The following is a 144,179-nucleotide window of genomic DNA, read 5'->3' as shown; positions in this document are numbered from 1 at the left end:
CACCAATAAGGTCCATCTTTTATCTGGTGACCTGTGAATTATCTAAATTTCCCAATTATCCAAATATCCAGCATGTCTTGGTTGGACAGGGACAGGATATCAGAAATAAACACTGGTATTAGGAAAGAACGAATGAGATATCCACAGGAATCGTGGGTCCCCAGAAGTTCCGAAATTCCATTAGGCAGACATTTAAAGGCCCACTATATTTCGGATGAGGAATAGTCACTGATACGGCCATTTTTCTGCCTCCTTGGAGTAGTTTTCTCGTTCATTTTTTTGATAGCATAGCCCCTGGATCTTCTCTCTGAGATATGCTTTTTAAAAGATTCGTATTGCCTTATCTGCCATGATGCAAAACCCCAAAAAACCCACTGCTGTTGAGTCGATTCTGACTCATAGTCACCCTATAGGACAGAGTAGAACTGCCGCATAAAGTTTCCAAGGAGCGCCTGGTGGACTCAAACTGCCAACCTTTTGGTTAACAGCCATAGCACTTAACCACTACGCCGCCAGGGTTTCCTATCTGCCATGATAATTGTGGAATATACTCTTATGGTTGCTAAAGAGTTTTTTCAACTAACTTTCTGCCCATGGTGTTTGGAGTCTGTGATAAAGAGACTATCATTTGACAAGTATTTACTGCCTTCTGCTGATCACATGAGGAGCACACTTCTTCACTCCATCACGCGTTAACCTAGTGATTTGATAAACTTTGCTCAATAGCATGTGGCTGAAAGTGTCTGTATACCACTTCCAAGCCTAGAGTTTCAGCGATATTATATTTTCATATTTCTCTATTGTTTCTTCCATCATCATGAGAAGAAAATGTCTCCAGTAGGTTGTCTCTTTCAAAAACTTATTTAACTTTTCTAAGCCTAATTTCCTCATCTAAAAATCAGTTATCAGGAGAGAGATCACTAGCTATTTCAAAAGAGAGAACAGAATTCAGATAAGTACTTCAATAGGAGATGAAGGAATCATGGAACCAAACAAGGGAAGCTGAATCAACCTAGAGACTCCCATCAGTATGTTGCTCCCAACACCCTGGAAACCGTCAAACGGCAGGACAAGATGGCTTCCAGGAACCCATGGGTGGGGCCCTCATGCAGAACCCAGAACCAAGGTGAGGACCAGCAGACAATATTTGAAACCATGAAGAGAGTGGCTATCTTATTGAAAGTGAAATCATGGCGAGCCACGGTTACTTCCAGGAACTATAGCTGAAGTGGGGAAAGAAAGAAGAAGAAATTTGCTGACTTCTGTCCTATAGCCTTTCTAATCTTCTGACAGTCTTACATTGTGATTTCCTACAAGAAATATGCTGGCAAAGGATCTTGGGGAATGTAGTTCTCCTTGGTATAGAGTCAAATAAAGTCAGTGAAAATATCTGAAAACCAAGGAGCATTACAAAACATGCTGGCTAATATGAAAAAATAAAAACCAATCATGTTGAGTCAATTACAACTCATAGCAACCCTATAGGGCAAAGTAGAACTGCCTTGTAGGCATTTCAAGGAGCAGCTGGTGGATTTCAACTGCCAACCTTTTGATAAGTGTCAGCTTTTAACCACTGCACCACCAGGACTCCAAACTAATAATCCAAAAAATAGAGCCTGTCTTATATGGTGTGTGTGAGCATCTTCATATCTAGAGGTTTTTTTTCTTAAAATCTGCTTTGTTTAATATTTTATAGCTAAACCACCTTTCCTTTTAATTAATATTTGTCTTATGTATCTTTTTGACCTTTTAAATTTCATATATTCTTTGTCTTTATATTTAAATATGCCTTCTTAAAATTTCACTCAAGTAAAATTTTGCTGAAGATAATTAAAAAATGGCTGCAGCAGTACATCAACAGGAAACTGCCAGAAATTCAAACTGATTCAGAAAAGGATGTGGAAACTAATGGGCCACAACTACCACAGCCTCCACCAGACTGAGTCCAGCACAACTAGATGGTGCCCAGCTACCACCACCGACTGCTCTGACAAGGATCACAATAGAGGGTCCAGGACAGAACTGGAGAAAAATGCAGAACAAAACTATAACTTACAAAAAAAGACCATACTTACCGGTCTGACAGAGACTGGAGAAATCTCTAGAGTATGGCCCCTAAGCGTCCTTTTAAATCAGTACCAAAGTCACTCCTGAGGTTCACACTTCAGCCAAAGTTTAGACAGACCCGTAAAACAAATCAAGACTAAATGGGCACACCAACGCAGGGGCAAGGATGAGAAGGCTGGAGGGAACAGGAAAGCTGATAATGGGGAACCCAAGGTTGACAAGGGTGGAATGCTGACATGGTGTAAGTTTGGCAACCAATGTCACAAAACAATATGTGTATTTATTGCTTAATGAGATACTAATTTGCTCTGTAAATCTTCATCTAAAGCACAATTAAAAAAAGAGAGAGAGAAATCAAAATATCCACCTAATAGCATTTGGGAATTACTATTATTTCCATCATTGTTATCACACAATAACAAAGACCTGTGCATGGTTAATTATAATTACAACGTTTATTGTGCACTGTCAGGAACAGTACCAAGTACTTTTCATACATTGTTCATTCCATGCCCGTATTAACCCCATCAAATAGGTGCTATTATCACATCCAGAGTCCTGTGGATAGTAATGGGTAGGAATGTAAACCTAGGTTGAAATTCTTAACCACTGTTACATTAACTTCAGTTCTACTTCTGGCCATGGTGGTTCTGTTTTTGTATATTAATTGATTAAATGTATTGAGGAAGACTGAAACTATAAACCCAGGGAGATAAATTTGAATATGTAAGTATATAGCCATGGAAGGATTTCAAAGATAATGGAATCAGGGTATTATAAAGAAGAAAGATCTGGATCATTAGGATGGCAGACCAAAGAGTAAGAAACACCAACTCTTCAGATGAACTATGTGAGCACTACCCAACTGGCACAATGGTAAGTTCCATCACTTGTCTTGTCAAAGAAGATATGACATACTGAAGCCATATACAGCTGTATTTCTGTATGACTTGATTCTGATCCATTGGGCAGACAACCATGTATAATGACTCTGATCTACAAGAAACATGTGCTCTGTGTACTAGGCTTTGGGTACACAGATATATGTTCCCTTTCTTTTCTTTTTTTTTTTTTAATAAGTTGTGGTAAAATAAATATTAAAATTAAAAAATCCTGATTTAAAAGAAAAAAAATAAAGAAAATGACACGGAAGGAGGGATATAATTGCTGATGTCCAGTGGATCTTGGCTAAAAGCTGAGAATACCAGAAAGATGTTTATTGTTGTTGTTATTAGGTGCAGTGGAGTCGCTTCCGACTCATAGCGATCCTATGTACCACAGAAAGAAGCACTGTCCAGTCCCGTGCCATACTTACAATCGTTGTTATGCTTGAGCCCATTGTTGCAGACACTGTGTCAATCCATCTCATTGAGGGTCTTCCTCTTTTAAGCTGACCCTGTACTTTACCAGGCATGATGTCCTTCTCCAGGGACTGATCTCTTCTGACAACACGGCCAAAGTATGTAAGATGCAGTATCACCATCCTGGCTTCTAAGGAGCCTTCTGGCTGTACTACTTCCAAGACAGATTTGTTTGTTCTTTTGGTATATTAAATATTCTTTGCCAACACCACAATTCGAAAGCATCTATTCTTCTTCAGTCTTCCTTATTCATTGTCCATCTTTCACATGCATATGAGGCAATTGAAAATACCACTAATGCTTGGAACCTGAAATATATGAAGTATGAATCTAGGAAAATTGGAAATTTTCAAAAAAGAAATGGAACACATAAGCATCGATATCCTAGGCATTAGTGAGCTGAAATGGACTGGTATTGGCCATTTTGAATTGGACAACACATAGCCTACTACGCCAGAAATGACAGCTTGAAGAGGAATGGTGTTACATTTATCGTCAAAAAGAACAATTCGAGGTCTATCCTGAAGTACAGTGCTGTCAGTGATAGGATAATATCCATAGGCCTATAAGGAAGACCAGTTAATATGACTATTGTTCAAATTTACACAGCAACCACTAAGAAAAAAGTTGAAGAAACTGAAGATTTTTTTCAGCTTCTGTAGTCTGAAATTGATTGAACGTGCAATCAGGATGCATTGGTAATTACTGGTGATTAGAATGTGAAAGTTGGAAACAAAGAAGAACAACTGGTAGTCGGAAAATATGGCCTTGGTGATAGAAACGATGCCGGAGATTGAATGATACAGTTTTGCGAGACCAATGACTTCTTCATTGCAAATACCTTTTTTTTACCAACATAAACGGCAACTATGCACATGGCCCTCGCCAGATGGAATACACAGAAGTCAAAACGACTACATCTGTGGAAAGAGACAAAGGAAAAGCTCAATATCATCAGTCAGAACAAGGCCAGGGGCTGACTGTGGAACAGAAAGATCTTTCTGTGTTAATTATTGACTATTCAAAGGCATTTCACTGAGTAGATCATAACAAATTTTGGATAACATTGCAAAGAGTGGGAATTCCAGGACACTTAATTTTGCTCTTGCGGATTCTCTACATAGACCAAGAGGCAGTAACTGGAACACAGCAATGGGACACTGCTTAGTTTGAAATCAGAAAAGATGTGCATCAGGATTGTATCCTTTCACCATACTTATTCAATTTGTATGCTGAGCAAATGATCTGAGATGGACTATATGAAGAAGGCAGCATCAGGATTAGAGAAAAACTCATTAACAACCTGCAATATGCAGAACACACAGCCTTGCCTGTTGAAAGTAAAGAGGACTTGAAGCACTTGCTGATGAAGATCAAAGACGTCAGCCTTCAGTATGAATTACACCTCAAAATAAAGAAAACAAAAATCCTCAAAACTGGACCAGTAACCAACATCGTGATAAATGGAGAAAATACTGACATTGTCAAGGATTTAATTTTACTTTGATCTACAATTAACTCCAATGGAAGCAGAGGTCAAAAAATCAAAGGATGTATTGCATTTGGCAAATTGGCTGCAAAAGCCCTCTTTAAAGTGTTAAAAAGCAAAAATGTCGCTTTGAGGACTAAGGTGCACCTGACCCAAGCCATTGTATTTTCAGTTGCCACTTCTGCATGTGAAAGATGGACAACGAGTAAGGAAGACCAAAGAAGAATCGATGCCTTAGAATCACGGTGTTGGTGGAAAATGTTGAATAGAAAATGGACTGTCAAAAGAATGGTCAAATTTGTCTTGGAAGAAGTACAGCAAGAATGCTCCTTAGAAGCGAGGATGGCGAGATTTCGTCCCATGTAATTTGGACATATTATAAGGAGGAACCAGTCCCTGGAGAAGGACATCATGCTTGGTGAAGTAGAGGGTCAGCAAAAATGAGGGATTAACACAGTGGCCGCAATAACAGGCTCAAACATAGAAATGATAGTTAGGTTGGGGCAAAATGGGGCAGTGTTTCATTATGATGCACATAGGGTCGCTCTGAGTAGGAACCCACATAAAGGAACCTAACAACAACAATTAAAATATGAAAAGGTTTTCTCCAGTCTAGATTCTTTGCTCGGAATATTTAGTCTATTTACATTTGCTGAAAAACTTATGTTTTTCAGCTTATTAGTTTTTTTATTTTAAATTAAAAAAAACTTTATATTATTCAATGTAGTGATTTTAGTTACTTATCTTCTCTGTGTCCCCCCTTCATCTCATTCCTGTCTTCTTTGGATTGATTATTTTTTTGCATTTCACGATTTCTTTGTGTCATTTAAGACAATATGCACTTTACTTCTTTAGGTTTAGTGATAATCTAGGAGAATGTACCATACACTTAATTAATCAAAAACTAATTTTATTACAACTTCATCTACTCAAACAATAAAAGGTATTATATATTTTAACTCATATCTTCACAGGTATTGCTGTCTAACAAAACACCACAAAACTTGGCAGTTTAAAACAATAAGTTATTATCTCCCCAGGATTCTGGGTTGAGTGGGTTGGTTCTCTGCTAGAATGTCCATTTTGAAGTTGCAATCAGATACTGGCTGGAGTCATCTGAAAACCTATTGGGCTGGATGTCCAAGAATACTTCTTCACTCCCATGTCTAGTGCCGCAATGCTGCTCCGTGGGACCTCTCTCTCCAGCAGACAATTATGGGCTTTTTATGTGACCTACAAGTTCTTGGCTGAGTTCTCAGCCACTCTAGTTGGTGCCATTCACTGAGAAAGAATTTTCTGCAGATTTCCTGGACCTACTTGAGGAGCTGGGAGGTTAATTTCTAGCTAACTCAGACAGAATTGTGTTGTCCCTTACATTCCCTGGTTTATTCAGAGTTCTTCTGAATCCTCACCTTTAGGGGCCTTGTAGTTTATCTCCTGTTGTCCATGAAACACAGAGCCATGAAAGTTGATACAGCATTGTTTTTTTATTTCCTTTGACTAATATTCTGGTAAAGAAGCTACTTCCTTCTGCCTTATTTTTCTAATTACTGTTTTTATTTGTGTATGTGTGTGTCTGTGGTATATATATGCAGTTCTTTAATGCATGAAAGAAAAACTTAGATCCACATGCCTATAATCTGTTTCCAAGTCTGTCTATCTATCTATTCAACTAGCTCTGTGTGTTGGTTATGATACCTCATCTGCCATGTTTCCAGGCACTGAAGTCTCTGTCATGTTATTTTCACATTACTAACTTAAATTAATCTTGATAATACATATATTTTTAATTTTAGGAATGCTGTTTTTATAGACAGAATAGCTGTATATCAGAGAAGCTAACTTACCCAAGGTACATGTTCTTAGTTGACTGATTCCAGACGGCAACCCCTGGCCCTCTCACAGAAAAATCTAAGTGGTTTTCCTCAACCACATTGTTTTTGATTTTTCACTTGTAGAACATCTTAAAACTTTAATCAAAGCGGAAGTGGTAAGACTTCTCTGTAATATAAAATAATTCTAAACAGATAAAAATATTATTTTCAGAACAATGGTTTCAGATTATATGAAGTAGGGAAAGAGAATTATAACCCCTTTTATTCAAATGTAGTTCATATCTTTATTATGGGTTTTAGGTAACACATATATTCACCTGAGCACTATTCCAGTGTGTGTATATGTGTGTATGTGTGTGTGTGTGTGTGTGTGTATCCACAAAGCACAGCAGTTTAAAACAACAATTATTTATTTTGCAAATGAATTTGCAATTTCAGCAGGTTTCACCAGGGACAGCTCATCTCTACTCCACGCTTCATCAGTGGAAGTGGCTCAACTGGGAGCTGAAAGATACACTTGCATGATGTGCCACCAAGGACTGAAAAAAATGGCTTTGAATTTGGCTGGGCTCTCAGCTGGGGATGTGCACTAGAAGTCTTGGTTTCTCTCTTTGTCACAGCATGGGGATTATATAATTGCACCAACACAATTACTCTTAAGACATTTCTTAAAATAGGGAATGGGGTAGCATACAGTCACTTGCAATTCTAAAATTCTGGTAGAAATTGTTGCCAGCTCCTTAACTAAGATTCAGTGTGATTCTCTGGGAATTATTCTACATGATTTTTGCCTCTGCTTTCTGAGTCACCCTTGCTCTACCATGAGAAAACTGAGTAGTCACCTCAATCAGCTTACTCCTTAGACCAAACTAGTGATATTTCTGTCAGAAAAACATGCTTGCAAACATTGTGAGTTTTCCATGAATCTTACTGGAATTTACTCCATTAGACAAAACCCACAACTACCAACCTTGGGCTTCCTGTGACTCTGCTGCACTACAGTGCCCTGAAACATTTTAGTAGTCCTATTTATTTTTAACTAAAGAGAATCTACAAGACTCTCAAGATTTATAGAAGGTCTTTTTTCTGTTTGGATGTTTATTTAAGGTACAGTGTCTTAAATCGTCCTGAAGCCTTAATAAATGATTTTAGAGTCACAACTTGGGTTGGATCTTTGGCCTGAGGCCCTTTCTTAATTTGAGACTTCTTTGCTGAAAGAAAGTTTTATTTTTGAATCCACTGTGTACTGACTCCTTTGTACACAATATATTTTTTTCTTCAGCTCATCTCTCTACTCTTACGTTTTAACATAGGTCATGAAAAGCCAATTAGCATTTTTATATTCTGTCTGGAAGTTTCTTTAACAAATCTTCCCACAGCAACATTTTGCAAATATTTCTTGATGTCTTCTTACGTATTTTATGTTTGATGGTCACATTGGGTCCTTATTTCACTTGAATTTATTTTATCTTCATTATGTGATTTAGGATCTACATTTAGTTTTCAAAAGGTATTATCCCCATCAAAATTAATGATTTCCATTATTTATCAAAAAATACAAATTATGCATGTATCATATGCTATTTAGAAACTCAGTCACTCATACTTATTGCCAGAGCCCTAATTTCAGAGCAAAAACACCACTGCAAGTTATGACAGGAGGACAAATATAATTTTTAATTAGTTTACCATATATAAAAACAATCATATAGGAACAATGGAGCCAGAATGGCAAAGTAAGGGCAAAATAACTTGATAACACAAAAGAAGAATTTAAATGGGATGAACAAAATAGCAAAACAATATTTTGGAAATGTAACCTGTATCCAGTTTGGTTGCTGCCCTTTTGGCAAATTATGCGCAGCATTGATATCACATAAAATGTTTTTCCAGCCACCTCCTCAAGGCACCCTTGACTTCTTTTTTTTTTTTTTTATATAAGGGGGTTCAAGACAGGTGTGAAGATGGTATAAAACACTGAGACCACCTTATCATGGTCCTCTGAATCGTTAGATTTGGGCCTCATGTAGATGAACACGATGGTGCCATAGAAGAGTCCCACAACCACCAGGTGAGAGGAGCAGGTCCTATAAGCTTTTTTCCAGGCTCCAGCTGACCACATGCGGAGCACTGCAGCCAGGATAAGGCTGTATGAGGCCAAAATGAGAGACAAAGGGATCAAGAGCATCAGAATGCAGCAGACATACATGAAAAACTCAAAAATCGTGGTGTCAGCACAGGCAAGGCGTACCAGTGATGGTGCTTCACAGAAAAAGTGATTGATTTCCCGTGAGTGACAGTAAGGGAAGCTCAAAGTGGCACCAGCCTGCATCAGCCCATCGATCCCTCCCAGGAGCCAGGAACCTGATGTCACGAGTAAACAGAGCTTCTGACTCATGAGAATGGGGTAGCACAGTGGGTGACATATGGCCACATAGCGGTCATAGGACATGGCCGTTAAGAGGAAGCATTCACTCCCTCCCAGAGTGAGAAGCAGGAAGATCTGGACTCCACAGCCAGTGGGAGAGATAGACCTAGTGTCCATCAGGTAGTTGGCTGCCATTTTGGGAACGATGGTGGAGACCAGCATCATGTCCATGAAAGAAAGCTGGCTAAGCAGGAAGTACATGGGCATGTGGAGTTGAGGGTCCACATGAATGAGAATGATCATAAGGGTGTTGCCCATCAGTGAGGTGATGAAGATCATAAGCACCATGGCAAACAGGAATAGGTGGATCTGTGTGTGGTTAAAGGCCCTAGAAGAATGAAGTTTATTCCTGTGGTGCCGTTTGCATTGACCATGGCTCTACTGGTGCCTGAAAGATGTAAAATGATGCAGAAATAAGATTTGTTTAAAAGGAAAAAAAAAAAAAATTTTTTTTTTTTTTTTAAAGGAAGCTTGTACATATCTTTATGAAAACTTGATCAAATGACTTGGGAAATCTCAGACTTGGAGGGCTAATTACTACTTTAATCTTTCACTTACAAACAAGATTTTTGCCATAGCATAGTACTATCCATCTCTGCTGTTACTATACATTATTTTTTATTCACACTAAATTAGATAACATACATGTACAGTAGTACAACTTACACCTCTATTGTTTTTTAATAATTTGTCAGTATGCCACACATAATTTACTCATGGTGTTAAGAAATATTACTTACGCAATCCGAGTTCTTTACACTTTGGGTATTTCTATATTGAAGGAAACTCAGATTTATGCACTTTAGTAGGTATTGAGGTGATATGCCTATAGTTATTACTTTTGCATGTGTTTTAGATATTTGCTTAATGGATTCTCACATGATTTTCTTCAATATCAAGACAAATTAAAATTTCAAAAGTTTCAAACAAAATTACAACCGATAAAACTAAGTTTGATGGGGAAAAAACAAAAGCAAAAATTCTCTATTCCACACTTACATGCAGCCTGTGCTCTAAACACACTAGGCTTTCAGCCACCACAGATACTACTGTACCCATCACCATATCATTTATATTATCATGACTTGCTTTCCTGATCATGGTGCCTACATCTCATTAAGTTTAGAACCCCCTCAACATTTAAACTTTTGTGTATTATGTTCTCAAACAATGCTGCTGATTTTAATTTAATATATAATATATCTATTCTAAGGGAGCCCTGATGGCACAGTGGTTAAGCTTTCGGCAGCTAACCAAAAGGTTGGCAGTTCAAACTCACCACCACTCCTTGGAAACTCAATGGGGCAGGTCTACTCTGTCCTATAGGGTCAGAATTGACTTGACAGCACAGGTGTTTTGGTTTTATCCATTCAAAAAATGTTAATAATTTCATAAATGAGCATATTCGTATTGCATGTAATTTTCACATAAATTTGGACATCAATAATCTTATACTTTTAAAAGTAGAAGACAAAAACTAATCCATTGATTATGACTTATCCAAATGATATTCTCATGTAATGAACCTGAGGTCCAACATCTCCCACAGGTAAAATATACAGGTACTCATTCACTTTCAGAATAGCTCCTCTTTTCACTAGAACCTGTAACTTCCGTCTCTTTTACGTCTAAGTATTTTTGGTGGTAGGAAAGGATGCACATGTAAATGGATTCACCTATTATACTTAGGTAGGTGGTGTCTTTTGCTCACAAATTCAAATTGTCAAAGAGAGCTGTGAATTCAGGATTACCAACAGTATTATGTTTGGACTTCATTCATAATCTGTGGTGTAGTAAATCCTTTTTTAGTTTTTCTGTAATTTATTTGGAAAACATTGCAAATTTTGTGAATGGTCTATGATCTTCACACCTTTAATACATATTAAATTTTTTTGATTCTTAGTATATACCAACATTGACTTTCATATCAATAAAATATGTAGATGTTCCATTTTTCAAAATTGATATAAATATGCTATAATAGTGAGTATATCATTCTTTTATGCTTTGTTCCCTCAAACATATATATTTTGAGTGAAATATATATATATTCCATTTAATATATTGTTAACTACTGCCAAATTTTATTACATCATATATATGCAATTTATATATATAAATATAGATGTATATATATATAATGTTTATTTAAGAATACTTAGCTTCTTTCCAATCTGTTGTTAATATAACCCATATCCTTGTGCATGTGGCAATATTTTCTCAAGTAAATATTTCACTAGAATATTTTGGGTTTAAGATAATTGCATCTCCACCTTTTGCACTCCAGTCAACTGTCAATTTATGTGATAATTCCTCCACATATTTTACTGTTAGATGTGATAATTAACAGCAATCATGTAAGTGTGAAAATAAATTTAAATTGCATGTCACTTAAGTTACATGGCAGAAACTCTTTTAATCTATTCATCGACCTCTTGGATTTCTTCTGCAAACTGTGAATATCTCTAATTCATGGTTTCTAGATTGTTTGGCTTTTTCTTAATAATTTAAAGAATTTCCCATGTATTTTGTAATTTATATATTTAATTTATATATCTTTATAACTTTTTATTTATATGCATTGTGAATATCTTCTCCAGTTGATTTTATATATTTGACATTTTTGTTATTTTGGACTGAAGTTTTGCATTTTAAATTACATATATTTGGGATACTTATATGATATTAATAATTTAATATTAATGTTCTGCATTTCATTAATAGGCTACCATTTTAAACAATTTCAATGTTATTTGGATCAAACAACTTGTTATTGGTATATAAGTTGTTTGAATCTATGATCATTGTTGATTTAATATTACGTTGTACTGTCTTTGCATGCATGAATGTTAAACATATTAAACTCACAAAATGTATTGCTATAGTTCATCTTTTAATTTGTAGTCTCTGATTTTTTTTTTTAAACAAAAGAGGGATAATCAGTGTTCTTAAAGGCCACTAAAACATAGGTGTAAAGTAGTCTGTGTCTGTAGATTTTTTTTTTTTTAAATAATGTATTCACTTTCCTATTAGTTTCAGGTAAGCTGTGTTTTCCTATTACTTTTTAAATTCATATGACTTTCTATTTTTAAGGAAACATTTTCCTTTTCTAATCTATTTTCTTTGTTAGCGTTTCTCACTGCATTGGGTGGATGGACAGGTCTGTGTCTCTGGCTGCCGCTGAACTGGAGGTCCTGACATGCAAAGTTCATTCACTTAAGCCTGCCCTGGGTCAGGGCACACTGGGTATAGACATACGAGTTACGAGTTGCTTAAATAACATGAAGACTAGGAGTCAGAACTCTAAAGACCTGTCCATATTTTGTTCACAAATACGTGTTATATTTGGGGAAGGTCACTTACTTTCCTATGAGCCACTCTCCCTGTTTCTAGACTGGGAAAATTCGCAGACTTTGGTAGACAGCTGTACTGGAGCACTGTTTTCAATTGTTTCCATCTGGCTCATTCTCTGCTTTGGCGATTTGATAACCACCTGCTAAGGCCCTGAGCTTAAGGGCAGCTTTCCAATGTTTCTCAGATGCCAAGATTCAATGAATATGATTTTGAAAGTCTTCTGTAGATTTAAATTTAAGATGAAATTATTTTAAATTAACTGTATTTGAAAATATTATCATATCAGGCATTCTATTCGCTGGACAAACAGTTCATATAATGTGAAATATATGTATATTTCACATTTAATCAGTATAAATTACGAAGTTCAGAAAAGTTACATGACTAATCTAATAATAAACATTTAAACTGGTAGCTGTATTCATCTGAAGGTTGTCTGAACATAGAAGTACATATTTAATGGCCAGGTTTCTGGAGTTTGAATACCTATGCCACTGTATAGTAGTTGGATAAATTTGAGCAATATGCTTAAACCTCAGTTTCATTATGTGCAAAATGAGATGACATAATAGTATCTACTACAGGATTATTTGATAACTACAAAATAAAATGTATATAAGTACATTGGAGAATGCATGCACAAGAAGATAGCTCTAAAAAGTTATTGGTTATTATCATTATTATATTGTTATTGGCCATACATAGATGTTTCCTACCAAAATATTTTGAAAGTAAAATTAGTATTTTCCCATAACTCACATATAATGTAATGTTACTTATTTCATACCAAAGAACAAAAATATCATTACATATCAGTCTTCATTTTTCAGCATAAGTGACATGTTTTCTGTGTTCCTTGAGATTTTTCTGTCTGCCCTCTGTCTGTCTACCTTCTATGAATTTATTTTGAACATAGAGGAAACACTCATGACCATGGTAAATTTAATTATTCCAAGGCTATTAGGTTACTTGATTATTAATTTTACAATGTGTTCTCATGCCTTTAATATTCAATGTATTATAAGAATTGTAATAGATACCATGAAACTTGCCACAAATTCAATAATGTCTCAAAATTCAATCAAAATTTTTTAAAATAGCAGGTAAAAAGAGAAAATATTATCCGTATTTCACATCAAAAAGGCAGTTGTTCCCAAGTGAACTCAATTCTGTGTAATTCCACACTACCAAAGTACAAGAGGGTATGTAGGTCAGATAAACTTCTAGTTGTCTATAATATTTCTGTACAATTTAAAAGAGGATAAAAACGTATTCCCATTTATTTTCTAGCTGTATAAAGTGGGTAATTGCAGAGAGCTCAGAGTACTTTTAGATTCATTGTCACATTTTTCTGTCTACCTCAATGTGGAGTTCCCAGAATTAGCAAAGCTTCCCCTTTCTCAAAGGTACACTCTATGTTACATACCCACCTGTCCAATATTCTGGCCTGGCACTAGTATGTTCATTTCTTCAATTCAATCCAAAACAATTCCAAGCCAAAATGACTCTTACTTCACATCTGCATGATATAGATGGAGTAACTCAGACATAACAAGGATTTTTATAACTGTAGCAAACAATGTCCCCAGTCCTATGTTAACCCTGGATGTGCATTTCCTCATGGAATGTCACAACAATTAAATGAGGTAAACTGTCACTGTTTCAGATTTGCAGATGAAGGACTGGAGGGTTAGATTAATTTATTTTTCCCTGGTCTCAAAAGTAGGAAGCATGGGTCCAAAATCCTGGTCATGAAAGTAAACTCCCCACAGTTATTTTGGGCTTGCCAGCCAGTTTTTTGTTCCAATTATTATCTTAATAATGACAAAACTTTTTGAATAAAACAGACAACATAAATAAAGAAAAAAAAACCTTTTTGAATAAAACAAACAGCATAAATGAAGAATGGACCCTCAAACACATCGTTGTTGTTAGGTGCCATTAAGTCACCTAACACACGGCTACCCCCGGCAAAATGCTGCCCAGTCCTGCGCCATTCCCATAATCGGTTGTTGATTGGACTATTGCCATCCATCGGGTTCACTTTGGCTGACTTTTCAGAAGTAGATCGCTAGCCTTTTCTTCCTAGTGCATTTCAGTCTGGAAAATCTGCTGGAGCTCACTGGAGCAACTGTGAGTTCTGTGAAGTTAGGCAGCTCTCTTATAAGCTGTGTGTCTCAGGTTAGTGTATTTAAAATGGGTAACTGTCTTACTTTGTAAAAATGAAAAAAGATAGTGCATGTAGAATGTTTAATTAAATTATTTATATTTAGTATGTTATCAAACATAAATTTTATCTCTACACAAACTTTTTCCCAAAGAGAAATTCATGAATAGAGAATTTAATAGAATCAGATACATGCATCCATTTACCTTAGAGTCAGAGTGTTAACTAAGACTCAACTTTCCTAAAAGCTTAGTACAGATTGTCCCCGACTTAAGACATATTTGAGTTACAACGAACTGCCCTATGACTGTCCTTTTTTTTATCTTTGTACGTCTTATTATTAGTAATATGTACTACATATAACGTTGTAGCACGTAATTTGTTGATGTTATCATTCTCTTGCCAATCCCAAAGACAAATAAAGATTGGATTTATAAAGATACTGTTAATAGGAGACAAAAATAATGAATATTTTTTAAAAAATTAGATATTCTACTTATATCAGAGCTGACTTATGACAGAGTCTTCAGAATGGAACCCTGTCTTACACTGGGAAATACCTGTAATATTATTTTCATAATTACAATTTGGTAAAGATACATTAGTGCAATATAATCATGAAAGGATGTTTTTTCTCACTGGAAATTAATACATAGTTTAAACTAAATTTTTATAATTTTTATGCATTCAAACATTATACACTCAATGTTTCTTTATGATATGCATTACTGGTAGGAATGCAATGAAAATTAATCTCAGGGTAAAAGTGAAAAATCCTTTATTAGTCAATTTGGCAATTCGGAGTGAGAGCCAGAGAGCTAGTCTTGTCCCTTGAAGCATTGCCATACCTTGTGGATATCATTCTAAAATATGACTAAAAAAGAAGGGCTGGGAGGAGACCCTGTAAACACAAAGGGCTTATTATGCAAGGTTTTCCACAATGTGCATCCTGAACTATTATAGAACTAATAAATTTCCCATGGAACACAATATAACAGCTGGAACACTCTTAGATATCATGCTAATCGTATAAACAATATTTTTCAAATTGTAAAAAATGTATATGGAAAAATATAAAAGGAATAGTTATGATGTTATCAAGTGCAATCCAGGTGCTTTAATTTCTGTGCTTTCCAAATAGTATGATTGTGATATAGTTTTTAAAATTACAGAAATTAAGTGGGCCACAATGAAAGCATTAGCGCATACCATCCCCTGTTGTAAACACCCAGTCTAGGAGTCGTAGCACTAACCTGCATCAGAGGAGCCACCGTGCAGGAGGTGTGGAATACTCTAAGCCTCTGGTTCCCCGATCACCGTTCGGATCCCCACCAATGCCTCTGTTGCCGGTATAAAATACAAGGCACCTGGCTAAAGCCTTAGGGATTCCTGAGCTTCAGGCTGCAGAAATGCTCGTGGGACAGCATTCGGAAGAATACAGATGACCACATGCTCTCCTCATTTATCACCTCCATACAGGATTATTTTAAAATTTCAGGATATTTGATCTCTGAAGATAATGGCCTGTTTTATCAACATGCTAAAGTCAGGATGTGATTATTTTGAATATGATGCTTGCCTTATAATATTATTAGTATTAAATGAGATACGATGCATAAAGCACTTAACTCATACCTAGAAAATATACTTAGTCCACAATCCTGTTAACCTAAACTTTCACAATAACTAATGTGTCAAGAAAGAGCTGGTAATGATGTGGGGAATAGAGTGGACTTCTAGACATGTCTTACCCAACAAAAGGCCAGGACCGAATTGAACTTTTCCAGTCTTGAAACTTTCTAGTTATATATTTTAGGCCTGTTATATAACCTCTCTGAGCCTGAGTTTAATCATCTGTAAAAGGGGCATAATAATGCCTCTTCCATAGGATTATTTTTAGGGGCTACTGTGTAGAATAAGGAGCCCTGGTAGTGCAGTCGTTAAGAGCTCAGCTGCTGACCAAAACGCCAGCAGTTCAAATTCACCAGAAGCTCCTTGGAAACTCCATGGGGCAGTTCTACTCTGTCCTATTGGGTCGCTATGAGTTGGAACAGACTTGATGACAATGGGTTTGGTTTTGGTTTCAGGTATGGAATAAATATAAAGCACCAGATCTATCAAATAAGTATAATTTCATTACCTCCTTTCTTCTCTGCTTTAGCTGAATATGTTGACTTATGAACTGACGTACAGTAATGAGAGTTTTTTTTTAATGTCTTTATCTTGCAACAGAAAACAGTAAAAATCAGTTGCCATTGAGTTATGTCTGACTCATGGCAACCCTGTCTGTGTCAGAGTAGAACTGGGCTCTGTAGAGTTTTTAATGGGTGATTTTTCAGAAGTAGATCACCAGGTCTTTCTTCCGAGGTGCCTTTGGGTGGACTTGAACCTCCGTCTTTTCAGTTAGCATCTGAACATGTTAACTGTACCACCCAGGGGCTCTGCTCCAGGAGATTATACAGTATAACTGTTTGCACCACTCAGGAGCTCCAATATGGGAGGTTATACGATGCTGTGCTACATAATCAAAATATAATAAGCATTAACTAATTGATTTGTTACAGCTCTGCTTATGAACTGGTTAAGGGTTAAGAAAATGGGCTGAATTATTGCCGTGCAATGAATCACTTTTATATGGCTTTTCTAGCCCTGGTCTTGTAATTTCACAAAATGATTGTCTGGGCCAAAATTTTGCAAGGTATTAGTAGATTGACTACAAAACTAGTGGATTGAAAATTCACTTAATGAGATTGTGCCCTTTGTGGTCCAACTAGGAGATTGGTTGTAGTTCCTATTCTGTTAGGCTTATATAAGGGCCAAATCCACAGAGGTTCTGGGGCCCCTCACTACCATCAAAAAGAGCGTAGAGTGGAGTGCATCCTTTGGACCCAGGGTCCCTGCATTGAGAACTCCCTATATTAAGAAGAGAGAGTTATAACAGTGAAGACAGGGATGGTGGGCTTGCTGGTCCATAGAGAGAGAACTGAGTGTCTTTGTGCAGGGTTGTGCCTCCTACTAAAGTACTGCAACAGTTGTGCCTGCGGGACAGAGACCTGAGTGTGGCTGGTGTAATTTGCTTCCTTCCCCCTTTGGGCATCATGGTGGGAACAATACATTCCCTCATGCAGGGTAGGCCTTGGTATCACGGCAGCAAGACAGAGAACCACTCTGGCCTGGGTAGCATGGTAGGAGGCAGCAGCATAGGTCAAAAAGGGCCCAGTGGCAGAGGCTCAGGAGATCCTGTGCAGGGGTCTTTCCATTAGTGAAGCAAGGCCCAGTGAGGCCCAGGGGCAGAGCAGAAGCCTCGGAAGCCATGCAGGTGTCCCGGGTAACATGGTGGTAGCCAGAGGCAGTGGTGACATGAAGACAACATTTGACCAGAAACACAATGTGCCAGTACAGTGATATTAGAAAGAATATGAGTAGTTTGGAGAAGAATAAGCAGATCTGCTTTGAGAATTTGTTTTACTGTTTATCGTTTGCTTTCTAGAAATAATAATAGTGGCTTTCACTTTGCCAATATTGTGTAAATGTCTTGATCACAGATGGCTGTAGCACTCATGGAATGGTTGATGCCAGTGGTTGTACATGCCTCATTCCTAGTTGTCTGGTAGTTTGAGGCACATCCTGTTTGCATGTGCAATGTGGTTAGATAGACAAACCACACAATTATATAATTATACTAGGATTGTCAAACCAATCTATGAAGGGATATTTGAATTTTATTTTCAAACAGGCATATACCTATGGATATAGTCAATAATATGAGAAAAAAGAAAGTAAAAGTAGAAATATAAGTCAAATTCTGGTAACCCTGAATAAATTAATTAAAAGAGAAAATAATAATATTAAAATCAATAACAAAAATCAGGACAGTTAATATTTATTGAGTTATTAATTTCTGACAAAACAATAATAGTAGGAGACTTCAACACACCACTTTTGGTGAAGGACAGGACATCCAGAAAGAAGCTCAATAAAGATACGGAAGACCTAAATGCCACAATCAACCAACTTGACCTCATAGACATATACAGAACACTCCGCCCGACAGCAGCCAAGTATACTTTCTTTTCTAGTGCACATGGACATTCTCTAGAAGACCACATATTATGGCATAAAGTAAGCCTTAGCAGAATCCAAAACATTCAAATATTACAAAGCATCTTCTCTGACCATAAGGGCATGAAGGTGGAAATCAATAACAGGAAAAGCAGGGAAAAGAAATCAGACACTTGGAAACTGAACAAAACAAAAGACTGGATTATAGAAGGCATTAAGGATGGAAGAAAGAAATTCCAATGAGAATGAAAACACTTCCTGTAAAAACGCTGGGATACAGTGAAAGAAATGCTCAGAAGTCAATTTATATCAATAAATGCACACATCCAAAATGAAGAAGGGGCCAAAATCAAAGAATTATCCCCACAACTTGAACAAATAGAAAGAGAGCAACAAAAGAAACTCACAGGCACCAGAAAAAAAAAAAAAAACAAATACTAAAAATTAGAGCTGAACTAAAAGAAATAGAAAACAATGAAAAGAATTAACAAGACCAAAAGCTGGTTTTTTTTGAAAAAACTAACAAAATTGATAAACCACTAGCCAAACTGACAAAAGAAAAACAGGAGAGGAACCAAATAACCTGAATAAGAAATGAGATGGGCGATATTACAACATACCCAACTAAAATTAAAAGAATCATATCAGATTTCTGTGAAAAATTGTACTCTGACAAATTTGAAAACCTAGAAGAAACGGGTGAATTCCTAGAAACACACTGCCTACCTAAACTAACACAAAAAGAGGTAGAACAGCTAAATAGACCCATAACAAAAGAAGAGATGGAAAAGGCAATCAAACCCCCCCACCCCAAAAAAGCCCTGGTCCGGACAGCTTCACTGCAGAGTTCTACCAAACTTTCAGAGAAGAGTTAACACCACTACTACTAAAGGTACTTCAGAGCATAGAAAGGACAGAATACTACCAAACTCATTCTATGAAGCCACCATATCCCTCATACCAAAACCACATAAAGACACCACAAGAAAAGAAAATTATAGGCCTATATCCCTCAGGAACTTAGATACAAAAATCCTCAACAAAATTCGCACCAATAGAATTCAACAACATATCAAAAAAATAATTCACCATGACCAAGTGGGATTCATACCAGGTATGCAGGGATAGTTCAACATTAGAAAAACAATTAATGTAATCCATGACATAAATAAAACAAAAGACAAGAATCCTATGATTTTATCAATTGATGCAGAAAAGGCATTTGACAAAGTCCAACACCTATTCATGATAAAAACTTGAGCAAAACAGGAATAGAAGGAAAATTTCTCAACATAATAAAGGGCATTTATATAAAGCCAACAGCAAACATCACCCTAAATCGAGAGAGCCTGAAAGCATTCCCACTGAGACTGGGAACCAGACAAGGATGCCCTTTATCACCGCTCTTACTCAACATTGTGTTGGAGGTCCTAGCCAGAGAAATTAGGCTAGATAAAGAAATAAAGGGCATCTAGATTGGCAAGGAAGTATTAAAAGTATCTCCATTTGCAGGTGACATGATCTTATACACAGAAAACCCTAAGGAATCCTTCAGAAAACTACTGAAACTAATAGAAGAGTTCAGCAGAGTATCAGGATACGAGATAAGCATACAAAAATCAGTTGGATTCCTCTACACGAACAAAAAGAACATTGAAGAGGAAATCACCAAATCAATGCCATTTACAGTAGCCCCCAAGGAGATAAAATAATTAGGAATAAATCTTACCAGAGATGTAAAAGACTTATACAAAGAAAACTGCAAAACACTTCTGCAAGAAACCAAAAGAGACTTACATAAGTGGAAAAACATACCTTGCTCATCGATAGGAAGACTTAACATTATAAAAATGTCTATTCTGCCAAAAGGGATCTATACATTTAATGCAATTCCGATCCAAATCCCAATGGCATTCTTTGATGAGATGGAGAAACAAATCACCAACTTCATATGGAAGGGAAAGAAGCCCCGGATAAATAAGGTATTACTGAAAAAGAAGAACAAAGTGGGAGGCCTTACTTTCCCTGATTTCAGAACCTATTATACCACCACAGTAGTCAAAACAGCCTGGTACTGGTACAACAACAGATACATGGACCAGTGGAACAGAATTGAGAATCCAGATATAAATCCATCCACATATGAGCAGTTGATTTTTGACAAAGGCCCCAAAACAGTTAAATGGGGGAAAAGACAGTCTTTTTAACAAATGGTGCTGGCATAACTGGATATCCATCTGCAAAAAATGAAACAAGACCCATACCTCACTCCATGCAAAAAAACTGAGCTCAAAATGTATCAAACACCTAAATATAAAATCTAAAAAGGTGAAGATCATGGAAGAAAAAATAGGGACACTGTTCGGAGCCCTAATACATGCCATAAATAGTATAGAAAACATTATTAAAAATGCAAAACAAAAACTAGATAACTGGGAGCTCCTAAAAATCAAACACCTATGCTCATCCAAAGACTTCACCAAAAGAGTGAAAAGACTTACAGACTGGGAAAAAGTTTTCAACTATGACATTTCCGATCAGCGCGCGATCTCTAAAATCTACATGATACTGCAAAAACTCAACTGCAAAAAGACAAATAACCCAATTAAAAAATGGGCAAAAGATATGAATAGACACTTCACTAAAGAAGACATTCAGGTAACAGATACATGAAGAAATGTTCACGATTATTAGCCATTAAAGAAATGAAGATCAAAACTACAATGAGATTTCATCTCATTCCAACAAGGCTGGCATTAATCCAAAAAACACAAAATAGTAAATGTTGGAGAGGTTGTGGAGAGATTGCAACACTTATACACTGCTGGTGGGAATGTAAAATGGTACAAGCACTTTGGCAATCAATTTGGGTCTTCCTTAAAAATCTAGAAATAGAACTACCATAGGATCCAGCAATCCCACTCCTTGGAATATATCCTAGAGAAATAAGAGCCTTTACACAAACAGATATATGCACACCCATGTTTATGCAGCACTGTTTACAATAGCAAAAAGCTGGAAGCAACCAAGATGCCCATCAACAGATGAACGGATAAATAAATTATGGTATATTCGCACAATGGAATACTATGCATCGTTAAAGAACAGCGAGGAATCTGTGAAACATTTCATAACATGGAGGAACATGGAAGACATGCTGAGTGAAATTAGTCAGTTGCAAAAGGACAAATATTGTATAAGACCACTATTATAAGAACTTGAGAAATAGTTAACTGAGAAGAAAACATTCTTTTGTCATTATGGGAGGGAGGGAGGGAAGGAGGGAGAGGGGTTTAGATAGTAGATAAGAACTATTTTAGGTGAAGGGAAAGACAGCACACAATACAGGGGAGGTCAGCACAATTGGACTAAACCAAAAGCAAAGAAGTTTCCTGAATAAACTGAATGCTTCAAAGGCCAGCGTAGCAGGGGCAGGGGTCTGGGGACCATGGTTTCAGGGGACATCTAAGTCAGTTGGCACAATAAAATCTATTAAGAAAACATTCTGCATCCCACATCGAAGAGTGGCATCTGGGGTCTTAAACGCTAGCAAGCAGCCATGTATGATGCATCAATTGGTCTCAGCCCACCTGGATCAAAGGAGAATGAAGAAGACCAAGGACACAAGGTGATTACGAGCCCAAGAGACAGAGAGGGCTACATGAACCAGTGACTACATCATCCTGATACCAGAAGAACTAGATGGTGCTCGGCTACAACCCATGACTGCCCTGACAGGGAACACAACAGAGAACCCCTGAGGGAGCAGGAGAGCAGTGGGATGCAGACCCCAAATTCTCATAGAAAGACCAGACTTCATGGTCTGACTGAGTGAGCTATATCATTCCTAACAGTCTATTTGTATGATTTCATCGAAGCAGATTCATGAAGATAATGTTATTTTTAGCTCCCACTGACTTTTGATGAAAGTGGATCTTAGTAAAGTTAAGTTACTGCCCAAGGTTAAAAATTAGACTAGGAAAAAGGTCTGGTGGTCTCCTTCCAATAATTAGCCAATGTAAAACTTATGGATCACAACAGAACATTGTCTGACTCACTTCCTTTGGACAAACCATTAGGAGGGATCAATCTAATGCAGGACCTCACGCTTGGGGAAATACCGGGCCAGAGAGGGTAAGGGAGACCTTTGTTGAGGCAGAATGGCGCAATAGCCACTATAGTCATTGCAAATTTGTACTGTTTAATGAATTATTTTAATACATTTTTTACTGCAGTAGAGATATTTTTAATTTTATTGAAGTTTGTAAATAGATACAGTTAAACAAAAAGTCATAGTACAGTGAGATGAATTAACTCAAAGGGAAGAGACCTGAGTACAAATATCCTAGAAGAAGAAACAGAATATTTTTTGGCATCTGGGAGCTGATCTGGCACTATCAATTAGGTTTTTATGTTGCCAGGAGCTGGCCTTGATGTCTGCGTGTTGAACAGACATGGTTTTACAAAATATCAATACGGAAGACAGGAAAAAGATTCTCCAGAGGTGTCCTTGTCTCAATCCCTGGAATCTGTGAATATGTTAAGTTACATGGCAAAGGAGAATTAAGATTGTACATGGAATTAAAATTGTTAATCAGCTGACCTTAAGAAAGAGTATCCTAAATTATCCAGGTGGGTTCATTGTAATCCCAAGGGCCTTAAAAGTGGGAGAGGGAAGAGGAAGAGATAATCAGAGATAGCAGTGTGAGAAGGACTCAGCTCAAAATTGCTGGCTTTGAAAAAAGAGGAAGTGGATTGTCATGGATTGAATTGTGTTCCCCAAAAATGTCTGTCAGCTTAGCTGGGCCATGAGTCCCAGTATTGTGTGATTGTCCATCATTTTATGTGATTTCCCTGTGTTGTAAATCCTATCACTATGATGAAATGAGATGGATTAGTGGCAGATATACTGATGAGATATACAAGTTTGGATAGTGTCTTAAGCCAATCTCTTTGAGATATGAAAGAGAGAAATGAGCAGAGAGATAGGGGGGCCTTATACCACCAAGAAAGCAGTGCTGGGAGCAGAGGGTGTCCTTTGGACCTGAGGTTCCTGTGCTGAGATGCTCCCAGACCAAGGGAAGACTGATGCATCACAAGGACCTTCCTTCAGAACTAACAGAGAGCAAAAACCTTCCCCTGGAGCCGGCACCCTTAATTTGGACTTCTAGCCTACTGGACTGTGAGAGAATAAGCTTCTCTTTGTTGAAGCCATCCACTTGTGGTATTTCTATTATAGCAGACTAGAAGACCAAGACGTGGATCATGAGTGAAGGAATGTGGTTAGCCTCTAAAAGGTGGAAAGGCATGGAAACAGCTTTCTTACAGAGCCTCCAGAGGAAAGAGAAACTTATGAACACCTAGATTTTAGCCCAGTGAGAACAATCTCAGAATTCTTACTTTCAGAACTCTAAGATAATAAATTTTGTTAAATGAGTGGTAATTTGATACAGCAGAAATAGGAAACTAAGAGGTGTGGCCAAAATGTTGGGATAGTCAGACTCTTCCTGTTGTCCCTCTTACAACAAAGACCTGAAAAAACAAGTGAATTGATTATATATGACAATCTAGAAGCCCTGATCATAAAAGACAAAGCTGAAGAGTTGGATTGAGTGGCAGGGAGAAGGAGGGATAATTCAAAAACAGCCAAGAGTTGCCAGTTGTTAGGTTGCCAGTGCCCTGCTGACTAGGTCATTCTGTGCCTGCAGGCTGAGGTGAGCAGTAGTGTTTGGGATGCACCTCACCATGTTGGGTGAAGCTGGGCAGCAGCGAGTCTGCACACACCTTTGGAGCTAGGTGGAAGCGGCGCTGGACCTGCAAAAGTTAAGTGCAAACATCTAACCTAGCACTGGGAGGCAAAATAAACTCTACTCCCAGAGTTTCACAGTGGAGAACTGGTTACTTCCCCTCACCCACCCCCACCCTGCTCTGCTCTGAAACCTGTCTGGCAGTATTCAACAACTGTTACTCCCCCTAAGCCAGGAACTCGGGGTGAGTCAGGAGGCCCTGCCCCTTCACTGAGCCACTGGCATAAGGGGTCCGCAGACTTGCAGAATCCTTTAATCCTGCCTAGACCTGTGTGCAGTGGGTCAGTGGGTTTAGACCTGTGTGGGCTGATTCAACACCACATGCCATCATTATCGTAACAGCAGGGCATACACCTGAAGCTCATTTTCAACTTCATCAGCCAAGGGGGAGCTGCAGACTTATGACATTTGACATGGCCCTGCCTCTTAAGCACAGAACCTCAGCCACCTACCCCAGAGGCCTGAGGGCTGGTGGTAACATTCACTTCATCTAAACAAAAAAAAAAAAACCAAACCCAGTGCCGTCGAGTTGATTCTGACTCATAGTGACCCTATAGGACAGATTAGAACTGCCCCATAAAGTTTTCAAGGAGTGCCTGATGGATTCGAAATGCTGACCCTTTGGTTAGCAGCTGTAGCACTTAACCATTACACCACCAGGGTTTCCTCACTCCGTCTAGCCACTCGTGTAATAGGGGTCTGAGAATAAGCGGTGTCTCCCATTCCCTACGGTCAACAGGACTGTGTGCCCAAGGACCAGCTGAAATACCCCTCACTACATGCTCTAGGGAAAAAGGAACACACCCTCACCAAGGCATCCAGGGGCAGCCATCAGCCCCCTGCCTTGTTCCACACATACCCCCTACAGCAGCCGGATACCTGTTCCTGCTTCAAACACCAATATGCAGCCCTGACAGTCTGGGAGTGTAGGTGAGAGTCTGCACCACACATTTGGTGACTGAAAACGTGGACACCTGTGCCACACCAGAACATATGGAGAGAAAGTTAAAGGCAATAGTAAGAAATAAAATGTTGGTTTAAATTTAGAAAAATAAAGGTAAATTTTAAGGTAACCACAAAGGAAGCTAACAAACCTACCCATCAAAATAAGAAAAACATGAGGACTTAGCAAAAACAAAATAAACAATAATGAAAAAACATGAAAAGAGAATACATAAGAAAAACCACTCAACAGCACAGAAAATTAAGTGGAACAAAGAAACTGCCAGCACCACCAAAAAGACAAAAACAAAAACAAGCAACAACAACAACAAAATGACAGCACTAAACTCGTACCAATCAATAATTACACTGAACGTAAATGGACTAAATGCGCTAATAAAGAGATGAACAGTGGCAAAATTGATTAAAAAAACGCAATCTGTCTATATGCTGCCTATAACAGACACGACTTAGACTCAAAGACACAAACAAACTAAAACAATGGAAAAAAAAATCAAGTAAACAACCACAAAAAAAAGAGCAGGAGAGACAATATTAATCTCTGACAAAACAGATTTAAAGCAAAATTCACCACAAAGGATAAGAAAGGACACAGTTTAACGTTTAAAGGGTCAATACACCAGGAGGACATAACTACAATAAATACATAAGCACCTAATGAGAGGGCTCCAAGCCACACAAAACGAACCCTAATAGTATTGGAAAGAGAAATAGATAATCCATCATAATAGCAGACTTGAACACAACACTTTCAATGAAGAACAGAACATGTAGAAAGAAAATAAAGGTACAGAAGATCATAGACATATACAGAAATCTATCCAGCAGCAGCCAAGTATACATTCTTTTCCAACTCACATGGAACATTCTTCAGAATAAACTGCATATGGGGCTGCAAAGCAAACCTTAACAGAATTCAAAACACTGAAATTTTACACAGCATCTTTTCTGATTATAATGACATAAAATTAGAAATCAATAGCAGAAACAGCAAGGAAAAAAAATTAAATACATGGAAACCGAACAACACCTTGCTTAAAAACTCCTGGATTATAGAAGAAATCAAGGACGGAAAAAATAAATTCATAGAATTAAATGAGAATGAAAACATGTCTTACCAGAACCTTTGGAAAACAGCAAAAGCAGTGCTTAGAGGTCAATTTATAAGAATAAATGCATACATTCAAAAAGAAGAAAGTGCCAAAATCAAAACATTAACCCTACAACTTGAACAAATAGAAACAAAAGTAGCCCTCAGGCACCAGAAGAAAGGAAATAATAAAGGTTAGAGGAGAAATGAATGAGATAGAGAATAGGAAAACAATTGAAAGAATAGACAATACTAAAAGATGGTTCTTTGAAAAGATCAACAGAATCAATAAACCATTGGTCAAATTGACAAAAGAAAAAACAGGAGAGGAAGCAAATAACCTAAATAAGAAATGGAATGGGTGATATCACAACAGACACAATGGAAATAAAAAGGATCATAACAGAATACTATGAAAAAATGTACTCTAACAAATTTGAAAATCTAGAAGAAATGGACAAATTTCTAGGAACACACTACTTACCTAAACTAACACAAATTGAGGTAGAAGAATTAAATAAACCCACAACAAAAGAAGAGATTGAAGAGATCATTAAAAAAATAAAAACCAACAACAACAAAAAAGCCCTGGCCCAGACGGCTTCACTGGAGAATTCTATCAAACTTTCAGGGAAGAGTTAACACCATTACTACTAAAGGCATTTCAGGCATACAAAAGGATGGAATACTCACAAACTCATTCTGTGAAGCCAGCGTAACTATGATACAAAAGTCAGGTAAAGATCCACAAAAAAAGAAAATTACAGACCAATGTCCCTCATGAATATAGACCCAAAAATCCTCAACAAAATTCTAGCCAATAGAATTCAACAATATATCAAAAAATTAATTCACCATGACCAAGTGAGATTCATACCAGGTATGCAGGGATGGTTCAACATTAGAAAAACAATCAATGTAATCCATCACATAAATAAAACAAAAGACAAGAACCACATGATCTTATCAGTTGATGCAGAAAAGGTATTTTAAAAAGTCCAAAACCCATTCTTGATAAAAACTCTCAGCAAAATAGGAATAGAAGGAAAATTCCTGAACATAATAAAGGCCATTTATACAAAGCCAACAACCAACCTCATACTAAGTGGAGAGTCTTAAAGCATTCCCCTTGAGAACGGGAACCAGACATGGATACCCTTTATCACCACTCATATTCAACATTGTACTGGAGGCCCTAGCCAGATCAATAAGGCCAGAAAAAGAAATAAAGTGCATCCAAATTGGTAAGGAAGAAGTAAAAAGTATCCCTATTTGCAGATGATATGGTCTTATACATGGAAAACCCCCAAAAATCCACAAGAAAACTACTACAACTAATAGAAGATTTTGCAAAATATCAGGATATAAGATAAACATACATAAGTCAGTCAGATTCCTCTGCACCAAAAGAGAGAACTTCCAAGAGGAAATCGCCAAATCAATATCATTATAATAGCCCCCAAGAAGATAAAGTATTTAGGAATAAATTTAAACAGAGATGTAAAAAACCTACACAAAGAAAACTACAAGACACTATTACAAGAAATCAAAAGAGACTGACATAAGTGGAAAAACATACCATGCTGATAGACAGGAAGACTCAACATTATGAAAATGTCAATTCTTCCCAAAGTGATCTACAGATACAATGCAATCTCAATCCAAATTCTAATGACAACTTTTAGCATGCTGGAGAAACAAATCACAAACTTCATAAGGAAAAGGAAGAAGCCCCAAATAAGTAAAGAATTAATGAAGAAGAAGAACAAAGTGGGAGGCCTCACACTACCTGATGTTAGAACCTATTATACCACCATGATAGTCAAAACAGCCTGGTACTGGTACAACAGACACATAGATCAATATAACAAAATTGAGAACCCAGACGTAAATCCATTCACCTATGAGCAGCTGATAGTTGACAAAGGCCCAAAGTCCATTAAATGGGGGAAAAGACAGTCTTTTTAACAAGTGGTGCTGGCATAACTGGATATCTGTCTGCAAAAAAATGAAACAGGACCCATACCTCACATCATGCCCAGAAACTAACTCAAAATGATCAAAGACCTAAATATAAAACCTAAAATGATAAAGATCACGGAAGAAAAAATAGGGACAATGCTAGGAGGCCTGATACACGACATAAACAGAATACAAACCATAACTAACAATGCAGAAACATCAGAAGAGAAACTAGATAACTGGGGTCTGCTAAAAATCAGTTATGCTCATCAAAAGAGTAAAAACAGAACCTACAGATTGGGAAGAAATTTTTAACTATGACGTATCTGGTAAGAGTCTAATCATTAAAATCTACAAAGTACAGCAACACCTCAACTACAAAAAGACAAATAAAAAAAAATTAAAAATGGGCGAAGTATATGAACAGACACTGCACCAAAAAAGATATTCAGGTGGCTAATGTACACACAAGGAAATGCTCATGATCATTAGCCACCAGAGAAATGGAAATTAAAACTACGAAGAGATGCCTTATCACCCCAATAACACTGGCACTAATCCAAAAAAAGGAAACCCTGGTGGTGTAGTGGTTAAATGCTGTTAACCAAAAGGTCGGCAGTTGGAATCCACCAGGCGCTCCTTGGAAACTCCACAAGGCAGTTCTACTCTGTCCTATAGGGTCTCTATGAGTCAGAAATGACTTGATGGCGATGGGTTTGGTTAATCCATAAAACACCAAATAAAAATGTTGGAGAGGTTGTGGAGAGATTGGACTCTCATGCACTGCTGGTGAGAATGTAAAATGATACAATCACTTTGGAAAACAATCTGGTGCTTCCTTAAAAAGCTAGAAGTAGAAATACCATAAGATCCAGCAATCCCACTCATAGGAATATACCCAAGAGAAGTAAGAGCAGTCACAGGAATAGACATATGCATACCATGTTCATGGGAGCACCATTCACAATAGCAAAAAGATGTAAACAACCTAAATGCTCACCAACAGATGAATGGGAAACAAATTATGGTACAGACACACAGTGCGGCCTACTGACGGAGCCCGGTTCTACTCCGACACCCAACGGGTCACTGTGAGTTGCGTTTGATTCTACTGCAACTGGTGGTGTTTTTGTTTTATATGAAGATATAGCTGTAGCTATGTTGTTGTTGATGTCTTGCGCTGAATGTTGTTGTTGAGAGCAGTTGCTATTTAGTTGGCTTCTACTCAAAGTAACCTAATATATAAGAGAAAGAAATTTTCCCTGGTCCCGTGCCATCCTAATGATTGTTGGTATGTTTGAGTCCATTGTTGTTGTTATTGGGTCAATCCATCTTTTTGAGGGTTTCCTTTATTTTTGTGATCTTCTACTTCACCTAACAGGACTTCTTTTCCTAGTGATCGGTCTTTCCAGATAATGTGTCCAAAGTAAGTAAGATGAAGTCTTGCCATCCTCATTCCTAAGGAACTTTTCACTGTTTTATTGTAAGACTGATTTTTTTGTTCTTTTGTTAATCCATGGTACATTCAATATTCTTCACCAACACCACACTTTCACGCATCAGTACTTCTTCTGCCTTCTTTTTTCATTGTCCAGTTTTCACATTCACAGAGGTGAACAAAAAGACCACAGTGTTGAATAGAAGTAGGGAAATGAGATATCCTTGCCGTGTTCCTGATTTTATGGCAAAATCTTTCAGTCTTTCACCATTGAGTGTAATGTTAATTGTTGGCTTTTCACAACTGTCCTTTATCATTTTAAGGAAGTGTACTGAAAAAAAAAATTTTTTTTTTTTTCTGTGAGGTGAAGGAATCAGAGCTATATGACAGTATTGCACAACAAGCTATTTAATGGGGCCAACACATTGAAAGTCACATGCAAGGGGGTGGTCCCTGTAGCAGAAGGTCTTCCAGAGGCTAGAGTCACAGGTAGCATCAGAAGGAGAAGAGAGCAAGAAAGCTCCCAGGGGTGAGAAGCGATATCCTCCTGCAGCCAGATGATAAGTCTCTGGGTCAGAGAGCCCTAAAAGCAGCAGAATCTTAGGGTCTTTATAACTACACGAATTTATCTTTTTTTTTTTTTTTTTTTAGGACTAGCAGAAGTTGAGTCCAGTTTTGCAGGGTATGTAAAACAGGCAGGTCCTAAGTGGCTAAAAATCTGCTTATTTGGGCTATTTTTAAATCAGTTGGACATGTACAAGTTTGAGTTTCATGCCAGTTTTTTTTTTTTTTCCATATAATACGCGTCAGCTTACTTGAAGAAGTAAATAACTTGGGGCTAATACACAGAGGCCATTTTTGACTCTCACACAATAGGAAGTTCGTTTTTATTCCTGATTTTTGAGTGTTTTTTTGTTAAACGCTTTTTTCTGCATCAGTTGATAGATCATCCCCCTCTCCCTACATTCTATTAATGTGTTGCATTACACTGATTGACTTTTATATATGCTGCACTTGTGGGACAAAGCACACAGGGTTATGGCATATGGTCCTTTTAATATGCTCCTGGATTGGAGTTTTACTATTTTGTTGAGGATTTCCATAGATATTTCTATGCAATATTTTTTTCTGATGGCTTTGTCTGGCTAAATATCAGGATGCTGATAGCATCATGGATTGAGTTACAAATTATTCCTTCCTTTTAGTTTTTGGAAAAGTTTGAGAAACATTGATGTTAATTTCTATTTGATGCCTTCTTTATAATTTCTTTGTCATTATTGATATTCTCTATTCGTTGAGACATTCTCCTGTTTTCCTTTAGGTCTTTGACCACGTTTAACACAGTAGATTTAAACGATTTGCCTAGCAATTCTATGTCATTGGTTCTTCAGGGACTGCTTTCACCGATTTTTTTTTTTTTTCCTGTGAATTGGTTGTACTTCCTGTTTCTTGGCATGCCTAGTATTTTTACCAAACACTGGGCTTTGTGAATTTTATGTGTTAACTCTGAAAAGCAGATTCTCCAGCCTACCTAGTGCTTGCTGTTATTGTTGAGGACTGCGGTCATCTGTTTAGTGACATTTCCAAACTATTTATTTGTTTGTATGTATTTATTATTTTTCATAGACTGTTTTCTTTGCCATGTGTGGTCACTGAAGTCTATCTTCAGTTATTTTAGTGGTCAACCAGTGACCTGATAGAGACCTTTTTTGGAGTCAAAAAGAGAAGAAAAAGAAAACTAAAAACCCTTTCCTGGTCATTGAAGATTGACTCTGAATTAGGTACTCTTTCAATGCTTAGCCAGGCCACCTACAATTGGGCCTTAGTCTACACCTCCGTTTGTGCAGAGCCCAAAGATCTGCCAGAAGCTCAAACCTAGGGTCCTCTCAGGTCTTGTTTGAGCATGCATTCAACCTGGGTATGTACATTGGATCTCTGATCCTTCAGTACATTCAGTATCTCTACAATTTATTCTCCCATGCATCTGCCTCGTCAGCCTCTTCTTTTCCAGGCTATCAGGTTTGTCTGCTTCTTTCCCTGTTCTCCATTCCTTACCTAAGCTGGTTATGGCATTATATGTCTTTAAGGCTTTTGACAGACAGATACCACCTGGTAGCCACTCATGTCTGAGAGGAGTAAAGCCAAGGCCTATCTCAGAGCAAGTATCTCTGGAACTACCAGATTGGTCAAAAAAAACAACAACAACATTTTTAGAAAAAAGATCTGTCTTGTCCACACCCTGGCACCAGCAAGCCACACCAGGAATGTGGGCTGCTGTCTTCATGGCAGCTGCCAAGTGGAGAATGGGGGATAGTAGGTGAATAAACAAAAATGCCACAATTTTTCATCAAAATTCAACAGCATCTTTTCTCATGAAGCACTTAATGTTTATTCTGTCAGGTTTTTTTCCCACTTATTCATTGCTTCAGGGAAACCCTGGTGGCCTAGTGGTTAAGTGCTACGGCTGCTAACCAAAGGGTCGGCAGTTTGAAGCCTCCAGGCGCTCCTTGGAAACTCTATGGGGCAGTTCTACTCTGTTCTATAAGGTCGCTATGAGTGGGAGTCGACTCGATGGCATTGGGTTTGGTTTTTGGTTTTTTTCATTGCTTCAGTGGAGGGAATGAATCCTATACCTTCTTAACACACCGTTTTCTGTAACATCCCCTCTCCTGATGTTTTTAAGTGGCCTTTCTCTTATTTCAGAAACCCTGGTGGCGTAGTGGTTAAGTGCTATTGCTGCTAACCAAGAGGTCAGCAGTTCGAATCCACCAGACGCTCCTCGGAAACTCTATAGTGCAGCTCTACGCTGTCCTATAGGGTCGCTATGAGTCGCAATTGACTTGACGGGAGTGGGTTTGGTTTTCTGGTTTTCTCCTATTTCAGTATTTGCTTGGTGGCTGTAAATGTTTTAAAACTTTCTAAATTTCTAAAAAAGTTGATTCTAACACTTTTTGCTTTGTCGTTGTTTCTGTGCAGGAACAGGCCCTCCACAGAAGCTATCTGAGGCTATCAACTTGGTCATTTTCACTGACATTATCCACATCTCATTTTTTAAAAATATACACGGATATACAATTGATCCAACAACTTTCACTGAAATGTGTATCCTTTTATCACTCCCCATACAAGCACCTGACATATGTGACTCATCATTGTACACGTATGTGTGCATCTGAATTATGTATTCCCTTCCATTGGTCTATAATTATATCAATACAAATTTTTGATATCACATAGAATGATGCATCTCATTTTATTATTTTTAAAATTCCCTTTGAGCTATTACTGTTTTTTGCATCATTTTATATAAATTCTATAGCCAACTTGTAAATTAAACACACACACATGCACACACTGATGGGATTCTAATGGGGATTATATTGAATTTATGTAATAATTGAAATGATTTATATTTTCATGGTTCAGTATAATTCATGGATAATGCACTTAAATATAATTGTTTCATTACAAGTAAGTATGGGTAGCAGCTAGGGGGAGGCATGAGGAATCTTCTCAAGTGCTAATAATATGTTACTACTTTCATATAGGTTTGTTCAATTTGCGATAATCTATCTGATTAGTTGTGAATTACTGTATATGGATTTCTTTATTCTGTATAACTTACACAAATCATCCTTCAAATTGCTATTTACTTAAAAAAAGTTTGTTAGCTATAGCTATTGAAGTTTAGGCATCGTGTTTAGTCAGGTTTAGGCTCTATTGGAACTCAAAAGCATGAAAATGGTCAAAAATACTACAAAAATTAATTACAATAATAAAAGATCAAGGATGTATAAAACTCTAAGGCCAAGATCAAGAAGCTGGGGTGGAGATTACCTGAAACTTGAAGCTAGCAACTGGACATGCAACCATATACTTCACTGACTGATGTGGTCTGCAGATGTGAACTTTCACGCAATCTGTGTGAAAAATATTTAAATATGTTAAAATTCATTAAATTTGAATGTACATTTATTAAAATATGGATTTATTATTTTCATTTTTGATAGTAAGTATAAATTAGAATTTCAAACTTTATGTAAAACACAAATGGTTTACACACTTAAGTAATTTCACCAGCAATTCCATTCGTAGATATATACAAAATACAAACTCTTGTTTATGGGAAACAGGAGACAAATGCAACAATGTTTATAAGTGCATTGTATATAATAGTAGACAACTAGAAATAAAACAAGCATCTATCAGCAACAACACCAACAACAAAAACTGGATAAATGTGTAGTATAGTCTTAAAATAGAATGCCATTCAGTAATAAAATAGAATGGGCTGTCATTTCATTCAACCTGGAGCGTTAGTAATGTCAACTGAAAAAACAATTTTCAAAAAGATTATCTACAACTTAAGACCCCTTTATTAAGTTCTACAGCATCTAAAAATATTTTCTAATACCCTATGAATTCTATATTATAATTATAGCAAGAGAATTAAAAAACCAAAAATTCAGAATGATGGTGGAGGTATAGGAGGATATGAGGAGTCCCTGGATGGTGCGAACAGTTAACATAGTCACTGCTAAATGAAACCTTGGTGGTTCGAGTCTACCCAGAGGTATAGGAGGATATGAAGAGTCCCTGGATGGTGCGAACAGCTAACATAGTCACTGCTAACTGAAACCCTGGTGGTTCGAGTCTACCCAGAGGTATAGGAGGATATGAAGAGTCCCTGGATGGTGCGAACAGTTAACATAGTCACTGCTAACTGAAAGCTTGGTGGTTCGAGTCTACCCAGAGGCACCTCAGGAGAACGGATTGGTGATCCACATTAGAAAAATAAGCCGTTGAAAACCCTACCAAGAACAGTTCTACTCTGACACACATGGGGTCGCCAAGAGCTGGAGGAGCACTAAAGATAAATTTACTATTTTAGTTGTTGGGTTGGGTGGTGAACTTACAGGTATACATTATATTATAAACAAACTGACCGAAGTAAGGCATTCATAGACCAATAAACACATTTTGTCTTGAACCAGAAATGAGTGTTTCTAAAGGCCATTACATATAATTATTATTAAAATTATTGACAATGGATCCAAAAAAATCTTGTCAGTGAATCTCTAAAATATTTCACAGAAATATACACTTTCTTCCAATACCATTGTTCATGCACTGATGGCACACTGGTTGTATTTTGCTCTCATGGTTTATATCCCACTTTATATTTAGCAGCAAGTAGTTTAGCAACCCACTGCATTATTTATTATCAACACTCAGACTCTAAGTTTTCATATATTACTGATTGGAAAATAAATGATTAAATCCACTTTGGATAACGCTAAAAAAAAAAATTTTTTTTTTTTTTATTAGAGCTAAACATGTGCCTAATTTATGACTAAGCAATTTCAATTTAGGTATATGTACAAGAGAATTGAGTTCACGTGTTCTCAAAAAACACTTGTGCAGGAAGCTTTATGGTAGTTTTATTCATTATAGTCAAACATTTCTGACATCAGAATGGAAATAATTATTCTAAGCCATATGATGGAATTCAGCTTTGTAATAAAAATGATGGAGACACTCAAAAATATGGTTGAACCTTTTAAACATGTTTAGGAAAAGAAGCCAGACATCAAAGAGAACTTATTTTCTGATTTAAAAGTTTCGACTCAATGGTGATGAGAAATAAGAGCTTCTATTTAATGGTGATAGAAGCCAGAATAATGATTGTAATTGTGGGCCTAAGGCATTAACACGAAAGTAGCATAAGAGATGACGAATGATGAAATGCTCCACCTGCGGTTTCCCTCAAGCTGTAATGATGACAGTTCCACACTTCCAGTTGTTAATTTCAAGTTTTAGCCCAATTCTGAAAGCTTCTTATTTCATAGTATTTCACATCCCATGTGTCCACAAAACTCAAATGTCTGCTTTCTCCTAGTCTCCTGAATCTGCCCAGTCTTTGCCTCTCCACTAATATCACCTTGGTCCAAGGTAATATCTTGTCACAGCTGGACTACTGCAATGGCTTTCTCCTGCCCACATCAATTCTCTACCACAACTCTGCAAAGGTAGCCCATTGTTTTAGGTTCAAAGCCACAATCCTCACGTTGATCTAATTTACACTGTAAGACCCGGCCCCAAAACATATACCTATTTCCTGTGTCTCACCAATTTACTCCTTGATCTTTTGTGACTACGCTGGGCATGTCCCCACCTCAGGGAGTTCTCACTTATTCTTTGCTCTTCCCAGAACATTTATCCACAAATATCCACTTGTCTCTCTTCCTCGACTCCTTTTAGTTTTTGACAAAAGTCATATTCTTGATTCTCCCTTCTCTGACTATTTGACTTAATATTGCAAATATCCTCTGTTTTCCTGATTCCAATTTTCCACTTAGTTCTTCTTCATGGTGATTAATACTTTTTGGTATACTCTGAAATTTACCCAAACCCAGTGCTGTCGAGTTGAATCCGACTCATATAAGGTCGCTTTACCCGTTAATTTTATATACTGTCTTTCTCCCCACGATAAAATGTAAACTTCATGAGAGCAGAGACTTATGTCAGTTTTTTCTTGTTTAATCCCATTTCACCAGTGCCTATAACAGTGTCACATACAGAGTTAAAGCATTAAAGCCCTTGTTCAATGAATGAATAAATAAATAAATAAGTGGATGTATGCATTTTGCTCTATATTATAGTTCGGTCATCATATGTATTTTCCTGATATTATGTATTATATGGTAAATTATATTTCATGTGCATTTTATTTCAGAATATTAAAAAGGTACTAAAAATTTGTTATGACATGGGAGCATTGTGTAGACAGGGATTAAATCTATTGCTTTAGAAGATAAAGTTAAAAATGGCAACCATTCTCTTGCTTTTACACGGCAAATCCACCCAGTTCCAATAACAAAGCTTTAGTTATTTCTGAGAAGCGTAGAAACCAAAGCATTGTTACATTTATTTATTTTGTAAACATTTCTTTGAGCTTACTTCTCTCTAGACAGTAGGCTAATCAAATCATGTTGTTCAGTTTCAAACTATAAAGGGTTCCTAAAGTCATATTTTCTGTACAAATGTCTATTTTCCCAGCACTCTTCTCATGGCCCCCATGACCTCCTTATTCCTCAGACTGCAGATAAATGGGTTCAGAAGAGGTGTAATGATACTGTAAAATACTGCCACCACTTTATCTTCCTCAGGGTAATGCAAGGAATGTGGCCTTGTATAGGTGGAGAGAGTAGCCCCATAGAATAGGCTTGCCACAATCAGATGAGAGGAACACGTGGAGATGGCTTTTATCTGCCCTTTACCTGAGCTCATCTGGTACACCACAATAAGCACTCAGGCATAGGAAGCCAGAATGGCCATGAATGGTAGTAGCAGAACGATAAGGACACTAAAGAGGACAGTATACTCATACTGGGAGGTGTCCTGACACACCAAAGGCATTAGAGATGGAACTTCACAGAAAAAGTGGTTAATGATCCGAGATGTACAGAATGGAAGTTGAAATACATGCAATGTATGTATTAAAGCATTGATAGAACTACTGGCCCATGCACATGTGACCATGGACAAACAGATCGTCTTGCTCATGAGCACAGGATAACGTAAAGGGTGACAGATCGCTACGTATCTATCATAAGACATGAAACCAAGAAGAAGAGCTTCAGTTCCACCAAGGGTCAAAACCACAAAGGTTAGAATCTTACAGTCTAAAGAAGTAATAGTCTTATCATTTGACAGAAAGTTTGCTGCCATCTTGGGTACCGTGGTGGAGATGTACATCGTGTCAATGAAGGAGAGCTTACTGAGGAGGAAGTACATGGGAGTGTGGAGCGGAGTACCCAGTCGGATGAGGTGGATCAGTATGATATTCCCCATCAAAGTCACTGAGAAAAGGCCCGCAATGGTAACAAAGAGGACGGTGTTCATTTGGCCATATTGGAAAAAGCCAAGAAGTATAAATTCTGTTCCAAAAGTTTGATTTTCTGTCTTCATGGCTTAAATAAAAATAAAGCAGACAATATCTGAAAATTCAATGTAAACAACATTGAATGTCCTTCAGAAGAAAACAAAATGATTATTAAATGCAGTAGAATTTCCTTGAATTACTTTAGGTGACTATTTCTCCCCGTTTCTATACACTGAATCTGTGTCTGTTGAGCAATGGCCAATCTGAAAAAAAAAAAAAAATTATCATTTTTTTTTTTTATTTCTTACAGAATAAAAATATTATCTGGAAATAAACATTTAGATGATTTGCCAACATGAGTCTTTTCTCTCCTTTTAAATATCTTCAAGATGAGAGATTGGAGATGTGCTTACTTGGTATGAGAAAAAAAATCTTTCACTCCATTCATTTAAATAATTAAACATGACAGTGATGTTCAAATATGGTATAATATTCTTACAAAAAGAATTTTTTTCTCCATTTCTCAATTTTGAAATTATATTGGCTATAGGTTGTAATAAATGTTATGTTACCATTTGTATGTCAGGAATACTACAACTCTTATAAATGAATTGGTGGTTATTTCTATAATATCTGTAATTGCATGTGGAAATTTGTTGCCCAGGCAAAAAACAAATATGCAAGACCTTTAAGCAGGGCTGGAGAAAGAAACATTAAAATGTTACATTAGCAATTATTAATCTAAGTTTAACTCAAGGAACATGTCAAGAATGGCATTTTGAATTTGACTTGGTCCTTTTATATTAATAGGGGAAATTTACATTTAAACTGCACTTGGACGAAATGTCAGTTAGTAAAATGTTATTACTTGCTCCTCAGTTGAGATATGGAGTCAAAAGGTATTGATGCCCCATTAAAATTTGAAAGTTTTAGATAATTGTTATTACAAATATTGCTCAACAAAGTTGAGAAATTAAAATTATTTTCAGTAAAAACTAGTCAGCTTTAATATAAAGTGTGACAAATAAGAAAACTAATTGACAATACCAACTGTTGATTACACATACATGCAAATATAAATACAATTCTAGCATATAGAATTCAATGATCTGTCATAAAGTTATATTTATTGTTGACCTGACTATACTTGGTCCAAGGTGCAGTCACTTATGCTAAGCCCCACATCAGCAAACCAAACCTAAGTCTAGTTCCTACAAATGCCTAACCTTCCCAGAAGCCAAAATGTGAGTTAACCAATTAAGACTTGCCTGCTGAGCTTAACCTAGTTCAAAACGTTCCATTAATCCCATCCCCATCACCAGAACTGTTAAAAACAAAATTTTTACAAAATTAAATTTGTATAAGAACTCATAACCTGTAGTTGCTATTCATGAATTAGAAAGCTCTTGTCTGAAACTTCCCATTCATAAATTGCAAGTTAAACTTATGGGTTCATATACAAATCTAATCTTGTAGAAATTTTGTTTTTAACATTATCTATAGTCAGCCAAGTTGGTATAAACTGAGGCACATTTGACTATAAATAATCATATCACTAAGTTATATAGGAAAGATACTACACACATTTCATATATTCTAAAAAGCTTTGATCCTATTGAACCGTCATTCTTCATTATAGGCCTTTCTCAAAGAACAGTGCTTTTCTCTAAAACAGCAAACACACTGATATAAAATAATGATGGATGTTTGTATAATTCAGAAAAAAACAAAGACTTATTCTAACAACGTTATGATTTTTTTGAATGTTCTAACCCATGAAATAGAATATGACAAAAATAACAACACAAAAAAGAAAAAAATTTTTTCTATTTAAAAGCTTTACTGTTTTTGAAAACCTAATAAATGAAAAACACTTTACTTGCTAAAAGTGTTCGATAAATTGTATAAATTATAATTTATAGTTAACAACATTCTAATACATTATATTTTTAATATTCTTAAAATTTTTCACCTTAGTAATAACAATACTCAATGACAATAAAATATTATTTAAATATGGTTATCGAAAAAACTGGTTTATGTTTTAAAAATATCAAATGCAAACACACGTAACTGAAAGGACAAAATAAATGTCATTGCAAGCTAGTTCACTGTAAACCAATTGATGTAAATACAATCTAAATTTCAAGATAGGTTATATATTTCAGACCATGAAGCAATTTTTTAATAAAAATCTGAAAGAAAATGATCAAGTTAAAAATAAAAATGAAAAAAAATGTCGATAAGAGAATGAAGGGAGGAAATACAACATGTAAAATTTTATGGATATAAACGTGATAAAATAGCATGATAACTGGGCGTGATAGAAAAACAGGAAAGTAAGAATACAATAGCTGTAGAAGTTATAAGGAGTCTTGATCCTGGTGTAGTGATTTTAGCACTGAGCTGCTAACTGAAAGGCAGGCGGTAGTTGGAACCCACCAGCTGCTGAACAGGAGGAGAAAGATGTGGCAGTCTGCTCTTGTAAAGATTTACAGCCTTGGAAACCCTGTGGGGCAGTTCTACTCTGTTCTATAAGGTCACTATGAGTTGCAATTGACTCCGTGGCAGTGGGTTTATAGAAGTTATGTAATTATTATATGACTATATATCATCAATAAATTATATACTCTGCGACTATATATCGTCAATAAATTATATACTCTGCCCATTGCCTTGGAGTCAATTCCAATTCATAGTGACCCCCGGGCAGAACAGAACTGCCCCATAGGATTTCTAAAGCTACAATCAGTACAGAAGGAGCCTTGTTTGTGCTGTGGTTATGTGTTTGGCTGATAACAGAAGAGTTGGTGGTGTGATCCTACTAGGTGCTTTGAGGGAGAAAAATGTGGCAGTCTGCTCCTGTAAAGATTTACTGCCTTCGAAACCTACTTTGTCCTATAGGGTCACTATGAGTTGGAATCTACTGGATGGCAGTGGGTTAATCTTTATGGAAACAGACTGCCACATCTTTCTCCCTTGAAGTTCCTGGTAGGTTCCAACCCCTGACCTTTGGGTTAAAACCCAGTGCTTAACAACTGTACAACCAGGGCTCCTTCAATAAAATATGTAGGGAAGTCTGTTCTTTTTGTGAATTTGATCGTCTGTTCTTCATTTTCTCCCACTCTGTCCAGGACTTTCTGTTGTAATCCCAGTCAGAGCAGAACCCTGGAGACTATGGCCCCTGGAGATCCTTCTAACTCAGAACTGAAGCCACCCCTGAAGTTTACCTTTCAGCCAAAGGTAAGAGAGGCCTGTAAAACGAACAGTATATGACATCAAATGGGCTACACCTGCCAAAAAACAGAGAAGAGAAGGCAGGAAGGGACAGGAAAATTGGACAAATGGAATGTGGGAATGTGGGGTGGACAGGGGGAGAGTGCTGACACAATAGGGATTGCAGCCAATGCCATGAAAAAAATTGTGTATAAATTCTTGAATGACAAAGTAATATAAACATATATATGGAAGGAAAAATTTATTAAAAAAAAAGAAAATGGGAACACTGGCAACAATTTCCAATCTATTGGAATGCTCATTTCACCAGGTGGGGGCCGTTATTTTGATTTTGTAGTTTTTACCCCAAAAAATTTCATGTAAAGAATTATAAATCTAAACAAGAACCCAAATTAAATCCTTAGAACAAATAAAAAATTTTAATATCACAAATAAAATCCAATTTACCAAAAATTAATAATAAAAATGAAAAGAGCTGACTAAGCAGAAGAAAATACACAAATAAGTGATACATCGAAAATGAAATAGAGGCTTAAAATAAAGAAATAATCCAAAAATATTAAAACCTAGTTAAACAAAACAACTTTATTAAATTATTAGGCCAAAAATGTTGTGAGCAACGTTATCAGATATGCAGTAGCATAGTTTTGGTAAAACATGGTAGATCTTTTCAAAACTTGCTAATCATTTCTCATGACCTTTGATCATATTCATACCTGTCGGCGGTCGTTGAGTTAGGGCTGCTTACCAAAAGGTTTGCAGCTCGATTCCACCAGCGGCTCCTTGGACACCATACTGGGCAGTTCTACTCTGTCCTACAGGGTGGCTTTGAGTCAGAATAGACTTGATGGAAACCGCTTTTTTTTTTTAACTAAGAGTTTCATATTAGGAATTTTTCTCGTGTAATTTATAGAAATACACTAAACATACAGGAGAGATTTGAAATGAAGGGCACATGATGAAAATGGAGAAAGGAACTAAAAACATCAACTTGTTGAGATAATGTGCATGTATTCAAAATCGGTTCTGAAAACTAGACAGTTACACATTATATACACACATATATACATATGCATATAAGCATATATATTTCACTAAAAATAAAACAATCTACAAAATATTTTAATACCACTGCATAAGTTTCTCAACAGGTGTTTGTATTGCTTGAAATACTTTACATAGTTTACAACCTTTCACCTTTCTAGTAATATTCCTGAACATGACTATGTCCTAAGCATAATACAAAGTGGTAAGGCAAAAATAAGAAAGAAATGTTTTTTCTACCCCAGTCAAGACTATGAGTGATAGCTGCACGGCCTTGTTGCCCAGTAGGGGTTGCATTGGACCTTCAAACCCTAACCCTTATCTCACCTTCCCAAGAAATGTCTCTCACCTTGCTCCTTTGTGGTTGCCGCCCCAAGAAAATTTCAATTCAATGTATGGTCAAATCAATCTCACATAACTTACCTTGATACTCATTTTTGCAGAAATTGTTCAAATGTAATCTGAATAATTTGGGCAGCCCAGAAATCATGCAAATCAAGGAAATGAGTGTGCAAAAAAAAAAAAAAATACAATCCACTCTACATAATTTATCAAATAAAACACATTCCTTTAAATAGTGTCCCTGAGATTAGTTGTATATTGATCTTTTTGATATGAATTGTAGTAAAGTCTCCAAGGTATTGTAATATTTTAGGTTAAATTCAGAGTAATTAGTGGCCTAAAACAGCTATTTGAGATTTGAATGGTTTTTTTTTGTTGTTGTTGTTATGAAGGAGACTGCTCACATCCAGCGGGTCATGTTTCTAAAACTGAAGAATAAGCTACTGCATTGAAAAGCACATTCTTCTTCATTAGATGTGTAGACATCCACATTCTTTTCTAGATATAAAGTAATTAATTTTAAAACTTATTTCAGTTGAGATATATAGTGTCTCATATGTTTCATTTTCCCAGGAAATTTTATTTGAAATAAAACATTAGGTCAGAAGCTGGGGAAGGGGTCTGCAAAATTAAATAGATTTCCCTGTCACCCCACTTGGGGACAGTGTTACATACTCACAGCAAGTCCGTCTTTCACAAAGTTTTAAGTTAAATTATATTGTTTGTTGGTTATATATATCAAAGAGTCACAGAGACAAACTGCATATATCATGAATAATCAAGCTACTTTATTTGGCACCTCTACGGGGTGGCAGAGAAATAGATTTGAAAAGGAACCCAAAACTGTAGAAACCTCTAATCTGAAACACATTTCAGGAACTGTTACCACACTACGAGTGTGCAAGATGGCCTTTGTTTTTTTTTTTGCTTCAGACAATAAGCCTTCAATCACTTACCATGAAAAATTTTAATAAAAAAAGAAATGTTCAAACTCATTTTCTCATCCTTATATGAGGCTTTCAACCTCTTGATAGACATGGGCTGACTGCCTAATCATGGTGGAATTCATATTTTGTTTCTCAGAGGCCTTCTGGGGGAACTAGGTCTCTAGCCCACAATTAAGCACATTGTAGAAATTGTAGGTGATATTTTATGAGGCCTGGTATCTATACTCCTGGGAGAAAAAAAAAAAAGAACAAAGGGTCAAGGCTCAAAATATATTTATTCAAGTGAAAAACAAATCAAATAACTGATCTCAACTGAATGTTAAAAAAAGAAAAGCCAGTTAACTCTATTTTACCTTTAAAATATGCGTGTAGATTTAGACTCCACATAATTAGTAATCAACTAATATTTACTTTGATTTTTTCCTGTACAAAATATGCATGCAATACTGAGAATTATATAATGTAGGAGATATTATGTTAAATACTGCAATAATTTTATTCTCAAAATAAACAAGTTGGCTTGACCATAGAAGTAAGAGACTCAGCTTTCTGGAAGTCCACAGATCCAATATAAATGTTTCAGCCCCTAAAGTTTAAATGTCTCCAAGTTCATAGACAGGAATTTAGATTTTGGCATGATGCCCACTTAAATTTGTTCTATTTGAATGAGATACATTTAATCTGGAAAAATTAAAGTGAAGTGGAATTTTAACCAGCCAATTCTCTTACCTAATTCCATGGGATGACATAAGACAGCTGCTGTGCTCAAGTAGGAAAAAGAAATGCGCAATAACTTAAGAAGAAAGGTGATGTAGGTCAGAGTTTAGAGAGAAAATACATAGGTTAACTCTATCACACACAGACAGAGATTAAGTCACATCAGTAAGCTCTTATCTTCATTTTTCCTCAATTATGTTATTTTATAATTTATAAATTATAATTTATAATAATTATAACATAATTATTCCTTAATTTGAAATATTTTATCTTATTCTCTAAAACACCTTACAAAGAAACTCCAGTCGTCAAACAATCGTTGAGTCAGTCATAGGATAAAACATAAGCATTCTGGAAACCAATCTCAGAGTTTAACTGAAGAATTGAGTCCTATGAATGGTCAACACTTGCCTCACTTTTGTTTACTGCTGGAAATATACCTACAATATCAAGGTGACATTTATAAATTTTGAATAATGTGAAACTTGTACAGTTTTTGGCACTTGATTTTAGAACCAGAAAACAAAAATGCAAATATAAAATCAATATGATCTTGGAAGGGTCCTGGACAGGTAAGAAGTATTTGCTCTCTTGATTCAGGTATTAATTATTAATTTTCAAGTGTTACTGGTAATAGCATCTACCACTAATATTGTTTATTAAAAAGTAAATTAGTTAACACATGCAAACAATTTACAACATTGTCCAGAATGCTGCAAACACTCAACAAACAGCTTTAATGATGATTATTATTGATGCTGCTGTTTTTACTGCTTTTTTGATTATTATTTTACATAAACTAAGATTCAGGGATGGAAGCATTGCCTGCACTGCTTTTCTCAAACACAGGCACAAATCCTTTTAACAGATTTCTACACCCCTGTGTTACATGGTTCTACTAAAAACTCAACAAACAAAAATAGAACAAACTCTCTGCACTGAGAATTACTTAAATAAACTCTATATAGTTGCTCTCTCTGCTCAGGTTCAAAGACTCTCTCAACAGCATGATCACTGTTGAGGGCTGACCTCCTTCCAGCCAGGGGTAGCCTTCCTACCTAATAGCCAACACAGGGCAAATGAATGTTTTTGCCACCACTTGAGAAGCACTGAGTCTATACACATGGGTGCTTGGGCCCAAATAATGAACCAAGAGAGAATCATTAAGTCTCTTTTCCTCTAAATTTAAGCTCTTTAAATTCATACAAATAAGGAAAAAAAAAGAAAGAAAAGATCATCCAATTTTTTTGGATCAAGCTTAATGAGAAGTAATTTAAAGCAGATTTAAAGCAAACGTGTCATGAAGAAAACTAATCAAGTGAATCAATTTTTCCCATAGGCATAATTAAGAAGTCATTGACATCTTTTTTCCCTTAAAATCCAGGTCAATTTGTAGTTTGGTGTTGAAGAAATATGAAGCTCAAAAGGGTAATAAGTAAACAGAGAGAGAGAGATAAATAAATGAATGAACACATGCATGGATGGATGGGTGGATGGGTGGATGGGTGGGTGGGTGGGATGGATGGATGGATGGATGGATGGATGGATGGATGGATGGATGGATGGATGGATGGATGGATGGATGGATGGATGGATGGACAGGCATACAGAAAGACTGACATATGAATGAATGAATAGATGAATAAGTAGATAGCTATATCAACAAATCACTAAATAGATGGATAAATAAACAGATAAATAATAACAATTTGGCTTTCCAGAACTGTATTTTTGTGTGTTGATCTGATATCCTGCCATTCTGTTGAATTTGTATATTAAATCTAATAGCTTCTTTTTGTTTTTTATTTGTATTGTATATTTGTGTGTGTGTGTATGTGAGAGAGAGAGAGAGAGAGAATTCCTTAGGATATTCTATGTATAAGATCTTGTCATCTTGAATAGGAAAAATTTTACTTCTTTCCAAATTCAAATGCCTTTAAAAAAAATTTTAGCCTAACTTTTCTGTCTAGTATTTCCAGAAAAATGTAGAATAAGAGTTCTGAAATCAGGCATCCTTGTCTTGTTCCTGATGTTAGGGGAAAACTTGTAGTCTTTCACCAATGCATGTGATGTTAGCTGTGGGTATTTCATAAGTGTCCTTAATCAGATACACGTAGTTTCCTTATATTTCTAGTTTGTTGAATGATTTTATTATGAAAGGGTCTTGGATTTTGTCAAATGATGTTTCTGCATTCATTAATCAAATCATTTTTCCTTCATTTTCTTAATTAATTGATATTTATGCTTAACAACTCTTGCATTTGTGGGATAAAGTTCCACTGGGATGTGGTTTATAGTCTTTTCAATATGCTGCTATGTTTGGTTTGCTAGTATTTTGCTGCTGGATTTGGTTTGTTAGTACTCTGTTGAAGATTTGCATTCATATTCATAAGGGATATTGTGGGTTTTTTTGGCTTTGGTATCAGGGTGATTATGTCATCATAGAATCAGTTACAAAGTGTTCCCTACTATTTTCTTTTGCAAGAGTTTGGGAAAGATTAATGTTAATTTGTATTCGGTACTTTGTTATAATTTCTATCTCCTTATTGTTGTTGTTGTTTTTGCTAGGTGCACTCGAGTCATTTCCGACTCATAGCCACCCTATGCACAACAAAAGGAAACACTGCCCGATCCTGTGCCATCCTCACGATCATTGCTATACATGAGCCCATTGTTGCAGCCACCATGTCAGTCCATCTTGTTGAGGGCCTTCCTCTTTTTCACTGACCCTATTCTTTACCAAGGATGATGTCCTTCTCCAGAGACTGATCCTTCCTGACAACATGCCCAAAGTATATAAGATGAAGTCTCACCATCCTTGCTTCTAAGGAGCATTCTGGCTGTACTTCTTCCAAGGCAGATTTGTTCCTTATTTTGGCATATCATGATATATTCAATATTCTTCACCAACAGATGCCAATTTTTCTTCAGTCTTCCTTACTCATCATCCAGCTTTCATTGCTTGGGTCAGGGGCACCTTAGTCTTCAAGGTGACATCCTTGCTTTTTAACACTTTAAGGAGGTCTTTTGTAGCAGATTTGCCCGCTGCTGCTTCCATGGAAGTTGATTGCTGAAACAAGTAAAATGAAATCCTTATTGTTTTATCTTTGATCCATTTTGAGTTAGTTTTTGTTTATGATGTGAAGTATGGGTCCGGATTCATTTTTTCTACAGATGGACATTCAGTTTTGCCAGTGCCATTTGTTAGAGACTGTCTTTTCCCAATTTAACAAAATTCGGCCCTTTGTCAAAAATCAGCGGCCCATAGCTGGATGGATTTACATCTGTGTTCTAAATTCTGTTCCATCGGTCTGTGTGTTTGTCGTTGTACAAATACCAGTCTGTTTTGATTGCCATGCCTGTATAGTAGGTTCTGAGATTCAGTAGTGCGAGGCCTTCTTTCTACCTTGTTCTTCTTTAGTAGCACTTAACTTATCCAAGGCCTCTTTCCTTTTCACATTGGGTTGGTGATTAGTGTTTCCATCTCATTAAAGAATGCCGTTGCAATTTGGATCGGTCTTGCATTATATTTGTAGATCACTTCAGGTAGTACTGACATTTTTATGGTGTTGAGTCTTCCTATCCATGAGCATTTTTTTTTCTTCCAATTATATAGGTCTCTTGGTTTCTTGCAGTAGCATTTTGTAGTTTTCTTTGTATAGGTCTTTTATATCCCTGGTTAGATTTATTCCCAAGTATTTTACCATTTGGGGGGCTATTATAAATGGCATTCTTTTTGTGATTTACTTTTTGAAGTTCTCTTTGTTGATGTAGAGGAATCCAACTGATTTTTTATATGTTGATATTGTACCCTGCTACTTTGCTGAATCCTTCTATTAGTTCCAGTAGTTTTTTGTGGAATCCTTGGAGTTTTCTACGTATAGGTTCATTTCATCTGTGTATAGGGAAAATTTTGCTTCTTCCTTCCAATTTGGAGGTCCTTTGTTTCTTTCTTTTTCCATATTTCTTTAGGTAAGACTTTCAGTGCAATGACATTTTGGTTAGCAGCTGAGCACTTAACCAATGCACTACCAGTCCTCCTCTATGTCGTTACCTTGAAATTTACTGTTATCTTCCTAAGTTTAAAACAGTCTTTTATTTATTGATATCACTTTGGCTTCCTCTCCACATGAAAGTTCTATAACTACACCATTCATTCCGTTTTTTTTGTTTTGATGTCATCGTTTACGTATTGATGTCTTTGGTTCCCTGTTTTTAGCCTTTTAGCTTTGTTTTATTTTTAAAATTCTTTATTTGGGTTGGTATCTGGGTGGTCTGTCCTGTGTCCAAATATCAGATTATTGTTTAATGTTTTTGGTTCTCTATTCGAAGGACTCTCTTTAATATTTCTTGTAAGTTTGGTCTGGTTTTTACAAATTCCCTTAATTTCTGCATATCTGGAAATATTCTAATGTTGCCATTGTATTTGAGAGACAGTTTTACTTAATATAGAATTGCTGAGTTTTTTTTTTTTTTTTTTTTACTTTCGACCTTTTATATAGGTCTTCCCACTGTCTTCTTGCCTACGTGGTTTTAGCTACATAGTTGGAGATTAGTTTTATTGGTTCCCCTTTGTAGATAGGTGACTTTATTTTTCCTTAGCTGATCTCAGGATTCTTTGTTTGTCTTTGGTCCTTTTTTTTTTTTTTGCACGTTTGTTTATAAGTCTTGGTGACTTTCTTTGGGCTGTATCCTGTATAGGGTTCATTGCGCTTCTTGGATGAGTATCTTCTTGTCTTTCATGATGATAGATAGTGAAGTTTTCTGCCAGGATTATTTGACAATTGTCTCTGTGTTTTGCATTGCACCCCCACCCCCCGCCCATTGGATCTCTTATCATATGCAAGTTTTTCCTCTTGATAGTGTCCCACATAATTATTAGTATTTCTTCATTCTTTTTTCTGATTTTTCCTCAAACAAATTGGTATCAAGGGATTTTTCTTTAATTTCACTATCTGTCTTCCATTGCTTCAATTCTGGTCCTATATCTTTCTTTTGAGTTGTCTGTTTCTGAAATTTTATTCTTAATCTTTTGGCTTTCTAGTTGATGTTTTTGTATGGTTTCTAGTTGTTTCGTTTTTATATTGTTTTCCTGAATTCTTTATCGCTTTTATGAGTTGTAAACAACTTGACAACAATGGGTTTTTTGTTTGTTTGTTGCTTTCTTTCATTTTGTCAGTGCCTTCCTTGATTTTGTCTATATTTTTCTTGGTTTTGCCTGTGTTTTCTCAGGCTGTTTCTTACCCCCGGCAGTTTTTTTGTTCTTTATTTCAGTCGCTTGCTGACTCCATCCTGTCCTGCTTCTTTTTGTGATTTGATATTGTCTGTTGTTTCCGAAGCATCAAGAAATTATTATATCTATTTATTTACTGTGTGTTTGTTGAACCCTGAAATTTTGTTTTGTTTTGATATATCCAAGTAGGCTGGGCCTGTGTTTTGCTCTGGTCTCTAATTTTGCCATTTTGATGCTCTCACTACTTTTCTCAGGGTTGGTGGAGGAATGACTGCACGTGTGAGTGTGGGTCTCTCGTGGGGCTGTTGAGGATACAGGTGGTGTTTCTGTTGAGGTGGTGTGTTTGTCTGTCCAGCTGGACCCTGGCTGTGGGTGCAGTGGGTGATCTTCCTAGTTTTGGGGTTGGGTGCTGTGTGTGTGCTCTGCTGATAGCAGGGTGGTTGGGTTTGGGGTATCTGGGTTGTTGGTCCCCAGATGAGTTGTCTGGAAACTCTCATCAATGGTTCCAGGTGAGCAGGGTTATGTGGGGATGTTTAGAATTAGAATATAGAATACAGAAGAATATACAATATACATTATAGAAGAATATACACAGTAGACTATACAATACAGAATATAGATTATACAAGAGCATATAGTACAGAATTTAGAATATAGAAAGTAGAATGTATAATACATAATATAAAATGTAGAATAAAGACTATAGAATACAGAGTATAAAATATAGAAAATTATGGAATGTAGAATGTAAAATATAGAAGAATACACTATATTCTATTTTCAAAGTTCTTTTATATTCTGTATTCTATCTTCAGTGTTCTATTTTCCATATTCTATGTTTCAAATTCTCTATTTTCTATAATCTATGTTCTTCTATATTCTATATTTTTGTATATTCTATATTCCATACTCTGCATTCTATATTTGATGTTCTACATTCTATATTTTTCTACATACAATATTCTTCTATATTCTATATTTCATATTCCATATTCTACATTGTATATTTTAAATTCTTCCATATTCTATGCTCTATATTCTGTATTCTACATTCTAAATTCTTATTCTATGTTCTTCCATATTTTTCTATATTCTATATACTGTATTTTTCTGTATTCTATATTCCATAGTCTACATTCTTCCTTCTATATTCTACATTCTTCTATATACTGTATTCTATATTCTTCTATAGTGTATATTTTGTTTTACAGTCTATATTCTTATTCCATTATCTTCTATAATCTATATTCTTCTATATTCTGTGTTCTTTATGCTTTATTTATATTCTATATTTTGTATTCTATATTCTTCTATATTCTATATTCCATCCTGTGTTCTGTATTCAATGTTCTTTTTCTATATTCTATAATTTTCTGTATTCTATATTCTACATTCTATATAGTCTGTATCATATATTGTTCTATATTGTATATTCTGTATTTTGCATTCTACATTCCATAATCTTCTATATTGTATAATGTATATTCTCTATATTATGTATTTTATTCTATATTTTATATTCTACATTCTATTTTCTAAATTCTGTATTTTCTATATTCCATTGATTGTATTCTATATTCATTTTTCTCTATAGTCTATATTTTTTAATAATTTTCTGTATTCTATATTCCATATTGCATATTATGTATACTCTATTCTACATTCTATATTCTCTTATAGTCTATCTTCTATATTTAATTCTACATTCTATATTCCAGAATCTTCAATATTCTATAATCTATATTCTTCTATATTCTATGTTCTTTATTCTATATGTTATATTCTATATTTTGTATTCTACTTTGTACATACTCTATTCTATATTTATCTCTATTTTATATTTTTCTATATTCTCTATTCCATACCCTGTATTCTATATCACATATTCTATATTCTGTGTTCTATGTTCTATATCCAATATTTTTATATACTATATTCTTCTGTATTCTATATGCCATATTCTATATTCTACATTCTATATTCTATAGTCTTCTATGTTCTGTATTCTATACTCTTCTACATTCTTATTCTACATTCTATATTCTTCTCTTATAATCTATATTCTTCTGCTATATTCTATATTGTACATTCTAAATTGTATATTAAATATTCTACAGTCTACATTCTATATTCTAAATTTTGTAATATTCTTTATTCTTCTCTATACTCTATTCCACATTCTATGTTCTCTATTCTACATTCTATATTCCATTTTCTTCTATATTCTACATGTTCTATTCTAAATTTTTCTGAATTCTGTATTCTTCTATATTCTATATTTTTTAGTGTTTATTCTACCTTCTAATCTCTATATTCTATATTCTTCTGTAATCTAATATTCTCTTGTATTCTCTATTCTACATTCTATATTCTTCTATAGTCTGTAATCTATATTCTTCTACTTTCTTTATTCTATATTTTTCAATAGTGTATATCTGATACCTTATATTCCATATTTGTCCATATTCTATTTTCTTCTATGTTCTATCTTCTATTTTCTGTAGTCTGTTATCTATATTCTGTATTCTTCTATATTCTGCATTCTATATCCTATATCTTCTATATTCTAAATTTTTGCTCTATATTTTCCTATATTCCATATTCTGTTTTTCAGTTTTCTATATTCTTCTATAATTATACTCTACATTCTTCTATTGTCCATATTCCATATTCTTCTATACTCTATATTCTTTTATATTCTGCATTGTCTTTTCTGTCCTATGTTCTTCTATATACTATATTCCTCTATATTCTATGTTCTACGTTCTAAATTCTTCTATATTCTATATTCTGTATTTTATATTCTACATTCTAAATTCTATATTCTCCAATGTTCTATATTCTTTTATATTCTCTTTCTATATTTTTACATATTCTAGGTTCTATATTCCATACTCTGTATTCTATATTGTATATTCAAAGTTCTATGTTCTATATTCTTTATTTTTATATATACTATATTTTTCTGCATGGTATATTCTATGTTCCATATTCTACATTCTGTATTCTTTTAAATTCTGTATTCTTTTATATTTTACATTCTACATTCCGTAATTCTCTGTATTCTACAATCTGTATTCTGTATTATATAGTCTTTATTCTATATTTTATATTCTGTAGTCTACATTCTATATTCTGTATTCTATGTTCTTCAGTAATCTATATTCTTTCTTGTATAGTCTTCTACTGTGTACATTCTTCTATAATGTATATTCTGTATTCTATATCCTAATTCTTCTATATTCTCTATTCCATATTCTGTATTCTTCAATATTCTGTATTCTACATTCTACTATATTCTTTTTCTTGTATTTTCCATACCCTTGTATATTCTATATTCTTCTATATTCCGTATTCTATGTGCTCCTATATTCTATATTTTACATTCTACATTCTATATTCCATTATTTTCTATATTGTATGATTTATATTATATTCTATACTTTCCTATATTCTTCATTGTATACTTTGCATTGTATAATCTGTATTCTACATTGTACATTTTATATTCTTCTGCATTCTATATTCTAAATTTATATTCTATTTTCTTTTATATCCTGTATTCTTTATGCTATATTCTTCTATAATGTATATTCTATATTCTTCTTTATTCCAAATCCTCTATACACTATATTGTTCTGTTTACAAAGTTCTTTTATATTCTGTATTCTATCTTCAGTGTTCTATGTTCCATATTCTATATTTTAAATTCTCTATATTCTGCAATCTATGTTCTTCTATATTCTGTATTTTTGTATATGCTATATTCCATACTCTGTATTCTATATTTGATGTTCTATATTGTTTTGCCACATACACTATTCTTCTATATTCTATATTTCATATTCCAATTCTACATTCCACATTGTATATTTTAAATTCTTCCATATTCTATGCTCTGTGTTCTATATTCTACATTCTAAATTCTATATTCTTCCATATACTTCGTCTATATTTTTCTATATACTATATTTTTCTGTATTCTCTATTCCATATTCTATATTCTTCCTTCTATATTCTATATTCTACTATATTCTGTATTCTTCTATATTGTATATTCTGTATTTTAAATTCTATATTCCATTATCTTCTATATTCTATAATCTATATTCTTCTATAGTCTGTGTTCTTTACCCTTTGTTTTATATTCTGTATTCTACATTCTATATTTTTCTATACTCTATATTTTCTATATTACATATTCCATACTCTGTGTTCTATATTCAATGTTCTTTTTCTATATTTTTCTATACAATTTTCTGTATTCTATATTCTTCATTCTTTACTCTATATTCTTCTATAGTCTGTATCATATATTTTTCTATATTGTAAATTCTGTATTTTACATTCTACTTTCTATATTCCATAATCTTCTATACTGTATAATGTATATTCTCTATATTATGTATTTTTTCTATATTTTATATTCTATATTCTGTATTCTACATTCCGTATTCTAAATTCTATATTTTTCTATATTCCATTGTCTATATTCTATATTCAATGTTGTTTTCTATATTCTATATATTTTATAATTTTCTGTATTCTATATTCCATATTGCATATTCTGTAAACTATATTCTACATTCTATATTTTCTTATATTCCATCTTCTATATTCTATATTTAATTCTATATTCGAGAATATTCTATATTCTTCTGTATTCTATGTTCTATATTCTACTTTGTACGTACTCTATTCTACATTCTATATTTAAGTCTATTCTATATTCTATATTCCATACTCTGTATTCTATATTCCATATTCGATGTTCTATATTCTGTATTTTTTATATCTTATATTCTTCTGTATTCTACATTCTATATTCCATATGCTATATTCTACATTCTGCATTTTATATTCTTCTATGTTCTGTATTCTATACTCTTCTACATTCTATATTCTTCTGTTGTAATCTATATTCTTATACCTGCTATATTCCATATTGTACATTCTAAATTCTATATTCAATATTCTAGTCTACATTCTATATTCTAAATTTTTCAATATGCTTTATTCTTCTCTATTCCCTATCCCATATTCTATGTTCTCCATTCTCCATTCCATTTTCTTCTATATTCTATATTCTACATTTTGTATTCTAATTTTTTTCTGAATTCTATATTTTTTATGTATATTCTACCTTCTAATCTCTATATTCTATATTCTTCTGTAATCTATTCTCTTGTATTCTCTATTCTACATTCTATATTCTTCTATATTTTGTCATCTGTATTTTTCTACTTTATTCTCTATTCAATACTATATATCCTATACCCTATATTCCGTTTGTCAATATTCTATTTTCTTCTACATTCTATCGTCTATATTCTGTAGTCTGTCATCTATATTCTTTATTCTTCTATATTCTGCATTCTATATCCTATATCTTCTAAATTTATGCTGTTTTCCTATATTCTGTATTCTATATTTTTCAATATTCTACATTCTTCTATAATTATATTCTACATTCTCCTATTTTCCATATTCCTTATTCTTGTATACTCTATATTTTTCTATATTCTTTTTTCTTTTATGTTCTGTATTGTATCTTCTATGTTCTTCTATATACTATATTCTTCTATATTCTATAGTCCATATTCTATATTCTACATTCTAAATTCTTCTATGTTCTATATTTTATACTCTACATTCTAAATTCTTTTATATTCTATTTCTATATTCTTCCATAATCTAGGTTCTATATTCCATTCTCTGTATTTTATATTGTATATTTAAAGTTCTATGTTCTGTATTGTTTATCTTTCTATATACTGTTTTTCTGTATGGTATATCCTATGTTCCATATTCTATATCCTATATTCTACATTCTGTATTCTTCTATAGTATGCATTCTATATTCTTCTATATTTTACATTCTACATTTCATAATTTTCTATATTCTATAATCCGTAACCAATACTCTTCATTTTATATTTTATATTCTGTATTCTACATTCTATTTTCTATATTCCAAATTCTGTATTCTATGTTCTTCTATAATCTATATTCTGTATCGTATAGTCCTGTAGGGTAGCCCGCATGCACGAACAGGCCCGAATAGCGGAGCCCCGCAGGTAAGGCGAAGCCCGAAAGGAGAGTCCTGCAGGCAACAATAGTCTCGAAAGGAGAGCCCCGCAGGCATGAACAGGCCCGAACAGAGAGTCCCGCAGGGAAGAACAGGCCCGAACGGAGAGTTCTGCAGGCAAGTATATGCCCAAATGGAGAGTCCCGCAGGCAAGAATAGGCCCTAACGGAGAGTCCCGCAGGCAAGAATATCCCCTAATAGAGGAGCCCCACAGGCAAGAACAGGCCCAAATAGCGGAACCCTGCACGCAGAAAAAGGCCTGAATAACGGAGCTCCACAGGCACTAAGAGGCCCGAATAGAGGAGCCCTGCAGACAAGAGGAAGCCTGAAAGGAGAGTCCCGCAGGCAAGAATAATCCCGAACTGGGACTCACGCAGGCAAGAATAGGCCCGAATTGGAGCCCGGCAGGCAAGAAAAGGCCCTTACACAGTCCTGCGGGCAAGAATAGGCCTGAAGAGAGGAGCCCCACAGGCAAGAATAGGCCCGAACAGAGTTCCACAGGCAAGAATAGGCCCGAACAGGGAAGCCTGGAGTCAAGAACAGGCCCGAACGGAGAGTCCCGTAGGCGAGAACAGGCCTGAAAGGAGAGTCCCGCAGCCGAGAAAAGGCCCGAACAGAGATTCCCACAGGCCAGAATAGAGGAGCCCTGTAGGCAAGAATAGGCCTGAACAGGTTCCCGCAGGCAAAAATAGACCTGAATGGAGAGTCCCGCAGGAAAGAATAGGTCCAAACGGAGAGTGCTGCAGGCAAGAATACGCCAGAAAGGAGATTTCTGTAGCCAAGAATAGGCCCCAACAGAATCCGGAAGGCAAGAACATGCCCTAATAGAGGAGTCCTGCACGTACGAACACCCGAATAGCGGAACCCGCCACACAGAATCACGCACAAATACTGGAGCCCCGCAGGCACGTACACGCCCGAATAACGGAGGCCCGCAGGCTCAAACAGGCCTGAATAACGGAGCTCCGTAGGCACGAACGGGCCCGAATAGAAGAGCCCCGCAGGCAAGCGGAGGAACGAAAGGATGCTCCCGCAGGCAAGATTAGGCCCGAAGAGAGAGTTCTGCAGGTAAGAATAGGCCCGAACGGAGATTCCCACAGGCCAGGTTAGAGGAGCCCTGTAGGCAAGAATAGGCCTGAACAGGGTCCGGCAGGCAAAAATAGACCTGAACGGAGAGTGCCGCAGGAAAGAATAGGCCAGAACGGAGATTTCTGTAGCCAAGAATAGGCCCCAACAGAATCCGGAAGGCAAGAACAGGCCCGAATAGAGGAGCCCCGCACGCAAGAACAGGCCCGAATAGCGGACCCGCCACACAAGAACACACACGAATATCGGAGCTCCGCAGGCACAGCAGGCCCGAATAGAAGAGCCCCGCAGGCAAGAGGAGGAGAAAGGATGCTCCCGCAGGCAAGATTAGGCCCGAATGGAGGTTCCGCAGGCAAGAATACGCCGGAAGGGAGAGTCTCGCAGGCAAAAACAGGCCCTAACGGAGAGTCCTGCAGGCAAGAATAGGCCTGAACGAATGATCCCACAGGCAAGAACAGGACCGAAGAGTGTGTCCCACAGGCATGAATGGGCCCTAACAGAAGGTCCCACAGGCGAGAATAGGCCAGAAGGGAGAGTCCCGCAGGCCAGGATAGGCCCGAACGGAGATTCCCAAATGCAAGAATAGGCCCAAATACAGGAGCCCCGCAAGCAAGAATAGGCCCTAAGGGAGAGTCCCGCAGGGGAGAACAGGCCCGAACGGAGAATCCCACAGGCAAGAAGAAGCCAGAATAGAGGAGCCCTGTAGGCAAGAATAGGCCTGAACAGGGTCCCGCAGGCAAGAATATAGAATGTTGAATACAGTATAAAGAATATGGAATATAGAATACACAAAAATATAGTATATGTAAATGTATAGAAAATAGAAGATTGAATATAAAAAATATAGAATATAGAAAAATTTCAAATGTTTAATATAGAATGTAGAATATAGAAGATTTTAAAATGTAGACTACAATATGGAATATAGAATACAGAAGAATATAGTATAGAGAAATATAGAACATAGAACATCGAATAGAGAATAGAGAGTATGGTATATAGGATATAGGAAAATATAGAATATAGAAGAACATAGAATTTAGAATGTGGAATATAGAATATAGAAGAATTTAGAATATAGAATATGGAATATAGAAGGAAATAGTACATAGAAGAAAACTGAACATAGAACACAGAACACAGAAGATAGAATACAGAATGTAAAGGAATATAGAAAATAGTAGAATATAGAATATACAAGAATATGGAATACAGAAGAATATAAACAAGAATATGGATTATAGAATATACATTACAGAAGAATATAGAATACAGAATATAGAAGAATATTGAATTAAATTTAGAATATAGAAGAATATAGAGAAGGCTATAGAAAATACAAGAAAAAGAATATAGTAGAATGTAGAATACACAATATGGAAGAAGAGAGAATATAGAAGAATTAGAATATAGAATACAGAAGAATATAGAATATACATTATAGAAGAGTATACACAGTTATATACAGTAGAAGACTATACAATACAGAATATAAATTATACAAGAACATGTAATACAGAATTTAGAATATAGAAAGTAGAATACAGAAAACAATATAAAATATAGAATAAAGACTATAGAATACAGATTATAAAATATAGAAAATTATGGAATGTAGAATGTAAAATATAGAATACACTATATTCTTCTATTTTCAAAGTTCTTTTGTATTCTGTATTCTATCTTCAGTGTTCTGTGTTCCATATTCTATATTTTAAATTCTCTGTATTCTATAATCTATGTTCTTCTATATACTATATTTTTGTATATTCTATATCCCATACTCTGTATTCTATATTCTATATTTTTCTACATACAATATTCTTCTATATTCCATATTCTATATTCTACATTGTATATTTTAAATTCTTCCATATTCTATGTTCTGTATTCTACATTCTAAATTCTTTTCCTTCCATATTCTATATTTTTCTATATACTATAATTTTCTGTATTCTACATTCCATATTCTACATTCTTCCTTCTATATTCTATATTCTGAATTCTATATTCTTCTATATTGTAGATTCTGTATTTTACATTCTATATTCTATATTCCATTATTTCTATATTCTATAATCTATATTCTTCTATATTCTGTGTTCTTTATGCTTTATTTCATAGTCTATATTTTGTATTCTACATTGTATATTCTTCTGTATTCTATGTTCCATACTCTGTGTTCTATATTCAATGTTCTTTTTCTATATTCTATATTTTTCTGTATAATTTTCTGTATTCTATATTCTACATTCTATATTCTTCTATAGTCTGTACCATATGTTCTATATTGTATATGATGTATTTTACATTCTACATTCTATATTCCATAATCTTCTATATTCTAGAATGTATATTCTCTATATTATGTATTTTTTATTCTATATTTTATATTCTGTATTCTACATTCTATATTCTAAATTCTATATTTTTCTATATTCCATTGTCTGTATTCTATATTCAATGTTTTTTCCTATAGTCTATATTTTTTAATAATTTTCAGTTATAATTTTCAGTATTCTATATTCCATATTGTATATTCTGTAAACTATATTCTACATTCTATATTCTCTTATATTCCATCTTCTATTAAAAAAATTTTTTTATTCTATATTCCAGAATCTTCTATATTCTGTAATGTATAGTCTTCTATATTCTATGTTCTTTATTCTATATTTTATATTCTGTATTGTACTTTGTACATACTCTATTCTATATTCTATATTTATCTCTGTTCTATACTTTTCTATATTCTCTATTAATACCCTGTATTGTATATTCAATATTCTATATTCCAAATTCTTCTATATTCCATATTCCACATTCTAAATTCTATGTTTTCTATATTCTATATTTTCCTATATCCTATATTCCATATTTTCCTATATCCTATATTCCATACTCTCTATTCTATATTCGATGTTCTATGTTGTATATTCTCTATTTTTCTCTATACTATATTCTTCTGTATTCTACATCCCATATTGTATATTCTACATTCTATATTCTAAAATCTTCTATATTCTACATTCTGTATTCTATATTCTTCTGTATTCTACGTTCTATATTCAATCTTCCATTTTCTATATTTTTACATATACTATGTTTTTGTGTATTCTGTATTCCATATTCTTGATACTATAGTCAACATTCTATGTTCTTCTATATTCCATATTCCATATTCTCCTACATTCTATATTTTACACTGTACATTCTATATTCCATAATCTTCTGTATTGTATAATTTACAATCTTTTATATTCTATAATCTATATTCTCCTTTATTGTTCATTCTATACTTAGCATTCTGTAATCTGTATTCCACATTGTACATTTTATATTCTTCTGTATTCTATATTCTAAACATATATTCTATGTTCTTCTATATTCTGTTATCTATGCTATATTCTTCTATATTCTGTTATCTATGCTATATTCTTCTATAATGTATATTCTATATCCTTATTTATTCCAAATCCTCTATACACTATATTCTTCTATTTTCAAAGTTCTTTTATATTCTGTATTCTATCTTCAGTGTTCTATGTTCCATATTCTATATTTGAAATCTTTACATTCTATAATCTATGTTCTTCTGTATTCTATATTTTTCTATATTCTATATTCCATACTCTATTCGATGTTCTATATTCTGTATTTTTCTACATACAATATTCCTCTGTTCTATATTGCACATTTCATATTCCATATTCTACTTTCTGCATTGTATATTTTAAATTCTTCCATATTCTGTGTTCTATATTCTTCCATATTCTTCTATGTTCTATATTTTTCTACATACTATATTTTTCTGTATTCTATATTCTTCATTCTTCATTCTATATTCGTCTATATTCTGTACTCTATATTCTATATTGTATATTCTGCATTTTATATTCTATATTCCATTATCTTCTATATTCTTTAATCTATATTCTTCTATATTCTGTGTTCTTTATTTCATATTCTATATTTTGTATTCTATATTCTTCTATATTCTATATTCCATACTCCGTGTTGCATATTCAGTGTTCTTTTTCTGTATTCTATACTTTTCTATATAATTTTCTGTATTCTATATTCTTCCATAGTCTGTATCATATATTCTTCTATATTGTATATTATGTATTTTACATTCTACATTCCGTAATCTTCTATATTCTGTAATGTTTATTCTATACATTATGTATATTTTTATTCTGTTTTATATTCTATATTATTCTATATTCCATTGTCTGTATTCTATATTCAATTTTTTTCTATAGTCTATATATTTTATAATTTTCTGTATTCTATATTCCATATTGCATATTCTGTATACTATATTCTGCATTCTATATTCTCTTATATTCCATCTTGCATATTCTATATTTAATTCTACATTCTATATTCCAGAATCTTCTATATTCTATAATCTATATTCCTTTATATTCTATGTTCTATATTTTATATTCTGAATTCTACTTTGTACATACTCTATTCTATAGTCTATATTTATCTCTATTCTATGTTTTTTCTATTTCTCTGTTTCATGCTCTGTATTCTATATTCCATATCAATGTTCTATATTCTATATTTTTATATACTATATTCTTCTGTATTCTTCATTCTATATTCCTTATTCTGTATTCTACATTCTGCATTCTGTATTCTTCTATGTTCTGCATTCTATACTCTTCTACATTCTTGTTCTATATTCTTCACTTATAATCTATATTCTTCTATCTGCTGTATTCTATATTGTACATTCTAAATTCTATATTCAATATTCTACAGTCTGCATTCTATATTTTAAATTTTTCAATATTCTTTATTCTTCTCTATACTCTATTCCATATTCCATGTTCTCCATTCTAAATTTTATATTCTATTTTCTTCTATATTCTACATTTTATGTTCTAAATTTTTCTGAATTCTTCTATCTTCTATATTTTTATTGTACATTCTGCCTTCTAATCTCTATATTCTTCTATAATCTAATATTCTCTTGTATAGTCTATTCCGTATTCTCTATTCTACATTCTATATTCTTCTATGTTCTATATTCTTTTATATTCTATTTCTATATTTTTCTATAGTCTAGGTTGTATATTCCATATTCTGTATTCTATACTGTATATTCTATGTTCTATATTCTAAAATCTTCCATATTCTACATTCTGTATTCTAAATTCTACATTCTATATTCTTCTAGATTCTGTATTCTAGATTTTTCTATATTCTGTGTTCTATATTCAATCTTCTATTTTCTATATTTTACATATACTATATTTTTGTGTATTCTATATTCCATATTCTTGATACTATATTCAACATTCCATATTCTTGTATATTCTGTATTCCATTTTCTCCTATATTCTACATTTTACATTCTACATTGTATTTTCCATAATCATGTATATTGTATAATTTATAGTCTATATTCTGTAATTTATATTCTCTTATATTCTTCATTCTATAGTTTGCATTCTATAATTGCTATTCTACATTGTACATTTTATATTCTTCTGTATTCTATATTCGGAATTTATATTCTATTTTCTTCTATATTCTGTATTCTTTATGCTATGTTCTTCTATAACGTATATTCTATACTTTTCTTTATTCCAAATCCTCTATACACTATATCCTTCTATTTTCAAAGTTCTTTTATATTCTGTATTGTATACTCAGTGTTCTATGTATCATACTCTATATTTTAAAGTTTCTGTATTCTATGAGCTGTGTTCTTGGATGTTTTTCTACATTCTGTATTTTTGTATATTCTGTATTCCATACTCTGTATTCTATATTCGATGTTCTATATTTTTCTTCATACAATATTGTTCTATATTCTATATTGCATATTTTGTATTACATATTATATATTCTACATTCTATATTTTAAATTCATCTATATTCTCTATTCTATACTCTATGTTCTTTCATATTCTATCTTTTTATATACTATATATTTCTGTATTCCATATTCTATATTTGTCCTATATTCTATATTCTTCTATATTCTGTTTTCCTCTATATTGTGAATTCTGTACTTTACAATCTATATTCTATTGTCTTCTATATTCTATAAAATATATTTTATGTTCTGCGTCATTTATACTTTATTTCCTAATCTATGTTTTTTATTCTACATTATATATTCTATGTTCAATATTCTATATTCTTCTATATTCTATATTTCCTATTCCATACTATGTGTTCTATATTGAATGTTCATTTTCTATATGTGGCAAACAGGTCATCCGTGTCCCCACATCCATAAACCATTGGACTGCTGGGGCCCAGGCTGCCAGGATTTCGGCCTTGCCTTCGGAGCCTGGCCACATACGCAGCTTTTGACCGGAGGCAGGGATGGGTAGAAAGCAAAAATTTGGAAAATGGCAGTGTCTCCTCGATTTTCCTGGCATTGTCTTTTTGAGCGGAATGCTTTTTTTCCTAGTAGGATGAGACACTGATGGAAAAGGCAGGATTATGTGTGCAGGAAAGGTGTGTGCTGAGAGGGTGACGACGTTGAGACTAGGTTGGGATCTTTCGTCCCAGGAAAGGCCCCTGGCAGGTGTGGGTCAATGTTCTCTGCCCTTCCCGTTGTGGGGGGCAGTTTCACCATACAAAGCAGCAGAGGAATTATTCCTCGCCTGAGAACTTGCATTTCCCCCAAGCTACAACTGGCCAGGGTCCACCCTACTTTATTCCTCATGTCAATCAACAAGAGCTAAGACATTCCAGAGAGACTACCTGCTATTGTCTGTCCATGGGAAAGTGGTACAGCCAGAAGCCTCCTCCGTTTCATCTCTAGGCTCTCTCTCAGGCCCCTCGTACTTGTGATGTGTCTCAGAGGTAGAATGAATAGATTTCTCTGAATGACCACATACAGAGAGGGGCCATAGATGCTGAGGAAGGGTGTATTGAATACTGATATTCTAGCATAAGTGGAACAGAGATACTTCCCTGCTATCCCAGTGTGTCGAACCTGTCCACATCAACAGTTACCTACTGTGAAGATATTCCCTGGGTGCCCTCCATTTTGTGGCCAAAGACAGAAGGGGCCGTTGTGTATCCATGGGTAAAATGGAGGGCTCTGCGGAACCGGCGGGTTAGGCTGGACCTCTCCTATTGGCTCAGTGTTTGTAACCCGTCCCCATCAGAAGTTCCGCCCAGCCTTCCGGTGGCTGTCTCCATGCTGATTAGGAAAAAAACCTTACGCCCCGCACTCAGCCTTCACCTGACCTACCTGGCCTCTTTACCCTCATCGAGACCACTGTTTGGATGAAAGAAAGGATGTCGGCCAGTGACCAAGTGTCCTCATTGCCTTTGAAGGATTAGGCTCCTGGCCTGGGCAGAAGACAGCCAAGGTCAGCCTGAGCCTAGACACCTAGTGACCTGTGACACTGCAACCAGTGATAGATGTTGATTTCCACGCTCACGTATCCTCAGGTGGCGGATTCACAGTGGTCAGAGGAGAACTCTAAGTAGAGATCACACACTCACGAGGGCATGGGTCAAAGGTCGGGGAAAATACCTGAGGTCGTGGAGCTCTAGCAGAGCCAGCCTAGGGCCAAGGCCTCCCTCTTGTACGTGGCAAAGTGGTGAACCATAGGCATGAATTTCGGTGGCTGGATATGACTCTAGAACTTATTCAACTTGTTTTATGCTGTTGGGTACTTGGACTTGTTTCAGAGTATCACTATTATAAATATAACTATAATGAAGATGCTCATATATAAATCTTTCTCTAAATCTGATGATTTCCTTAGGATAGATTCCAAGCAAGGGCTTTGCGATAGTGTTTAAATTGTATTGTTTTCTTTCCCTGACTCTATGCCAGACTCCACTGCAGCTCAAACCTAATAACCACTCGGTGTTTTCATTGTTGCAGGATTTTTAGACATGCCTCAGGAATTTAGACAGTGACTGGTCATTTTCTTTAGTTAAAACATTTTCTTTTGATGTAATAACTCCAACAGAAACATTCTTTCAATTTTCCTAATAATGCTACATGTTTATTTCTGTATTATTTAAGCATCACTTATCAGTAAACCAAATTCCAGCTTAAATGATTCAGCACACTGATGAATATTTAGAACGCTTCCCCTTGGAGATATGCACTTCTATAGTCATCAGTGATGATCAAAAGCAAACTAAATTGCTTAATTTTCTAACAGAAAACATTGGTGCTTTCATGACTATTAACTAACTCAATCAATCTTAATTACTTATTCTACACTAATCATGTCAGTTGCTAAGACCTTAAATTGGAGAAAAAGAATGCATTTGGGAGGTGATGTTTACTTTCTCCCAAACTGAACATCAAGACTGCACCCAAAGTATATAATGTCCATCAACATTTACTGAATATCTGACGGCTTCAAATTTGGTGTTGATATGTGAAGAATGCTTAGAGCTAACATAGAGCCTAAATATTTATGAAAAACGTATAAAAAATACATACAAAGAACACTGCTTAGTAAAAACAACTGTGCAGAAGTGATCTGAAAATGCTGAGGTAGGCACATTTTCTAGCAGATCTAACATGAGAAAGGACGGAAAGTTGGAAATGAATCTGAAAAGGACTCAAGATGAGACAAGGATCTTTTAAAAGCAGCTTCTTTTTGTTGTGAGGTGCCGTTGAGTGGATTCCGACTCATAGCGACCCTGTAGAACAAAGTAGAACTGCCCCATAGGGTTTCCAAGGAGCAGCTGGTGGATTTGAACTGCCAACCTTTCGGTTAGCAGCCGTAGCTCTTAACAAGTGTGCCACCAAAGCTCCATAAAAGTAGCTGGGACTCCTCAAATATTGTTGTTATTATCTGCCTTTGAGTTGGCCCTTGACTCACGGCCACTGTATGTACAATGGGATCAGATCATTGTGATCCACGGGATTTTCATTGGCTGATTTTCAGTAGATCACCAGGCCTTTCTTCCTACTCTGTCTTAGTCTGAAAGCTTCACTGAAACCTGTCCATCACGAGTGACCCTACTGGTATTTGAAATCCTGTGATGGCTACCCTGAGGTTCACTGTCTGGGAATCAAACCCAGGTCTCCTGCATGGAAGGTGGGAATTCTACCACCGAACCACCACTGTCCCCTCAAGGAAGAATCCTTTTATAAATGAGGGGTGATATTTTGTGCCCAGGGTGATAAATTGGTTTACGAAGCTAATTCTGTTAGAAATAAGGGTTATTAGAATTTGTGAGGAAGATGTCATTCAAACTGAAGTGGTGGGGGACCATGGTCCTTTATTCCTGGATGCATATACAGAACTTAGCAAAATCACAGCCTCGTTGTTTATTCTTGGGGATATTTCTTGTATAAATTTTTGAAACACTTGAAATTAACCCCTGGGAGCTAAAGGTCAAGGTTTTACAGGATTTCTTTTAAGACGAATATTTAAGATTGAACGTGTCCAGTATTCTTATTAGGAGTCCCTTGGTGGCACAAATCGTTAAACCCCACTACTAGCTGGAAGGCTGGCGATTTAAACTCACCCAAGGTGCATCAGATGACAAGCCTGGTGATCTGCTTCTGAAAGGTCACAACCATTGGAAACACTACAGATCAGACAGATTTTAGACAGATATATGGATGGATAGATGGATGGACAGGCAGATGAAAGGATAGATGGATGGATGATAGGTGGATAGTGGATGGACAGATGGACAGGTGGGCGGATGGACAGATGGATGGATGGATGGATATTTAGGTAGGTAGGAGATAAAGATAGCTGCCCTTGAGTTGACTCCAACTCAGTGAGATCTTATGTACAGCAGAAAAACATGCTGCCTGGTCCTGAGTCATCCTCATGATCACTGGCATTTGCAAGTCCATCCTTGTTCTGTTGTGACAATCCATCTCACCAAGGGTCTCCCTTACCCTTGCTGGCCCTCTACTTCACCAAACACAATGCTGTCCTTCAGCCATTGATCTCTCTTGATGATGTGTCTAAATTTAGCAAGCTAGTTGGCCAATCTTCTTGTATGACCTCATTAACGTAAGAAAGGAATAAGCTATTTCCAAACAGAATCATATCCACATGTCCAGGAGCCAAGCTTTCATATTTTTTGGGGGGGACATAATCCAATCCATAACAAAGTATTCAAAAACAGACAGAGCTGTGTAGACAACACCTTTCTTTCCAAACTCCAATTTCCAAAACGTAGGTGTTTAGCAATATTACATTCTTTTCTTCTCCCTTTTTCTTGCTTCCCACAGTCCCCTTCCCAAGCCCTGCTGCATTGTAGGAAGAAAACACCACATATATTTAATGAGTGTGTGATTTCTTTTTTCATTCCTACGGCTTTATTTTTTAGTGATAGAGAAAATTGGAGTGCAATTTATGTATATTCATCAGTACTCACTCCGCCTCCATAGGTGTCCATTAAGGTAAAATGAATGCTGTGTAAATTAATTAAATCTGAGCCAAAGCTGTATATTTTCATTTGATGAGGGTGCTTTAAGGGTCTGTGACTGATACATTATTAAAAGAATTAAGTTTGAGGTTAAATTAGTTCTTGAGCCTCCTCCAGGCTGATACCCTGTATTTTGCGTGTACAACTGGACAGGTTGACCAGCCTCCCTGAATAAATAAAGCTGTTACACCAGGGCTGGCCTGCTACTTGGAACATCTAGATACTCTTAGCTACAGAGAAGGATGAAACACTCATTTAAAAATAAATGCAAATAAATTAATTTCCAAGACAAAGGAATTGCACTAATAGCTGAAGTAAACGTATGGCGGCAAAACTGTGTGATCAGGGAGTGTCTTGCCTTTTGAATGTTTGGGTTTGTCCATTATGTAGTTATCTAGGACTCACTTCAGCAGCGCAGGTTCAGACAATGCCCTCGGAGTAAAATGTTTTATTTTAACAACGTACTATGCACTCTGCAGGAACCTGGTGGTGCAACGGTTAAGCACTCAACTGCTAACTGAAAGGTTAGCAGTGTGACCTTCCCCAGCACCTCTGCTGGAGAAAAGACTTGTCGATCTGTTTCTGTAGAAGATTATAGCCTGGAAAACACTGTGGGGTAATTCTTATTTTGTCACACGGGGCCACTATGAGTCAGAATTGACTCCATGGTACCCAGTGATAACAACATGTATTGTGCGTTAAATGCAAGCCAAAGATGCAGATCTTGAAATGCAATTTATCTTGGGTGGCTATCGCAACTTAGATGGAAAGATTTACTAGTAAATGGAGCTCCGCCGTGTTGTAGGCTGCAGTATGAGGATGGTTCAAGTGAACAGACTTACCATGTGTCTTAGTCACTTAGTGCCGCTGTAAAAAGCAGGTGGCTTCAATGAACAGAAGTTTATTTTCTAACAGTCTAAGAGGCTACAAGTCCAAATTCAGGGCACCAGCTTCAAGGGAAGGCTTTCTCTCTCTGTTAGCTCTGGGGAAAGGTCTTTGTCATCAATCTTCCTCAGCTCTAGGAGCTTCTCAGCACTGGGACGCTGGGCCCAAAGGACGTGCTATTCTCCATGCTCTTGTTTCTTGGTGGTATGCGGTCTACATGTCTCTCTGCTAACTTCTCTCTTTTATATCTCAAAAGAGATTGTCTCAAGACACAATCCAACCTTGCAATTGAGTCCCGCCTCATTAACATAATTACCACCTACCCCACCTCATTAACATCATGGAGGTTGTATTTACAACACATAGGAAAATCACATTAGATGAGAAAATGGTAGACAACCACACAATACTGGGGAATCACGGCCTAGACAAGTTGACACATATTCTATCCATAACAACATGCTACCCCTCTGAGTTGTGATGGCTTGTTTGTTACTGCACCATCTCTGTCCTAGCCTGACTAACACAAACCAGTCCTGGCACATGGTAACTGCCTTCTCATTGTTAACAATTATAACTTGCTGCCCTTCACTTGGAGGGAGCTCTGGTGGCACAGTGGTTAAATGCTTGGCTGCTAATTAAAAGTTCGGCTGTTTGAAACCACCAGCCACTGAGCAGGAGAAAGATGTGGCAGTCCACTTCTGTAACTATTACAGTCTTGGAACCTCTATGGGGCAGTTCTACTCTGTCCTACAGGGTTGTTATGGGAATCATCTTGACAGCAACAGGTTTCTTGGTTTGTCTCCTGGCCTCCTTATTGCAGAAATGAGGTTCAGTGTGGCCTAAAGCTTGGGTCTGGTAAGGGCTGCTGATTTGTTTTGCCTAGTCTTAAAGTTTTAAAAAAGCAAAGATGTCACTTTGATGACTAAGGTGTGCCTGACCCAAGCCATGGTCTTTTCAATGGCCTCATATGTGTGCGAACACTGGGCAATGAAAAAAAAAGTCAGAAGAAGAATCGGTGCATTTGTGTGTCATGTTGATGAAGAATATTGAACATACCGTGGACTGCCATATGAACGAACAAATCAGTCTTAGAAAGAAATCCAACCAGCCTGCTCCTTGGAAGTGAGATGGAGAGACTTTGGCTCACTTACTTTGGACACGTCATCAGGAAAGTCCAGTCGCTGGAAAAGAACATCCTGGTTCGTAAAGTACAGGGTCAGCCAAAAAGAGGGAGCCCCTCCATGAGATGGGGTAACACAGTAGCCTTCACGTTGGACTCCAACATACCAGTGATGAGGAAGGTGGCACAGGAATGGGCAGCATTTCATTCTGTCATATGTGGGGTCACCATGAGTCAGAGGCAGCTCAGCAGCAACTAACAACAAAAACAACAAAATCATATTATCGCCACCTAATGAAGCTTTCACCTGATGTTCAGCTAGATACACGGAGAGCATCAAGACAGCTTACTCAGCTCAGTTAGCGACATCACAATCTCAGTAGGAACTCAGGGACTCTGAGACACCCCCACCTCTCGCCCAGAGAGCATGCAGTGACTACTTCTGGACAGCTGTATTTCTAGATGCTTTTCCAGGAGTCAAAGTTTACACCCTTAGACACATCTGTTGGTGTTCCCCATCCACTACCCCTTGTCTGGCTGTAACGAGCTTGTCCTCATTGGGGCTCATCTCACTTCCCTCAACATCATGTTTTCAGCCATAAAAAAAACCCATTCTGAGTCGATTCTGACTCATAGTGACCCTGTAGGACAGAGTAGAACTTCCCCATGGGGTTTCCAAGGAGTGGCTGGTGGATTTGAACCACTGACCTTTTGGTTGGCAGCTTAACCACTGTGCCACCAGGGCTTCCCCTTGTACCCTAAGATCCTGCTTCTCAGGGTTTCCATGTGAGGTTCCCCAGCACACAAACATTCTCACCTTCTCCCTGAGACAGCTCTCCTTCTCCCCTTTTTCCTTCATAAAACTGACATTCACCCTGAGCTTGTGTGGATGTTTCTCCCTTGCCTGTGTCCAGCGTGCACGTCCTTTGCAAGCTTCCACAGATGCTCCCTGCCCTTATGTCTACGACAGCTTCGCCCCGCATTGTTGTAGCAGCTGGATTATTTCCCTGTTCACCCTTGTCTTAGTCTCCGTGTGCTGTTGTAACAAAAATACCACAAGTGGGAGGCTTTAACAAACAGAAATTTGTGTTCTCACAGTTGGGGAGGCTAGAAGCCTGAATTCAGGGCACTGCCTCTAGGAGAAGGCTGTCTCTCTGCTGGTGCTGGGGAAGGTCCTTGTCTCTTTCAGCTTCTATACCTGGTTCCTTGGGGATCTCCACGTGACATCTGCCTTTCCTCATCTGTGCTTGCTTGTTTGTGTACCACATCTGCTCTTTTTATGTCTCAGAAGTGATTCGTTTAAGACACACCCTACACTGATATGACCTTATTCACATAACAAAGAAAACCCTATCCTTAGATGGGATTTCATTTATAAGCATAGGAGTTAGAATTTGCAAGACCAATTACGTCTTGATTGCAAATACCTTCTTTATACACATGGGCCTTGCCAGATGGAATGCACACAAATAAAATTGACTACATCTGTGGAAAGAGGCGATGAAAAAGCTCAATATCGTCAGTCAGAACAAGGCCAGGGGCCAACTATGGAACAGACCATCAATTGCTCATGTGCAAGTTCAAGCTGAAACTGAAGAAAATCAGAGCAAGTACACGAGAGTCAAAATATGACCTTGAACACATCCCACCTGAATTTAGAGTTTATCTGAAGAATAGATTTGACTCACTGAACACTAGTGACTGAAGACCAGATGAGTTTGGAATGACATCAAAGACATCAGACATGAAGAAAGCAAGAGGTCATTGAAAAGACAGGAAAGAAAGAAAAGACCAAGACGGATGTCAGAGGAGACTATGAAACTTGCTCTCCAACATCGGCTAAAGTAAAAGGAAGAATTGATTAAGTAAAAGAACTGAACAGACGATTTCAAAGGGTCTCTTGAAAAGACAAAGTAAAATATTGCAATGACATGTGCGAAGAGCTGGAGATGGAAAACCAAAAGGGAAGAACACACTCGGCGTTTCTCAAGCTGAAAGAACTGAAGAAAAAATTCAAACCTCGAGTTGCAATAGTGAAGGATTCTATGGGGAAAATGTTAAATGACGCAGGAAGCATCAAAAGAACATGGATGAAATACATAGAGTCATTATACCAAAAAGAATTAGTCGATGTTCAATGATTTCAAAAGGTAGCATATGATCAGGAACCAATGGTACTGAAGGAAGAAGTCCAAGTGCTCTGAAGGCATTGGCAAAAAAGAAGGCACTAGGAATTGATGGAATATCAATTGAGACGTTTCAACAAACAGATGCAGCACTGGAAGTGCTCACTTGTCTATGCCAAGAAATATGGAAGACAGCTTCCTGGCCAACTGACTGGAAGAGATCCATATTTATGCCTATTCTCAAGAAAAATGATCCAACCAAATGTGGAAATTATGGAACAATATCATTAATATCACATGCAAACAAATTTTGCTGAAGATCATTCAAAAGTGGCTGCAGCAGTATATCGACAGGTTACTACCCAAATTTCAGGCCAGATTCAGAAGAGGATGTGGAACCAGGAATATCACTGCTGTTGTCAGACGGGTCGTGGGTGAAAGAAGAGAATACCAGAAGGATGTTTCCCTGTGTTTCATTGACTATTCAAAGGCATCCGACTGTGAGAATCAGAACAAATTATGGATAACATTGCGAAGAATTGAAATTCCAGAACAGTTAATTGTGCTCACGAGGAACCTGTACATAGATGAAGAGGCAGTTGTTCGGACAGAACAAGGGGATACTGAGTATTTTAAAGTCAGGAAAGGTGTGTGCCAGGGTTGCATTCTTTCACCATACCTATTTAATCTGTATGCTGAGAAAATAATACGAGAAGCTGGACTATATGAAGAAGATCGGGGCATCAGGTTTGGAGGAAGACTCATTTATAACCTGTGATACGCAGATGATACAACCTTCCTTGCTAAAAGTGAAGAGGACTTGAAGCACTTACTAATGAAGATCAAAGACCACAGCCTTCAGTATGCATTGCACCTCAACATAAAGAAAACAAAAATCCTCACAAGTGGACCAGGAAGCAACATCATGATAAACAGAGAAAAGATTGAAGTTGTCAAGGATTTCATTTTACTTGGATCCACAATCAGCACCCATGGAAAAAACACTCAGGAAATCAAAAGACACATTGCATTGGGGAAATCTGCAGCAAAAGACCTCTTTAAAGTGTTGAAAAGCAAAGATGTCACCTTGAAGACTAAGGTGGGTTTGACCTAAGCCATGGTATTTTCGATCATTACATATGCATGTGAAAGCCGGACAATCAATAAGGAAGACCAAAGAAGAATTGAAGCCTATGAACTGTGGTGTTGGAGAAGAATATTGGATATACCATGGACTGCCAATAGAACAAACAAATCTGTCTTGTAAGAAGTACAACCAGAATGCGCCTTAGAAGCAAGGATGGCGAGACTGCGTCTTACATACTTTGGACTTGTTATCAGGAGGGATCAATCCCTGAAGAAGGACATCACGCTTGGCAAAGTACAGGGTCAGTAAAAAAGAGGAAGACCCTCAATGAGGTAGATTGACACAGTGGCTGCAACAATGGGCTCAAGTATAATAACAATTGTAATGATGGTGCAGGACCAGGCAGTGTGTTTGGTTCTGTTGTGCATAGGGCTGCTGTGAGTTGGAACTGACTCGACCACACCTAATAACAGAACAACAACAGTGATGATGTCATCACCTCCATGATGAGCTTTGATATCAAAGATAATCTAAGAATTTCTGTCATTTAGTAGATTAATTTTTAATTGAACTATCGGTGGTTCGCGTATTCAAGGATGCTGTATGAGGGTAAGTAGTACAGAAAAGTGTTTTAGAGATGGTAATTACCAACTCTATTAGTGTGATGGTTAAAGTTGTGTGTCACCTTAGCTGGGCCATGACTTTCAGTGGTTTGGCAGTTATGACGTAGTTGGGCAGTCGTACGATGATGTGATCACCTCCATGATGAGATTCGATATAACATGATCACCTCCATGGTGGGATCTGCGGTGAGCAGCTGATTAGTGGAAAGGGAGTTTCCTTGGGAATGTGGCCTGCATCCAGTCTAGGTAGACTTCCTGGCAAGGCTCAAAGTTTTCGCTGACTCTGAATCCCTCAGCTGCCTCCTGTTGGTCTGATCTCTGGCTCTTGTGACTTGAGCTAGCAACTTACCTGCTGTCTTGCCAGCTGATCTTGGCATTCATCACCCTCTGCAGCCTGTGATCCAGAGCCCTGCTCTCTGGCCTTTCGACCTTGGGTTTGCCAGGCTCTGCAGCTGTGTGAATCAGGAGAAGCCTGTATCCTGGCCCATTAGAGCTATGATAAGATTTGGCCAGTGAAAAACATTGTTTCATGAAGTCAGTGAACAATGAATGAAATGCCATCAGAAGAAGAACAAGTAAGCCAAGACTAGAAGCTGGGACAGAGAGTGCTCAGTCTGAATACTATGCTATGTCTGAACGGGAGGCATAGCATACACAGAGAAGACTAAATTTGTGAAGTACTGGCCCAGTGGTTAAGAACTCGGCTGCTAACCAAAAGGTCGGTCCTTCAAATCCATCAGCAGCTACTTGGAAACCCTATGACACAGTTCTACTCTGTCCTATAGGGTCTACAAGTCGGAATTGATGCCCACAGGTGTGTGTGTGTATGTGTGTGTATGTGTGTGTGGGCTAGTTGCTGCGAAGTCATTTCCAACTCATTGTGACCCCATGTGTTTCAGAGTAGAACCACATTCCATATGGTTTTCAATAGCTGATCTTTCAGACGTAGATTGACTAGACTTTCTTCCTAGGTGCCTTTGGGTAGACTTGAACCACCAATCTTCTGGTTAGCAGCTATCTCAGTTATCTAGTGCTGCTACAACAGAAATACCACAAGTGAATGTCTCTAATGAAGAGAAATTTATGCTGTCATAATCCAGGAGGCTAGAACTGTGGACCCTTTGGTTAGCAGCCGTAGCACTTAACCACCATGCCACCAGGGTTTCTAGCCGCATGATATTCGGAGCCGTATCACAGTCACATCCATTTATTTGTGAAAGACCCCCACTGATTGCCCTTGTCATCGAAAACAAGAACTTAACAAAAATCAAGTTCTGACTTTTGCTTTGCGTGTCCAAGGAAGGCTGACACCACCTGACTGTCAGTGGAGGCTTGAGTGTTGCTGTCATGCTGAATAGTTTTCTGAGGAGCTTCCAGACCAGATGGACTAGGAAGAAAGGCCTGGCAATCTGCATGCAAAAATCAGCCAGTGAAAACCCTGTGGATCACAATAGCTCCATTTGCAACCCATCATGGGGCTGGTACAGGACCAGCCAGCGCTTTGTTTTGCCGTGTTTGGGATCCCTGTGAGTCGGGGGCCAACTCGACGGCAGCTAGCAACAACAGGAGCATTCAAGGAACGAAGATAAAAGATATGTAGATGTCATTGTGGGCTGCCGTCGAGTCATCCCCCGACTCATGGAGACCCTGTATATTACAGAGTAGAACTACTCCACAGCCTTCTCTTGGCTGTAATATTTACCAAAGTAGATCACAGGCCTTTCTTCCACAGAACCTGTGGGTGAGTTCAAATAGCCACTCTTTAAGTTAGCCAAAAAATAAAAAATCAAACCTGTTGCCATTGAGTCGATTCTGACTCATCGTAACCCTATAGGACAGAGTAGAACTGCCCCATAGAGTTTCCAAGGAGTGCCTGGTGGATTCGAATTACCAACCTTTTGGTTAGAAGCTGTAGCACTTACCCACTGAGCCACCAAGTTTCCTTTAAGTTAGCAGCTGATGGCAAATCATTTGTACCACTCAGCCTCCTCTGATAAAAGATAAGCCTTGTGTAATTATAGATAACAACTACGTCCCCTTTGGGAAAGCAAGCACATAATTAAAATCTGAACTGTTACCTAGTGTTATAATGGAACAACGGGATTATTGAAGGGCCAAAACCTTTTTCTTTTTTGTAATGGGAAGCGTTTGCTTCCTTGTTTTTCTTGCTTCACTCTCCCATTGGCTGCCCCCACTACCTGCCCACATTTTTTCCCAGAAAGATGCCAGAAACAAACAAACAAACAAAAAAACCAAACCCACAGCCATCTAGTCCTTTCTGACTCATAGCTACCGTGTAGGACAGGGTAGAACTGCCCCATAGTGTTTCCAAGGCTGCGATTTTCTTTTTATCAAACTTCAGATGAAGGCTTACAGAACAAACTAGCTTCTCCTTAAACATTTAGCGCACATATTCTTTTATGACATTGGTTAACACGCCCATGACTTGTCAACACTCTCCCTTCTCAACCTTGGGTCCCCTATTACCAGCTTTCCTGTCCCCTCCTGACTTCCATTTCCTGCCCCAGGGCTGGTGCTCCTCTTCAGTCTCATTTTGTTTTATGGCTCTGTGTAATGTTTGGCTGAAGGGTGAGCCTTAGGAGTGACTTCATTATTGAGCCAAAAGGGTGTCTGAGAGCCATACTCTCAGGGTTTCTCCAGTCTGTCAGGCCAGCAAGTCTGGCGATTTTTTTTCAAATTAGAATTTTGTTCTACATTTTTCTTCATTTCTGCCTGGACCCCTGTACTGTGATCCCCGTCAGAGCAGTCAGTGGTGGTTGCCGGGTCCATCTAGCTTTACTGGACTCAATCTGGTGGAGGCCGTGGTAGATGCTCCCCTGGACTTTCCTTTTTTTATAATTTCTATTGTGCTTTAAGGGAAAGTTTACAAATCAAGTCAGTCTCTCACACAAAAACCCATATACACCTTGCTACACACTTCATATTACTCTCCCTAACGAGATAGCCCACTCTCTCCCTCCACTGTCTCGTTGCATGTCCATTTCACTAGCTTCTAACCCCCTCCACCCTCTCATCTCCCTTCCAGGTAGGAGATGCTAACATAGTCTCAAGTATCCACCTGATCCAAGAAGCTCACTCATCACCAGCATCCCTCTCCAACCCGCTGTCCAGTACAATCCATGTCTGAAGAGTTGGCTTCAGGAATGGTGCCTGTCCTGGGCCAACAGAAGGCCTGGGGGCCATGACCACCGGGGATCTTCTAGTCTCAACCATATCATTAAGTCTGGTCTTATAAGAATTTGGGGTCTGCATCCCACTGCTTTCCTGCTCCCTCAGGGGTTCCCTGTTGTGTTCCCTGTCAGTGCAGTCATCGGTTGTAGCCAGGCACCATCTAGTTCTGGTCTCAGGATGATGTAGTCTCTGGTTCATGTGACCCTTTCTGTCTCTTGGGCTTGTAATTACTTTGTGTCCTTGGTGTTCTTCATTCCCCTTTGATCCAGGTGGGTTGAGACCAATTGATGCATCTTAGATGGCTGCTCACTAGCGTTTAAGACCCCAGATGCCACCCTTCAAAGTGGGATGCAGAATGTTTTCTTAATAGGTTTTATTATGCCAATTGACTTAGATGTCCCCTGAAACCATGGTCCCCAGATTCCTGCCCCTGCTACACTGGCCTTCGACGCATTCAGTTTATTCAGGAGACTTCTTTGCTTTTGGTTTCGTCCAGTTGTGCTGACCTCCCCTGTATTGTGTGCTGTCTTTCCCTTCACCTAAAGTAGTTCCTATCTACTATCTAGTTAGTGAATGCCCCTCTCCCACCCTCTTTCCCTCCCCCTTCTCGTAACAACAAAAGAATGTTTTCTTCTCGGCTCAAACAGTTTCTCAAGTTTTTATAATAGTGGTCTTATACAATATTTGTCCTTTTGCAACTGACTAATTTCACTCAGCATAATGCCTTCCAGTTTCCTCCATGTGATGAAATGTTTCACAGATTCCTTGCTGTTCTTTATCAATGCATAGTATTCCATTGTGTGAATGTTCCATAATTTATTTATCCATTCACCTGTTGATGGGCAACTCAGTTGCTTCCATGTTTTTGCTATTGTAAACAGTGCTGCAATAATCATGGGTTTGCATATATCTGTTCATTTAAAGGCCCTTATTTCTCTAGGATATATTCCAAGGAGTGGGATTGCTGGATCGTATGGTAGTTCTATTTCTACCTTTTTTTTTTTAATAATTTTTATGTGCTTTGAGTGAAAGTTTACAAATCAAATCAGTTTCTCACACAAAAACCCATATTCTGTCTTTATTTTAAGAAACTGATATCGTTATGACTTTGCAAAACAAACTTTCCAGTTGAGAGATGCTGCTATTGCTATATCCATTATGGGTGTTGAAGAATTTTGCAAAGAAAAAAATACACATTTTATAAATCTTGCATACGATAGTAATTATATTTTCCTTTTCATTTCAGATCAGTCAGGTATAAATAGCCTCACATTCACCGTGACTCACGACGTGGCTCGTCTGGTCCTGTGCAAAGCGAGCCAAAATGTGTCGTAAGATTGAGTATACCCTTGAATTTGTGTCAAGGTCTTTGAGATTGCTCTCACTGCTGATGAATATTGGCAATAGTCCAATTAACTTTGAAGACATGGCATCAAAGACCAGAAAGAGAGTGCACAAATTTTTAAGTATTTCAAAATGAAACCCGTGGTGTTCTATGAAGGGCCTGGCGACAAACATCATAGGATAAACTAATAAAATTATTTCTCACTACATTGTAAACACTATTCCTTTTAATTACCTCACAACTGAAGAAGAAATTACATGGTCCAAATAAAATTCCTTTTTTTACTTACTCATTTTCAAACATAAATTTTTGTGTTAACTTTCAAATTCGAATGTAAATTTTATTTTATAAATTTTACTGGTTTCATAAATTTTCTTTATTTTCCATTATTTAAATGTATTGGCTATGGACATGTTATCAGGAGGGATCAGTCCCTGGAGAAGCATATCTTGCTTGGTAAAGTAGAGGGTCAGCAAAAAAGTGGAAGGCCCTCAACAGCGTGGACTGACACAGTGGCTGTAACAATGGGCTCAAGTATACAATTATTGTGAGGACGGCACAGGACTGGGCAGTGTTTCGTTCTGTTGTACTTAGGGTTCCTGTGAGTCAGAACCTACTCGAAAGCACCTAACAACAATAGTGGCAGAACAGAAATTTTTTTTAAATGCCGTAATATGGATATACCATGTAAAATGAAATGGCAACATCTAACTAGAGTGCAAAAAATGAAAACCTGAGAAGATGAAAAGAAAATAATTTGTGAATCCCTAAAGACAATTCCAGAATTAACTCCCTTTTTAAAACATAATGAAGGAGAAGAGAGTTCTTTCCTTGAACACTTGAGTTTAGTGGGTGCAGATCATTGTACTTGCACAAATGGTTCTGAAATTACAAATAGCAATGCAACTGTAACAGAATTTGTTCCAAATTCTGCATGCATTCCTTGAGGTAGTAAAAAATTAATAATGGTGTAGAAAGTGAAACGATCTTAGCATCTGAAATTGTTGCATCTACAGACCACGAAAATAACAGAAACACAGATCCTACTTTGGGGAATAACTTTTCTTGTAATGATGTAAATTATCAGATTGAAAGAAGGCCAAGTGATTGTCAGCATCACAGTGGTCCATTTGAAAATTCATGCCAAAATTTTCTGGGTGGTAAACAAATATCTGTAGCCAGAAGATATTTCTAGGGTGCAAAGCTAGTAGTGGAAATTATGAGAGGGAGTGGCTACTGTCTTCTCCATCAGTGGGTTCTGCATATTGTTTTGTTTGCAAACTATTCAGTCCTAAATCATTTAATTCCTGATTTGCTAAGAGTGGATTTAGCAACTGGCACAACTCAAATATGATCGATAAACATGAAAACAGTTCAATGCACAGAAGTTGTATGTTGTCGTATTTATACTGAAGACATGGCTTTGGCTTAACTCATGGACTAGAAACATAAATTAACGAAGATTGTCAATACTGGAAACTCATTTTGCAATGTATTATTGTTGTCATTCTAACAATCGCTGAATTCGGACCACCGTTTTGAAGAAGAAATGAAGTGTTTGGGTTACCACAAAATGGAAATTTTGGGGGTTTACTTGAACTTGTTGTTCAGTTTGATGCACTTTTAGTAGGTCAGATCTCAAAATATAATAACACAGGAAAGCAACCCATCATATGTCTACAAAAATGTGTGAGAAATTAATAAATGTAAAAAGTGATAAAGTTTGATCAGCTATTTTCAGCAAAATAAGTATAGCTCAATCCTTCAGTTTATCAGTAGATTCCACTCATTATCTTTCTCATATAGAGCAGCTAAGTATTGTTTTAAGATACATATCTACAAGAGATGGAAAAACCTATTGAGTGATTTGTTACAATTACTAGCTTAAAAATTCATACCAGTGAAGGAGTGGCAAATCAAGTACTTCACTATGTATGCAAAGTTTACAAAATCAGTTTTTCTAAGTGCAGAGGCCAGTCCGATGACAATTCTGCCAGTATGTCAGGGTATTATAAAGACATGCAACAGAAAGTTTTAGAACGTAATGAATATGCCATTTTCTAGCCACATTCTATTCATTCACTTAATCTTGTAGGACATAGCTCAGTAGATTGTTGTCCAGATATAGTTGAGTTTTTTCTACTGTTCAGTTACTCTACATATTTTTTGCCTCCTCTACTTACCAATGGACAGTTTTTAAAACATATTTAGACAATGGCTGAGTATTAAAACGTCTTTCTAATACTTGTTGGAATGCACATATTGTAGCAACAAGTCCAAGTCTGAAATCCTACGCTAAGATTCTAGATGCCTTAGAAAGCATTGCTGAAGACCAGACACAAAAAAAAGGGATTCCAAAAAAGAATGTGAAAACATTACCAACAAAATGCAAACAATGGAGTATGTACTTATGATGGTTATGTAAGATAATATATTGAAATACCATGGCTTGGGTCAGGTACACCTTAGCCCTCAGATTGATGTCTTTGCTTTTTAGCACTTTAAAGAGATCTTTTGCAGCAGATTTGCCCAATGCAATGCATCATTTGATCGTTTGATTTCTGGACTGCTGCTTCCATGGATGTTGATTGTGATGCTCCCCCAAAATATGTGTCAACGTGGCTACACCATGGTTCCCTGTATTATGCGATTGTCCATCATTTTGTCATCTGATGTGATTCTCCAATGTGTTGTAAATCCTACCTCTATGATATTAATGAGGCAGGATTAGAGGCAGTTACTATAGTGAGGCTGGACTCAATCTATAAGATGAGGTTGTGTCTTGAGTCGATCTCCTTTGAGATATAAAAGAGAGAATTGAGCAGACAGTCATACCACCAAGAAAGCAAAGCTGGTAGTAGAGTGCATCCTCTGGACCCGGGGTTACTGTGATAAGAAGCTCCAAGACCAGGAGAAGATTGATGAGAAGTACCTTCCTCCAGAGCCTACAGAGAGAGAAAACCTTCCCCTGGAGCTAATGTCCTGAATTTGAACTTATCCCTTACTAGACTGTGAGAGAATAAACTTCTCTTTGTTAAAACCATCTTCTTGTAGCATTTCTCTCATAGCAGCACTAGATAACTAAGGTAACCTCTAAAAACAAAAACCAAACCAGTTGCCCTGGAGTCGAGCCTGAGTCATGGTGACCCCATGTGTGTCAGAGTAGAACTGGGCTCTGTAGGGTTTTCAGTGGCTGATTTTTCAGAAGTAGATTACCAGTCCTTTTTTCTAGGTTCCTCTGGGTGGACTCAAATCTCCAGCCTTTGGTTTAGCATCCAACTTCCTTAGCTGTTTAAACCATCCAGGGACTCCATAGATATTAGGAATCAAAAAAAATATCAAAACTTTTTGCTTTCCAGTGGATTCTGACTCATGGCTCCCCATGTGTGTCAGAGTAGAACTGTGCTCCATAGAGTTTTCAGTGGCTGGTTTTTCAGAAGTAGATCACCAAGCCATTATTTCACGGCACCTCTGAGTAGGCTTGAATTTCCCACCTTTGTGTTACCAGCTGAATGCTTAACCATTTGCTCCACTCAGGGACTCCACTTGGAGCCATTAAGTGGGTGGTAATTTGTTATGACAACAATAATGATAATACCCAGCTTGCACAGTTTATGAAGCCCTTCTTGTTGTTAGTTGCCCTCAGATCATTCCGAATCATGGTGAAGAACTGGCCTCCAAAGGGTTTTCAATGGCTGTGAACTTTTAGAGGCAGATTGCCAGGTCTTTCTTCCAAGGCACCTCTGGGTTGATTTGAACCACCAACCTTTCGGCCACTAGTCAAGAATGTAAACATTTGCACCACTCAGAGACTCCTATGAAGCCCTTGAAGTAACAAATTAATTGGTAAACTATTGAGGGAGCTGAGATTCTCTTAGTTCAATGCTGGAAATGTCAGCATTTCCTCCTGGAACTTTAAGCTGGTAGGAAGGTTACGAAAGGCCAATTTAGAGAACTGACCTGGAGTTATTTCAAATGGTTTTTATTGCCCTTGTAAGCAACTCTTCTGGATAAAGTACTACTTTTGTCAAAGACCCAACTCAAAACCAGCCAGGGTGACATCCGAGGACAATTTCCAGACCTAATTTACCCACAGAGCCTTCACCTTAGAGCACGTCATAAATCTCCCCCATCCTCAAAGGTCCAAGACTCTAGTGGAAGCTCTTTGTGCTTACCGTTGATATTGCAACTCACAGTATCACTTACAGAAAATTAGCTCTACCTCTACAGACTGGAGGGTTGATTTTTACTCCCCCCTGGGGTTGCCTTGTGCTTCTCTCAGCCAGTCCTCTTCTGCCTGCTTAGGCTCAGCCAGTTAATGCCCCATCAATATTCAAATTTCATTGTCTTTTTCTGCTTTTGTTCTCAACAGGATCCTTTAGCCCCAAAGAAAAGTGCTCAACTTTTGGTTCACTGCTAAGCTGTTGTTATTGGGTGTTTTGGAGTTGATTCCAACTCACAGGAACCCCATGTGAGAGAATACAACTGCCCTATTGGGTTTCCTAGGTTGTCATCTTTCCTTTGGAGATATTATCAGGAGGGGCCAGTGCCTGGAGAAGGACGTGTTTTGTAAGGTAGAGGGTCAGTGAAAGAGAGGAAAGTCCTCAACAAGATGGATTAACACAGTGGCTACAACAATGGACTCAAGCATAACAACGTTTGTGAGGATGGCGCAGGACTGGCAGTGTTTCTTTCTGTTGCACATAGGGTCGCTATGAGTCCGAAGTGCTTCGACGGCACTGAATAACAATTGTCTTCACAGAAGCAGATAGCTAGGCCTTTCTCCCTTGTAGCCACATGGTGAGTTTGAACTGCCAACCTTTTTGTTAGCAGCCGAGTGCTTAACTGTTATCCCTCCAGAGGTCCTTCACTGCTAACCAAAAAGAAACCAAACCTGTTGCAGTCCAGTCAATTCCACTCATAGCGACCCTAAGGATTCAAACTGCCAACATTTGGGTTAGCAGCTGCAGCTCTTAACCACTACGCCACCAAGGTTACCAAGCATAATAATTATGTAAGCTTTTCACTACTGACATTCAACAGCATGATTTATCATCAGTCTGCTATTTAATTTGTATTAATAATTCTTCATTCTACAAACCTTGACTCAGAGCCTACCATATTCTGGGATGCACTAGAAGACTGTACAGAAATAAACAGGAAGGGGTAAAAGTCTAGCAGGGGAGCTAGGCTTTCCAAATGTACAGTGCATGCCACCTGGAATACAAGCGTGCCATCTACAATGCTGCTAAATCTCCTGGGGACGGTCAGAAAGGTGTCCTGGAAGGGGGAGCATGTAATGGGTCTAGACGAGAGAGCAGAAGGTTCTCAAGAACATGCCAAGGGGAAGAACAAAACCACTCAGAGAGACTAACAAAGGAAATGCTTGAAGGTCGTGAATAGGTAGTATAGTCTGAGGAAGGATGTGTGTAGAGAACAGTCTACTACCCATCTATCAGTCTGTCCTACTGTAGTGGCTTGGGTGTTACTGAAATGCTGGAAGCTATGCCACTAGTATTTCAAATAACAGCAGGGCCACCCATGGTGGATAGATTTTGGTAGAGCTTCCAGACTAAGACAGACTAGGAAGAAAGGCCTGGCCATCTACTTCCAAAAATGAACCAGTGAAAAACCATATAGATCAACACAGAACATTGTCCAATTTGCTTGCCTTGGACACGTCATCAGGAGGGGTCAATTGTTGGAGAAGGACATCATGTTTGGTGAAGTAGAGGGCCAGCAAGGGCAGGGGAGACTGCATTTTGATTATCCATTCATCTGTTGATGAACACTTAGGCAGTTCTGTCTTTCGGCTGTTATGAAAAGCTCTGTAGTGAACATTGGTTTACAGGGTTCTGTTTGCATTCTTGTTTTGGCTTCTTCTGGGTGCATGCCTAGGACTGGGTTTGCTGGATCTTGGGGTCATCATATGTTTAACTTTTTGAGGCACGGCCAAAACTGTTCTGCACAGTGGCTGTAGCATTTTACACTCCCGCTAGCAATGCAGGAAGGCCTGGTTTCCTTAGAATCTGCTAGAGCCATCTACACAGGGAAAGCAAGATTCAAAGACTTTGAAAATGTCTGACCAATAAGGAAACTTATATGTAAGTCTGGAGTGTGTGTGTGTGTGTCTGTGCATATAGATAGGGAGAGAGAGAGACAGAGGAAAGAGACAGAGGCTGGGTTTATTCATGCTGGAAAAATTAAACATGATCTGCAGGGTCATTTTAATTCTAAGTGAGCAAATTCAATTTTCTGTAGAAAAATTCTACAGCCAAAATGAAGAAAAGCATATCATCTGCTGCAGACGTGTTTTGCGAGATTTTTCATTGTGATGGGCTTCACGGTTAGAGGCTGTGTTCCTGAGAGGTGAAATAAAAATGTTGCTATTAGGAATGGCATATCTAGGAGACTTTTTGAGAAAAGAGGAAAGTAAATGTCTGTAAAAGGAAAAAAGAGACAGTTCTCATACAGACTTAAATACAATCGTGGCCCCCGGCTCCCTGGCCACCCGAGAGGGCTGCTTGTTCACTGTATTCCTGTGGTTGTAGACAGAACATTCTCTCACCTTCTCTTCCCACCTTGCTCAGAAGAACAATGATCAGAATAGACCCTACATTCTCAAGATGCTTTTATCAATGCAATTCTTTGTTTCTAAAGAATTTTTTTTTCCAATAACAATAGAATTACATGAATTTTTTTTTATGCAAGTTTGGATTAAAGTTTCAAAGTTTCCTTCTGGCACAACCTAAAGGTTTGTGGTTCAAGCCCACGCAGCACTGCTGTGGAAGAAAGGCCCGGCACTCTGCTTCCAAGAAGGTTACAGCCAAGAAAACACTGTGGGGCAGTTCTACCCTGGGTTTGCCAAGAGTCAGTGTCAACTGGCAACTGTTTCTGTTTTTTTAGGTGACATAGGTGGAGTTCCTGCGTGACACGACAGGATATACATTTGTATGCATGTATATTTTATGTACGTGTGTATATATATATATGTGTGTGTATATGTATAAGAAGCCCTGGTGGCACTGTGGTTAAAGCACTCAACTGCTAAATGAAAGGTCGGCAGTTTGAAAGCACCAGCAGCTCCTTGGGAGAAAGGTGCAGCAGTCTGCTTCTGTAAAGATTTACATCCTTGGAAATCCTCTCAAGTCACTATGAATTAGAATTGACTCAACAGCAGTGGGTTTTTTTTTCCTTTTTTGTATATGTGTGTGTATATATATATATATATAAATCTATGTATGTATGTTTATGTCTGTCATTGTTGTTAGGTGCCGTTGAGTTAGGTTGAACTCATAGCAGCCCTATAGGACGGAGTAGAACTGCCCCATAGGTTTTCCAAGGAGGGGCTGGTGGATGTGAACCGCCCACCTTCTCGTTAGCAGCGCAATGCTTACCCAGGGCCCCACCAGGGCTCTGTATATAAGCATATGCGCATGCTTGGCTTCCCCCACATGTCTGTCAGTTTGACGTACTGTAGGGGTTCTTACACCAAACTTTTGACACCTCCTTTAACAATACTTTAAATCATTTCAAGCCCAAAATGTGTCATTTCTCCTTTTCCGTAACCAGCCCTGGATTTGCTCATTCATTCTTAGCATGCTTGAGATCACTCTGATTCCCATCTCCTCCCTGGCTACCTTCCATCCCCGTTTGTCTTTAAGGCGCATTGTTCCTCCTATGAGGAAAGAGAAGCTGGTTCCTCTGCCAAGGAAACCCCCGACCTCTGGAAAAGCTCTCAGAGTCTCCCAAGTGTGTGCAAATAAATTAATTCACTTTAATAGTATAGAAAAAGGTCTGGGAGGCTTGTTTTTACACCAGCCCTGAGAGGCACTTAATTTCAGGTCGCTGAATTGAGCATTGGATCTTGCTAAGTGGTGAAGCGCAGCTCAACCTCGGGGCTTTTCTGAACAAATAACTCTTCTACAGAAACTACTGGTAATTGGAAGGAATGGATTTCGCCTGATTGCCTCTTTGGCCCTGAAAGCAGCAGAAGCCCCCGAGGAGGCGTCTGGGCGCCCTGCTCCTTGCCCCGAAAGGCACCCAGAACATAATGGGAGTGACAGGCTACACTGATCCATTATGGACACACTGCCAGGGCGCAGCCCCACAAGGCCTTCGCAGAGACAGACACTGTGTTTCTGAACGCACTTTTTTAATTCGCGGTTAGTTTGTGCATCAAGGCAAGGAGGAGACAACCGTGAGTGTGCACGTCTGATATCTGTTCCTTTCCCCAACTCGCAGCGAGTAAGGCTTGTCCTTGCTGAGAGGGGTGGAGGGGTGGCTGGAGGTGTTCCAGACCTGCATGCCTAGGCCATCCCCCAGACAAGGGTTCAAAGGGGAGAGGACGACCTACCTGGGGGGGTGGTTACCGAAGTCTTGGCACTGGTCATACTGGTGGCTGCGGTCCGTCCCCCTGCACCTCTGTGGCTCTGCGGGGCGTACCTGGAGGGTAAGGCGGAGAAGCCCGGTGAACCACGCGGCGCTGGTGCTTATCAGAGGCCGTATGTATTCCGGCGTTGCGGGGCAGCCGGCCAGCTGTCAGGTTTGCTTCCTTGCCATACCTAGTGTGCAGTGCAGAGGGGTCGCCAGAGCATGGCTGGCGCTGCAGGGATTGGTTCCAGGGCAAACTGGAGCCATGGCGGTGCCGCCGGAAGCACCTGGGAACCTGGGGCAGGGAAATAGGGGGTCTCTGCGACTAAGCGATAGGGCACGCGGGTCTAGGCGGGCGTCGAGGCGGGGCCTACCGCACTGGATTCACCTCAGTGGTGCTGGAGCAGTCTGTCGTCCGCGGGCCCTCTGAGACGGCTCCCAGGGCCTTCCAAGATCCACCTGCCCACCGGGTTGTCGCAGGGCAGGTCCACGCCCGAGATGTCGCCCAGGTGGGCCAGCAGCAGCTGCGAGAGCCTTCGATGAGCGTGTTGGTTCCAGTGCACGCCATCTGCCTGCCTGTGCTGCCGGAGTGCCGGAAGTGGAAATTCAAGTCCAGCACGTTGAAGCGGAGCCTGCTGGCCTCAGCGGCGCTGTAGAAGTTGGCCTCCACCACATCATCCCGCAGGCACGAGGTCGGGGGCATGCCCTCAGGCGGGAGGAAACCCCCCGAGACCGTCTCAGCCACTGGCATGGCAGTGTTCCACACCACGAGAGAGGACTCGGGCAGGACCTAGCGAAGGCACCAGAACAGGGTCTCCAGGTTCCTCCTGTAGCTCCACATGGAATCCTGGCCATACCTGGACAGGTCCCAGAGGCAGGAGTTCATGATGACCACGTCTGGGCCGTGCTCGCCCCTCAGCAGCTCCAGCAGGACTTTCTCCACGTACCGGGAGTAGGCGCGCGTGAGGAAGTAGAAGCGCACAAGGTGGTGTGTGGAGCAGAACTCGCGGACTTCGCGGTAGTGGGTCCCGTTGTGCATACGGCCCCACCCGCCGCCGTGCAGCAGCCTGTCCTGCTCGAAGCTCATCTCGCCCTTGGCCTTCAGGGGACTGCTTGAGAGCAGGCAGTCCTTCTGCAGCAGGAGCACCAGGTCCTTGTACACGGCCCTCTGCACCGAGTCCCCCATGACGACCACGAACTTGTGCCGCAGCTGCCGGACTTCGGACGCCCTCACGTGGACCATGGTGGCTGGGTGAAGGTGGCCTAGCTCCTGCCTTCCCTCAGGGCGGGTCCCGAAAGAGCTCTGGACCGAGGGCTGAGGGGCTGCTGCCAGAGACGGAGAGAAGGCAGGCAGGCTGGCTGGCTGGCTGGCGGTTGTGGGGCGGCCGGGCGGGCAGACGGGGGCTGTTTAATGCCGCTGGACTGGCCTGGGCCTGGACGGGGAGGAGAAAGGGGGCAGCGTCCGGGGCCCTGAAAGCCGTCTCGCCAATCCTTAGGCCCACGGTGTGACCTCTGAACCCACGGCCCTGCCCCCGTACCCGGCTTGGCTCCCCCTGCTGGAGGGCAGCGGTGCTGACACTGATGCTGTTGGTCTGGATGGTTGTAGGCTGTTTCCGCCTCAGCCACCACCTGTGCTCCAGGCACTGGGACAAAGTCTGTCCACTGGAAGAACCAGGCCACTTCCAGGGCCATGGCCCAGTCGGTGGTGGATCCACACCCAGGATTTCCAGGCAGTGTAGGCGAGAATACTCAGGAAAACATACTCATCTTAGTTCCACGGTGCTTTCGTCTTTGTTTTCGTTTTGTCTCTCTCTTCCCAATCCCATTGTGAGTACCCCAGCCCTCCTGAGAAATGACAAGAACACATCCCATGACCTGATCACTGTCTTTGTCCCAGGGTAAAGTCTGGAGACCCCTTCTAACACAGTGTTACAACCGGGGTGTGGGAATCCATACCCACAAGGTACTGGCCATGATGGTATCCCCAAGCAGTCCACCCTTCACACTTCCATCTGCACACCCAGTGCTCCTGAGCTGAGGCCTGGCCACCACACAGCTCCTCTGCATTTATCCAGCATTGCCCTTTAGAGAATCGATGCAAAGGAACCCTACGGTATGTAACGTAGGTGGACGTTTTACCCTTCCTGGGCACCACCTTCTGGGCAGTCATTCTGCTTCTCTGGGGATCCCCCCGGGGTGTCCAGTGTAGAACTCCTGCCGTCCACCACCTTTTTGCACTAACAAACGGCCTCTGGTGTGGTTCAAGCAGGGTAAGCTTAGTATGCAACTTCTGGCTCTTACAAATTAGGCTCCTATTACACTTTTGTAGGTGGACTTGTGCAAAAAGAGAGCTCCAGCTCTCAGTAAAAGCCCTGAGCTGCACTTGTCTGCTGGTGTGGTGGTAGAACAATCGTTGCTTTGGGAAATGCTCAGACCCTTTTCCACAGTGGCTCCACCAGCCATTAGATCTGTTAATTTTAACATGCTCACTCCTTAAATTATGACACTATCTTCTGGGTGGCCCAAACCATTAAACATATGACTGCTAACAGAACGATTGACAGTTTGAGTCCACATAGAGGCCCCTGAAGTGAAAGTTCTGGCTATCTACTTCCCAAAGGGCATAAACTTAGAAAACAAAAAAACCTGTGGAGTACATTACTACTCTGCAATATCTGGGGTTGCTATGAGCCAGATGTACTGGTCAGTACTTGCTCCATGTACAATGGTCAGTACTTGCTCCACGTACAATGACTTCCTCTCCATTGAATATAAATGTTGACGTCCTGGCTGAAAGCACCATTCCTAATTCTTACTAAGATGTAGCATGATTTCCTTATCCCTTACATACAACTGTTTGTTTTTACATACTGGTGCTGGATTCCTGGCTGAAATCCAAGGCCTAATTCTCAACAGGATATTGACATCAACTTTGATAAAAGAACCCTTCCCTTCCCTCTCTTTAATATAGATGCCAGTATGGGGCATGGTTCTGTAACAACCATGCCCCATTACTTCATAGGGTGTTGATTTAGTCTCTTGGCTCTGTGAATCATGAACTTCTCTATTAGCAGATTCTGGCTGTAACACTCACGTCATATTCCTTATTAAAAAAATATGTGCATGTAACAAGCTCTGTGAACCCTGGCCTCTTGTCTGCTTGAATAGGATGCTAGCTTTCCAACCGTGCTGCCTTTGACTATTTCATTACCAGAATATGGGTCAAGCTCCTGGCTCTGTGAAACCTGATCTTTTTTGTTATTCTTTTTCCTTTGGATATGGTTGCTAACTTCCTTTTTGTAATAACCATGGCATAATCTTTACTATTATGTCAATATCTTAGTAAAGACATAGATATTGTTTTAAGGTTATGGATATTCCCTTTCTAGCTTTGTTTAAATGACCCTTTTCTCACTAGTACATACAGCTCTTCTTTATGAATCCTGCCTTCATGTTTCTCTGGGTATAGATGCTAATTTCCAGGCCTCACAAGCCATGTATCTTTTTTTAAGTAGGTTATTAAGGCAAATTTCCTTTCATATGGACTCTGACCATCTTTAATCATGAATATGAATACTACCTATCTGGCTGTACTTACTGTGGCCCCCTTTTCCCTTGGCTATGTTTTATGGATGCATTTTTCTGGCTCAATGAACCCTGACCGTCAGTCTCCCAACATAGGAGTTTCTTGACTCTAACAACCACGGCCTGTTTAATACTCAGATCCAGTTTCAGGTTTTTACTCGGATTTGCATTCTTTAAACTCTGTCTTTACGTTTCATAGGATATGGATTCTAGCTCCCTGGCCATGAGAACCATGGGCCATTTTCACTAAAATATGGATGTAGGCTGTTAGCTTTATGAACCCTAATCTGTTTTTGTCCATGAACGTGGTTGCTACTTACCTGCTTGTAGGAAACATAACACAATTCTTAGCACAATTTGAGTCAGACCAGGGCTTTATGAACCCTGATCTTCTCTTAAGTAGTATGTGAATGTAGCTTCCTGGCTTTAAGAAGCATAATGTATCTCTTATTAAAATATGATTTTGGGCTCATGATTCTTTGAACCCTAACCTCCTTTCTCCTTGTATATGGAGGTTGTAACATTGTGCCCCTCACTTTATGTTAGGATTTGGATGAATTCCAGGTTTTATTAATTCTGACCTCTTATTTCTTTGGCTATAAGTGCTAACTTTATGGCTGTAATGACCTTGACTTCAATATTATTACTATATTCTAGGTAAATATTTAGTCTTAGAGCTTGTTTTAACCCATCGTGTTTTTCTTTGGGTATGCATGCTAACCTCTTGACTGTAATAAATATGCCGTATTTACTGCTGCCCATTACTATTGCCATCAAGTGGTTTCTGATGCACAGCAACTCTATAGGAAGGAGTAGAACTGCCACATGGTTTTCAAAGGAGCGTTTGGTGGATTTGAACTGCTGACCTTTTGGTTAGCAGCTGTAACTCTTAAACACTGTGCCACCAGGGTTCCTATTGGGATGTGGATTTAGTTTCCAAGTATACATATCTTGAGTTCTTCTTCAGTTGGATATAGATGCTAATTTCCTGGCTGCAATAACCATGACCTGTTTCTTGCTATGATATTAATGCAGGCTCCTGCTGGTATGAACTTTGGCCTCTTATTTTCCCTTAGATAAGTTTTCTAGCTGTCTGATTCTAATACTCTTTGAAGATTACATAACAGGATATGTATCCACACTACCATCTTTGTTGTTGTTGTTTGGTGCCGTTTAGTCCATTCTGACTCATAGTGACTCTGTGTACAGCAGAATGAGACACTGCCTGTCCCTGCCCCATCCTCAAAATGGCTGCTATGTTTTTTTTAATAATTTTTATTGAGCTTTACGTGAATGTTTACAAATCAAGTCAGTCTGTCACATATAAGCTTATATACACCTTATTCCATACTCCCACTTACTCTCCACCTAATGAGTCAGCCCTTCCAGTCTCTCCTTTTGTGACAATTTTGCCAGTTTCTAACCCTCTGTACCCTCCTATCTCCCCTGCAGACAGGAGATGCCAACACAGTCTCAAGTGTCCATCTGATACAAGTAGCTCACTCTTAGCCACCATCTCTCTCCAACCCATTGTCCAGTCCCTTCCATGTCTGATAAGTTGTCTTCGGGAATGGGATTCCTCTAGTCTTAATCAGACCATTAAGTCTGGTCTTTTTATGAGAATTTGGGGTCTGCATCCCACTCATCTCCTGCTCCCTCAGGGGTTCTCTGTTGTACTCCCTGTCAGGGCAGTCATCGGTTGTGGCCGGGCACCATCTAGTTCATCTGGTCTCAGGATGATGTAAGTCTCTGGTTCATGTGGCCCTTTCTGTCTCTTGGGCTCATGGTTATCTTGTGACCTTGGTGTTCTTCATTCTCGTTTGATTCTGATGGGTTGAGACCAATTGATGCATCTTAGATGGCCACTTATTAGCACTTAAGACCCCAGACGCCACATTTCAAAGTGGGATGCTGAATGTTTTCATAATAGAATTATTTTGCCAATTGTCTTAGAAGTCCCCTTAAGCCATAGTCCCCAGACCCCCGCCATGCTCCACTGATGTTTGAAGCAATCAGTTTATCTCAGAAACTTCTTTGTTTTGGGTCCAGTCCAGTTGAGCTGACCTTCCGTGTATTGAGTATTGTCCTTCCCTTCACCTAAAGTAGTTCTTATCTGCTAACTAATCAGTAAATAACCGTCTCCCACCCTCCCTCCCTCCTCACCTTGTAACCACAAGAGTATGTGTTCTTCTCAGTTTATACTATTTCTCAAGATCTTATAATAGTGGTCTTATACAATATTTGTCCTTTTGCCTCTGACTAATTTCGCTCAGCATAATGCCTTCCAGGTTCCCCCACGTTATGAAATGTTTCACAGATTCGTCATGGTTCTTTATTAATGTGTAGTATTCCATTGTGTGAATATACCACAATTTATTTAACCATTCATCCGTTAATGGGACACCTTGGTTGCTTCCAGCTTTTTGCTATTGTAAACAGAGCTGCAATAAACATGGGTGTGCATATATCTGTTTGTGTGAAGGCTCTTAGTTCTCTAGCGTATATTTCAAGGAGCGGGATTTCTGGGTTGTATGGTAGTTCTATTTCTAACTGTTTAAGAAAACGTTAGATAGATTTCCAAAGTGGTTGTACCATTTTACATTCCCACCAGCAGTGTATAAGAGTTCCAGTCTCTCTGCAGCCTCTCCAACATTTGTTATTTTGTGTTTTTTGGATTAATGCCAGCCTTGTTGGAGTGAGATAGAATCGCATCATAGTTTGAATTTGCATTTCTCTAATGGCTAATGAGCGAGAGCATTTTCTCATGTATCGGTTAGCTGCCTGCATATCTTCTTTAGTGAAGTGTGTGTTCATATCCTTTGCCCACTTCTTGATTGGGTTGTTTGTGTTTTTGTGGTTGAGTTTTAACAGAAACATACAGATTTTAGAGATCAGGCGCTGGTCGGAGATGTCGTAGCTGAAAATTCTTTCCCAATCTGTAGGTGGTCTTTTTAATCTTTTGGTGAACTCTTCAGATGAGCATAGGTGTTTGATTTTTAGGAGCTCCCAGTTATCTGGTTTCTCTTCGTCATTTTTGGTAATGTTTTGTATTCTGTTTATGCCTTGTATTAGGGCTCCTAAAGTTGTCCCTATTTTTTCTTCCATGATCTTTATTGTTTTAGTCTTTAGTTTAGGTCTTTGATCCACTTGGAGTTAGTTTTTGTGCATGGTGTGAGGTATGGATCCTGTTTCATTTTTTTGCAAATGGATATCCAGTTATGCCAGCACCATTTGTTAAAAAGACTGTCTTTTCCCCCAATTAACTGACACTGGCCCTTTGTCAATATCAGCTGCTCATATGTGGATGGATTTATATCTGGGTTCTCAGTTCTGTTTCATTGGTTTATGTGCCTGTTGTTGTACCAATACCAGGCTGTTTTGACTACTGTGGCTGTATAATAGGTTCTAAAATCAGGTAGAATGAGGCCTCCCACTTTCTTCTTCTTTTTCAGTAATGCTTTGCTTATCTGAGGCTTCTTTCCCTTCCATATGAAGTTGGTGATTTGTTTCTCCATCACATTAAAAAATGTCATTGGAATTTGGATCGGAAGTGCATTGTATGTATAGATGGGTTTTGGTAAAATAGACATTTTTACTATGTTAACTATCCATGAGCAAGGTATGTTTTTCCACTTAACTAGGTCCTTTTCAGTTTCTTGTAGTAGTACTTGTAGTTTTCTTTATATAGGTCTTTTACATCTTTGGTAAGGTTTATTCCTAAGTATTTTATCTTCTTCGGGGCTACTGTGAATGGTATTGATTTGGTGATTTCCTCTTCGATGTTCTTTTTGTTGATGTAGAGGAATCCAAGTGATTTTTGTATGTTTATCTTATAACCTGAGACTCTCCCAAACTCTTCTACGAGTTTCAGTAGTTTTCTGGAGGATTCCTTAGGGTTTTCTGTGTATAAAATTATGTCATCTGCAAATAGTGATAACCTTACTTCCTCCTTGCCAATCCGGATACCCTTTATTTCTTTGTCTAGCCTAATTGCCCTGGCTAGGACTTCAAGTACGATGATGAATAAGAGCGGTGATAAAGGGCATCCTTGTCTGGTTCCCGTTCTCAAGGGAAATGCTTTCAGGCTCTCTCCATTTAGAGTGATGTTGGCTGTTGGCTTTGTATAGATGCCCTTTATTATGTTGAGGAATTTTCCTTCAATTCCTATTTTGCTGAGAGTTTTTATCATAAAAGGGTGTTGGACTTTGTCAAATGCTTTTTCTGCATCAATTGATAAGACCATGTGGTTTTTGTCTTTTGTTTTATTTGTGTGGTGGATTACATTAATGGCTTTTCGAATATTAAACCAGCCTTGCATACCTGGTATAAATCCCACTTGGTCGTGGTGGATTATTTTTTTGATATGTTGTTGAATTCTATTGGCTAGAATTTTGTCGAGGATTTTTGCATCTATGTTCATGAGGGATATAGGTCTGTAATTTTCTTTTTTTGTGATGTCTTTACCTGGCTTTGTAATCAGGGATATAGTGGCTTCATAGAATGAGCTAGGCAATATTCCATCATTTTCTGTGCTTTGAAATACCTTTAGTAGTAGTGGTGTTAACTCTTCTCTGAAAGTTTGGTAGAACTCTGCAGTGAAGCCATCCGGGCCAGGGTTTTTTTTTTGTTGGGAGTTTTTTAATTACTGTTTCAATCTCTTTTTTGGTATGGGTCTATTTAGTTGTTCTTCTGATTGTGTTAGTTTAGGTAGGTAGTTTTTTCTCAGAATTCATCTGGGTTTGCAATTTCTTCTGGGTTTGCAAACTTGTTAGAGTGTACTTTTTCGCAATAATCTGACATGATTCTTTTAATTTCAGTTGGGTCTGTTGTGATGTGATCCATCTCGTTTCTTATTTGGGTTATTTGTTTCCTTTCCTGTATTTCTTTAGTCAGTCTGGCCAATGATTTATCAATTTTGTTAATTTTTTCAAAGAACCAGTTTTGGCTTTGTTAATTCTTTCAATTGTTTTTCTGTTCTCTAATTCATTTAGTTCAGCTCTAATTTTTATTATTTGTTTTCTTCTGGTGCCCGATGGATTCTTTTGTTGCTCACTTTCTATTTGTTCAAGTTGTAGGGACAGTTCTCTGATTTTGGCTCTTTCTTCTTTTAGTATGTGTGCATTTATCATTACAAATTGACCTCTGAGCACTGGTTTTGCTGTGTCCCAGAGGTTTTGATAGGAAGTATTTTCATTCTCGTTGCATTCTATGAATTTCTTTATTCCCTCCTTAATGTCTTCTATAACCCAGTCTTTTTTGAGCAGGTTATTGTTCAGTTTCCAAGTATTTGATTTCTTTTCCATAATTTTTGCGTTATTGATTTCCACTTTTATGGCCTTGTGGTCTGAGAAGATGCTTTGTAATATTTGAATGTTTTGGATTCTGCAAATGTTTGTTTTAAAACCTAATATGTGGTCTATTCTAGAGAATGTTCCATGTGCACTAGAAAAAAAAGTATACTTTGCAGCAGTTGGGTGGAGTGTTCTGTATAAGTCAATGAGGTCAAGTTGGTTGATTGTTGTAATTAGGTCTTCCGTGTCTCTATTGAGCTTCTAACTGGATGTCCTGTCCTTCTCCGAAAGTGGTGTGTCAAAGTCTCCTGGTATAATTGTGGAGGTGTCTATCTCACTTTTCAGTTCTGAAAAAGTTTGTTTTATGTATCTTGCAGCCCTGTCATTGGGTGTATAAATATTTAATATGGTTATATCTTCCTGGGCAATTTTTCCTTTTATCATTATGTAGTGTCCTTCTTTATCCTTTGTGGTGGATTTAACGTTAAAGTCTATTTTGTCAGAAATTAATATCGCTACTCCTGCTCTTTTTTGCTTATTGTTTGCTTGATATATTTTTTCCATCCTTTGAGTTTTAGTTTGTTTGTGTCTCTAAGTTTAAAGTGTGTCTCTTGTAGGCAGCATATAGACGGATCGTGTTTCTTTATCCAGTCCGTGACTCTCTGTCTCTTTATTGATGCCTTTAGTCCATTTACATTCAGCGTAATTATAGATAAGCATGTGTTTAGTGCTGTCATTTTGATGCCTTTTTATGTGTGTTGTTCACAATTTCATTTTTCCACTTACTTTTTTGTGCTGAGACATTTTTCTTTGTAAATTGTGTGTTCCTCTTTTTCATAGTATCTGACTTTATGTTTGCTGAGTCGTTATGTTTTTCTTGGTTTTTATTTTGAGTTGTGGAGTTGTTATACCTCTTTGTGGTTACCTTAATATTTACCCCTATTTTTCTAAGTAAAAACCTAACTCGTATTGTCCTATATCGCCTTGTATCCCTCACCATATGGCAGTTCTATGCCACCTGTATTTAGTCCCTCTTTTAGATTATTATGATCTTTTACATATTGACTTCAATGATTCCGCTTTGAGTGTTTTTTTCTTTTTAAAATTAATCTTAATTTGTTTTTGTGATTTCCCTATTTGGGTTGATATCAGGATGCTCTGTTCTGTGACCTTGTGTTGTGCTGGTGTCTGATATTATTGTTTTTCTTATCAAACAATTTCCCCCTTTAGTATTTCTTGTAGCTTTGGTTTGGTTTTTGCAAATTCTCTAAGCTTGTGTTTATCTGTAAATGTCTTAATTTCACCTTCATATTTCAGAGAGAGTTTTGCTGGATATATGATCCTTGGCTGACAGTTTTTCCCCTTCAGTGCTCTGTATATGTCATCCCATTGCCTTCTTGCCTGCATGGTTTCTGCTGAGTAGTCTGAACTTATTCTTATTGATTCTCCCTTGTAGGAGACCTTTATTTTATCCCTGGCTGCTTTTAATATTTTCTCTTTATTTTTCGTTTTGGCAAGTTTGATGATAATATGTCTTGGTGATTTTCTTTTTGGATCAGTCTTAAATGGGGTTCGATGAGCATCTTGGATAGATATTCTTTCGTCTTTCATGATGTCAGGGAAGATTTCTGCCAACAGATCTTCAACTATTCTCTCTGTGTTTTCTGATATCCCTCCCCGTTCTGGGACTCCAATCACATGCAAGTTATTCTTCTTGATAGAGTCCCACACAATTCTTAGGATTTCTTCATTTTTTTTAATTCTTTTATCTGATTTTTTCCAGCTATATTGGTGTCAATTCCCTGGTCCTCCAGAGCTCCCACTCTGCATTCTAATTGCTCAAGTCTGCTCCTCTGACTTTGTATTGCGTTGTCTAATTCTCTAATTTTATTGTTAATCTTTTGGATTTCTGAATGCTGTATCTCTATGGATTCTTGCAGCTTATTAACTTTTCCACTATGTTCTTGAATAATCTTTTTGAGACCTTGAACTGCTTTATCAGTGTGTTCCTTGGCTTTTTCTGTAAATTGCCTTATTTCATTTCTGAGGTCATCCCTGATGTCTTGAAGAATTCTGTAAATTACTTTGTTTTTTATTCTGTATCTGGCAATTCCAGGATTGTATCTTCATTTGAAAAAGATTTTGATTCTTTACTTTGGGGAGTTGTAGAAGCAATCATGGTCTGCTTCTATATGTGTTTTGATATCGACTGCTGTCTCTGAGCCATCACTAAGATGTTGTAGTGATTTAATCTATATTTGGTCACTGAGTCTTATCTTGTTTTGTTTTCTTTCAGTGTACATAGATGGGCTACTAGATTGCGCTGTCTTGAATGTTGTAGCCCTTGACTCACTTATGTCCTATTACTAGCTGGTTAGGGCTATTACCAGATATGTAAACCTAAGAGTCCATTCACTATTCTTCAGTAGAATCTGATTTTGGGGCATCAAGTGTGTGGAGCAGACTGTTACATTTCCACCTAGAGAAGTACTGGTGATAGTTTTGTACACCAGATTCTAGTAGCAGCAGGGGTTCATACTCCAGGGGGGGCAGGATGCTGACAGGCTTCCCCCAAGTGCCAGTGAGGTAGGTATGTCTCTATTCCTAAAGCACTTTGGTGGGTGGGCTCTGCGGCTGTACCTTAGGTGGCTGCTATGTTTGAATCCATTGTTTGCAGACACTGTGCTAATCCATCTGGTCGAGGGTCTTCTTCTTTCTTGCTGGCCCTCTACCAAGCATGATGTTCTTCCCCCCGATAACATGTCCAAAGTGTATGAGATGAAATTTTTCCATCCTTGCTTCCAAGGAACACTCTGCACTTCTTCCAAGACAGATTTGTTCATTCTTCTGGCAGTTCATAGTATATTCAGTATTCTTCTCCAACACCATAACTCAAGGGCATCAGTTCTTCTTCAGACTTCCTTATTCATTGTCCAGCTTTTGAATGCCTATGAGGTGATGGAAAATACCGTGGCTTGGGTCAGGTGCACCTTAGTCGAAAAAGGAACACCTTTGCTATTCAACACTTTAAAAGGTCTTTATGCAGAAGATTTGCCCAGTTCAATACATCATTTTATTTACTGACTGCTGGCACTGATGGTGTATCCAGGTAAAATGAAATCCTTGACAACTTCCACCTTTTCTCTGTTTATCATGATGTTGCTTGTTGGCCCGATTGTAAGGATTTTTCTTTTCACTATGTTGGAGTGTAATTCATACTGAAGGCTGTAGTCTTTGATCTTTACCAGTAAGTGCTTCAAGTCCACTTTGCCTTCAGTAAGCAAGGCGGTATCATCTGCCTCTCTCAAATTATTAATGAGTCTTCTTGCAATCCTGATGGCACACTTTTCTTCAGATAGTCCAGCTTCTCACATTATTTGATCAGCATATAAATTGAGTATGTACGGTGAAAGGATACAACCCTGATGCATACCTTTCCTGATTTTAAAGCACACACTATTCCCTTGTTCTGCCTGAGGAACTGATTTATGGTCTATGTACAGGTTCCACGTTAGCAAAATTAAATGTTCTAAAATCCCCGTACTTTACAACGTTATCCACAATTGTTATGAAAGGAAGGCCCCCAACAAGATAGACTGACACAGTGGCTCCAGTAATGGGCTTAAGCATAACACAAATTGTAAGGATGGCACAGGTCCAGGCAGTGTTTTGTTCTGTTTTATATAGGGTCACTATGAGTTGGAACTGACTAGATGGCACCTAACAACAATGACAACTACTTTACCAAATATGATTTCCTTCTTCAAGGACTGGTCCCTCCATAACATATCCTAAGTACATGAGGTGAAGTCTCACCATCCTTGCCTCTAAGGAGCATTCTGGCTGTGTTTTACTTCTCCCAAGCAGATTTATTCCTTTTTCTAGGGGTCCACAGTATATTCAATATTTTTTGCCAACACTGCAATTCAAATGCAACAGTTCAGTCTTCTTTATTCTTTGTCCAGCTTTCGCATGTACATGAGGGACTGAAAAAACCATGGCTTGGGTCATGAGCACTTTAGACCTGAAAGTGACATATTTGCTTGTTTACACTTTAAAGAGGTCTTTTGCAACAGATTTGCCCAGTGCAACAGTTCTTTTGATTTCTTGACAGCTGCTTCCATGGGTATTGACTGTGGATCCAAGTAAAATGAAATCCTTGACAAATTCAATCTTTTCTTGTTTTATCATGACATTGCTTACTGGTCTGCTTGTGAGGGTTTTGTTTTCTTTAAATTGAGGTGTAATCCATATTGAAGGCTGTAGTCTTTGATATTATGAGTGTTTCAGGTGCTCTTCACTTTCAGCTAGCATAGTTGTGTCATCTGCATATCGCTAGTAGTTAATGAGTCTTCATCGAATCCTGATGCCCTTTTCTTCTTCATAGAGTCCAGCTTCATGGATTTTTTATTCAGCATGTGGATTTAATAAGTATGGTGAAAGGATACAACCCTAAGGCACCTTCCTGATTTAAAACTATGCAGTATCCCCTTATTCTATTGAAATGGCTGTATGTTGTTCTATGTAGTTTCCTCCTCAAAACAGTTAAGTGTTGTGGAATATCCATTCTTCGTAAAGTTATTCATAATTTGTTATGATCCATACAGTTGAATGCCTTTGCACAGTCAGTAAAACCGAGGTAGATATGTTTTAGGTATTCTCTGCTTTCAGCCAGGATCCATCTGACATCAGCAATGATATCCCTCATTCCATGTCCTCTTCTGTCTGCAGCTTGAATTTCTGGCAGTTCCTTGTTGATGTATTACTGCATTCGGTTTCAAAAGATCTTCAGCAAAATTTTACTTGTGTGTGATAGTAATGGTATTATTTGATAATTTCTGCATTCTGTTGGATCACCTTGCTCTGGATTGGGCACAAAGATCAATTTCTTCCTGTTGGTTGGCCAGATTACTATCTTCCAAATTCTTGGCATAAATGAGTGAGTGCTTCCAGCTCTGGGTCCATTTCTTGGAACATCTCACTTGGTATTCTGTCTATTCCTGGAGCCTTGTTTTTTTCTTTCTTTCTTTGTTTACCAATACCTTCAGTGAAGTTTGGACTTCTTCCTTCAGCACCTTCGGTGCCTGATTACATAGTCCTTCCTAAAAGGGCTGAGCGTCAACAGATTCTTTTTGGTACAATGACTCTCTGTACTCCTTCCATCTTCTTTTGATGCATTGTGTCATTTAATATTTTCCCCATAGAATCTTTCAAAATTGCAACTTGTTGCTAGGCAAATTTAGTCAATACTGACTCATAGATAACATGCGTGATAGAACAAAACACTTCTCAATTCTGTGCCATCCTCACAATTGTTGCTATGCTTTTGCCCATTGTTGCAGCTACTGAGTCAATCCATTTCATTGAGGGTCTTCCTCTATAACCAAGCATGATGGCCTTCTCCAGGGACTGATTCCTCCTGAAAATATGTCCAAAGTATGTGAGATGTAGACTTGCCATCCTTGTTTCTAAGGAGTATTCTGGTTGTACTTCTTCCAAGACAGATTTGTTCATTCTTTTGACATCATGGTATAGTCGATTATCTTCTACAACAGCCAAATGCAAAGGCATCGATTCTTCTTCTGTCTTCCTTATTCATCGTCCAGCTTTCACTGCATATGAGGTGATTGGAAACACCATGGCTTGTGTCACATGCACCTTAGTCCTCAAGGTAAAAATTTTTATTTTCACCACTTAAGAGAGGTTTTTTTCAGTAGATTTGTCTAATGCAATGTGTCTTTTGATTTCTTGACTGCTGCTTCCATGGCTGTTGATTGTGAATCCAAGTAAAATGAAATGCTTGACAACTTCAGACTTTTCTCGATTCATCATGATGTTGCTTATTCGTACAGTTGTGAGGATATTTTTGTTTTTATTGAGGTGTAATCCATACTAAAGGATGTGGTCTCTGATCTTAATAAGTGCTTCAAGTCCTATTCACGTTCAACAAACAAGGTTGTGTCATCTACATAACACATGTTGTTAATATTTTTTTCCTCCAATCCTGATGTCCCCTCCTTCTTCATATAATCCAGCTTCTCAAATATTTGCTCAGTATACATATTGCAACTTAAGACTTGAATTTTCTCTTCCGTTCTTTCAGCTTGAGAAATGGTGAGTATGTTCTTTCCTTTTGGCTTTTGTACTCAAGGTCTTTGCACCCCCACGTCTGTCAGTTTGTCATAATGTGGGGGCGTGCGTGTTGCTGTGATGCTGGAAGCTATGCCATTGGTGTTCAGATACCAGCAGTGTCACCCATGGAGGACAGGTTTCGGCTGAGCTTCCAAACTAAGACAGACTAGGAAGAAGGACCCTGCATTCTATTTCTGAAAAACATTAGCCAGTGAAAACCTTTCGAATAGCAGCGGAACACTGTCTGATATAGTGCTGGAAGATGAGCTCCCCAGGTTGGAAGGCACTCAAAAGATGACTGGGGAAGAGTTCCTCTACAAAGTAGAGTCCACCTTAATGACATGGATGGAGTAAAGCTTTCGAGACCTTTATTTGCTGATGTGGCACAACTCAAAATGAGAAGAAACAGCTGCAAAAATCCAGTAATAATTGGAACTTGGAACGTATGAAATATGAATCAAGGAAAACTGGAAATCATCAAAAATGAAATGGATCACATAAACATCGATATCCTAGGCATTAGTGAGCTGAAATGGGCTGGTATTGGCCATTTTGAATCGGACAACCATATAGCCTACTATTCTGGGAATGACAACTCGAAGAGGAATGGTGTTGAATTCATGGTCAAAAAGAACATTTCAAGATCTATCCTGAAATACAACGCTGTCAGTGGTAGGATAATATGCATACAGCTACAAGGAAGACGAGTTAATATGACTATTATCCAAATTTATGCACCAATCACTAGGGCCAAAGATGAATAAATAAAGGATTTTTATCAGCTACAGCAGTCCAACATTGATTGAACATGCAATCAAGATGCATTGGTAATTACTGGCAACTAGAAATTTTTTTAGAATGTAAAAGTTGGAAACAAAAAAGAAGGACCAGTAGTTGGAAAATATGGCCTTGGTGATAGAAACAATGCCAGAGATCGAATGATAGAATTTTGCAAGAACAATGACCTCTTCATTGCAAATACCTTCTTTCACCAACATTAATGGTATCTATACACATGGACCTCACCAGATGGAACACACAGAAATCAAATTGACTACATCTGTGGAAAGAGACAATGGAAAAGCTCAATATCATCCATCAGAACAAGGCCAGGGGCCAACCGTGGAACAGACCATCAATTGCTCATATGCAAGTTCAAGCCAAAAATGAAGAAAATCAGAACAAGTGCATCGGAGCCAAAATATGAACTTGAGTGTGTCCCACCTAAATTTGGAGATCTTCTGAAGAATAGAGTTGATGCATTGAACACTAGTGACTGAAGACCAGACGAGTTGTGGAATGACATCAAGGACATCATACATGAAGAAAGAAAGAGGTCATTGAAAAGACAGGAGAGAAAGAAAAGACCAAGATGGATGTCAGCGGAGACTATGAAACTTGCTCTTGAGCACTGAGCAGCTAAAGCAAAAGGAAGAATTTGTGGAGTAAAAGAACTGAACAGAAGATTTCAGAGGGGATCTCTAGAAGACTAAGTAAACGCACATTATAATGACATGTGCAAAGAGCTGGAGATGGAAAACCAAAAGGGAAGAACACACTCGGCATTTCTCAAGCCAAAAGAGCTGAAGAAAAATTCAAGCCTCGAGTTGCAATGGTGAAGGATTCCATGGGGAAAATATTAAATGACACGGGAGGCATCAAAAGAAGATGGGAGGAATACACTGAGTTATTATACCAAAAAGAATTAGTCGATGTTCAACTATTCCAAGAGGTGGCATATGATCAGGAACCGATGGTACTGAAGGAAGAAGCCCAAACTTCTCTGAAGGCATTTGTGAAAAACAAAGCACCAGGAATTGATGGAATATCCATTGCAATGTTTCAACAAACAGATGCATCGCTGGAGATGCTCACTCATCTATGCCAAGAAATATGGAAGACAGCTTCCTGGCCAACTGACTGGAAGAGATTCATATTTATGCCTAGTCCCAAGAAAGATGATCCAATTGAATGTGGAAATTAGAGAACAATATCATTAATATCACATGGAAGCAAAATTTTGCTGAAGATCATTCAAAAATGGCTGCAGCAGTATATCGACAGGGAATTGCCAGAAATTCAGTCCGGTTTCAGAAAAGGATGTGGAACCAGGGATATCCTTGCTGATGTCAGATGGATCATGGCTGAAGGGAGAGAATACCAGAAGGGCGTTTACCTGTGTTTTATTGACTATGCAAAGGCATTTGACTGTGTGGATCATAACAAGCTATGGATAACAGTGCGAAGAATCGGAATTCCAGAACACTTAATTGTGCTCATGAGGGACCTTTACATAGATGAAGAGGTGGTTGTTCAGACAGATCAAGGAAATACTGATTGGTTTAAAGTCAGGAAAGTCGTGTGTTGGGGTTGTGTATTTTCACCATAAGTATTTAATCTGTATACTGAGCAAATAATACAAGAAGCCGGACCATACGAAGCAAAACTGGGCATCAGGATTGGCGGAAAACTTATTAAGAACCTGTGTTATGCAGATGACAGGACCTTGCTTGCTGAAAGCGAAGAGGACTTCAACCACTTACTAATGAATATCAAAGACCACAACATTCAGTATGGATTGCATCTCAACATAAAGAAAACAAAAATCCTCACAACTGGACCATTGAGCAACATCGTGATAAACAGAGAGAAGCTTGAAGTTGTCAAGGATTTCATTTTACTTGGATCCACAATCAACATCCATGGAAGCAGCAGTCAAGAAATCAAAAGATGCATTGCATTAGGTAAATCTGCTGCAAAGGACCTCTTCAAAGTGTTGATAAGCAAAGATGTCACCCTGAAGACTAAGGTGCGCCTGACCTAAGCCATGGTATTTTCAATCGCGTCATATGCATGTGAAAGCTGGGCAATGAATAAGGAAGACTGAAAAAGAATTGATGCCTTTGAATTGAGGTGTTGGTGAAGAATGTTGAATATGCCATGGACTGCCAAATAACAAACAGGTCTGTCTTAGAAGAGGTACAGCCAGAATGCTCCTTAGAGGCAAGGATGGCAAAACTGCATCTTACATACTTTGGACATGTTGCCAGGACGGAAGAGTCCCTGGAGAAGGACATCATGCTCAGCAGATTACAGGGTCAGCGTAAAAGAGGAAGACCCTCAAGGAGTTGGACTGACACAGTGACTGCAACAGTGAGCTCAAGCATAACAAGGATTGTAAGGATGGCTCACGACTGGGCAGTGTTTCATTCTGTTGTGCATAGGGTCACTATGAGTTGGAACCAACTTGACAGCACCTAACAACAGGTCTTTGCACATTTCATTATAATACTTTGTCTTTTCTAGCTGTCGTTTAAATCCTCTTTTCAGCTCTTTTACTTTATCAATTCTTCCTTTTACTTTATTTACTCCACATTCAACAGCAAGTATCAGATCCTTTTTTGACATCTATTTTGGTCTTTTACTTTCATTACTTTTTAGTGGATTCTTAACTTTCTTCATGCCCTTGATGTCATCCCACTGTCTGTGTGGCCTTTGGTCATTAGTGTTTAATGAGTCAAATATATTCTCAGATGACCTCTAAGTTCAGGTGGGATATACCCAGGTTCATACTTTGGCCGTTGTTGACTTGTTCTGATTCTCTTCAGCTTCAGCTTGAGCTTGCTTATGAGCAATGGATGGTGTTTCCTGGAGTCATCCCCGTGTTTCTTATGACTGAATTGAGCTTTTCCATAGTCTCTTTCCACAGACTTAGTCATCTTGATTCCTGTGTATTTATTCTGGTGAGATTGACAGGTATACATGATGTTTATTTTGTTGAAAAAAGGTACTTGTAATGAAGAAGTCATTGGTCGTGAAAAGCTCTGTCAGGCCATGCGGTCCCTGGCATTGTTTATATCACCAAGGCCGTATTTTCCAACTACTGTGTCTACTTCTTTGTTTCCAACATCTGCATTCCAATCACCAGTAATTATTAATGCATCTTGATTGCATGTTTGTTCAATTTCAGACTGCAGAAGGTGGTACGAACTGTCAATTTCTTTATCTTTTGTCTTAGTGGTTGGTGTTTCAATTTGAAAAATAGTCATATTAACTTGTCTTCCTTGTAGGTTTGTGGATATTTGCCTATCATTGACAGCGTTGTGCTTGAGGTTAGAGCTTCAAATATTCTTTTTGATGATGAATGCACTGCCATACCTCTTTAATTTGTCGTTCTCAGCAGAGTAGATCATATGATAGTCAATTCAAAATAGCCTTTACCAGTCCATTTAAGCTCTCTATTTTTTTTTTAATGCCTAGGATATCAATGTTAATGTGTTCCATTTCATTTTTTATAACTTCCAATTTTCCTAGAGTCATTCATTGTACACTGATTATTAATGTACATTCTTATTATTAATGGATGTTTGCAGGGATTTCTTCTCATTTTGAGTTGTGTCACATGAATAAATGAAGGCCCCCAAAGCTTGTCTTCATCCATGTCAGTAAGGCTGACTCTACTTTGAGGAGGAAGCTCTTCCCCAGTCCTATTTTGAGTGTCTTCCAACCTGAGGGGCTCGTTTTCCGGCACTATATCAGACAATGTTCCTTTGCCCTTAATATAGTTTTCACTGGCTAATGTTGAGAAGTAGGTTACCAGGTCCTTTATCCTAGTTTGTCTTAGGAAGCTCAGGTGAAACCTGTCCACCATGGGTGACCCTGCTGGTATTTGAAATACTGGTGGCAGAGCTTCTAGCATTACAGCAACATGGATGACAATACAGTATGAGAAAATAACACACGTGTGGGAATCATTTACAATGTTGTTATTAGGTGCCCTCGAGTTGCTTCTGACTCAGAGGGACCCTATGCCCAATAGCACTAAACACTGCCCAGCCTTACACCACCCTCAGAATCATTCTTATACTTGAGCCCATTGCTGCAGCCACTGAGTCAGTCCATCCTGCTGAGGGTCTTCCTATTTTTCACTGGCTCTCTACTTTACCAAGCACAATGGCCTTGTCAAGGGGCTGATCCCTCCTGATAACATATCCAACATATGTGAGACGTAGTCTCACCATCCTCGCTTCTAAGGAGCATTGTGGTTGTACTTCTTCCAAGACAGGTTTGTTTGTTCTTTTGGCAGTCCATGGTAATTTCAATATTATTCATCAGCACCACAATTCAAAATTGTCAATTCTTCTTTGGTCTTCCTTATTCATCATCCAGCTTTCTCATGCATATGAGGTGAATGAAAACACCATGGCTTAGGTCAGGCGCGCTTTGGTCTTTGTGGTAACATCTTTGCTTTTCAACACATTAAATTGGTATTTTGCAGTAGATTTGCTCAATGCATCCACCATTTGATTGCTGCTTCCATGGGTGTTGATTATGGATCCAAGTAAAATGAAATCCTTGAAAATTTCAATCTTTTCTCCATTTATCATGATGTTGGTTATTGGTCCAGTTGGAAGGATTTTTTCTTTGTGTTGAGGTAAAACCCATACTGAATCTATGATCTTTGACCTTCACCAATAAGTGTTTTGAGTCCTGTTCACTTTCAGCAAAATCGTATCATCTGCATATCACAGGTTATTAGTGAATCTTCTTCCAATCCTGATGCACTATTCTTTTTCATGTCGTTCAGCTTTTTGGCTTCTTTGTTCAGCGTACACATTGAATGAATATAGTGGAAAAACACAATCCTGACACACACTTTTTCTGACTTTATACCACACAGTATCCCCTTGTTCTTTAGAATGACTGTGTCTTGATCTGTGTACAGGTTCCTCATGAGCACAATAAAGTGTTCTGAAGTTCGCAATGTTATCCATAATTTTTTATGATCTACACAGTTGAATGTCTTTGCATAGTTAATAAAACACAGGTAAATATCTTTCTGGTATTCTGTGCTTTGAGCCAGAATCCATCTGACATCAGCAATGATATCCTGGTTCCACACCCACTTCCGATCCTGGCTTGAATTTCTGGCAGTTCCCTGTCGAAATCCTGCTGCAGCCTGTTTTGAATGATTTTTAGCAAAATTTTACTTGCATGTGAAATTAATGATGTTCTTCTATAATTTCAGAATTCAGTTGGATCATATTTCTTGGGAATAGGCATAAATATGGATTACTCCTAGTCAGTCGGCCAGGTAGCTGTCTTCTAAATTTCTTGGCATAGAGGGGTGAACACTTCCAGTGCTGCATCCATTTGTTGAAACATATCAACTGGTATTCTGTCAATTCCTGGAACTTTCTTTTTTGCCAGTGCTTTCAATGCAGCTTGGATACCTTTCTTCAGAACCATCACATGCTAATCATATGATACTTCTCAAAATGGTTGAATATCAACTAATTCTATTTGGTATTGTGACTCCGTGTATTCCTACCATCCTCTTTTAATGCTTCCTTCATAGTTCAGTATTGTCCCCACAGAATGCTTCACTATTGCAACTCGAGGCCTAAATTTTTTCTCCAATTCGTTCAGCTTGAGAAATGTCAGGTGTGTTTTTCCCTTTTGATGTTCTACCTCCAGGTCTTTGAACATATTGTTATATACTTTACTTTGTCTTCTTGAGCAGCCCTTTGAAATCTTCTGTTCAGTTATTTTGCTTCGTCATTTCTTCCTGTTGATTTAGCTACTCCGTGTTCAACAGCAAGTTTCAGAGTCTCTTCTGACATCATTTTGGTCTTTTCCTTCTTTCCTGTCTTTTTAATGACATCTTGTTTCTTCATGTATATCTTTGATGTCATTCTACAATTCCTCTGTCTTCAGTCATTATCATTCAACGTGTCAGATCTATTCTTGAGATTGTCTGTAAATTTAAGTGGAAGATGCTGAAGGTCATACTTTATCTCAGGTGGACTTGTTCTAATTTTCTTCAGCAGTTACTTGAACTTGTGTATGTTCACTTGAAGGTCTGTTACAAGCTGGCCTCTGGAGTTATTCTGACTGATGATACTGAGCTTTTCCACTGTCTCTTTCCACGGATGCAGTCAATTTGATTACTGTGTGTTCCACCTGGTAAGGTCACCATTTATGTTGTTGAGGAAAGGTATTTGCGATGAAGAACTCCTTGGTCTTACCAAATTCTGTCATGCAATCTCCGGCTTTGTTTCTATCACCAACGCCGTATTTTCCAACTACCTATCCTTTTCTTGGTCTCTAACTTCCACATTCCAATCACCAGTAATTATCAAATCATCCTGATTGCATGTCTGATCAATTTCAGACTGCAGAATATGGTAGAATTCTTCAGTTTCTTCATCTTTGGCCTTACTGGTTTGTGCATAAATTTGCATAACAGCCATATGACCTGACTTGCCTTGTAGGTGTATGGATATTGTCCTATAACTGACACCATTGTCCTTCAGGATAGTTCTTGAAATGTCCTTTTTGATGATAAATGCAACACCATTCCTCTTCAATGTGTTGTTCCCAGCATAGTTGACCATATGATTTTCCCATTCAAAATCACCACTACCAGACCATTTCAGCTCACTAATGCTAGGATAGCAATGTTTACACTTTTCATTTCATTTTTGACAATTTCCAATTTTCCTAGAATCATACTTCATACATTCCACATTCCAATCATTAATGGATTTTTGCAGCTGTTTCTTCTTATTTTGAGTCGCGGCACATCAGCCAATGAAGGCCTTGAAAGCTTGACTCCATCCACATCCATAAGGTTCACTCAACTTTAAGGAGGCAACTCTCTCCCAGTTGTATTTTGAGTGCCTTGCAACCTGAGGATCTCACCTTCCAGCACTAAAGAAGACAATATTAATCTGCTATTCATAACTTGTGTGTGTGTGCGCATTAAAAGAAAGTTTACAAAACAAGTCAATCTCTCATATAAAAATTAATGTACAGCTTGCTATGTACTCCTAGTTGTTCTCCCCCTAATGAGACAGCACACTCCTCCAGTCTGTATTCCCTGTGTCCATTTAGCCAGCTACTGTCCCCCATTGCCTTCTCATATCCTCTCCCGACAAGAACTGCCCACATACTCTTATGTGTCTACTTGAGCCAAAAAGCTCACTCTTCACTGGTATCATTTTTCTGTCTTATAGTCTGAAGAATTGTCTTTGGGAATGGCCCTGTCTTGGGCTAATAGAAGGTCTGGGGTCCATGGCCTCTGGGGTCCTTCTAGTTTCAGTCAGACCATTAAGTCTGGTCTTTTTACAAGAATTTGAGGTCTGCATCCCACTGTTTTCCTGCTCCATCAGGGATTCTCTGTTGTGTTCCCTGTCAGGGCCATCATCGGTGGTAGCGAGGCACCATCCGGTTCTTCCTGTATCAGGCTGATGGTGCCTTGGATTTTCGTGGCACTTCCTGTCTCTTGGGCTCTTAATTACCCTGTATCTTTGGTGTTCTTCATTCTCTTTTGAGACCAATTGATGATGCATCTTAGGTTGTGGCTTGTTAGCGTTTAAGACCCCAGGCCCCACTCACCAAAGTGGGATGCAGAATGTTTTCTTAATACATTTTGCTATGCCAATTGACCTAGATGTCCCCTGAAATCATGGTTCTCAGACCCCTACCCCTACTACTCTGGCCTTTGAAGCATTTGGTTGTATTCAGGAAATCTGTTTGCTTTTGGATAAGTCCAGTTTTGCTGACCTCTCCTGTATTGTGTGTTGTCTTTCCCTTCACCTAAAATACTCCTTGTCTACTATCTAATTAGTGAATCCCTTTTCCCTTCCCTCCCCACCCTCTAACCATCAAAGAGTAAATTCCTCTGTGTTTCAGTTATGTCCTGAGTTGTTATAACAGTGGTATCCTGCAATATTTGTCTTTTTGCAACTGACTAATTTCACTCAGCATAATGCCTTCCAGATTTCTCCATGTTATGAAATGTTTCATGGATTCATCATTGTTTTAACATTGTGTAATATTCCCCTGCATGAATATACCATAACTTAATTATCCATTCATCCGTTGATAGGTGCCTTGGATGCTTCCATGTTTTTGCTACTGTATATAGTGCTGCAGTGAACACGGGTGTGCATGTAACTGTTTGTGTGAAGGCTCTTATTTCTTTAGGATAGATCCTGAGAAGTGCAATTGCTGGATCATATGGTAGATCTGTTTCTAGCTTTTTAAGGAAGTGCCAAATCAACTTCCAAGGTGGCTGTACAATTCTACGTTCCCACCAGCAGCATATAAGTGTTCTAGCCTCTCCTTAACCTCTGCAACATTTATTATCTTGTTGTTTTTTTCTTGGGGGGGAGGGGGATAATGGCAGCATTTTTGGAATGAGATGGTATCTTAGTGTAGTTTTGATTTGTATTTCTCTAATGGCTAATGATCTTGAGCATTTCCTCATGTATCTGTTAGCTGCCTGATTGTCTTCTTTGGTGAAGGGCCTGTTCATACTACTTGCACATTTTTTAACTGGGTTGTCTCTCTTTTTTTGTTTAGTTTTTGAGGTATAACATAGGATTTAGAGATCAAACTCTCATCACTATTGTCATAGCTGAAACTGTTTTCCCAGTCTATAAGTAATCTTTTTACTTTTTTGGTACAGTCTCTGGATGATCGTATTTGATTTTTAGGAGCTTGCAGTTAGTTTCTCTTCTGGTTTTTGTGCACTTTTAGTAATGTTTTGTATACTGTTTATGCCATGTATTAGGGTTCCTAGTGCTGTCTCTATTTTTTCTTCCATGATCTTTATCATTTTAGATTTTATATTTAGGTCTTTGATCCCTTTTGAGCTAGTTTTTATGCATGTTGAGAGGTATGGGTATTGTTTCTTTCATTCTTTTTTTTTTTTTTTGCAGCTGGATATCCAGATACGTCAGCACCATTTGTTAGAAAAGCTGTCTTTTCCCCATTTAACAGATTTTGGGACTTTTTCTGCTAGCAGCTGCTCATACGTGGATGGATTTATATCCCGGTATTCAATTCTGTTCCACTGGTCTATGTATCTGTTGTTGTATAGTTCTAGGCTGTTTTGACTACCGTCTGATATAATAGGTTCTAAAATCAGGTAGTATGAGGTCTGCCACTTTGTTCTTCTTTTTCAGTAATGCTCTATTTATCCGGGGTCTCTTTCTCTTCTGTGTGAAGTTGATGATTTGTTTCTCCATCTCACTGAAAAATGTCATTGGAATTTGGGTCAGAATTGCATTGTACCTGTAGATTGCTTTTGGTAGAATGGACATTTTTACAAAGTCGAGTCTTCCTATCCATGAGCAAGGTATGTTTTTCCACTTCTGTAGGTATCTGTTGGTTTCTTGCAGTAGTGTTTTGTAGTTTTCTTTGTATATATATCTTTTCTGTCTCTGGTTAGATTTATTCCTAAGTATTTTATTTTTGTGGGGCAATACTTAGTTGTGCTCATGAAGAATCTGTAAGTTGATCAAGAGGCAGTAGTTTGAACAGAACGAGAGGATATTGCACGGTTTAAAGTCAGAAAATATGCACTTCAGGGTTGTATCCTTTCACTGTACCTATTCAATCTGTATGCTGAACAAATAATCTGAGAAGCTGGACTGTAAGAAGAAGAATGGGGTATCAGGAATGGAGGAAGACTCCTTAACAACCTGTGTTATGCAGATGATATATCCTTGCTTGTTGAAAGTGAAGAGGACCTGAAGCACATGCTGATGAAGATCAAAGACTGCAGCCTTCAGTATGGATTACCTGTCAACATAGAGAAAAGAAAAATCTTCACAACTGGCTGAATAAATGAAGAAAAGATTGAAGTTGTAGAAGAATTCATTTTACCTGGATCCAAATCAACACCCAGGGAAGCAACAGTCAAGAAACCAAAAGATACATTTCTTTGGGCAAATCAGCTGCGAGAGATCTCTTTTAAGTGTTAGGAAAAAATCTCTCCTTGAGGACTAACGTGCACTGACCAAAGTGATGGTGCTCCCAATAAGTTCATAGGCATGCAAAAGCAGGACAATGAATAAGGAAGGCCAAAGAAGAATTGAGGCCTTTGAATTGTGGTGTTCCCAAAGAATATTGAATATACCACGGACTGCCAAAAAAAAAAAAAAAGAACAAATCTGTCATGGAAGAAGTACAGCCAGAATGCTCCTTGGAAGCAAGGATGAGGAGACTGTGTCATGTCGTCAGGAGGAATCAGTCCCTGGAGAAGAACATCATGCTTGGTAATGCAGAGGGCCAGCAGAAAAGAGGAAGACCCTCAACGAGATGGACTGACACAGTGGCTTCAACAATGGGCTCAATGGTAGCAAAAGTGGTGAGGACGGTGCCGGACCAGGCAGTGTTTAGTTCTGTTGTAGATGGGGTCACTTTGGGTAGGAGTTGATTTGAGTGTACTTAACAAGAACAACATCTGGGACCAAACTGACAATAGTAGCTTGAAAGGGTAGATAGGAAAATTAGGGAGGAGTGAGTTTGTGTAAATGGGGGAGGAAAACCAGAAAAGGAAGGTGAATGGTTACACAACTTGAATGTAATCAATGTCACTCAATTGTATATAAGAACCAAGGTGTCTCAATGGTTTAGCACTCAGCTGATAACTGTAAGGTGGTGGTCCAAGCCTACTAGCGGCTCCACAGGAGAAAGATGTGGCTCTCTGCTTCCATAAGGATGACAGCTTTGGAAACACTACGGGGCAGGCCTTCTTGGTCCAATAGGGTCACTATGAGTTGGAATCCAAATGAGGAATGCTTCTGAATTGTACATGTAGAAACTATTGAATAGCTGTATATTTTGCTGTGCATATTCTCAACAGCAACATAATGACATAAAAAGATAAAAAAAGGCTTGGAGAAGTTACAGAATGAAAGAATAAACAACTCCCAACAGCAAGTAGGGCAAATGCTTAGGAGGGCAAAGACTCTGTTTCCCAAAGCTAACACTAAAAGTGCTCAAACTCAGCAATATCAAAGGAATGTTAAGAACAACAACAACAGCAACAACAGGAAAGAATGGTAATTCACAGTGGAAAAATTGATAGAAACTCTGAGTAAGTACTGATATTGAACTTACTAGAAAAATAAAGGAACTCTTAAATATGCTCAAAGAATGAAAGGCAAATATGGACAAAGAAATAAAGAAACAGAGAAAAAAAATCTATGTATGTACACAATGAGAATACTAGGAAAGTGATAGAAAATATAAAAGGGAGCTTTTGGGAGCTAAAAAGTAATATTACTAAAGTGAAAACTTTAATGGGGAGTCTCAACAGAAGACTTGAGCAGGAGAAAAAGCAATCAATACACTTTTAATGACATAAAATTAAAATTTTCTGCTCATAGAAAAAAAAAATTAACGTAAGCAGGAAGAATGCAATGCAGTGGCTATGGGTTTGGCCAAAGAGTAGGCGGTCTGTACTTTGAACCCACCATCTGCTCTGCAAGAGTAGGATTGCAGTCTGCTTCCGTAAAGATTTACATTTTTGGAAATCCTATGGGGATGTTACACTCTGTCCTAAACATTCAGAATGAGTAGGAATTTACCTGATGGCAAGTATTTTTGTTTGTTTGTTTAAATGTCCTATGGATCATCATTGAGTATACAAAAATAGGAAAAAAAGAAGACAAAAATAGGAACAAAAGGAACAAAAGAAAACTTGAAGAACTAATGACCAAAAACATCACATTTTAAGGAAGAAATGAATACGCACATTTAAGAAACTCAACACACTTTAAGTAACCTCAAAAGGGAACCAAACTGAAACTCATTATACTCAAATTGTGAAAACTCAGAGGGGGAGTATTGAGTGCAGCATGGGAGAAGCAACTTGTCATGCAGAAGAGAGTCTCAGTAAGATTAATGGCTGAATGTATATCAGGGCCCATGGAGGTAAATTGCAGGTGTACATTTTGAGATGGTATATGTTTTGTCATGTGTATTTTTACCACAGACAAAACAAACAAAAATTAAAAAATTGGAAACGTGCAGTCAGCAAGGTGACACATTTAAAGTTCTCAAAGTAAGAAAACAAAATCTGTCCATCAAGAATTCTCTCCAGCTTCACTGGAATCTGCTGAGAAAGAACCAGAATAGCTGGTGGCTTTGTGGCAGAAGGCGTGGACTTCCTGCACAGGGTCATCATGAAGACCGTGTGCTTTGCCCACAGCTTCCAACCCGTGGTGGTGAAGGGCAGTAGGGCATCCTGACCCAGTCTGTAGGTAATCTTTTTACTCCTTTGGTGAAGTCTTTGGGTATTTAGGAGCTCCCAGTTATCTACTTTTTCTTCTGCATTGTTAGTAATGTTTTGCATACTGTTTACGCCGTGCGTTAGGGCTCCTAACGTGTTCCTTATTTTTCGTTCCATGATCCTTATCGTTTTAGATTTTATATTTAGGCCTTTGATTCAGTTTGAGCTCGTTTTTGTGCATGGAGTGAGGTATAGGTCTTGTTTCATTTCTTTGCAGATGGATATTCAGTTATGCCAGCAGCATTTGTTAAAAAGACTGTCTTTTCCCCTTTAACTGCTTTGGGCACTTTGTCAAATATCATCTGCTCATGTGTGGATGGATTTATGTCTGGATTGACAGTTCTGTTCCATTGGTCTTTGTATCTGTTGTCATACCAGTACCAGGCTGTTTTGACTACTGTGGCAGTAGTCAAAATCAGGTATAGTAAGGCCTCCCACTTTGTTCTTCTTTTTCTGTAATGCTTTACTTATCTGAGGCCTCTTTCCCTTCCATATGAAGTTGATGTTTTGTTTCTCCACCTCATTTAAAAATGTCGTTGGAATTTGGATTGGAATTTTGTTGTGTCTATAGATAGCTTTTGGTAGAATAGACATTTTTACAATGTTCAGTCTTCCTATCCATGAGCAAGGTATGTTTTTCCACTTACGTAGGTCTCTTTTGGTTTCATGCAGAAGTGTATTGTAGTTTTCTTTATACAAGTCTTTGACGTTTCTGGTAAGATTTATTTCTAAGTATTTTATCTTCTTGGGGGCTACTGTAAACGGTATTGATTTGGCGATTTCCTCTTCGATGTTCTTTTTGCTAGCATAGAGGAATCCAAGTGATTTTTTTAATGTTTATTTTGTATCCCAGTACTCTGCTGAACTCTTCTCTTACCTTCAGTAGTTTTCTTGAGGAATCCCCAGGGTTTTCTGTGTATAAGATCATGTCATCTGCAAAGAGAGATGCTTTTACTTCTTTCTTGCCAATCTGGATGCCTTTTATTTCTTTATCTAGCCTAATTGCTCTGGCTAGGACCTCCAGCACAATACTAAGAGCGGTGATAAAGGGCATCCTTGTCTGGTTCCCCATCTCAGGAGGAATGCTTTCAGCAAAAGTGACTGGGAGGTAATTTTTTTCCTTTAAGTGGGTGGGCAAATGGCTTGAGAGTGTACAAAAGAACATTATGAGTATGACACAAGGCATCAAAGTGTTATGTGCAGTAACTTTGCCAATACCATGGCTTGGGTCAGGTGCACCTTAGTCTTCAGCGTGACATCTTTGCTCTTCTATACTTTGAAGAGGTCCTTTGCAGCAGATTTGCCCAACGCAATGCATCTTTTGATTTCTTGACTACTGCTTCCATGGCTGTTGATTGTGAATCCAAGTAAAATGAAATCCTTGATAACTTCAATCTTTTCTCCATTTATCATGATGTTGCTAAACGGTCCAGTTCTGAAGAGTTTTGTTTTCTTTATGGTTAGGAGTAATCTGTACTGAAGGCTGCGGTCTTTGATCTTCATTAGTAAATGCTTCAGGTCCTCTTCACTTTCAGCAAGCCAGGTTGTGTTATCTGCATAATGCAGGTTGTTAACGAGTCTTCCTCCAATCCTGATGCCCCGTTCTTCTTCATACAGTCTAGCTTCTCATATTATTTGCTCAGCATACAGATGAAATAGATATGGTGAAAGAATACAACCCTGAGGCACACCTTTCCTGACTTTAAACCAATCAGTATCCCCTTGTTCTGTCCAAACAACTGCCTCTTGATCTATGTAAAGGTTCCTCATGAACACAATTAAGTGTTCTGGAATTCCCATTCTTTCCAGTGTTATCCATAGTTTGTTATGATCCACACAGTCGAATGCCTTTGCATAGTCAATAAAACACAGGTAAACATCCTTCTGGTATTCTCTGCTTTCAGACAGGATCCATCTGACATCAGTAATGATATCCCTGGTTCCACGTCCTCTTCCGAAACCAGCCTGAATTTCTGGCAGTTCCCTGTCGATTATACTGCTTCAGTCGTTTTTGAATGATCATCAGCAAAATGTTGCTTGCGTGTGATATTAATGATATTGTTCTATAATTTCCACATTCCGTTGGATCACCTTTCTTGGGAATAGGCATAAATATGGATCTCTTCCAGTCAGTTGGCCAGGAAGCTGTCTTCCATATTTCTTGGCATAGACGAGTGAGCAGCTCCAGCGCTGCATCTGTTTGTTGAAACATCTCAATTGATATTCCATCAATTCCTGGAGCCTTGTTTTTCGCCAATGCCTTCAGAGCAGCTTGGACTTCTTCCTTCAGTACCATTGGTCCCTGATCACATGCCACCTCTTGAAATGGTTGAATATCGACTAATTCTTTTTGGTATAATGACTCTGTGTATTCCTTCCATCTTCTTTTGATGCTTCCTGCATCACTTAACATTTAATGAAATATTTATTATTTAATGAAACGTTTATATTTAATGAAGGTATTGGTAGAAAACAAAGCTCCAGGAATTGACAGAACGCCAATTGAGATGATACCACAAAAAAATGAAATGCTGGAAGTGATCGCTTGTTTATTTCAAGAAATTTGGAAGAAAGCTACTGGGCCAACTACCTAGAAGAGATCCTTATTTGTGCCCATTCCAAACAAAGTCATCCAACAGAATGTGAAAATTATCAGACTATATCATTAAGATCACACACAAGTAAAAATTTGCTGAAAAGAATTCAAAACCAGTTGTAGTGGAACTGTGAGAGGGAAATGCAAAAAAAATTTAAGCTATACTGAGAAGACAGTGTGGAATGAGGCATATCATTGATGATGTCAGAATGATCTTGGCTAAGCAGAGAATAACGCAAAAATGTGTACCTGTTTTTTTTTTTTTTTTGAGTGTGCAAAGGCATTGCACTCTGTGGATCATAACTAATGATGGATAATGATGTGAAGAATGGAAATTCCAGAACACTAATTGCGCTCATGCAGAACTGGTATATAGAGAGAAGATCAGCTGTTAGAACAGAAAAAGTGGATATTGAGTGGGTTAAAATCAGGAAACTTGTGGGCCAGCAGTGTATTCTTTCACCATATTTGTTAAATTTGTATGCTGAACTAATAATTCCATAAGCTGGACTTAGGAAGAATGTAGCAACAGTACTGAAGGAAGATTTATTAACAACCTGAATATGCATGACACAACATTGCTTGATGAAAGCATAGAGGTCTTTAAGCACTTACTAAAAAAGACCAAAGACTGCAGCATTCAGTAGGGATTATACTTCACCATAAAGAAAACAAAAGTCCTCACAACTGGACCAATAAGCAACATCATCAGAAATGGGGAAAATATTGATGTTGTCAAGGATTTCATTTTACTCGAATCCACAATCAATGCCCATGGAAGCAATAGTCAAGAAATCAATTGCATTGGGCAAACCTGATGCAAAAGACCTTTTCAAAGTGTTAAGAGCAAAGATGATGCTTAGAGAACTAAAGTGTGCCTGACCCAACCCATGGCATTTTCAATCATCTCTTTGCATGGGAAAGCTGGAAATGATTAAGGAAGACAGAAGATGAATTGATGTCTTTATAGTGTCAATACATCAGACTAAGAGTCTTCTATTTTTTTATTGTTTCTTTATCTTAATAATCATGATGTCATTTTTCAGGGACTGGTCCCAACAGAAATCATGCCCAAAGTAAATGAGACAAACCCTCTCTATCCTTGGTGTCAAGGAACATTCGGTCTGTATATCTTCCAAGTCAGATTTGTTCGATCTTGTAGCCATCCACGGGATATTCTATATCCTTTGTCAACCATACTGCAAAGCTATTGATTCTTCTTCCACCTTCTTTATTCATTGTACAGCATTCTCATGCACATAAGGCAAGTGAAAACATCATGGATTGGTTCAGGTGCACCTCAATCCTCAAAAATGACCTTTGATTTTCAAAATTTTAAGAGGACTTTTGCAGCAGATGTGCCCAAGGCAATAAGCTGCTTGATTTCTTGATTGCTGCTTCCATGGGTGTCGATTGTGGTTTAAAATCAGAAACACATGCATCAAGGTTGTATCCTTACATGATATGTATTTAATCTGTATGTTGACTAAGCTGAGAGGATGGACTATGTGAAGAAGAATGTGTCATCAGGATTGAAGGAAGACCCATTAACAACCTGCAATAGTGGGAGGACACAACCCAGCTTGATGAAAGCAAAGATGACTGGAAGCACTTACTGATGAAAATCAAGACTACAGCTTTCAGTATGAGCTACACCTGAACATAAAGAAAACAAAAATCCTCACAACTGGATTAATAAGTAACAACATAATAGATGGACAAAACAGAATTACCATAGCAAGCAGCAATAACACACCTAAGTATAAACTCCAAAGAAATGAACTGAAGGACTAAAGCAGGTATTTGTACACCGATGTTTATAGAAGCATGATTCACGATAGCCAAAGGGTGGAAATACTTAAGTTTCCGTCAACAGATGAACCGATATACAAAATATGATACTTATATGCAATGGAATATTAGTCAGCCATCAAAAAGAGTGGAGTCGTAATGCATGGATGAAGTACGAAAACGTTATATAAGTAAAAGAAGCCACACAAAATCTGATAACTATTTTACAGTTCCATTTATACTAGGTATCTAGAATAGGCCAATGAGTTATTGTTTAATGGGCACAGAGTGACTATTTGAGATGAGGAAAATATCCTGGAAATACATATTTGTAATTGTTGTCACAGTATTATGAGTGCACTTAACATCGGTTAATTGTAAACTAAAAAAAAGAAAAATGTTGAAGTGGCAACAACTATGTTATGTGTATTTTACCACAATAAAATTAAAACAAAATAAAAACACATGGAAAATTTTGTTGAGTACTCCAGCCAACAACTCCAGCCTCTGATTAATTTAGTTTTGAATAAGGTCTTTACATAATGCATCCATAAAGAGTTTGTTCTCATTACCCACCCTACTTTGCTGTATGTATTTGTATGTTTTACATAAACTTTTTATCTCTATATTTGCCATACGAGAGGGTCCAGGATTGTGCAGATGACCTTAATGCTTGGCTATTAACAAAAAGTTTGTGGGATCACCTAGAAGCACCTTGGAAGAAAGGCCTGGCACTCTACTTCCAAAAAAATCTTCCATTCGAAACCCTATGGAGCAGGTCTACTCTGACACACATGAGGTCACCATGAGTCAAAAGTGACTGGGAGGGTAATTTTTTTCCTTTAAGTGGGTGGGCAAATGGCTTGAGAATGTCCAAGAGAACAACCTGAGTATGACATGAGGGATCAAAGTGTTATGCGCAGTTACTTTGCCTTCCCCTTGGCTATTTCTCTGTTCGGTGAAAGTCAGAGAGAATGGCAGAGAGGTTTGGAAGGAATCTGTGCAACTAACTATGCCTACACCCTGCTTTAGAAAATATAGAGATTAAGCAGGAACCTGTGGAACATTACTTCATAGTCTTCCTATTACTCGGCAATAAAAAAAAAAAAAAGGGAAAACAAAAAGATAAATGAACTCAGACAAGAAAATGAAAAGGGCAGACAGAGAAAAGGAACAAGTATTTTAAATGCTAATGTGGCAACCCAAGTCCTTCTAAGGTTTCTGACTGAAAGGTAATAAAGCGGTCCCTCAGGCTAGTTTTCCTGAAGATAATTAGCAGGGTGCGTTGATCCAGACTTCAAAATACTGGGCTTGCTGTTTCAGATCTAAGAAAGAAATATGACTGAGCTTCTCTAAGGTTTAAGGATTGATTGACTGGAATTCAAGGGGTTTGGTTTGGGTTCTCAGCCACCCGTACTGCCACCATTTCTGTTTAAGAAGCAGGCTGATGGGGGAGGGGCTTCACGGTCGCGGTAGGTGGTCTTGAGGCTCCACAGGGAACATGATGGGGAGAGCTTGGAACGACGATGCTTCCAGCCACAGGCATCAATGCGAGATTGCCTGCGAGCAGTTCTCCTGGAGATCAGATGTGACAGGAGGGTTTCTGGCTGGGTGGAGTAAGGAAACGTATGGTGCAGGCTCCCCGCTTGGGGCACTGATTTCACCCACGTCATGAGTTGTCCCCAACTGAGGAGCCACGCACAAAACCTGTTGCCCTCCAGTTGATTTTCACTCATAGCGACCCTAGAAGACGGAGTAGAAATGCCCCATTGGGTTTCCAAGGAGCGCCTGGTGGATTTGAACTGCCGGGCCTTTGGTGAGCAACTGCTGCACTTAGACAGTACGCCACCAGGGTATCCAGCTGAGGACTGAGAGTACGCCACCAGGGTATCCAACTGAGGACGGAGAGACAAATGAGTACCTCTGGAGGTAGGCACAGTAGAAAGGAGCCACCACCATGTGCCCGTAGGTGCAGCCTGGACCTCCTGCACCGCTAATGACCAGGGTCCAGCCACGTTCCATCTGGAAGGCCAAGATGACCCCCTCTGTCCTGTGCAGGGCGCCCTCTGCAGGCTGGCCCTGGTAGTGCAGAGGCTGCCCTGAGTCTGAGAGAGGCAAGGGGCGGGGTAGGAGTAGGAGCAGTCTCCGCCCCTGGCCGTCACTGATTGGTTGCGTTTGGCGACGTCGCCAGTGGCACGACAACGTCCGGGCACGAGAGAGCTGTGGCTAGAGCTTTGAGTGGTACGTTGAATACAAGTGGTGAAAACGGGAATCTTAGTTTTGTTCTTGATACTAGCTGCTGTGTTTCCAGGATTTCTCCAGTGATTATGATGCTAATTGTGGGTTTTCCACAAATTTCTTTTTGAGGTTAAGCATCCTTCCATTCTTAGTTTATTGAGTGTTTTCTTCATCAAAGTGTATTGGATTTTGTCCAATTTATTTCTGCATTAATTGAGATGACCTAGTACTTCACATTGTGTACTGATTTTAGTACGCTGAACCAACTTTGCATAATGGGACTACATTCTATTTGGACATTGAATATGATCCTGATAATATTCTCCTGGAGTTTCCTAGCGTGATGTTCAGGATTTTTGCATGCAGAGTCCTAAGATGTATTTGGTCTGTAGTTGTGTTGTTTCATTTCAATGAATTTGTAGCTTTGCTACCAAAGTAATGACAGACGCATACAATGAGTTAGAAAGTGTTCCCTCCACCAGTATTTTGGAAGACCTTGATTTTGCTTCCTTCTTCCTGATTTATTGATTTTCTACCAGTGTAACTTTTTTTAAAATAATTTTTATTGAGCTTTAAGTGAACGTTTACAAATCAAGTCAGTCTGTCACATATAAGCTTATATACACCTTACTCCATACTCCCACTTGCTCTCCGCCTAATGAGTCAGCCCTCCCAGTCTCTCCTTTCTGACAATTTTGCCAGTTTCTAACCCTCTCTACCCTCCTATCTCCCCTGCAGACAGGAGATGCCAACACAGTCTCAAGTGTCCATCTGATACAAGTAGCTCACTCTTCATCAGCATCTCTCTCCAACCCATTGTCCAGTCCCTTCCATATCTGATGAGTTGTCTTCGGGAATGGTTCCTGTCCTGGGCCAACAGAAGGTTTGGGGAGCATGACCGCTGGGATTCCCCTAGTCTCAGTCAGACCATTGTCTGGTCTTTTTATGAGAATTTGGGGTCTGCATCCCACTGTTCTCCTGCTCCCTCAGGGGTTCTCTGTTGTGCTCCCTCTCAGGGCAGTCGTTGGTTGTGGCCGGGCACCATCTAGTTCTTCTGGTCTCAGGATGATGGAAGTCTCTGGTTCATGTGGCCCTTTCTGTCTCTTGGGCTCATAGTTATCGTGTGACCTTGGTGTTCTTCATTCTCCTTTGATCCAGGTGGGTTGAGACCAATTGATGCATCTTAGGTGGCTGCTTGCTAGCGTTTAAGACCCCAGACGCCACATTTCAAAGTGGGATGCAGAATGTTTTCATAATAGTATTATTTTCCCAATTGACTTAGAAGTTCCCTTAAGCCATAGTCCCCAAACTCCCGCCCTTGCTCCGCTGACCTTTGAAGCATTCAGTTTATCTCAGAAACTTCTTTGTTTTGGGTCCAGTCCATTTGAGCTGACCTTCTGTGTATTGAGTGTTGTCCTTCCCTTCACCTAAAGTAGTTCTTATCTACTAACTAATCAGTAAATAACCCTCTCCTACCCTCCCTCCCTCCCCCCCTTGTAACCACAAAAGTATGTGTTCCTCTCAGTTTATACTATTTCTGAAGATCTTATAAAAGTGGTCTTATAAAATATTTGTCTTTTTGCCTCTGACTAATTTCACTCAGCAGAATGCCTTCCAGGTTCCTCCATGTTATGAAGTGTCTCACAGATTCATCACTGTTCTTTATCGATGCGTAGTATTCCATTGTGTGAATATACCACAATTTATTTAACCATTCATCAGTTGATGGACACCTTGGTTGCTTCCAGCTTTTTGCTATGGTAAACAGTTCTGCAGTAAACATGCGTGTGCATATATCTGTTCGTGTAAGGGCTCTTATTTCTCTAGGGTATATTCCGAGGAGTGGGACTTCTGGGTTTTATGGTAGTTCTATTTCTACCTTTTTAAGAAAACACCAGATAGATTTCCAAAGTGGTTGTACCATTTGACATTCCCACCAGCAGTGTATAAGAGTTCCAATCTCTCCACAGCCCCTCCAACATTTATAATTTTGTGTTTTTTGGATTAATGCCAGCCTTGGTGGAGTGAGATGGAATCTCATCCAAGTTTTAATTTGCATTTCTCTAATGGCTAATGATCGAGAGCATTTTCTCATGTGTCTGTTATCCGCCTGAATATCTTTCTTAGTGAAGTGAGTGTTCATATCCTTTGCCCACTCTTTGATTGGGTTGTTTGTCTTTTTGTGGTTGAGTTTTAACAGAATCACATAGATTTTAGAGATCAGACACTGGTCAGAAATGTCATAGCTGAAAATTCTTTCCCAGTCTGTAGATGGTCTTTTTAATCTTTTGGTGAAGTGTTTAGATGAGCATCGGTGTTTGATTTTTAGGAGCTCCCAGTTATCTGGTTTCTCTTCGTCAGTTTTGGTAATATTTTGTATTCTGTTTATGCCTTGAATTAGGGCTTCTAAAGTTGCCCCTATTTTTTCTTCCATGATCTTTATCATTTTAGTTTTTATGTTTAGGTCTTTGATCCACTTGGAGTTAGTTTTTGTGCATGGTGTGAGGCATAGGTCCTGTTCCATTTTTTTGCAAATGGATATCCAGCTATGCCATCACCATTTGTTAAAAAAGATCATCTTTTCTGCAATTAACTGACACGGGGCCTTTGTCAAATATGAGCTGCTCATATGTGCATGGATTTATATCTGGGTTCTTAATTCTATTCCATTGGTCAATGTGCCCGTTGTTGTACCAGTACCAGGCTGTTTTGACTACTGTGGCTGTATAATAGGTTCTGAAATCTGGTAGAGTGAGGCCTCCCACTTTCTTCTTCTTTTTCAGTAATGCTTTACTTATCCGAGGCTTCTTTCCCTTCCATATGAAGTTGGTGATTTGTTTCTCCATCACATTAAAAAATGTCATTGGAATTTGGATCGGAAGTGCATTGTATGTACAGATGGCTTTTGGTAGAATAGACATTTTTACTATGTTAAGTCTTCCTAGCCATGAGCAAGGTATGTTTTTCCACTTAAGTAGGTCCTTTTTAGTTTCTTGCAGTAGTACTTTGTAGTTTTCTTTGTATAGGTCTTTTACATCTTTGGTAAGATTTATTCCTAAGTATTTTATCTTCTTGGGAGCTACTGTGAATGGTATTGATTTGGTGATTTCCTCTTTGATGTTCTTTTTGTTGATGTAGAGGAATCCAAGTGATTTTTGTATGTTTATCTTATAACCTGAGACTCTGCCCAACTCTTCTATTAGTTTCAGTAGTTTTCTGGAGGATTCCTTAGGGTTTTCTGTGTATAAGATCATGTCATCTCCAAATAGAGATAATTTTACTTCCTCCTTGCCAATCCGGATGCCCTTTATTTCTTCGTCTAGCCTTATTGCTCTAGCTAGGACCTCTAGCATAATGTTAAATAAGAGCGGTGATAAAGGGCATTCTTGTCTGGTTCCCGTTCTCAAGGGAAATGCTTTCAGGCTCTTTCCATTTAGAGTGATGTTGGCTGTTGGCTTTGTATAAAAAGATGCCCTTTATTATGTTGAGGAATTTTCCTTCAATTCCTATTTTGCTGAGAGTTTTTACCATGAATGGGTGTTGGACTTTGTCAAATGCCTTTTCTGCATCAATTGATAAGGTCATGTTGTTTTTGTCTTCTGTTTTATTTATATGGTGAATTACCTTAATGGCTTTTCAAATATTAAACCAGCCTTGCATACCTGGTATAAATCCCACTTGGTCGTGGTGGATTATTTTTTTGATATGTTGTTGAATTCTATTGGCTAGAATTTTGTTGAGGATTTTCGCATCTATGTTCATGAGGGATATAGGTCTGTAATTTTCTTTTTTTGTGATGTCTTTACCTGGTTTTGGTATCAGGGATATGGTGGCTTCATAGAATGAGGTAGGCAGTATTCCATCCTTTTCTATGCTTTGAAATACCTTTAGTAGTAGCGGTGTTAACTCTTCTCTGAAACATTGGTAGAACTCTGCAGTGAAGCTGTCCGGGCCAGGGCTTTTTTTCGTTTGGAGTTTTTTGATTACCGTTTCAATCTCTTTTTTTGTTATGGGTCTATTTAGTTGTTCTACTTCTGATTGTGTTAGTTTAGGTAGGCAGTGTTTTCTAGGAATTCATCCATTTCTTCAAGGTTTGCAAATTTGTTAGAGTACAATTTTTCGTAATAATTTGGTATGATTCTTTTAATTTCAGTTGGGTCTGTTGTGATGTGGCCCGTCTCATTTCTTATTTGGGTTATTTGTTTCCTTTCTGGTATTCCTTAGTCAGTCTGGCCAATGATTTATCAATTTTGTTAATTTTTTCAAAAAACCAGCTTTTGGCTTTGTTAATTCTTTCAATTGTTTTTCTGTTCTCTAATTCATTTAGTTCAGCACTCATTTTTATTATTTGTTTTCTTCTGGTGCCTGATGGATTCTTTTGTTGCTCACTTTCTATCTGTTCAAGTTGTAGGGACAGTTCTCTGCTTTTGGCTCTTTCTTCTTTTTGTATGTGTGCATTTATCGATACAAATTGGCCTATGAGCACTGCTTTTGCTGTGTCCCAGAGGTTATGATAGGAAGTGTTTTCATTCTCGTTGCATTCTATGAATTTCTTTATTCCCTCCTTAATATCTTCTATAACCCAGTCTTTTTTGAGGAGGGTATTGTTCAGTTTCCAAGTATTTGATTTCTTTTCCCTAATTTTTCTGTTATTGATTTCCACTTTTATGGCCTTATGGTCTGAGAAGACGCTTTGTAATATTTTGATGTTTTGGATTCTGCAAAGGTTTGTTTTATGACCTAATATGCGGTCTATTCTGGAGAATGTTCCATGTGCGCTAGAAAAAAAAGTATACTTTGCAGCAGTTGGGTGGAGTGTTCTGTACAATTCTATAAGGTCAATTTGATTGATTGTAGCAATTAGGGCTTCTGTGTCTTTATTGAGCTTCTTACTGGATGTCCTGTCCTTCTCCGAAATTGGTGTGTTTAAGTCTCCTAGTATAATTGTGGAGGTGTCTATCTCACTTTTCAGTTCTGAAAAAGTTTGTTTTCTGTATCTTGCAGCCCTGTCATTGGGTGCATAAATATTTAATATGGTTATATCTTCCTGGTCAATTGTCCCTTTAATCATTATGTAGTGTCCTTCTTTATCCTTTGTGGTGGATTTAACTTTAAAGTCTATTTTGTCAGAAATTAATATTGCTACTTCTATTCTTTTTTGCTTATTGTTTACTTGATATATTTTTTTCCATCCTTTGAGTTTTAGTTTGTTTGTGTCTCTAAGTCTAAGGTGTGTCTCTTCTAGGCAGCATATAGACGGATAGTGTTTCTTTATCCAGTCTGAGACTCTCTGTCTCTTTATTGGTGCGCTTAGTGCATTTACATTCAGCGTAATTATAGATAAGCATGTGTTTAGTGCTGTCATTTTGTTGCCTTTTTATGTGTGTTGTTGACAATTTCATTTTTCCACTTACTTTTTTGTGCTCAGACGTTTTTCTTTGTAAATTGCGTGTTCCTCATTTTCATAGTATTTGACTTTATGTTTGCTGAGTCGTTATGTTTTCCTGGTTTTTATTTTGAGTTATGGAGCTGTTATACCTCTTTGTGGTTACCTTAATATTTACTCCTATTTTTCTAAGTGAAAACCTAACTTGTATCATCCTATATTGCCTTGTATCCCTCTCCATATGGCAGTTCTATGCTACCTGTATTTAGTCCCTCTTTTTGATTATTGTGATCTTTTACATATTGACTTCAATGATTCCGTGTTTTGAGAGTTTTTTTGTTTTTAAAAATAATCTTAATTTGTTTTTGTGATTTCCCTATTCGAGGTGGTATCGGGATGTTCTGTTCTGTGACCTTGTGTTGTGCTGGTATCTGATATTACTGGTTTTCTGACCAAACAATTTCCTTTATCATTTCTTGTAGCTTTAGTTTGGTTTTTGCGAATTCTCTAAGCTTCTGTTTATCTGTAAATGTTTTAATTTCACCTTCATATTTGAGAGAGAGTCTTGCTGGATATATGATCCTTGGCTGGCAGTTTTTCTCCTTCAGTGTCTATATATGTCTTCCCGTTGCCTTCTTGCCTGCATGGTTTCTACTGAGTAGTCTGAACTTACTGATTTCTCCTTTGTAGGAGAACTTTGTTTTATCCCTGGCTGCTTTTAAAATTTTCTCTTTATCTTTGGTTGTGGCAAATTTGATGATAATATGTCTTGGTGTTTTCTTTTTGGATCAGTCTTAAATGGGGTTCGATGAGCATCCTGGATAGATATCCTTTCGTCTTTCATGATGTCAGGGAAGATTTCTGCCAACAGATCTTCACCTATTCTCTTTGTGGTTTCTGATATCCCTCCCTGTTCTGGGATTCCAGTCACATGCAAGTTATTCTTCTTGATAGAGTCCCACATGATTCTTAGGGTTTCTTCATTTTTTTTAATTCTTTTATCTGTTTTTTTTTTTCAGCTATATTGGTGTCAATTCCCTGGTCCTCCACATCTCCCACTCTGCATCCCAATTGATCGAGTCTGCTCCTCTGACTTCCTATTGCATTCTCTAATTCTGTAATTTTATTGTTAATCTTTTGGATTTCTGAATACTGTCTCTCTATGGATTCTTGCAACTTATTAATTTTTCCACTATATTCTTGAAAAATCTTTTTGAGTTCTTCAACTGCTTTATCAGTGTGTTCCTTGGCTTTTTCTGTAAATTGCTTTATTTCATTTCTGAGGTCATCCCTGATGTCTTGAAGCATTCTGTAAATTAATTTTTTATATTCTCCATCTGGCAATTCCAGGATTGTGTCTTCGTTTGGGAAAGCTTTTGATTCTTTAGTTTGGGGAGTTGTAGAAGCAATCATAGTCTGCTTCTTTATGTGGTTAGATATCAACTGCTGTCTCTGAGCCATCACTAAGATATTGTAGTGGTTTAATCTATATTTGCTCACTGAGTCTTAACTTGTTTTGTTTTCTTTCAGTATACGTAGATGGGCTACTAGATTGCGCTGTCTTGATTGTTGTATCCCTTGACTCAGTTATGTCCTATTACCAGCTGGTTTGGGCTGTTACCAGATATATAAGCCTAACAGTCCATTCACTATTCTTGAGTATAATCTGATTTTGGGTCATCAAGTGTGTGGTGCAGACTGTCACCTGTCCACCTAGAGAAGTAGTGGTGATAGTTGTGTGCACCAGATTCTAGTAGCAGCAGGGGGTCACGCTCGGGGGGGGGGCAGGATGCTGACAGGCTTCCCCCAAGTGCCAGTGAGGTAGGTGTGTCTCTATTCCTAAAACACTTTGGTGTGTGGACTCTGCAGGTGTACCTTAGGCCCCCAGTGCAAGTACCTCTACAGATTGGTAGATGTCACCCTCCTTAGACCCCTAAGGCAGGAGGCTAGATGGTCTGGGGGGAGCTTCAGCCCTCAGTTCCCTGTTGTGGGTCAGTGAGAGCTCTGTTGAATACGCGAAGATATCAGACCTGGGAAACTTGTCTTTCCAGTAATCTGCTAAAACAATTACAGTCAGAGCCCTATCAGAAATGCCTTTGCATTATAATAGCCACCTTGTTCCCTGTAGGGATGAAAGCCCAAGACTGTGGATCACATATGCTTGGCTGGAGCTGGTTCTGTGTTTTTAGTCCAATTAGGGAAGGATACTTGGTCTCCGGGTTTTTTGTAGTTGCTTCTCTCAGGCCAGGAGAATGGATTAGGAAAAGACCAAAAAAGAAAGAAAGAAAGAAAAACCGCAGCACAGTTCACTCTCTGGCTGAGGAAATTCCAATGTAAATGAAGCCGCCTGGGAAGGGGGCAGTGGTTCAGATAAATAGGAGAGAAGAGCACCCCGGAATATAGACAAAGTTACTTATCTTGCTTGGGATGACTTTTATCTGAGATCGAGAGGCACGTGGACTGTGTGTGCTGGCTGGGTAGAGATTGCCCCTGAGAGTCAGGCCCATGTCCCTTGCTTGCACTGTCTCAGAAGCCATGGTTAGTTTCTCTGCTCCCAGTCCAACGCCCAGCGCCAAGGTTCCCTGGCTGGGACGCCACAATCCTGGCTCCAAAACCAGTCACTGTTTCCCGGTGACTTCTCCTGTCAGCCACATCGCTGCGCTGCCTGCGTGCACTGGTTGGGCTTCCCCTGAAGTCAGTTCAGGGGGCTAGGGCTGTGCCCCGTGTTTGCGCCTTCTCAGGATACTGGGCTCAGCTCCCCTGCGCCCAGTCCAAAGCCTGGCGCCAAGGTTTCCTGACTGGGAAGCTGGCTCCAGGCCCCAAAAACAGTCGGTGCTTCCCCATGGTTGTTTGTTCTCAGTCTCTGTCACTCAGGTCAACTCTTTAGATCTGTGTTTGATCGTCAGGGTTCGTAGATTGTATGTGATCAACTCACTTGTTTTTCCGAGTCTTTGTTGCAAGAGGGATCCGAGGTAGCTTCTACTTAGTCCGCCATCTTGGCCCTGCCTTAGTGTAACTTTTTAATTTTCTTCTGCATTTTTTTTTCCTTTATGGTTTTCCTGAAAATTACATTCACATCGTAGGATCAGAAAAATGCATTATGACTTCACAGTAACTTAGTTTTAGTGCTACACAGGTCTGTATCTGTTGGGTATGTTGTTATTGTCACAAGTTATATCTGAACATAGAGTGAGTCTAATACCATGTGTTTAATTACCACTTTGTGCAGTTTTCCTTAAATCATGTAGGAAATAAAAGAGTGGTTTCAAAGAAAACTACAATAAAATAGTATTTTATATCTTAATTCTGTATATTATGTATAATATCAGTAGTGCCAGGGTTGAGATTTTTGAAAAATCAGGTAAAAGAATTTTTAAAAAATGAGGAAACCCTAAGAATTATGTGGGATTGTGTCAAGAGAAATAACCTGCAAGTGATTGTACTACCAGAATGTGTGGGATAACAGAAAATATAGAGAGAAAATTGTTGAAGATTTGTTGGCACAAAACTTCCCTGATATCGTGAAAGATGAGAAGATGTCTATCAAAGATGCTCATCGAGCTCCATGTAAGGTAGATGTTAAAAGAAAGTCACCAAGGCATATTATAATCTAACTTGCCAAAACCAAAGATAAAGAGAGAATTATAAGAGCAGCAAGGGTTAAATGAAAAGTCACCTACAAAGGAGAGCCAACAAGAATAAGCTCGGACTATTCAGCAGAAACCATGCAGGCAAGAAGGCAATGGGATGACACATTTAAAAAATTGAAGGAAAAAAATTGCCTGCCAAGAATTATATACCATCAAAACTGTCTCTTAAATATGAAGGTGAAATTAAGACATTTCCAGATAAACACAAGTTGAGGGAATTCGTAAAAACCAAACCAAAACTAAAAGAAATACTAAAGGGAGCTCTTTGGTTAGAAAATCAAGAATATCAGGTATCAACCCAAGACTAGAACACTGGACAGAGCAACCAGAAGTCAACCCAGACAGGGAAATCCAAAAAACAAAGCAAAATTATTAAAAATAAAAACCAAAACAGGGTAACAGCGATGTTATTATGTAAAAGAAGACAACATTAAAATAATAGAGTGACTAAGAAATGTAATCATACACCTTCTATATGGAGAGGAAGATACAGCAATACAAAGAAATAAAAGTTTTAAATTTTGAAAAATAGTGGCAAATAATAAGGTAACCACAAAGGAGATAACCTGTCCTACTCATCAAAATAAAATACAAGGGGAAAAAACTGACTCAGCAGAAACAAAATCAACAACAACAAATATGAGGAAAGGACAATATATAAAGAAATTCTACTCAGCACATAAAATCAAGTGGCAAAAAGAAACTGTGAACAACACAAAAAAGACATCAAAATGATAGCACTAAATTCATACCTATGCACAAATTACCCTGAATGTAAATGGACTAAATGCACCAATAAAGAGACAGAGAGTGGCAGAATGGATTAAATGGTAAGACCCCTCTACATGCTGCCTACCAGAGAAACACTTCAGACTTAGAGAAACAAGCTAAAAAAGCAAAGGATGGGAAAAAATGTATCAAACAAACAACAATCAAAAAAGAGCAGGAGTGGCAATATTAATTTCTGACAAAATAGACTTTAAAGTTAAATCCATCACAAAGAATAAGGAAGGACACTACATAACGATTAAAAGGACAGTACACCAAGAACATATAACCATATTAAATATTTATGCACCAAATGACAGGGCTGCAAGATACATAAAACAACCTCTATCAGTATTGAAAAGTGAGATAGACGGCTCCACAATGATAGTAGGAGACTTCAACACACCACTTTCAGTGAAGGACAGGTCATCCAGAAAGAAGGTCAGTAAAGACACGGAGCATCTAAATGCCGCAATCAACCAACTTGGCCTCGTAGACATATACAGAACACTCCACCCAACACCAGTCAAGTGTAGTTTCTTTTCTAGCGCACGTGGAACATTCTCCAGAATAGACCACAGATTAGGTCATAAAGCAAGCCTTAGCAGAATTCAAAACATTGAAATATTACAAAGCATCTTTTCTGACCATAATGCCATAAAAGTGGAAATCAATAATGGGAAAAGAAATCAAACACTTGGAAACAACAATACCCTGCTCAAAACAATACCCTGGATTATAGAAGTCATTAAGGATGGAATAAAGAAATTCGGAGATTCCAATGAGAATTGAAACACTTCTATTAGAACCTTCGGGACACAGCAAAAGTGGTGCTCAGAGGCCAATTTATATCAATAAATGCACACATCCAAAAAAGAAGAAAGGGCAAAAATCAAAGAATTATCCCTACAACTTGAGTAAATAGAAAGAGAGCAACAAAAGAAACCTACAGGCACCAGAAGAAAAGAAATAATAAAAATTACAGGTGAATTAAACAGAAAACAATTCAAAGAATTAACAAGACCAAAAGCTGGTTTTTTGAAAAAATCAACAAAATTGATAAACCACTAGCCAAACTGACAAAAGAAAAACAGGAGAGGAAGCAAATAACCCAAATAAGAAATGAGATGGGTGATATTACAACAGACCCAACTGAAATTAAAAGAATCATATCAGATTACTATGAAAAACTGTACTCAAACAAATTTGAAAACCTAGAGAAATGGGTGAATTCCTAGAAACACACTACCTAAAGTAACACAAAAAGAGGTAGAACAACTGAATAGACCCATAACAAAAGAAGAGATTGAGAAGGCAAACAAAAAACTCAACAAAAAAAAAAAAAAAGCCCAGGTCCTGAGGGCTTCACTACAGAGTTCTACCTAACTTTCAGAGAAGAGTTAACACCACTGCTACTAAAGGTATTTTAGAGCGTGGAAAAGGATGGAATACTCCGAAACTCATTCTATGAAGCCACCATATCCCTGATACCAAAACCAGGTAAAGACACCACAAGAAGAGAAAATTATTGACCTATATATTCCTCATGAACGTAGATGCAAAAATCCTCAACAAAATTCTAGCCAATGAAATTAAACAACATATCAAAAAATTAATTCACCGTGATCAAGTGGGATTCATACCAGCTATGCAGGGATGGTTCACCGTTAGAAAAACAATTAATGTAACCCACCACATAAATAAAACAAAAGACAAGAATCACATGATTTTATCAATTGATGCAGAAAAGGCATTTGAAAAAGCTCAATGTCATTCATGATAAAAACTCTCAGCAAAACAGGAAAAGAAGGAAAATTCCTCAGCATAATAAAGGGCTTTTATACAGAGCCAACAGCCAGCATTACCTGAAATGGAGAGAGCCTGAAAACATTCCCATTGAGATCTGGAACCACACAAGGATGCCCTTTATCACCGCTCATATTCAACATTGTGTTGGAGGTCCTAGCCAGAGCAATTAGGCTAGATAAAGAAATAAACGGCATCCAGAATGGCAAGGAAGAAGTAAAGGTTTATCTATTTGCAGATGACATGATCTTATACACAGAAAACCCTAAGGAATCTTCAAGAAAACTACTGAAACTAATAAAAGAGTTCAGCAGAGTATCGGGATAAAGATAAACATACAAAAGTCAATCGGATTCCTCTACACCAACAAAAAGAACATTGAAGAGGAAATCACCAAATCAATGTCATTTACAATAGCACCCAAGAAGATAAAATACTTAGGAATTAATCTTACCAGAGATGTAAAAGACTTACACAAAGAAAACTATAATACACTTCTGCAAGAAACCAAAAGAGACTTACATGAGTGGAAAAATATACCTTGCTTGTGGATACAAAGACTTACCATTATAAAAATGCCAGTTCTACCAAAAGCAATCTATACATTTAATGAGATGAAAAAACAAATCACCTACTTCATATGGAAGGGAAAGAGGCCCTGGATAAATAAGGCATTACTGAAAAAGAAGAACAAAGTGGGAGGCCTTACTTTACCTGGTTTTAGAACCTATTATACCGCCAGTGTAGTCAAAACAGCCTGGTACTGGTCCAACAACATATACATAAACCAATGGAACAGATTTGAGAAACCAGACATAAATCCATCCACATATGAGCAGCTGATATTTGACAAAAGCCCCAAAACAGTTAAATGGGGAAAAGACAGACTTTTTAACAAATGGCGCTGGCATAACTGGATATCCATCTGCAAAAAAAATGAAACAAGACCCATACCTCACTTCGTGCACAAAAACTAACTCAAAATGCATAAAAGACCTGAATATAAAATCTAAAATTATAAAGATCATGGAAGAAAAAATAGGGACAACATTAGGAGCCCTAATACATGGCATAAACAGTATAGAAAACATTACTAAGAATGTGGAAGAAAAACTAGATACCTGGGAGCTCCTAAAAATCAAACACCTATGCTCATCCAAAGACTTCACCAAAAGAGTAAAAAAGACTACCCACAGACTGGGAAAAAGGTTTTGGCTATGACATTTCTGATCAGAGCCTGATCTCTAAAATCTACATGATACTGCAAAAACTCAAGTACAAAAAGACAAATAACCTTATTAAAAAATGGAAAAAGATAAGAGTAGACACTTCACTAAAGAAGACATTCAGGTAGCTAACTGATATATGAGGAAATGTTCACGATCATTAGCAATTAGAGAAATGCAGATCAAATCTACAATGAGATTTCATCTCACTCCAATAAGGCTGGCATTAATCCAAAAAACACAAAATAATAAATGTTGGAGACGTTGTGGAGAGATTGGAACACTTCTACGCTGCTGGTGGGAATGAAAAATGGTACAAGCACTTTGGAAGTCCGTTTGGAGCACCCTTTAAAAACTAGAAATAGAACTACCATACGATCCAGCAATCCCACTCCTTGTAATATATCCTAGAGAAATAAGAGCCTTTACACAGATATATGCACACCCATGTTTATTGCAGCACAGTTTACAATAGAAAAAGATGGAAGCAACCAAGATACCCATCAATGGATGAATGGATAAATAAATTATGGGATATTCACACAATGGAATAGTACACATCTAAAAAGAACAGAGAGGAATCTGTGAAACATTTCATAACATGGAGGAACCTGGAAGGCATTATGCTGAGTGAAATTAGTCAGTTGCAAAAGGACAAATATTGTATAAGACCACTATTATAAGAACTTGAGAAATAGTTTAAACTGAGAAGAAAACATTCTTTTGTGGTTAGGAGAGGGGGGAGGGAGGGAGAGTGGGAGGGGGCATTCACTAATTACATAGTAGATAATAACTGCTTTAGGTGAAGGGGAGGACAGCACACAATACGGGGAGGTCAGCATAACTGGACGAAACCAAAAGCAAAGAAGTTTCCTGAATAAACTGAATGCTTCAAAGGCCAGCGTAGCAGGGTCAGGGGTCTGGGGACCATGATTTCAGGGAACATCTAAGTTAATTGGCATAATAAAATCTATTAAGAAAACATTCTGTATCCCACTTCGAAGAGTGGCGTCTGGGGTCTTAAATGCTAGCAAGCAGCCATCTAAGATGCATGAATTGGTCTTAACCCACCTGGATCAAAGGAGAATGAAGAACACCAAGGACACAAGGCAATTATGAGCCCAAGAGACAGAAAGGGCCACATGAACCAGAGACTACATCTTCCTGAGACCAGTAGAACTAGATGACTGCCCTGACAGGGAACACAACAGAGAACCCCTGAGGGAGAAGAGCAGTGGGATGCAGACCCCAAATTCTGATAAAAAGACCAGACTTAATGGCCTAACTGAGACTGGAAGGACCCCGGTCGTCATGGCCCTCAGACCTTCTGTTGGCCCAGGACAGGAACCATTCCCGAAGCCAACCCTTAAGACATGGATTGGACTGGACCATGGGTGGGAGAGGGGTGTTGGTTGGAGTGAGCTTCTTGGATCAGGTGGACTCTTGAGACTATGTTGGCATCTCCTGCCTGGAGGGGAGATGAGAGGGTGCAGGGGATTACAAGCTGACGAAATGGACACGAAAGACAGACTGGAGGGAGAGAGCTGATATCTTAGCAGGGGGAGAGTAATTGGGAGTGTGTAACAAGGTGTATATGGGTTTTTGTGAGAGAGACTGACTTGATTTGTAAACTTTCATTTAAAGCACAGTAAAAATTATTAAAAAAATGTATTATGTTCATTAAAGACATTAATCGTTCTGAAGGTGTGTTCTGAAAGCAGAGTGAAAAGTGTAGTTTAATTCCACTTTGAGACCCAGTGCTTGTTTACCCCTATCAGTTCATGTTGCTTTCTCTGTTCTACAGGAGAGCGGCAAGTGCCTGGCGCTGAAACCCACCATCTGTACCAGGAAACTTCTGGCTGAGGGCCAGGGGTAGGGGGAGCACATTTAAAAATCCTGGGTTTTCAATATTCAATATCACATGGATAATTTGGTGAACTGAGAACTCAAGTCCTACTGTACTTTTGTGATGATAAACGTGACACATGGAAAAACTGTAGGGTTTTGTCTTTCCCAAGAATGTAGATGCTGAGTCTAGATATCTAAAGAGAGATTGACATTTGGTTTACTGGTTCAAGTCTGGGTGTGCTTGTGTAATAACTTCTGCTATCCACACCTTCACACACACACAAACACACACACAACCTCATCCTCTTCTCCAACCAACTACTTAATCTCTGAAGTGTGCAAACACTGGTGCACGCTCTTCCTTTCAGAGGAAACAGGAGCAGAAGTTTGTGGCCTACAGCAGCCTGAGCCCAGAGTTGAGAATTTTCTTATACCCTTGACATTTTGGTGCATTTTTGGTAAAAGACAGAGAAGGAAGTAAACAGAATAAACCCAAAGCTATATATGCATAACCCTTATTGTGAAAGGGGTTCTCTGGCATATTTGTGTGCTTTATGTGTCTTTTGCTGTTTCCCCACACCTAGAAGGCTCTTTTGCAGTGAAGCAACAAATAATTGCTTTTGGGATTTCCACAAATCTTGATTGAGGATTATAGACCTAATTGTTCTTTTAAGAACATCACTGATAAAATGGCCAGGTGGATCTTATGTGTTAATTCAGAGGCAGAAACCCAAACTACCTGTTGCTACATTAGCTGGAACATATTTTGAGTGTCATCTGTTGCTTTGTTTGTTGGCAGGTTCCTGAAAACATAGATCATTTATTACATTTGGGCTAGAGAGTACTCAGATAATAAAATCTTAAAAACAAATACGCAATTTTGATTATGACCCCCAAAGGGTTGTAATCTTTAAGGCAGTAGAAAGAAGGTAGGGAAGACAATGGGAACACTGAACATTACTGCCCCAAGAAAACAACATGATTTTCCAGGTGTTGAAGAATATCTTTGGTATACACCATTGCAAGTCCCTTTGTGTACTACCTACCACCTGTCTGACTGGGAGTGTCTGTTTCATTGAAGGTGGGTCTCTAGTCTTCTTCAGATTTTCTTCTCTACAATGCTAGGGCCTGGGACCAGGACCTTTTACTCAAAAGATATGTGTTGGCTGACTGGGCTCACCTGACAAGAAGAGAATGTAAGCATTTAACCTGGGCTCTATTTAAAGAAGACGTTCTCCTTCGGTGCAGTTGAGTCAGTTCCACCTCATAGTCACCCTGTGTACAACAGAACGAAACACTGCCCGGTCCTGTGCCATTCACAATCGCAGCTATGTTTGAGACCATTTTTGCACCCACTGTGGCAATCCATCTCATTGAGGGTCTTCCTGTTTTTCACTAACCCTCCACTTTACCAAGCATGATATCCTTCTCTAGGGACTGCTCCCTCCCATATCATATCTAAAGTATGTGGGAAGAAGTCTCACCATCCTTGCTTCTAAGGAGAATTCTGGCTCTACTTCTCCCAAGACAGATTTTGTTTCATTCTTCTGGGAGTTCATTGTACAGTCAGTATTATTCGCCAACACCACAGTTGAAAGGCATCAATTTTTCTCATCTTCCTTATTCATTATCCAGTTTTCATGGATATAGGTGGCCATAGACAACACCATGGCTTGTGTCAGGCATACCTTAATCCTTAAAGTGACATCTTTGCTTTTCAACACTTTGAAGAGATCTTTTACAGATTTGTCCACAGGCAGTGCATCTTTTGGTTTAACTGCTTCTTCCGTAGCTGTCGATGTGGATCCAAGTAAGAAGAAATCCTTGACAGCCTCAGACATTTCTCCATTTATCATGATGTTGTTTATTGGTTCACATGTGAGGCTTTGTGTTTTCTTCATGTTGAGGTGTAATGCTGAAAGCAGTAGACTTTGATCTTTGTCAGTGAATACTTCGAGTCCTCTTCACTTTTAGGAAGTGAGGTTGTGTCATCTGCATAACAGAGGTTGTTAATGAGCCTTGCTTCCCTCCTGATGCTGCATTCTTTTCCACATAGTCCCGCTTTTCGGATAACTTGCTCAAATGGAGATTGAATAAATATGGTGAAAGGTACACAGTGATGCTCATCTTTCCTGACATTAAATCATGCAGTATCCCCTTGTGCTGGTAGAATGACCACTTCTTGGTCTAAGTACAGGTTCCTCATGAGCACAATTAGGAGTTTTAGAATTCCCTTTCTTCTCAGTCTTATCCAATGTTTGTTATGATCCACAGTCAAATCCTTTTGCTTAGTTTATAAAGCCCTCTTTCTGCTGTTTGCTTTCAGCCAAAATCCATCGGACATCAACAATGATATCCTTCATTTCATGTCCTTTCCTGAATCTGGCCTAAATTTCAGGCAGTTCCCTGTCCATGTACTGTTAAAATCATTTTAGATTTATCTTTAGCATAATTTTACTTGTATGTAACATTAATGATATTGTTTGGTAATTTCTGCATTCAGCTGAATCACTTTTCTTTGGATAGGCACAAAGATGGATCTCTTCCAGTCAGTGGCTGGGTAGTTCTCCCCCAAATTTCATTTCTTTTTATGGCACTTTAAGTGAAAGTTTACAATCCAAGTCAGTTTTTCATACAAAAATGTATACGCACATTATTATGAGACCCTAACTGTTCTCCCCACAATGTGACAGCACACTCCTTCTCTACACCCTGTATTTCCTGTGTCCATTCAACCAGCTCCTGTCCTCCGCTGCCTTCTCGTCTCACCACGGGACAGATCTTCCAACATAGTCTTACATGTACATTTCAGCTAAGAAGCATACTACTCAGCAGTATCATTTTATGTCTTATAGTCCAGCCTAATCTTTGAAGAGTTGGCTTTGGGAATGGTTTCAGTTTTGGGCTAAAAGAAAGCCTGGAGGTCATGACCTCTGGGTTCCCTCCAGTCTCCTTCAGATCATTAGGTCTGGAATCTTCACTAGAATTTGAGTTCTGCACCCCACTTTACTCCTACTTCATCAGGGACTCTCTGTTTTGTTTCCTGTCAGGGCAGTCCTTGGTGGTAGCCAGGCACCCTCTACTTCTTCTGGTCTCAGGCTGATGGAGTCTCTTCTTTATGTGGCTTTTTCTGTCTCTTGGGCTCATATCTTCCTTGTGTTTTGATGTTCTTCATTCTCCTTTGCTGCAGGTCAGTTGAGACCAATTGATGCATCTTAGATGGCTGCTTACTAGCTGTTAAGACCCCAGATCCCTCTCACCAAAGTGGGATGCAGAGCATTTTTTTAATACACTTTGTTATGCCACTTGACCTAGGTGACCCCTGAAACCATGTTCCCCAGACCCCCACCCCTGCTGCTCTGACCCTCAAAGTCTTTGGTTGTATTCAGGAAACTTCTTAGCTTCTGGTTTTCTCCAGTTGTGCTAACTTCCCCTGTATTATGCATTCTTCTTCCCTTCCCCTAAAATAATTCTTGTCTAGTATCTAATTAGCGAATGCCCCCTTCTTTCCCTCCCTACCCTCATAACAACCGAAGAATGTTTTCTTCTGTGTTTAAACCTTTCCTTGAGTTCTTATGATAGTGGTTTCATACAATATTTATCCTATTGCAACTGATGAGTTGCATTCAGCAAAATGCCTTCCAGTTTCCTCCACGTTATGAGATTTTTCATGGATTCATCTTTATTCTTTAACACTGCGTATTATTCCATTGTGTGAATATAATGTAATACATTTATCCATTCATTCGACGATGGGCACCTTGTTTGTATGTATCTTTTTGCTATTGTAAACAGTGCTGCAGTGAACATGGGTGTGCATATGTCTATTGTGTGAGGGCTCTTATTTCTCTATGATATACTCCAAGGAGTGAGATTGCTGGATTGTATGGCACTTCTATTTCTAGCTTTTTAAGAAAACATCAAATTGATTTCAAAAGTGGTTGTACTGTTTTACGTTCCACCAGTAGTGTGTCAGTGTTCTTGTTTCTCTACAACTTCTCCAACATTTATGATTTTCTGATTTTTGGAATAATGCTAGCCTTGTTGGTGTGAGAGGGCATCTCACTGTAGTTTTGATTTGCATTTCTCCAGTGGCTAATGATGGTGAGCATTTCCTCATGTATCTGTTAGTCCCCTAAATGTCCTCTTTGGTGAAGTGTCTGTTCATATCTTTAGCCCATTTTCTAACGGGGTTATTTGTCTTTTTGTTGTTGAGTTCTTGGAGTATCATGTAGATTTTTAGAGAGTAGATACTGATCAGATTTGTCATAGCCAAAAATATTTCCCCAGTCTGTAGGTTGTCTTTTCACTCATTTGGCGAAGCCTTTAGATGAGCACATGTGTTTGATATTTAGGAGCTCCCAGGTGTCTAGTTTCTCTTTGGATATTTGTACATTGTTAGTCATGTTTTGTATACTGTTCATGCCATGTATTGGGGCTCCTAGTGTTCCTATTTTTTCTTCCATGATCTTCATCATTTTAGATTTTATGTTTAGGTCTTCGATCCATTTTGAGTTAGTTTTTGTGCATCGTGTAAAGTATGGATCTTGTTTCATTTTTTTGCAGATGGGTATCCAGTATGCCACCATCATTTGTTAAATAGACAGACTTTTTCCCGTTTAAGGAACTTTGGGCCATTGTCAAATATCAGCTGTTCATAGGTGGATGAATTTATATCTGGATTCTCAATTCTTTTCCACTGGTCTACATATGTGTTGTTGTACTAGTACCAGGCTGTTTTGACTACTGTTGTGATATAATAGGTTCTAAAATCAGGCATCCCATTTTGTTCTTCTTTTTCAGTAATACTTTACATATCCGGAGCCTCTTCCCTTTCTATATCAAGTTTGTGATTTGTTTCTCCATCTTATTAAAAAATGCCATTGGGTTTTGGATAGGGATTGCATTGTACGTATAGATGGCTTTGGTTGGGTAGAATAGAGATTTTCACAATGCTGATTCTTCTTATTCATAAGCAAAGTATGTTTTTCCACTTATGTAGGTCTCTTTTGGTTTCTTGCAGTAGTGCCTTGTAGTTTTCTTCGTATAGGTCTTTTACGTCTCTGGTTAGGTTTATTTCGAAGTATTTAATCTTCTCGGGGGCTAGTATCGGTTTGGGGATTTCCTCTTCGACATTTGCTTTGTTGGTGTAGAGGAACTGAACTGCTTGGTGTGTTTATCTTGTATCCTGATACTTTGCTGAACTCTTCAATCACTTCCAGTAGTTCGTCTTGTGGATTCTTTAGGGATTTCTGTGTGTAAGATCATATCTGCAAATAGAGGTCATTTTACTCCTTCCTTACCAGTTTGGATGAACTTTATTTATTTTGCTAGCCAAATAGCGATGTTGAATAAGAGCGGAGATAAAGGGCATCCTTGTCTTTTTCCCATTCTCAAGGAAAATTATTTCAAACTGTCTCCATTTAGAAGGATGTCAGCAGTTTGCTTTGCATAAGTGCAATTTTTATGTTGAGGAATATCCCTTCTATTCCTATTTTGCTGAGAGTTTTATCATGAATGGGTGTTGGATTTCCTCAAATGCCTTTTCTGTATCAATTGTGGAGATGGTATTGTTCTTGTCTTTTATTTATGTGATGGATTACACTGATTGTTTTTCTAACGTTAAACCATCACTGTATACCTAGTATGAAGCCCACTTGGTCATGATGAATCATTTATTTGATATGTTTTTCAATTGTATTGGCTAGGATTTTATTGAGAATATTTGCATCTAAGTTAATGAGGGATATTGGTCTGTAATTTTTTTTTCTTTTTTTGTGATGTCTTTACCTGGTTTTTGTATAAAGGGTTATGCTGGCTTAAAAGAATGAGTTTGGGAGCATTTCATCCTTTTCTATGTTCTGAAATACCTTTAGTAGAAGTCGTATTATTATTCTCTGAAAGTCTGATAGAATTATCCAGTGAAATTGTCAGGGTAGTGGCTCTGCTTTTTTGTTGTTCTTGGGAGTTTTTAAACTACCTTTTCAATATCTTCTTTTGATATAGATTTATGTAGTTGCTCTACCTATGTGTTAGTTTAGGTTGTTGTTGTTGTCGTTAGGTGCTGTCAAGTCGGTTCCGACTCATAGCGACCCTATGCACACCAGGACAAATCACTGCCCTGTCCTGAGCCATCCTCACAGTCGTTGTTATGCTTGAGCTCATTGTTGCAGTCATTGTGCCAACTCACGTCGTTGAGGGTCTTCCTCTTTTCAGCTGACCCTGTACTCTGCCAAGCATGATGTCCTTCTCCAGGGACTGATCCCTCCTGACAACATGTCCAAAGTATGTAAGACGCAGTCTCACCATCCTTGCCTCTAAGGAGCATTCTGGCTGTACCTCTTCTAAGACAGATTTGTTCATCTATCTAACAAATCTGTCTTAGTTTAGGTAGGTAATGTGTTTTTAGAAATTCGTCCATTTCCTCTGTTTTCAAATTTGTTCAGGACAATTTTTCATAGTGCTTTGTTATGATTCTTTTAATATCACTTCGTTCTGTTGTGATATCACCTGTCTCATTTCTTATTCAGGTTTTGTGCATCCTCTCCTGTTTTTCTTCTGTCAGCTTGGCCAGTCCTTTATCATTTTGTTGCTCTTTTTAAAGAACCAGCTTTTGTTTTTGTTAACTCTTTGTTTTTCTGGTCTCTGTTTCATTTAATTCTGCTCTTATTTTTATTACTTGCTTTCTTCTTCTGAGGGCTGCTTTTGCTGATCACTATTTTTTGAGTAGTAGGCATAATCCTTTGATTTTGGCCCTTTCTTCTTTTTGGAAGTGTGCTTGTGATGTTACAAATTGATCTCTGAGAACTGCTTTTGCTGTGTCCTAAAGGTTCTCCAAGAAAGTGTTTTCGTTCTCATTTGATTCTATGAATTTCTTTATTTTGTCTTTAATTTCTTCTATAACCCTGTAGTCTTTAGCAAGATGCTGTTCAGTTTCTATGTGTTTGATTTTTTCCTTGCTTTTTCAGTTATTGATTTCTACATTTATGGCTTTAATTCAGAAAAGCTGCTTTGTAATATTTCAATGTTTTGCATTCTGTTAAGGCTTGCTTTATGGGCTAATACGTGGTCTATTCCAGAGCATGTACCATGTGCATTGGAAAAGAAAAGTATACTTGGCTGCTGTTGGGTGGAGTGTTCTGTATATGTTTATGAGGTCAGGTCGGTTGATTGAGGCATTTAGATCTTCCATGTTGTTGTTGAGCTGCTTTCTGGATGTTCTGTCCTTCACTGAAAATGGTGTGTTGAAGTCTCCTACTAGTATTGTGGAGATTTCTGTCTCTCTTCGTTGCTGTTAGAGTTTGTTTTATGTATTTTAGAACCCTTTTTTTGGGTGCATAAGTATTTATTATGGTTATATCCTATTGGCATATTGACCATCTAATCATTATATAGTGTCCTTATCTTTTGCAATAGATTTTACTTTAAAGTCTATTTTGTCAGAAATTAATATTGCTAGTTCTGGTCTCTTTTGATTGTTCTTTACTTGATACATATATTTTTTCCATCCTTTGAGTTTTAGTTTATGTCTTTAAGGTGTGTCTCCTGTAGGCAGCGAATAGATGGAACATTTTTATTTATTTTATTTATTTATTTTAATCCACTCTCTGTCTCTTTATTGGTGCATTTGGTCCATTTGCATTCAGCATAATTATGGATAGGTATGAATTTAGTGCTATCATTTTGATGTCTTTGTGAGTGTGTTGTTGACAGTTTCTTTTTTCTAGTTAGTTTTCTGTGTCAAACAGTTTTTCTGTATGTTTTGTCTTTTCGTTTTTTACATTGTTGTTGCTTTTGTATTTGCTGAGTCTTTATGTTTTTCTTGTTTTTTATTTTGATGTTTAGGATTCTTAGTTTCCTTTGTGGTTGCCGTTATATTTTCCCCTACTTTTCTAAACCAATCTTAGTTATCGATACCACCTCGACTTCCTCTCTGTATGAAAGATACATGACTATAGTCCCTCTTTTCTGATTTAATGTTGTCATCTTTTACAAAATGGCATCGCTGTTTCCCTCTTTTGAGCATTTTAGCTTTGATTTATTTTTGTAATTTCCCTATCTGGGTTCATATCTTGTTGCTCTCTCCTGTGTTCTAGTCCTGGATTGTTATCTGATGTTATTGATTTCCTAACTGGATGACTCCCTTTAGTATTTCCTGAAATGTTGATTTGGTTTTCAAATTCCCTAAACCTCCGTTTGTCTGAAAATGTCCTAATTTTGTCTTCATATTTGAGAAACAGTTTTGCTTGGTATATAATTCTTGGCTGGCAATTTTATTTTTTCCTTTAAGTCTTTAAATATGTTGTTTCATTGCTTTCTGGTCTGCTTGGTTTCCTCTGAGTACTCTGAGCTTAGTCTTATTGACCCTCTTCTGTAGTTGACTTTTCGTGTATCCCTAGCTGCTCTTAAAATTCTCTCTTTATCTTTGGTTTTGGCAAGTTTGATTATAATATGTTTTGGTGACTTTCTTTTAAGACCTACCTTATGTGGAGTTCAATGAGCATCTTCAATAGATAACTTCTTCTCTTTCATGATATCAGGGAAGTTTTCTGCCAACAAATCTTCAACAATTTTCTCTCTCTATTTTCTGTTATCCCACCCTTTCTGGTACTACAATCACTCGCAGGTTATTTCTTTTGATACAATCCTACATAATTCTTAGGGTTTCTTCATTTTCTAAAAATTCTTTTACCTGATTTTTCCACAAATATGTTGGTGTTAAGTGCTTTATCTTCAGTCTCGCTAACTCTGACTTACATTTACTTGCTTCTGCTCCTATCACTATTGAACTAATTATGAAATTTTATTGTTAATTTTCTGAATTCCTGATTGCTGTCTCTCTGTGCATTCTTGCAGCCTATTAAGTTTGACATTATGCTCTTCTCTAATCGTCTTAATTTCCTCTAATTCTATGTCTGTGTGTTCCTTGGATTATTTTGGATGTTGCCTGATTTCCTTCTTGACTGCTTGTAGAACTGCATTTATTAATCTTTTGTATTCTACCCC

At 38.0% G+C, this 144,179-nt stretch overlaps 1 pseudogene; it reads right to left on the bottom strand.

The window, feature by feature from the left end:
- Positions 1 to 85,571: 85,571 nt before the first annotated feature.
- Positions 85,572 to 87,458, bottom strand: LOC135229167 (PC-esterase domain-containing protein 1B-like; annotated as a pseudogene).
- Between the last annotated feature and the right edge of the window lie 56,721 nt (positions 87,459 to 144,179).

The sequence above is a fragment of the Loxodonta africana genome, unplaced genomic scaffold (genome assembly GCF_030014295.1).
Source record: "Loxodonta africana isolate mLoxAfr1 unplaced genomic scaffold, mLoxAfr1.hap2 scaffold_106, whole genome shotgun sequence".
NCBI classification, from domain to species: Eukaryota; Metazoa; Chordata; class Mammalia; order Proboscidea; family Elephantidae; genus Loxodonta; species Loxodonta africana.
The sequence above is the reverse complement of the archived record's forward strand: the minus strand, read 5'-3'. Positions and strand labels throughout refer to the sequence as shown.